The sequence below is a fragment of the Bufo gargarizans genome, chromosome 1, assembly GCF_014858855.1.
Source record: "Bufo gargarizans isolate SCDJY-AF-19 chromosome 1, ASM1485885v1, whole genome shotgun sequence".
NCBI classification, from domain to species: domain Eukaryota; kingdom Metazoa; phylum Chordata; class Amphibia; order Anura; family Bufonidae; genus Bufo; species Bufo gargarizans.
Genome location: NC_058080.1, coordinates 589835004 through 589979182, shown reverse-complemented (window position 1 = coordinate 589979182; position 144179 = coordinate 589835004). Strand labels below are relative to the sequence as shown.

The window sequence follows — 144179 nt, the reverse complement described above, 5'->3', positions numbered from 1 at the left end:
CCTGCCTCACTGCGCTTGCCCGCATCCTCCACCACTTGTGGGGTTTCGCTCTGGTAGATAGGGTAAGCGGACACAGTACAGAGGCAAAAGACAAGTTCCTAACGCAAAACTTAAGTGTTTATTCACACTTGAGGAAAATGCACAAAACAATGTGTTACTTTGCCGTCTTGGTGTTTACTTCACACACAATGGAAAGTACATCTTGGTGTTACTTCACACAAATTGGAAAGTTCATATAAGACAAGTCACCTTGTTGTCAGTTCTGCCTCCAGCAGTCCACAGCAGGCTTTAGGGGGCCTGTTTCCTCTGCCATGGATCTCACTCCTCCAACCTGGCACCAAGCCTCAGATCCCAACACAGAGATCCTGCTGCTGAGCCCAGCTGCCTATTTAAGGACAGCCAAGTGCTGCCAAAAATCCGGACCGGCAATTAAAATCCAGTCCGGTATTTGACCCAACCTGCCTGCAAATCAGCCCGGCAGCACACGCTGGGAGGAAAATACCTGTTTTCCCAGACCATTCCTATCACTGTCACACAATATTTGAAAGTTCACTGTATCCTGCAATACTGTATGTCTTTGTTTCTTTTGTGATAATAAAAAAGCTAAACAAAAGCAATTAAGAATTTCTCTCAATTTCTTTTTTTTTTCTCACCTCTGCTACCCTCTGAGGTCCTTGTTTGGCCCAGTCATCTGTGAACTCTTGGAGGACAAGATATCAAAGTATGGGCAGCTTACTGATTTCTGCTGACTGTGGTGAGATGAACAAATTGCTTCTGCATTATATATTAGAATGTGTGATTCCATTGATTTACAGTGAAATAAGACACGAACATAAGGACACTAAATTATGCATTCTTACATCTCTGTCCTTGTTCTCCTTTAGGCGCTGTGTTGTGTTCAAACTAGAGCTGAAATCAATATATCGGCTTATGCACACGAACTTATTTTTTTTTCCGCTTCCGTTCCGGGTTTTTTTGCGGACTGTATGCGAAACCATTTACTTCAATGGGTCCGCAAAAACAATGGAAGGTACTCTGTGTGCATTCCGTTTCCATATTTACGTTTCGCAAAAAAGTAGTGCATGTCTTATTATTGTCCGCAAATCACGGTCCGAGGCCCCATTCAAGTCAATGGGTCCGCAAAAAATACGGGATGGACATGAAATGCATCCGTATTTTGCGGATCCATACTGTAGAATTGCTATTCCCAGCGCATATTACTCATGTGTTTAGTGATTAATAAGTTACTGTTTCCGATTCGCAAAAGACGGATCGCATACGAAAACCCTACGGATATGTTTTGTGGAATAACGGAATGGAAGAGGACTTAAATCGGAGAATAAAAAGCTCAGATACGGAACAACAGATCCGTGAAAAACGGACCCCAAAACAACAACGGTCGTGTGCATGAGCCCTTAGACTGGTTTTTCAAAATGCAATTTTATACAGGTTTTTTTTTTTTGTCCAGCCAAAGTGAGAAGTGGATACAAAAGTATACGGGATAGACTAAGACTGGTTTCATTATATAGTTGCTAACCAAACAGGTCAATATGGGGTTACGTGCTCTTAACCCTACTGAAGTTTAGAAAAATACATGGTGTATAATCTTAATTGACCAGTATATTGAAACAAGTAAAATACTAGTTTAATACACTATCAGGATGGGATAATCAAAGACCATAGGTGTCTTAGAAATCTAGAACTGCACTGTGTGAACAAGCCATGGCACGGTTTTTGGTGCAGTTATTAAAGAAGGTTTTCTGGGGCTATAATATTAATGGTCTCTCCTTAGAATGGGCCTTAGGCTGCGTTCACACGGGCGAGATTTCCGCGCGGGTGCAATGCAGTAGGTGAACGTATTGCACCCGCACTGAATCCTGACCCATTCATTTCAATGGGTCTGTGTACATGAGCGTTTTTTTTCACGCATCACTTCTGCAATGCTTTAAAATCGCAGCATGTTCTATATTCTGCGTTTTTCACGCAGCCCTGGCTCCATAGAAGTGAATGGGGCTGCGTGAATAACGCATTGCATCTGCAAGCAAGTGCGGATGCAATGCGTTTTTCACTGATGGTTGCTAGATGTTGTTTGTAAACCTTCAGTTTTATATCACGCGCGTGAAAAATGCATCAAAACGCATTGCACCCGCGCGGAAAAAACTGAACAACTAAACGCAATCGCAGACAAAACTGCCTGAACTTGCTTGCAAAATGGTGCGAGTTTAACTGAACGCACCCTGAACGCATCCGGACCTAATCTGTCAAGCTCGTGTGAACTCAGCCTTATATGTCTGATTGGTAGGAGGCTGACTTCTTACACCACAGCTGATCCACTGAATAAACAGCGATTCCATTGAGGAATCACCCTTTTTAGATGCCATTAGTTTATTCCCTGTACCAACAACCAGGGCTGTGGAGTCTAAGTAGAAATGTAGAGACTCCGACTCCAGCTTAACCCCTTAAGTAATGGGCCCATTTTTTCTTTTGCTGTTTTGTTTTTTCTTCCCCACTTTCCAATAGCCATAACTATTTTAGTTTCCCATTAATATAGCCATATGAGAGCTTTTGCGGGATAAGTTGTTGTTTTTTAAAGGCACCATTTAATTTACCATTTCTGTTATTGGAAAACGGGAAAACAATTCTTTGTGGGGTTAAATTGAAAAGAAAAATACACAATTCTGCCAAGGTTTTGGGGGTTTTGACATCACAGGGGCTAATGACATAATGTTTTTTTTTATAGTGCCGCTCAATACAAATACAGCGATACCAAACATGTATAGTGTTTTGTTATTTTTTAAGTAAAAAAAAAAAAATTTTAAAAGCTAAATTTTCTTTGCATCACCATTTTCTGACAGCAATAACTTTTTTTTTATATTTCCATCCACAGAGCTGTATGAGGGCTTGTTTTTACGGGACAAACTGTTTTTATTACCATTTTTGTGGATGCCACGTGCAAGGAGGCACATGATTCACACGAGTGAATCCATGCAGGATACTTACCTTCTGAGCACAAACATATTCGATGTTCAGCTCCGGCAATAGGTACTGGGGTTAGCGGCTGGGTTACTTTGTTCTTGTGGCTTAAATGCATGACAAAATCAAGGTTAGAGTCAGTACGGGCAGAGTATTGCCACAATAAGATACCCTATCACCATAGGCAAATCAGCCTAGAGACAAATATAAAAGTGAAATAAATGTTTAGGCAAAATGGACATGTTTATTTCTCTCAATCGCTTATTTCTTTAACCGTTAGCCCACTCCACTCGAGGGGAATACTATAAGCAGGCTGTATCAATTGTGGAATCATGCCCAGTTATTGGGATATTTGTGTCCATAAAAAAATAAAAAATAAGTTAAAGTTCCACAGACAGTTTGGGGCAAAGGTGTTTGCTGGGAAATTCGGATGAAAAAGGGGCAGTAGCATTGGCACCGGTATATTTTTTGTTTTCTCTTTATCAGCACCAAGAAGCGACATTTAGAATGTAGCAAATTAGATCAGTGGGTGTGATCTTGGGTCAAGTTGTTGTCAGTTCGGTGCTGCTGCTTGCCAGAGGGTAGGTACGTTCGGCAAGGTCGAGTCACCGTATGGGTGCACTAGTTTTCACTTAGGTCTTTGTGGTGGTGGGTTCACGTAGATCCAACATAGTAGAGCCTACTGGTTGGGGTGATGGACATGGCTAGGGCCGGCACAATTCGGGCGGTCACGTCTATAGAACAATCATACGCAAGACCTGTCACGACTACAGGCACGTTTTTTTATGAAGTCTGTCACGACTACAGATTTGATCATAAGTCCTGTCACGACTACAGGCTCGATATTACGAAGTCTGTCATGACTACAGACACGGGGTTATGAGTCCTATTAGCACTACAGGCACAATATTACAAATCCTATCATGACTACAGACACGAGGTTATGAGTCCTGTCACGACTACAGGCATGTTATTACGAAGTTTGTAATGACTACAGACACGAGGACATGAGTCCTATCATGACTACAGGCAAAATGTTACAAATCCTGTCACGACTACAGGCACGGTCATAAGTCCTGTCACGACTACAGGCACAATATTACAAAGTCTGTCACGACTACAGACACTATCATAAGTCCTGTCACGACTACAGGCGCAATATTTTACGAAGCCTGTTACTACGACAGGTACAAGGCTAGTAAGCTGGTAATGGCCACAGGCATGGTGGTCTCGACGGTCCAGTCACGATTACAACACACAATGCAGGAGCAATGTTGGTCCTGACAGGACAACTGCCATGGTTAGTACTTGATTGGTGGAGGGTATAGGCACGGTTCGATATCCGTGTCACTGCTACCAGCACTGTTATGGTAGCGGGTCCCGAAACAGGCATTAGGTAGCACGGGCTTATTAAAGAGGGCATAAGTAGGCTCTGGTTAAGGTTGGTTATTTCTCATGTAATGTCGCTCATTCTGTTTTAGTTACCTTATATCATACGCCTCTGACATCGAGGGAACATCTTCGTTACATGGAAGTGTTGATCTCCAAACTCAACAGGGCGCTGTTCCTTTAGTGAGGTCTTGGACTATTCCTAAGTTGACAAAGGAGTTCTTGAAGAGGGGGGTACCTTCCCCAGCAGCAGCTAGGAAGCAGAATTTTATTTTATTTTTTCGCCTCCTCTGCTTAGAGGTTACAGGTCCCAGTCAGGAGATAATGTCCATGAACACTATACAGACGTCTCTTACCTAACTTCATGCAGTGTTCAAGTCAATGGCCACATCCAGTTCAGACATCCAGACTAAGTTGGAGACGATGGAGAATAGGGATGTTTCGTCTAGCTTAGTGGTACAGAGACTTCAAGTGGCCTCAACATCACAAGCTAGGGTTGCTGGTGGGTCAGTCAATTTTACCCGACATAGCACCGTCACATTATATTATAGATAACATTCGCAATGACATTCTTGAGAGTAAGGACTTCATAGGAAGTTAAATGTTCTGAGTTTGTTCTAGCATTTAGTACATTTCGTGATGTTATCTGTCCAGTCAGTCACATAGGAGGGAAGAGTGGGACCGGTATTTTTATAAGGTGGTGAATTCAGGTCTTAAATATGGGGGTACGGCTTCTTATGACTACTACTGTTCGTTTCAGCTAAAGCAGAATCTGTCCTCGCTCAGTCCAGACACCTTACTGGTTGGTCTAATATCAACACAGAATTGTTTTGTTGCCACTTCACGGGTCTTAAGGCCCGGCTTGTACTACGTGCAATTCTTTCTCGCATACAGCTGATTGGTGTTACACTCTTAATTTACTGTAAAAAATAAATAAAATAAAAAACAAAAGAGAGACTAGGAACGTTCCAGGTCCATCACCTAGCAATAGCAGTGTCGGTTAAAGGGTTGTTAAATTGAGCCGGCCGATTTAGTGTTTTGGTAGGTCACAAGTTTGAATTTTTTTTAATCCTACAGCGTGTCACTATAGTCAGTGTAGGATGATTCCTCACTGTGCCTGCGCCGACTACGTCACAGTGAGGAAGACAGCACCAGGAGCGCGGATTTCACTCACTGCGCCTGAGCCGAATACAGAAGTGAATGGCGCAGGCACGGGATTTCATCAACGGTGTATTGAACTCTGACATCAATCAAGAGGAGTGGGGCAGGCAGAACGGAGAACCTGAGCGGGATAAAGGGTGAGTAGACGGAGCCTCTAGGTGCTGAATCTATGCCCACATAGCACCTTGAGCCTCATTAGCATTTTACAAAAGTGTGTATTTTAGCAAAATGGCTGCAGGGAGAAATGTAAAAATACATACTATTATGTAGTGCTGACATTAGCACATCGCTAATGTCAGTCAGCTACATAACAGTAATATTAACCTACAAAAGGCCACCTGTCGACTAGACAGTTTACAAATACCACTTGTATGACATCCAAGGTACACCAAAACTAACAAGTGGAGAATGGTGTAAAAAATGTAAATTTATTGATAAAATACAAAAGATGGAGCTACTACAGAATTACAAGAGTACGGAGAAGCACAGGGTCACGGACGCCACAGTTCACCAAAGTGTCTATGAATGATGACACATTAACAGGTACCGAAATAAAGTGCTGATGTGCATTTAAAGGTGACCAAAATGGCCCAATATAAAGGTTCTACACAATATCTACAAACAAATAATGCAATTAGCCCTGTTGATGGCAGGGGAAAGGCACAGCGTATCCACACATGGCATTAAAACCGTGAAACAGCAGACCATGGAAGTGAAATTCTCTGATGGAGATCACAATGTAAACAATAGTTACCATGGATGTATGGAGAGACTCACTATGGATACGTGCAAAGTCACTAGCAGGAGTTAGGACAGAGAGATATCAGTGTAGAACGTACCTGAAGACATGGTGGTGAGTGGGCGTGAGGACCCTGAGCGCACAACCTCGACGCGCGTTTCGCCCTACGGCTTCGTCAGGAGTAATTCTGATGGTAGAAACCCTATAAGGCTCAGTTAAGGACCATCCTGAGCGCGGCGGGTTCAGGATGTACTTGACGGCTTAGGAAATGGTTTCCACACGAGTTGGTTGCATTACCTCACTCATATGATGAGTGTAGGCACCTTCTGTCGGCCTCAAAACCCAGGGTCAGTCTCGGAGCTGATTTAGACGAAGTTAAATAAGGGAAATTTGCTAGGACCATTGGGTCAGCCTCCTCTTGTCTGTAGGAGGGTGAGTCCCTGTCGGAGGGTCACACAAAAAACTAAAACACAAAAAGGGCTGTTATACGATTTGTCAGCCCAACGTTCTTTGTCTATCCCTAGTCTATAAAACCGAATTAACTAATTATTCACAGTAGCGTTTACGTACTAACTCAATGTGTATCTTTTTACTGCCTAAATAAAGTACGCTAAAATTATTTTTATTATATTAATTATTAAAATTATCTGCAACAAATTAGGCTTGGTAGGGTGAGAGGGGATATCTCAGACTGATGATGCTGATCCCTACAATCATCCCTACCACTAGAACTCCAAAATATAAGGAGTCAATAATATGTGGCGTGTTCCTCTATCTGCCTGGGGCAAACTGGTAACATCCATACATAGGTACCTGATTTGAACAGTGAGTAAGTGTGACAGGTCTCCTATAAGAGAGACACTGCACACCCCACAATGTCAGGTAACACTACTAGGATAGTCCAATCCCCAGCCGGTGATAAAATATAGGAACAAGCCACTAGGCTCCTCCAGTCAGCAAGTCAGTCTGTAGCTGTTTCCACAGAAATAATTTTGCTCGACGCGTTTCTCTTGTCCAAAAAGGGCTGTTATACGATTTGTCAGCCCAACGTTCTTTGTCTATCCCTAGTCTATACTCCTTGATACAATCAGAGGAGTTCTTTATAAAGTTTCTTCTGTTGACAAGGCCGCTCAGTGGATACTCCTTTAGGTAAAGGTGCATGGTTGTCAAAAGTGGACATTGCAGATGCTTTACTCCTGTCACAACCTGAGTTATGGCAGTGGCGCGATATCCGGTGAGAAGGCCATGTTATATATTTTTTCAATCTGTGTCAGAAATACGTCTAACATAGACGTATTTCTATATAATAAATGGTCACCTAATTGTATTATTATTTGGGGCTAGGGATAATCCCTTTATATTATATAGATTCTAGTGTATTATACTGTGTCCTGTATTTCCCAGTAGAAAACGATCCTTGGGAAGCACAGTCCTCATAGCTGACCACCAGGACCAGCTAGTTCTGTCAGTACATGGCGGCCTCCCCTCTCCGCCACGCTGCTCCGCTGTGTACTGGTGCTTATTCTGACACTAGGGCTGGGTTCACATCCTATTTTTGCCATCTATTTAATGCATACCAAAAATGTGTTAACAGATGCCTCAGACTGATGCCGTACAGTGGCGTCCATTCACCATACAGTTCCATGCTAGAAAAATAAATAAATCGTTAATGCATTTTTTAAAGGACTCTGCAGGATACAAAGACGTGGCGTGCTGAACATTTGTATACATCAAACTAATAGGAAATAAAAATCTTCTAGGCTCCAGCAGGGCACATTTTAGAAAGGGGGGGCTACATCTCTCCAGGTCCAGCCAGGTTAAAGCTTAAACAGAAGGTGGAAATGCCACAAACTACATAATGGAGGGCAGTGTGGGGGCAAATTACTTAGTAGGGGGCAAATTACATAATAGAGGGCAGTGTGGGGGCAAATTACATAATGGAGGGCACTGTGGGGGGCAAATTACTTAGTGGGGGCAAATTACATAATGGAGGGCAGTGTGGGGGGCATATTACTTAAAGGGGTTCTGTACTTTGTTTTAACTGATCTATCCTCTGGATAGATCATCAGCATCTGATCGGCGGGGGTCCGACACCCGGGACCCCCGCCGATCAGCTGTTTGAGAAGGCAGTGGCGCTATAGCAGCACCGCGGCCTTCTCACTGTTTACCGCTGGCCCAGTGACATCACGACTAGTATCAACTGGCCTGTGCGGGGCTAAGCTCCATTCAAGTGAACAGAGCTTAGCCCCGCCCAGGCCAGTTGATACTAGTCGTGACATCACTGGGCCAGCGGTAAACAGTGAGAAGGCCGTGGCGCTGCTGGAGAGCCACTGCCTTCTCAAACAGCTGAACGGCAGGGGTCCCGGTTGTCGGACCCCCGCTGATCAGATGCTGATGATCTATCCAGAGGATAGATCATCAGTTAAAACAAAGTGCAGAACCCCTTTAATGTGGGGCAGTGTGTGAGCATATTACTTAATGTGGGGGGGCATATTACTTAATGTGGGGAAGAGTAGGGGGCAGTATTACTAATTATGGCATTCTAGAAGGGAATTACTATTGGTGGGACTATGAGGAGCACTATTACTATGGGGCTCTATTATTTCTTCAGGATAGTATTTGAGGGTATTGGGGAGCACAGCAAGCCGCAGGATAACACTGTGGGGACTCCAGGTTGAGGGATGATGATAGAAAAGTGAGGACACTAAGATGTCCGTGTGTCACACTCTGCAGAGACGAGACGCAGCTGAAAGAAGTGGCTGGACCAAATGGAGAAGATGATGACATAGACGTCACCTAGGAGGCCCTGGATGTGAGAGGTATGTGCTGCTGTATAGTATAGTGTATTTATGTATGTGTACCATGTATATGGTGTATTTATGTGTATTGGATATATATGGTGTGTGTGTCGTGACATCGTGCGTCCGCCGTTGAGTAGGGAACCTGTTCTCAAAAATTTTACTCCGACCCCCCCATTGTTGATCTGCCTGCTAGCACCCCCAACCCCCCCAAAAAAATCCCCCCCCGTTGGCAATCTGTCTGCTTAGCCCCCCCTCCCATGTCAGCAGTCTGTTTACTATCCAAACCCTCCCCCCCGCATTACCGCTTGGGTCAGTCGGCAGGCTCAGTGAAGGATGTGAAGGGATGTCAGCGGCACCGCAGTGGCAGGGCGGAGCTTGAAGGACGTCCCCTACGTGACTCGTCCCAGGGGGGGGGGGGTGACACAATTTTCTACCGCACAGGGTGACACCAGCCTTAGCAACGCCACTGCTTAGTATTAAGGCATTCTTGGCTGGTATATAGCATTACTACTGTGTTCAACACCCCGATCAGCCGCACTTTTTTTTTAGCGCATCTCATCAGAATGTTGTTGAGAGGAATTCAGGGACTAAAGTCTAAAGTCAGTCTACGTGTCAGCCGGGTCAGGGCAGATCTTAGGTCATTATCTGACTTGTTGTAAAACAAACTCTTTGGTTGTAAAGTTAGTTTGTTGATTGGAAACAGCTATGTATTTGAGGTTATGCGGGTTCCTTAGGCTGAGTATCATGTTACACATGCATGGATTGCCTTTTCATTATGTGTGTCCCTTCTCTCTTCCCCTAGCTTCTGCTCTCTTGTCTCCTCCCCTCTTCTTCATTCTGGCTTCACCGCTCATCTCAGCTACTTGCTCTGTTAGCTGCTCACAGCATGATTTATTGGCCTATCCATTTGTTCAGGTGTATGATCTGCACAGTTTGGAATAAACTTCTTCACGATCTATAAGGTGTTGTTTGGATCGAGTCACTGTCAGCCAATTCACCTAAGATTGATGGTTACCGCTATCTCATCACAACTGTAAGTTACAGAGATCACACTTTCAATGCTTAGATTGGAGAGGCAGAACAGTAAAAAAAAAATCAATAAAGGGATCTTACAAGATCTGCAAAATATCTTTCAAGGGATCCTTGCTAACTATGCATGTATAGTGAGATATACAGTACAGACCAAAAGTTTGGACACACCTTCTGATTCAAAGAGTTTTCTTTATTTTCATGACTATGAAAATTGTAGATTCACACCGAAGGCATCAAAACTATGAATTAACACATGTGGAATTATATACATAACAAAAAAGTGTGAAACAACTGAAAATATGTCATATTCTAGGTTCTTAAAAGTAGCCACCTTTTGCTTTGATTACTGCTTTGCACACTCTTGGCATTCTCTTGATGAGCTTCAAGAGGTAGTCACCTGAAATGGTTTTCACTTCACAGGTGTGCCCTGTCAGGTTTAATATGTGGGATTTCTTGCCTTATAAATGGGGTTGGGACCATCAGTTGTGTTGTGGAGAAGTCAGGTGGATACACAGCTGATAGTCCTACTGAATAGACTGTTAGAATTTATATTATGGCAAGAAAAAGGCAGCTAAGTAAAGAAAAACGAGTGGCCATCATTACTTTAAGAATGAAGGTCAGTCAGTCCGAAAAATTGGGAAAACTTTGAAAGTGTCCCCAAGTGCAGTCACAAAAACCATCAAGCGCTACAAAGAAATTGGCTCACATGCGGACCGCCCCAGGAAAGGAAGACCAAGAGTCACCTCTGCTGCGGAGGATAAGTTCATCCGAGTCACCAGCCTCAGAAATCGCACGTTAACAGCAGCTCAGATTAGAGACCAGGTCAATGTCTAGCAGCAGACACATCTCTAGAACAACTGTTAAGAGGAGACTGTGTGAATCAGGCCTTCATGGTAGAATATCTGCTAGGAAACCACTGCTAAGGACAGGTATCAAGCAGAAGAGATGTATTTGAGCTAAAGAACACAGGGAATGGACATTAGACCAGTGGAAATCTGTGCTTTGGTCTGATGAGTCCAAATTTGATATCTTTGGTTCCATCTACCGTGTCTTTGTGCGACGCAGAAAAGGTGAATGGATGGACTCTACATGCCTGGTTCCCACCGTGAAGCATGGAGGAGGAGGTGTGATGGTGTGGGGGTGCTTTGCTGGTGACACTGTTGGGGATTTATTCAAAATTGAAGGCATACTGAACCAGCATGGCTACCACAGCATCTTGCAGCGGCATGCTATTCCATCTGGTTTGCGTTTAGTTGGACCATCATTTATTTTTCAACAGGACAATGACCCCAAACACACCTCCAGGCTGTGTAAGGGATATTTGACCATGAAGGTGAGTGATGGGGTGCTGCGCCAGATGACCTGGCCTCCACAGTCACCGTACCTGAACCCAATCGAGATGGTTTGGGGTGAGCTGGACCGCAGAGTGAAGGCAAAAGGGCCAATAAGTGCTAAGCATCTCTGGGAACTCCTTCAAGACTGTTGGAAGACCATTTCAGGTGACTACCTCTTGAAGCTCATCAAGAGAATGCCAAGAGTGTGCAAAGCAGTAATCAAAGCAAATGGTGGCTACTTTGAAGAACCTAGAATATGACATATTTTCAGTTGTTTCACACTTTTTTGTTATGTATATAATTCCACATGTGTTAATTCATAGTTTTGATGCCTTCAGTGTGAATCTACAATTTTCATAGTCATGAAAATAAAGAAAACTCTTTGAATGAGAAGGTGTGTTCAAACTTTTAGTCTGTCCTGTATATGGACACTGGAATATAGCAGAATATATGTACAAGCCTGTATACTCCAGCCAGCAAGTAAATCTCAGCATAAGATTCATTAGTTTTCTGCACAGATTATTAGAGAAACTGTTCATGGAACTGTTATATAATCAGCTCCTAGACTGGTCTGTATTGTCACATGCATTCTGCCTGCAAGTCAATCTAAGCTCTGTATGCAATCAAAACTAACTTTGCAGCAGCCATTGCTAAACTTCTCGCTGACTCCCCCTCCCACTGGTTGCCTATAAAACCCTCTCCCAGAGCCAGAAGATTGATACATTTCTATGCAAACACATACCTTGTGATTTAACCCTCTGCTTGCCATCACAATGCACCAGCAAGGCAATGTACAATCTGAGGAACCTAATACACAGAAAGACCCTGAACAAAAGATCAGGAGTCAGATCCTCAAGGCCACATAAAACAAAAACCAGTGGCGTACCTACCATATAGGCAGACCACGCAGCTGCTATGGGGCCCGTGAGGAAGAGGGGCCCGCAGTGGAGGAGAATCCCCGCCCCCGTCTATCTTCCTGTCTCCCGTCTGCTAGCCCCGCCTCCCGCCGGCTAGCTCCGCCTCCCGCCTGTTAGCTCCATTATGCCCGATTCCTCTCTGGATTGCCACTACCCCACCAGTAATGAAGTAAGTGACCACTTGTAGGTGAGGACAGTGCAGAGGTGTGTGTGTGAGTCACTCAGCTTTCCCAGGCTATTCCTCTGCACATATGCCATTCAGAACAGGAGGAAAGCTGGGTGCTATTATGTAATGTGACTCAGCTTTCCTGATGTCCTGCATGGCACAAGTGCAGAGGCAGGAGCAGATATGAGGGGAGGTGGGAGCTGTGTTACTCAGCTTTCTCAGACTATTCTCGTCTCTCCACATGTGCCATGCAGGACAGCAGAAAAGCTGGGTGCTATTACATCATGCAATGTCCCTCAGATTTCCTGCTATCCTGCAAGGCATAAATGCGGATAATAAGAACATGGAAAGGCAGGGGGAGGGGTTCACCCAGCTTTCCCAGAGACTCCTGTCTCTGCACATGTGTCATGCAGGATAGCGAGTAATGACAGTGTCTCCCAGCTGTCCTGCATGACACAGAGGATATGGGAAGGGGGGCACTCGCTTCCTCAAACTTTTCTCATGTCTATGCGCATGTGCAATGCAGGACAGCAGAAAAGCTGGGTGCTGTTACATCATGTAATGTCCCTCAGCTTTCCTGCTATCCTGCAAGGCCTAAATGCAGATAATAAGAACATGGAAAGGCCGGGGGGAGGGGTTCACCCAGCTTTCCCAGAGACTCCTGTCTGCACATGTGTCATGCAGGATAGCGAGTAATGACAGTGTCTCCCAGCTGTCCTGCATGACACAGAGGATATGGGAAGGGGGGCACTCGCTTCCTCAAACTTTTCTCATGTCTATGCGCATGTGCATGTGCCATGCTGGACAGCAGGAAAGTTGGGTGGTGTTACATCATGTAACGCCCCAGATTCTTGTCAATATATGCTGAACACCGCCGGGACCTATCAGATCCCATTCTCTATAAGGCTACTTTCACACTTGCGGCAGGACGGATCCGACAGGCTGTTCACCATGTCGGATCCGTCCTGCGGCTATTTAGCACGACCGCCGATCCGTCCCCATTGACTATAATGGGGGCGGAGCTCTGACGCAGCATGGCGGTGCACGGCGAAAGCCGCCGGACTAAAAGGTACTGCATGTCTGACTTTTTAGTCCGGCGACTTTCGCCGTGCACCATATAGTCGATGGGGACAGAGCGGCGGTCCGGCGGCACGGCGAAATAGCCACAGGATGGATCCGACATGGTGAACAGCCTGTCGGATCCGTCCTGCCGCAAGTGTGAAAGTAGCCTAATGGGTCTGTTGGGATCCGGCATGAGTACTGCCATTTTGTAGAACAAAATACTTCTGCATGAGGTGGGGCAGGGGATAAGTTAGGGAGGGTAGTGAGAGGAGCCCGGGCGCATAGTAGGAGGGACTAGGAACGGGCATGGGGGCCCAATCTAAATTCTTGCTATGGGGCCCAATGATTTCTGTGTACGCCCCTGACAAAAACGTTTAGTGAAGCCAACCTGGAAAGTCCAAGAGAACTATGAGGCTGACAAAGAAGAACTACTGCAGAACATCAGCCACTCATGGTCTAAAACTATTGAATGCATGTCAGCTCTGTCTCAACCAACTCATAAGGTATTGCACCTAGAGGGCGCTGTTAAGCAGTTGAATGCTGCCTATGAGAACTACCAAAGACTGTCTGCTAAATATGCTGATCTCTTAAAGCGGTACAACACAGAAAATTCCTTAAAAGAATTACAGGAATTGAATGAGCTCAATCTTGAAAGAGACAATCTAGCAATACAAACAAGGACAAAAACAGATGTAAAAATCGCACATCTCCATGAATCTAGATCCCATTACTCCACAACTTCTAAGCGCTCCACACGATCTTGCAAATCCTTAAGATCAACATCTACTCTCAGCCAACGACTCATCAAAGCCTGCGCTGATGCAGAAGCTTCTAAAATCCAGGCAGTTTTCACCCAAGAGAAACCAAAGATGGAAGCTGAGGCTGCACAGAAGAAAGCGGAAATTGAAACTGAGGCTGCACAAATGGAAGCTGAGGCTGCACAGAAGGAAACTGAGGCTGCACAGAAGAAAGCAAAAATGGAAGCTGAGGCTGCACAGAGGGAAGCTGAGGCTGCACAGAAGAAAGCAAAAATGGAAGCTTAGGCTACACAGAAGAAAGCAAAAATAGAAGTCTTCAAAAAACAATGTGAGCACGCCAAAGACATGGCAAGACTAAGATTCTTAGAGCAGGCTGTAAGTGACAATGAAAGAGGTGTCAGTAGCCATCACTCTGTTATATCTTATGCATCAGTGTCAGCACAGACCTCATCAAAACTCCATCACTCTGTCATAGCAGCCAAAGAACTCAACCAAGGTGTTGTCTCTACATCCATTACACCTTCTCAAGTGGCAGAAACAGGTACGAATAGAAATGACCTACCACACTATCGCACTAACCTGCCACCCTCTAACCAATCCACTATTATGCGGCTACAAACCAAAACACCTTTGGACCGTACACCAGCTCCAGTGTTAAACGCCTCAGCACCATCTTATGTTTCCAAGTCATTCAACGTCAATGTACCAGCTACTGCAACTAACTTTGTTCTGCCTACAATTGTATACCCAAAGTCTGAAAACACAGACATGTCGCAGTTTGCCAAGTACATCCTTCGCAGAGAATTCACTAGGACGGGCCTCACCATGTTTGATGACAAACCTGAAAATTGCAGAGGCTGGAAATTCACCTTTAAAGCAACAATCAGTGAATTAGATATCACTGTTGCAGAAGAATTTGATCTTCTCATCAGGTGGCTAGGTCCTCAGTCAGCTGAACGTATCAAGAGACTTAAAACCATTTACATTTTCAATCCTGCTGAAGATTGTGGCGGAACCCGCCTCGCCACTGGGCATTGGAGAGGACTGGCTACCCGCCTCCTACCTGCTGCTACTGGCCCTATAAGGACCATCCGTGGACATGTGACTTTTGGGAACAATAGCCTTTGAGACTGTGTAGCAGATTGCATTCGGGCTGTCTTGAATATTGTGTATGTTGTTATGGGTTCGGTTGGATTGTATTGCGATGTATTGTGGGCTGTGTGTATCTTGCTCTTGCTGTGATGTTAAAGGCATTGCTGTTCTGTGCCTCTTCTCCTCCCCCTTTTCCTGTCCCTCCTCCATCTCCCATCAGCCCTTGCTATTGTCGGGCCCCACCCTTCCTTGTACCATAGACCTCCATGTGCCCTATTGTATGCAAATGAGGCTGTTGGGGGGGTTTAAAGTAGGTGTGCTAAATGTCCAAATAAAGTGAGTTCCTGTTTTTACCCTCAAGGTGAAGTGTCGTCTCATTCTTGGGGGAGGATTTATTGCATGCTGTCCCAGTTTGACTGCTAGGAGTGTAAACCTATTCGTATGGTTTCCTATTCAACTGTCTACAGCATTCATATGCTTGAAGAGGATTTATATGCTGCTTCGGTTCGGTGATTGTGGTGTCTGCCAGAGTGCTTGGAAACCTCAGGAAAACGCTAGGAGCATCCGTCAACGGAGGTACTCAGTCGGGGTGCCAGGTGATCCGTTACATTGGTGGCAGCAGTGGGATGGCGTCCTGGTGTGAGAGGAACAACACCCTGGAGACACAGGAATTATTATGGAGCGGCATAGAACCAGCGAGTCCCTGGACAACGCTCGAGGTAGGAAATGAATTTAACCGGAGGTTACAGAACCTCTTGGCACCACTGGTCAAGCCAATAGGAGAGGCAACCAGGTTGGACTGCAGAGAGAGTGCACGATAAGAGATGTGGGAAGAAACCCTAGAAGGTGTCCAGCGTTGGCGAGGTGAGCGTCTTCCCAGCAAGGAGCAGCGGTTACAAGCCAGAGTGGCCCTACGGATACCTATGCTGGGAGAACAGGCCCAGGAGGAATTGGTGATGCAACTTAATTCACTTGCATGGAGGGAACTGGGTCTCGATGATGCATACCAAGCGCTACGTTGGTACGCGGTTCAGCGGGTTCCCGGAATGGCCAAATTTGTCAAACCCGAGGGCAAGGATTATAATGGCCCTGGCTTATTATGGGGGGCCTTTTCAGAACCGGAATTTGGGAGTGCGGCAGAGTCACGGCTTTGGGACATATTTGACTACAGAGAGGCCGTGCTGGATCTCCCTATGGCCGAAGACCTAAGGCCAGACCTGATTGAACTGGCTGTCCAGGAATGGGAACTGGAGCAGGATTACCAGCACCTGGTCAGCTCCAGTTGGTCGCCCTATACCCCTGCAAGTACCACCAGAGCAGTGGGAGATCGAACAGAATTATGCGGACTTATATGATCCAGTGACACCGCCTGTCTCTAACCTGATGGGGCTTATGGACTGTACACCATTGGGAGCGGTGAGTTTCGTTCCCCCTCCCCAACAACTAAGCCCGTCTTTAGGAGACCTGCATCCGGTACCTCCTACTCCCCAACCAGCCCCAGAAATGAGGGACCTCACAGACTGGTCCCTGGAAGACCCACAGATGGCCGGTGGAGATGGGACTGCGGTCTCTCTACCAGCCCTACAGGGATGCTGGGCAGTTGGCCCAGATCCCGAGCGGCAGAATATTCCACCGGGAGGGGAGAGTCTCGTTCCCCCTCCCCAGCAGCAGCCTAGCCCACCAAGGGGAGACAGTAAGCCCCACAACAGTGCATATGGGACCGTAGTCTCTGCACCTACACCACTGGGGATAGGGACAGTCTGTCCTGGTCCCCAACAGCAAGACAAAGTATTGGAAGGGGAGACAGTCGCTTTTCCCCTACAACAAGAGAGGGTGTCGCAGGGAGAGGAGCCTGTTACCCCCTCTCCCCACTGGCAGTCTACGGTTCAGGGAGAGGAGCCTGTTACCCCCTCTCCCCAGCAGCTGAAAGTGTGTAAGGGAGAGGAGTTTGTTACCCCCCCTCCCCAGCGGCAGCCTAGCACACCAAGGGGAGACAGTACGCCCCACAACAGTGCAGATGGGACCGTAGTCTCTGTACCTGCACCACTGGAGATATGGACAGTCTGTCCTGGTCCACAACAACAGGACAATGTATTGGAAGGAGAGGCAGTCTGTTTTTCCCTGCAACAAGGGAGGGTGTCGCAGAGAGAGGAGCCTGTTACCCCTTCCACCCAGCAACAGATTTGTTCCACCAGGGGAGAGGGCACCCTGGTTACCTTCCCCCCAAGCCATGGATCTACAACTGGGCACAAGTGGCAGGGGGCCATAGGGACAACTACACCCTTTGAGAAAAGCCGGCTGACTATCAGAGCCCCAGACCGACTGGAGGTCTGGAGTCTGGATAGTCTCAATGGGAAAGGGGAGAAATGTGGCGGAACCCGCCTCGCCACTGGGCATTGGAGAGGACTGGCTACCCGCCTCCTACCTGCTGCTACTGGCCCTTTAAGGACCATCCGTGGACATGTGACTTTTGGGAACAATGGCCTTTGAGACTGTGTAGCAGATTGCATTCGGGCTGTCTTGAATATTGTGTATGTTGTTATGGGTTCAGTTGGATTGTATTGCGATGTATTGTGGGCTGTGTGTATCTTGCTCTTGCTGTGATGTTAAAGGCATTGCTGTTCTGTGCCTCTTCTCCTCCCCCTTTCCTGTCCCTCCTCCATCTCCCATCAGCCCTTGCTATTGTCGGGCCCCACCCTTCCTTGTACCATAGACCTCCATGTGCCCTATTGTATGCAAATGAGGCTGTTGGGGGGGGTTTAAAGTAGGTGTGCTATGTCCAAATAAAGTGAGTTCCTGTTTTTACCCTCAAGGTGAAGTGTCGTCTCATTCTTGGGGGAGGATTTATGGTATGCTGTTCCAGTTTGACTGCTAGGAGCATAAACCTATTCGTATGGTTTTCCTATTCCACTGTCTACAGCATTCATATGTTTGAAGAGGATTCATCTGCTTCTTCGGTTCGGTGATGGTGGTGTCTGCCAGAGTGCTTGGAGACCTCAGGAAAACGCTAGGAGCATCCGTCAACGGAGGTACTCAGTCGGGGTGCCAGGTGATCCGTTACAAAGATCTCAACGCTGCTTGGGACAGACTTGATCATAGCTTTGGCAGCTCTGAGGCCATCGAAGATGCCTTACTCAAAAGGTTGCAAGGCTTCCCAAGGATGACAGCTAAAGACAATCTAAAGCTTCAAGAACTTAGTGATCTTCTACTAGAGCTTCAACTAGCTAAGGCTGACACCCACCTACCAGGTCTTAGTTACCTTGACACCCCTCGTGGCATCAACCCTATCGTCCTTAAGCTACCATATGGCGTCCAAGAAAAATGGGTTAGTCTAGGATCTACTTACAAGAAAAGGTATGAAGTAGCCTTTCCTCCTTTTTCCTACTTCTGTACCTTCATAAAGGAAATTGTAGACTCTAAGGATGACCCAAGTTTCTTCTACGGTGACTGTAACCCTCTTATTACACCACCTCCAGGACCTGCAAATGCGCGCATAACGCACAGAGACCATAGGGGTCCAGTGTCAGTGAAAAGGACTGATGTTCAACCTGCACCTTTTACTGTTCTTCCGAAGACTGGACAAAACAAGAAACTTGAGGATCCGAATCGCCAATGTCCCATACATACCAAGCCACACCCACTTAAGAAGTGGATCGGTTTCAGAAAGAAACCTCTACAGGAACGCAAGGAACTTTTAAAGGAATTTGGAGTTTGTTTCAGATGCTGTGCTTCCACAAAACACCTGGCAAAAGACTCTAAGGCCATCATTAAGTGCATAGACTGCAGTAGTGACAACCACGTTCAAGCCCTTCATCTGTACCAACACAGCACTACTCCATCCACTGACATTTCCCCCAGGGCAAAGCTTGGCGGGGAGCACTCTGAACAAACAGCAACCTCCACCCCAGTGTTCTCAAAATGCACTGAAGTCTGTGGGGGAGGACTCTGTGGGAAATCCTGCGCTAAGAGATATGATTGGTTCGTGTATATGCAAAGGGCAAACCCGAAAGGGCCATAAGACTGTATACCATTCTCAATGACCAGAGTAACCGATCTCTCGCTTATACCCTAGGTACTTGTGCAGGGATTACAGAAGTCTGGGGTAGAAGAGCCAGTGACCTTGTAGTTACTCCTCTCAACGGCAACTTGGAAATACCCTTGCCTACTATCATTGAGTGCAATCAGATCCCAACTAACAAGGATGAGATTCCCACTCCTAAAGCTGCCTTGCAACATACTCACTTGAAAGACATAGCTGATCAAATACCAGACTTTGATGAGAATGCTGATATCCTGTTGCTACTTGGGAGAGACATCCTAAGGGTGCACAAGGTGCGCCATCAAATCAACGGTCCACATGATGCACCTTACGCCCAGCGTCTGGATCTAGGCTGGGTCATTATTGGCAACGTCTGTCGTAGCAACGCCAGGAAACCTCTCTCGGTTTCTTCCTTTAAAACTCATGTCCTGCCCAATGGATGCACTACTTGCCTTCCAAGACAACAACATCACTATCGTGTGAAAGAAAGACTGTGTGTCAGAGGTACGCCAGAGAGCATCATACTCGATGATAGGACAGCATTTATCTTTCGGGATGACAACATTGGTAACACAGTGTTTGAAGTGACCACAAAAGACAATGAGTTAGCAGTCACAATGGAAGACAAGGAATTCTCGAGAACCATGAGTAAAGAGTTCTATCAATATGATTCTAACAGCTGGGTGGTGCCGCTACCATTCCGCACTCCAAGGAAGAGAATTCCAAATAATAGACAACACGCAGATTCACGGTTCATCTCTTTAGAGCGTAACCTAAACCGGAGATGAAAAAACATTTTGTCGACTTTATGCAGAAGGTGTTTGAGAGAGATCATGCTGAACCTGCACCCCCTCTTATACAAGGAGAAGAATGCTGGTACCTACTGTGTTTTGGTGTCTATCATCTTCGTAAGCCTGACCAGATTAGAGTGGTCTTTGACTCAAGCACTCGCTATGAAGGCGTTTCTCTCAATGACAATCTTCTCTCAGGACCTAATCTGAACAACAACCTCTTGGGAGTCCTACTCCGCTTTAGACAAGAGCCAATTGACATTATGGCCGACATTCAACAAATGTTTCATTGTTTCATCGTCCGTGAAGATAACAGAAACTTCCTCAGGTTCCGATGGTATCGCAATAATGATGTAAACAACGAGGTCATAGACTATCGGATGAAAGTTCACGTGTTTCGGAAATAGCCCTTCCGCCGCAGTTGCCATTTATGGACTGAGAAAAACTGCCCAAGAAGGCGAACAGGAGTTTGGGACGGATGCACTTCAGTTTGTGGAAAGGAACTTCTACGTGGATGACGGTCTTAAGTCCCTACCTACGGATGAAGGCCATTGACCTTCTCACCAGAACCCAGAACATGCTCGCCACTGCCAACTTCAGACTAGACAAAATCATCTCCAACAGCAATAAGGTAATGGGAGCATTTCCTTCCGATGATCATGCAGTCAGTGCCAAGGAATTCCAACCAGAGTCTGTCCTTTCCCTCGCACAGCACAGCCTTGGATTGCTGTGGGATGTTAAGTAAGATACATTCACATTTCAAACATCAGCTTGCGACAAGCCCTTCACAAAAAGAGGAGTAATGTCTGCAGTGAACAGTATCTACGACCCTTTGGGATTCATAGCACCCTTTACTATTCAGGGTAAGATATTACTCAGACAACTCACTACAGAGAACACTGACTGGGATAGCCCTTTACCCAAGGAGAAACAACAAAGGTGGGAATCCTGGAAGCAGTCCCTCCAGGCATTGGAACAGTTCAAGATACCACGCTCTTACACTCCTGCGTCCTTGAAGAATGCCACCAGACAAGAGATCCATTTCTTTTCGGATACATCCATGGAAGCCATAGCTGCTGTAGCTTATCTCCGAGCTGTACACTCTAACGGTGGAATAGGAGAAGGATTCGTCATGGGAAAAACCAAGTTAACTCCAAAGCCTGCACATACCATCCCAAGGCTTGAACTCTGTGCAGCCATGTTAGCTGTTGAAATTGCTGAGCTTATAGAGCACAAAACAGACCTTGACATTGATTCCTTTGACTTTTACACAGATAGCAAAATCGTGCTAGGATACATACATAATCAAACAAGACAATTCCATGTGTATGTTGGCAATCGAGTGGAATGCATCAGGAAATTCTCCACGCCAGAGCAATGGCACTATGTACCCACCGACCTTAACCCTGCCGACTTAGGCAGTTGTGCAGTGCCTGCTGCTACATTTCTGGATATATCATGGATATCTCCACCAGTATTCTTGAATGAAGAATTCTTCTCAAGGCCTGCAGAGTCTATCTTTGAACTTGTCCAGCTGACTCTGATAAGGAAATCAAGACAATTGCAGTTACACTTAGCACCTCAGTGGAAGCAAAGGTAAAACTGAAATCTCGTCGATTTGAGTGGTTTTCTAAGTAGTCTTCGGCTGTACGAGCGACTGCACGTCTTATTCACATTGCTCATCACTTCGCAAGCAAGGATAGCATAAATCGGAAGTGGCACATTTGTAAAGGATTCCCCACTATTGCAGAAGTTGCTCAAGCGGAAAGAGTCATCATCCAATGTGTCCAACATGAAGTATATTCGCAAGAGATCCACAACTTGTCAAAAGGACTCAACCTATCCAAGGATAGCCCTCTATACCAGTTGAATCCTATAATCAGAATAAACTACTTCGCGTTGGCGGTCGCATTGCAAGGTCTACTGCGATTAGCGAGGAGCGGAATCCTCTCATCGTTCCAGGCCGTCACCACGTTACTGCTCTTATAGTCAGACATTACTTTAATAAGGCCGGCACTTCACTGAAGGCGCAATCAGGTCTACTGGTTTCTGGATAATCGGGATGAAAAGATGTATATCCTCCATACTCCATAAATGTGTCAAGTGCCAAAGACTAAGAGGAAAGCATCTAAATCAACAAATGGCAGAGCTACCAACAGACAGATTGGGTATCAAAGCACCCTTTACCAATGTCGGTATTGACGTTTTCGGCCCCTTGACCATAGTTACACGTAAGACCCATGGCGGAGTCGTTAATAATAAACGTTGGGCCGTGCTGTTCACTTTTTTGAGCATTCGTGCTGTGCACATTGAAGTTATAGAAACTATGGACTCTTCTTGCTTCATTAATGCCTTCAGAAGATTTGTTTCCATACGTGGACCTGTTAAGTTAATTAGATCCGACAGCGGAACAAACTTTACAGGAGCAGAGAAAATGGAGAACTTCTTAAATAGCAACAAGTGTAAGTGGGAATTTAACCCGCCTCACTCTTCTCACATGGGAGGTTCTTGAGAACGTATGATCGGAGTTTCGAGAAAAATCCTGGACTCTATGCTGCTGGATCACAAATCTCAGCTTACTCATGAAGTCTTGGTCACCTTCCTTGCTGAGGTGTCTGCCATAATCAATGCTAGACCTTTTGGTTCCTGTTTCCACGGACTCAGAGTCTCCAGTATTGCTAACCCCATCTACCCTTCTAACTCAAAAGAAAGGAATAGCTAGTATTCCTTCTCAGGACTTTGATTTTACCAATGTTTACAAACATCAATGGAAACGTGTTCAACATCTTGCTAATGCATTTTGGAGCCGTTTGAAGATGGAGTACCTTTGCAACCTTCAAAGTCGCAGAAAATGGGAAGTAGGCAAACCCAACCTGCAAGTTGGAGACATTGTTCTCTTCAAGGATAAGGACGTTCATCGTAATAATTGGCCTATGGGTCTTATCACAAAGACTATTCCAATTAACGGTGGCAAGGTACGGAAAGCAGAAGTCAAGGATAATGAAAGAAGGTTCTGCTAGACACTACTTCAGACCCATAAACGAGCTAGTACTGCTTCTGCCTAAACAGGAAGATGAACTCCTCACACCAGGTTGATACAAAGGGAGGTAAGAAGGACTGGTGCTGTTGCTGCCTTGCCCTCTGAAGATGGACTCACGGAACTATCTACTTCCTACCGTTCCACTTCAACAGCTTTTCTACAAGTATTGTAGTAATGTTTTCTTGTTTATGTTCCTTTGTTCTCTTTGTTGCAGATGTTCCAGTAGAAAAACATCTATATTTCATGGACTTGACCAAGGTTATTATTGTTATTAGAAATCATAGATTTCGATGGGGAGTATCATGTTACACATGCATGTTTTGCCTTTTCAATATTTGTGTCCCTTCTCTCTTCCCCTAGCTTCTGCTCTCTCTCTTGTCTCCTCCCCTCTTCTTCATTCTGGCTTCATGCCTCATCTCAGCTACTTGTTCTGTTAGCTGCTCACAGCATGATTTTTTTACCTATCCATTTGTTCATCGGTGTATGATCTGCACAGTTTGGAATAAACTTCTTCACGATCTACAAGGTGTCGTTTGGATCGAGTCACTGTCAGCCAATTTACCTAAGATTGATGGTTACCGCTATGTCAGCACAACTGTAAGTTACAGAGATCACACTTTCAATGCTTAGATTGGAGAGGCAGAACACTGAGTATGTTTACCCGTTCAGTATCGCAGAAAGCTTCTACGAAAAGGTCAGCTTGTGGGATGGTACTTATGTTATATTTAGCCTCTGGTTCGTTGAGAATATCTCAGCCTGGGGTATTAGCAGAGGTAAAATACTTGGCTGCAGGAAACAATTGGTGTCGGTCAGGGTCTTTTTTGAGTGGCTAGAGTTGGTCGGAGGGGCTCCAGTTGAGTCGCCATTGTTAGCCTCTAGTGGCGCTCCACTTAGTACTCTGACCTTCATGTAGTACATTCCCATTCGGTTAATCAATATGAGGTGAATCCGATGTCGATATCGGGCCACTCTTTCAGAATTACAGCGGCATCCACGGCTTCAAAACATTACATTTCGGTGCATGTCATTAAGAGGTTGGGTAGGTGGAAATCATCCTGTTATGTATGGTACACTTCAGATACTGATCTGGGTACTGTCGTCAGACTGCTAGGTGGCAGCCGTTGCTACCTCCTCTTCCTCATCCGATGCCAAGAATGGCTGTGCATCGGTAAGGTCTGGGAATGGAAGGGAAAATAATTCCTGTGACTCGAGTGGAGGGGCTATGGTGGTGGTGGTGTCTTTGCACACAGCAGAGAGTTCGGAGGGTGCAGATACAGAGGATGAGGAGGGTGCAGAAGCAGAAGGCTGAGTGAGCCACTCAACTAACTCTGGTGCGCCCTTTGAAGCAATCGCACGCGCCTTCTCCAACTTCCCACTTAGGCTCCGGCCTGGTGCACCTGCCCGACTCCTACCATCCCTGTGGAACGGTCTGCCTGTCATTTTCTAAATGACCCTCTGCCTAAGTCCGTAGAGAAGAGCAGTATTTGTGGAAGAAGGTATATCGCAGCCCTCAATCAGTATTTGATGGTAAAAGGTATATAGCAATAGCATCCCATAATCAGTATTTTGTGGAAGAAGGTATATGGCACCCCTCAATCAGTATTTGTCAGAAACAGGTATATAGCACCCCTCAATCAGTATTTGGCAGAAATTGGTGTATGGCACCCCTCAATCAGTATTTGGTGGAAACAGGTATATGGCGCCCCTCAATCAGTATTTGATGGAAGAAGGTATATAGCAATAGCACCCCTCAATCAGTATTTTGTAGAAAAAGGTACTTGTGTGGATCACAGTGCCCTGTCAGAGGTTGGATGCCACCGGGCAGCAGGGGGCCAGTATGTATGCGCCTGTTGGTATACTCTAACTTCAAGCGTCCCCATCATCATGGGAATGCCTCTGTGTTAGAATATACCATCGGATTTGAGTTTTCACAATCTAACTCAGATCCGATGGTATATTCTAACCACCAGGCATTACCTTGTGGAGAGGAGTATGCCAAAGGGGTTTAACTGTACTGTTTGGAGGAAAAAAAAAAGTTGAATATTCTAAAAAGTGTCAAAACAAATATATTCGCTATATTGCTATATATTAATTTTTTAGAATATTCGTCTTTTTTTAACATCTAAAGTCATGATTCCTCCCTGCTTCTTGATTGTGGGCCAATGACTCATTGACCACAAGCATTTTAAGCAGGGAGGAATCCTTTGTTCATATAACGAATATATACCAGTATATTTGTAATATTTGCGAATTATCGAAGTTGCGATATTCGCCATTAATATTCACTATTCGAATATTTGCGCTCAACACTATTGGCGGAAACGGGTATATAGCACCCCTCAATCAGGATTTTATGGAAAAAGGTATAAAGCAGTCCTCAAGTATTTTTTGGGGGGGCAGCAGGTATATCACACCCGCTGCAATTAGTTGTTCCAATAGCGTTGTCCCTCTATCTAGCTGCGTTATCACAGCAGAACCGCACACAACTGCTGCACAATACAAATGCACTATAATATAATTTCTATGTTAGAAAGTATATTATAAGTATATCACACCTATACCAGTCCTTAAAAGGACTTTTGTGGCCCTATTAGCTAGCGTTTGGTGTCCCTAACTGTCCCTGCTCCAAAATCCAACCTCTCCCTACACTGGCAAAACACATAATGTAAAATGGCTGCCAGATCGGGTTCTGTTATAGGGTTGGGTGTGTCCATGTGCTGAAACGTCTCAATTGGCTGTCCTGTCCCACCTGATGGATGTGTCATGGGTCAAAGATCGGCACTATGCAAAAATATATGGCACCTGCGAATATCGCCATATGTTCGCATGTTTGGCAAATTGTGAACGAGCAAAGTTCGCCGCAGAATGACCGCTAGGTGAACCGCAAGGCCATGTAAATATATTATGGCTAAAACATCAGTAGTGGTTTCCCACATATTATGCATTCATACACTTGCAAGAAAAAGTATGTGAACCCTTTGGAATGATATGGATTTCAGCACAAATTGGTCATAAAATGTGATCTGATCTTCATCTAAGTCACAACAATAGACAATAACAGTCTGCTTAAACTAATAACACACAAATAATTAAATGTTACCATGTTTTTATTGAACATACCATGTAAACATTCACAGTGCAGGTGGAAAAAGTATGTGAACCCTTGGATTTAATAACTGGTTGAACTTCCTTTGGCAGCAATAACTTCAACCAAACGTTTCCTGCAGTTTCAGCTCAGACGTGCACAGCGGTCGGGAGTAATTTTTGACCATTCCTCTTTACAGAACTGTTTCAGTTCAGCAATATTCTTAGGATGTCTGGGGTGCATCGCTTTCTTGAGGTCATGCCACAGCATCTCAATCGGGTAGCGGTCAGGACTCTGACTGGGCCACTCCAGAAGGTGTATTTTCTTCTATTTAATCCATTCTGTTGTTGATTTACTTCTATGCTTTGGGTCGTTGTCCTGTAACAACACCCATCTTTTGTTAAGCTTCAGCTGGTGGATAGATGGCCTTAAGTTCTCCTGAAAAATGTCTTGATAAACTTGGGAATTCATTTTTCCTTTGATGATAGCAAACCATTCAGGCCCTGATTCAGCAAAGCAGCCCCAAACCATGATGCCCCCACCACCATACTTCACAGTTGGGATGAGGTTTTGATGTTTGTGTGCTGTGCCTCTTTTCTCCACACATAGTGTTGTGTGTTTCTTCCAAACAACTCAACTTTGGTTTCATCTGTCCACAGAATATTTTGCCAGTACTGCTGTGGAACATCCAGGTGCTATTGTGCAAACTGTAAACATGCAGCAATGTTTTTTTTGGACAGCAGTAGCTTCTCTGTGGTATCCTCCCATGAAATCCATTCTTGTTTAGTGTCTTACGTATCGTAGATTCGCTAACAGGGATGTTAGCATATGCCAGAGACTTGTGTAAGTCTTTAGCTGACACTCTAGGATTCTTGTTCACCTCATTGAGCAGTCTGCGTTGTGCTCTTGCAGTCATCTTTACAGGACGGCCACTCCTAGGGAGAGTAGCAGCAGTGCTGAACTTTCTCCATTTATAGACAATTTGTCTTACCCTGGCCTGATGAACAACAAGGCTTTTGGAGATACTTTTATAACCCTTTACAGCTTTATGCAAGTCAACAATTCTTAATCGTAGGTCTTCTGAGAGCTCTTTTGTGCAAGGCATCATTGACATCAGGCAATGCTTCTTGTGAAAAGCAAACCCAGAACTAGGCGAGTGTTTTTTATAGGGCAGGGCAGCTGTAACCAACATCTCCAATCTCATCTCATTGATTGGACTCCAGTTGGCTGACACCTCACTCCAATTAGCTCTTGGAGATGTCATTAGTCTAGGGGTTCACATACTTTTTCCACCTGCACTGTGAATGTTTACATGGTGTGTTTAATAAAAACATGGTAACATTTATTTATTTGAGTGTTATTAGTTTAAGCAGACTGTGATTGTTTATTGTTGTGACTTAGATGAAGACCAGATCATATTTTATGACCAATTTGTGCAGAAATCCATATCATTCCAAAGGGTTCACATACTTTTTCTTGCAACTGTATATATTAGAAGTATGAAAATATATACAGTACAGACCAAAAGTTTGGACACACCTTCTCATTCAAAGAGTTTTCTTTATTTTCATGACTATGAAAATTGTAGATTCACACTGAAGGAATCAAAACTATGAATTAACACATGTGGAATTATATACATAACAAAAAAGTGTGAAACAACTGAAAATATGTAATATTCTAGGTTCTTCAAAGTAGCCACCTTTTGCTTTGATTACTGCTTTGCACACTCTTGGCATTCTCTTGATTAGCTTCAAGAGGTAGTCACTCTTGGCGTTCTCTTGATGAGCTTCAAGAGGTTTTCACTTCACAGGTGTGCCCTGTCAGGTTTAATAAGTGGGATTTCTTGCCTTATAAATGGGGTTGGGACCATCAGTTGCGTTGTGGAGAAGTCAGGTGGATACACAGCTGATCCTACTGAATAGACTGTTTGAATTTGTATTATGGAAAGAAAAAAGCAGCTAAGTAAAGAGAAACGAGTGGCAATCATTACTTTAAGAAATTAAGGTCAGTCAGTCTGAAAAATTGGGAAAACTTTGAAAGTGTCCCCAAGTGCAGTCACAAAAACCATCAAGCGCTACAAAGAAACTGGCTCACATGCGGACCGCCCCAGGAAAGGAAGACCAAGAGTACACCTCTGCTGCGGAGGATAAGTTCATCCGAGTCACCAGCCTCAGAAATCGCAGGTTAACAGAGGCTCAGATTAGAGACCAGGTCAATGCCACACAGAGTTCTAGCAGCAGACGCATCTCTAGAACAATTGTTAAGAGGAGACTGTGTGAATCAGGCCTTCATGGTAGAATATCTGCTAGGAAACCACTGCTAAGGACAGGCAACAAGCAGAAGAGACTTGTTTGGGCTAAAGAACACAAGGAATGGACATTAGACCAGTGGAAATCTGTGCTTTGGTCTGATGAGTCCAAATTTGAGATCTTTGGTTCCAACCACTGTGTCTTTGTGCGACGCAGAAAAGGTGAACGGATGGACTCTACATGCCTGGTTCCCACCGTGAAGTATGGAGGAGGAGGTGTGATGGTGTGGGAGTGCTTTGCTGGTGACACTGTTGGGGATTTATTCAAAATTGAAGGCATACTGAACCAGCATGGCTACCACAGGCATTTAGAACATTTCAGGAGTTTCAGAAATTGTATTCCAAAATAAATACGGCTTAAACGGGTTATCCAACCCCTATAATGACCCCCCCCCCCAATGCCCAGGCCCCAGGGGGGCTAGTTCCCATCGCGGCTGCTACCCCCATTGTTTTTTTTATAGTTTTTCAAGGCAAAGTAAGTAAATAAACCTCTTTATGTCTGGTGCCCTACTCACAGCGTCCAACAAAACACTGAGTGCCGCAAAACCTACTGTATCTGGACCCAGGGATCAGACACCATCATTCAGACTTTTATGACATAGTTAATATGCCATAAAAGTCCTTGGTTGAAGAAAGACTGACTGTGGAAGGCCCATTCAATTAACTAAAGCAGGGGAAATATATTTTCCATTTATTAGAATATAAGTATTCATGGTCTCTAATGGGGTAGTCAACAAAAGAACAGATTTTCCAGTTACAGTATAATAATGATAAACTCTATATGGAAGCAAATAGGTAAATGCTAAATGTTCCTTCTCACCTCACTACTAATTTCTTTACTATGCAGAAAACATTTTACAACAACATAAAACGCAACATTAAAGCAAATGTATCACAAAGAGCTTTCTGCGTGCAATCGACTTAATAGCAGCGGTTTGACTTGATTTCAGAATGACCTGTTCCCGTACAAGATATTGGATGCAATACATTACATTGCTAGAGTGCAGAACTGGAACAAACTCCTGCATATACAATGACCAAGCAATGCTATGAACCTGCTCTAATATCCTCTTCTCCAGTTATACTGTTTACTGCTGCCTGGAGACAAAACTTCTCCGATAAATGCTAGTTACATTCTAGTGGCATGTATAGAGGAGACAAATCTGTTATGCATCCAAATCAACATATATATTTTTTTTATCTTTTACCTTTCTTATTTTTTTGCTATTGCACGTCCTTTGTAGGCTCAAATTATATTTCTGTATTCACAAAGCTTACTTTGGTCAGAATTAAAATAATTATGGAGCATGATATTGATTTAGCAGTGTGCATTGGTGTAGGCGGAGGCATTTTTCACTGAAGGTTGCTGCTCTAAATATATATGCTTTGATGTTACATGCCGCAGCTATCACAAACATGTGTCCTGGCATTTTTCATTGGATTAGCAAGGCGGTTGTGTGGGCAGTTCTTTTCCTGTCTAAAATAATGGATCTCTGACGGAAATGGCTGCATTGGATGCCAAATGTGCATAACTGATGCACAGGATCCTTTTTTTTTTTTTTTTACAGGATCTAGTTTTCGCTTTATTTTTCTGTTCGGACGGATCAGAACAGAAAAGAGTGAAATGAAATCCACACAAAAAATCTGCATAAACAGTTGATATGCTGCAGATTTCTAAACCTGGCAGGTCAATTTCTGCATGGAAAGAAAAAGCAAGGCGTACATAGGATTGGTCTAATCTCATGGACTTTGCTGGTACAGTTTTTTACTATTTTATATTTATCTCTATTATATAATCATTTTGTATTTGCACTAAAAGCACTTTAGTATATTGGTTTGCTCTCATTAATGAATGTTTTAGGTTATACCTTCATATGAACTAGGTCTTCTGTATATTAGGTATATTTATTATGTAGTAATGTATTCACATTGGCACTCTAAGTATTTTGAATAGGGATAGGTTTTTTCACTTGTCAATATTTTATTTATTTTTTTCATTACATATTTCAGTAGTTTTAAATATATATTATATACAAACCGGATTCCCAAAAAGTTGGGACACTAAACAAATTGTGAATAAAAACTGAATGCAATGATGTGGAGATGGCAAATGTCAATATTTTATTTGTAATAGAACGTAGATGACAGATCAAACGTTTAATCCGAGTAAATGTATCATTTTAAAGGAAAAATACGTTGATTCAAATTTTCACGGTGTCAACAAATCCCAAAAAAGTTGGGACAAGTAGCAATAAGAGGCTGGAAAAAGTAAATTTGAGCATAACGAAGAGCTGGAAGACCAATTAACACTAATTAGGTCAATTGGCAACATGATTGGGTATAAAAAGAGCTTCTCAGAGTGGCAGTGTCTCTCAGAAGCCAAGATGGGTAGAGGATCACCAATTCCCACAATGTTGCGCAGAAAGATAGTGGAGCAATATCAGAAAGGTGTTACCCAGGGAAAAATTGCAAAGACTTTGCATCTATTATCATCAACTGTGCATAACGTCATCCGAAGATTCAGAGAATCTGGAACAATCTCTGTGCGTAAGGGTCAAGGCTGTAAAACCATACTGGATCCCGTGATCTCCGGGCCCTTAAACGACACTGCACCACAAACAGGAATGCTACTGTAAAGGAAATCAGAGAATGGGCTCAGGAATACTTCCAGAAACCATTGTCAGTGAACACAATCCACCGTGCCATCCGCCGTTGCCAGTTGAAACTCTACAGTGCAAAGAAGAAGCCATTTCTAAGCAAGATCCACAAGCTCAGGCATTTTCACTGGGCCAGGGATCATTTAAAAGGGAGTGTGGCAAAATGGTCTGTGGTCAGACGAGTCATGATTCAAAGTTCTTTTTGGAAATCTGGGACGCCATGTCATCCGGACCAAAGAGGACAAGGACAACCCAAGTTGTTATCAATGCTCAGTTCAGAAGCCTGCATCTCTGATGGTATGGGGTTGCATGAGTGCATGTGGCATGGGCAGCTTGCATGTCTGGAAAGGCACCATCAATGCAGAAAAATATATTCAGGTTCTAGAACAACATATGCTCCCATCCAGACGTCATCTCTTTCAGGGAAGACCCTGCATTTTTCAACAAGATAATGCCAGACCACATTCTGCATCAATCACAACATTGTGGCTGCGTAGGAGAAGGATCTGGGTACTGAAATGGCCAGTCTGCAGTCCAGATCTTTCACCTATAGAGAACATTTGGCGCATTATAAAGAGGAAGGTGCAACAAAGAAGGCCCAAGACGATTGAACAGTTAGAAACCTGCATTAGACAAGAATGGGAGAGCATTCCCATTTCTAAACTTGAGAAACTGGTCTCCTCGGTCCCCAGACGTCTGTTGAGTGTTGTAAGAAGAAGGGGAGATGCCACACAGTGGTGAAAATGGCCTTGTCCCAACTTTTTGGGGATTTGTTAACACCATGAAATTCAGATTCAACATATTTTTCCCTTAAAATGGTACATTTTCTCAGTTTAAACTTTTGTTCCGTGATTTATGTTCTATTCTGAATAAAATATTAGAAGTTGGCACCTCCACATCATTGCATTCAGTTTTTATTCACGATTTGTATAGTGTCCCAACTTTTTGGGAATCCGGTTTGTATATATATATACACAGTACAGACCAAAACTGTGGACACACCTTCTCATTCAAAGAGTTTTCTTTATTCTCATCACTATGAAAATTGTAGATTCACACTGAAGGCATCAAACCTATGAATTAACACATGTGGAATTATATACATAACAAAAAAGTGTGAAACAACTGAAAATATGTCATATTCTAGGTTCTTCAAAGTAGCCACCTTTTGCTTTGATTACTGCTTTGCACACTCTTGGCATTCTCTTGATGAGCTTCAAGAGGTAGTCCCCTGAAATGGTTTTCACTTCACAGGTGTGCCCTGTCAGGTTTAATAAGTGGGATTTCTTGCCCTATAAATGGGGTTGGGACCATCAGTTGCCTTGTGGAGAAGTCAGGTGGATACACATCTGATAGTCCTACTGAATAGACTGTTAGAGTTTGTATTATGGCAAGAAAAAAGCAGCTAAGTAAAGAAAAACGAGTGGCCATCATTACTTTAAGAAATGAAGGTCAGTCAGTCTGAAAAAGGAATGGACATTAGACCAGTGGAAATCTGTGCTTTGGTCTGATGAGTCCAAATTTGAGATCTTTGGTTGCAATCACCGTGTCTTTGTGCGACGCAGAAAAGGTGAACAGATGGACTCTACATGCCTGGTTCCCACCGTGAAGCATCGAGGAGGAGGTGTGATGGTGTTGGGGTGCTTTGCCGGTGACACTGTTGGGGATTTATTCAAAATTGAAGACATACTGAACCAGCATGGCTACCACAGCATCATGCAGTGGCATGCTATTCCATCCGGTTTGCGTTTAGTTGGACCATCATTTATTTTTCAACAGGACAATGACCCCAAACACACCTCCAGGCTGTGTAAGGGCTATTTGACCATGAAGGAGAGTGATGGGGTGCTGCGCCAGATGACCTGGCCTCCACAGTCACCGGACCTGAACCCAATCGAGATGATTTGGGGTGAGCTGGACCGCAGAGTGAAGGCAAAAGGGACAACAAGTGCTAAGCATCTCTGGGAACTCCTTCAAGACTGTTGGAAGACCATTTCAGGTGACTACCTCTTGAAGCTCATCAAGAGAATGCCAAGAGTGTGCAAAGCAGTAATCAAAGCAAAAGGTGGCTACTTTGAAGAACCTAGAATATGACATATTTTCAGTTGTTTCACACTTTTTTGTTATGTATATAATTCCACATGTGTTAATTCATAGTGTTGATGCCTTCATAGTCATGAAAATAAAGAAAACTCTTTGAATGAGAAGGTGTGTCCAAACTTTTGGTCTGTACTGTATATATATATATGATATTAGTACAGACCAAAAGTTTGGACACACCTTCTCATTCAAAGAGTTTTCTTTATTTTCATGACTATGAAAATTGTAGATTTACACTGAAGGCATCAAAACTATGAATTAACACATGTGGAATTATATACATAACAACTGAAAATATGTCATATTCTAGGTTCTTCAAAGTAGCCACCTTTTGCTTTGATTACTGCTTTGCACACTCTTGCCATTCTCTTGTGGAAGTGGCGTCCGAGATCCCCAAGGCCCAAGCCAAGTAATTGTAAGTTTTCATGTGGAATATGTTTGTTATACACATATAGTCTAGACTGTGCCACACAATATACAGTATACCGCTACACTGTGTAGTCTGTTCTATACGCACCAGTTTTGTTTTGTGGCGGCGGACAGAAAAAAATCTGGAAGTGCCCCTCCCAAGACCACTTGAATATGACAAATGGGGAAATCCCTCAGGAGGTTGCTACGCTATTCTATTAATTGTTTTGAAATTAGGTGGTCACTAGTACCTGAGCGTAACTTTGCAACCTTACTGACTAATTTTAAATCCTGGATCCGCCACTGTCCCCCGCCTGCTGCTTGTGATGGGTAAGCCGGCCGCCACTGGCACTGCCCTCTGCCTCAGCAACATGGGCTCAGGGCAGGCCATGGGGGCGCAACGAGCGGTGCCGCGGCGGCGGGAAGCAGGAGACAGGAGTGCAGCCGCAGGTCCTACCTAGAGGTGAACTGACTGACTGTGTGTCAGCCGCCCTCAGCCAGAGCCCCAGATTGATAAATTATTGCACTTTTGTTCTTTGTGTAGTGCGTGGCTGGAGGTGGGATAGGGGCATGGCTGAAGGTGGAACATGGGCGTGGCTGAAGGTGGAACATGGGTGGGGCCTGGAAGGGGCCCCTTGATTTATTTTGCCCGGGGGCCCTGAGGGTTCTCAGTCCGCCCCTGAGTGGTAACATGCAAAATGCACATCTAGGCATGGGGGTTGGATCTTACACGCCGCTTTATTCTGGTATGGCATTCATTCTTAGTAGTGTTTTTTTTCACTGATCCTTATTCAGGAGTAGACTTCACCATAGATACATGATTAGTCACTTCTGGTCACAGTTATGCAGGCTTCAGTATACAGTAAGTGTTACACAGAGAATTTACTTTTGTAGTTACAGTGCCATTAGTAGTTAGATTGGTCATTGTCATCATTAATGTTAATAGGGCGTTTTTGGTCCTACCCACGGTTGGTATTCTATTTCCTTATTAATTGGGGTTACTTGGTTATTTAATATTGTATATTTAATAAAGATCTTTTTATTCTCAGTTGCTTATTGTATCTGGTTGGTGATTAATACGAGTAGCTGAGCCTTTTCTGCTGAAGTTAATTACAGGACTTTATTCAATGATATTTACTTTGCTGGTACAGTATTATGTTCAGTGGCGTTGCAAGGGGGGTGCGGGGGTGCGGGCCGCACCGGGTGACACCAGTCTGATGGAGTGTCACCCAGCCGCCGGACTGACTTACTGCAGTGCAATTTCAATATGTTACATAATTTAATTAATCACCTTGGTAGGTCTGGCTGGCGGCTGCTACTACAATGGGGTGTCACCTGCCCCCGCCGGGGGCCGGTGACACCCCATTGTAGCAGCAGCTGCCAGCCAGATCTACCTAGGTAATTAATTAAACTATGTAACACATTGAAATTGCACTGCAGTAAGTCCGGGGGCCTTATTTACTACTTACTTACAGTGTGGGCCTGCGGCTGCTACTGTCTTATCTGGCGGGCGGCGGCTGTCCTGCCTCCATGTGTGCCGTGCGGCGCTCAGGCTGAAGGAGGCGTGACTGACTGTCAGTGGGGCCGCGGCGGAGGGAGGCGAGAAGGCGGAGCTGCTCTGTCTGCTGTGGCCTGTAAAAGCTGCCCCTCCAGGCTGGCAGCAGAAGAACACAGAGTAACACTGAGGCACGACTTGTTGGCCGACCCTGCTGGACTCTAGTCTGGAGAAGACACCTTAAGGCAGAGCCAGCTGAGATTCGAGCCAGGACCAGACCGACCCCACTCCAGCCAGACCCCAGTGATATATCAGGTACTGTATTGTAATTGTAACAGAGAGGGGGAGATGGGGGACAAAATGTACAAACATGTCTGTGCCATGGAGCCTGGAGGGGAAGAGAAGAAATGTCTGTGCCACCCATGGTGGGAGGGGATCATGGATGACATGACGAGGGGACCCGGGACAATGATGAAGGGAGGGACAATGTTGGAGTCTGTGCCATGGGGAAGAGGGGGTGACATCCTGTCACCGTCACCCCCCTTTGGCACAGACTCCAACATTGTCCCTCATCATGTCACCCCCCCCTGATGGTGCAGACTCCAACATTGTCCCCCGTTAGGGAGCATAATGGATGGGGGGCTAACGGCTGACATGGGGGGCATGATCGATGGGGGCTGACGGCTGTCATGGGCATGATGGATGGGGTGCTGACGGCTGACATGGGGGGCATGATGGCTGACATGGGGGGCTGATGGCTGACGGCTGACATGGGGGTAATGATGGATGGGTGCTGACGGCTGACATGGGCATGATGGATGGGGTGCTGACGGCTGACATGGGCATGATGGATGGGGTGCTGACATGGGGGGCTGATGGCTGACTGCTGACATGGGGTGCTGACGGCTGACATGAGGGCATGATGGCTGACATTGGGGGCATGATGGATGGGGGCTGACGGCTGACATGGGCATGATGGATGGGGTGCTGACATGGGGAGCTGATGGCTGACGGCTGACATGGGGTGCTGACGGCTGACATGAGGGCATGATGGCTGACATAGGGGCATGATGGCTGACATGGGGGGGCATGTCGGATGGGGGCTGACATGGGCATGATGGATAGGGTGATGACATGGGGGGCTGATGGCTGACATGGAGTGCTGACGGCTGACATGAGGGCATGATGGCTGACAGGGGCATGAGGGCTGACATGGGGGGGCATGATGGATGGGGGATGACGGCTGACATGGGCATGATGGATGGGGTGCTGACATGGGGGGCTGATGGCTGACGGTTGACATGGGGTGCTGACGGCTGACATGAGGGCATGATGGCTGACATAGGGGCATGACGGCTGACATGGGGGTAATGATGGTTGGGGGCTGACGGCTGACATGGGCATGATGGATGGGGTGCTGACATGGGGGGCTGATGGCTGACTGCTGACATCGGGTGCTGACGGCTGACATGAGGGCATGATGGCTGACATGGGGGGTATGATGGATGGGGGCTGACATGGGCATGATGGATGGGGTGCTGACATGGGGGGCTGATGGCTGACCGCTGACATGGGGTGCTGACGGCTGACATGAGGGCATGATGGCTGACATGGGGGGCATGATGGATGGGGGCTGACGGCTGACATGGGCATGATGGATGGGGTGCTGACGGCTGATATGGGGGGCTGATCTGAGGTATGATTAACATTGGGGGTCTGATTGGTGGTCTGACCTGAGGTATAATGGAAAATATTGTTTCGTATTATACTCCTCTAAAACCTATGTGCGTCTTATAGGGCGAAAAGTACAGTCCTCAAACCAGATTGAAGCAGAGTGAAGATATCAGGACCACACAGAGGAGAAGCCAGCTGCAGAACCAGGACCAGGTGAGCTGCCGGGGGGGGGGGGGGGGTCGCCGAGATGTAGCTTCGCTTGTGTTGCCAAAAAATCCTTGCACAGGCCCTGGTCACGTCCGTATACTATGAAAGACATGACTGCAGTTACGGAGAAAGATTTGCAAATTTTATCTGATGTGTCCTTCTGGGAGATACCGGTTCCAGATCATTTTCGGGTAGAAATTATGAAAAGAGGAAGTGCTTCTTTCCAGAACCAAGATGGTCCTTTTAGTGTCACCAAAAGGCCAGATGAAAAAGCTGCATCAAAGGGAGAAGTGCGCCAACTTTCAAAAGTGTGGTTTTACAAGGTCATGCCAAACGGAGAGAAAATTCTGAGGACATGGATGGTTTACTCACCTGTCAGCGGGAATTTTATATTGCTTTTGTTGCCGACTCTTTACCAGCTGTACTACAGATACAACATCCAAATTTGTCACTGGGTTTCAGAAGTGGTGGAAACTGAGCCCAAAGGTATATAATCATGAGACATCCAAAGAGCACTTATACTGTCTGGAAGTGGAAAACTTTGGCAGCAGGACTGAGGCTGCATGAACCATTAATGCCCAAACTATTTCTAGGATGGAGACTGAGAAGAAAAAGTGGAGGGACATTTTGCACAGATTGCTGGATATTACATTGTTTATTGCCAAGCAGAATCTGGCATTTCGTGGTCACAAGGAAGATGAGTCTTCTTTGAATAAAGGGAACTTTCTTGAGATGGTTGAGATGCTTTCCAAGTATGATCCGGTACTGAAGGAACACCTAATTAGGTTAAAGTGGCACACCAGTAAACTTAACCTGTCTGTCTCCTATCTGTCTCCACAAACTCAGAATGAGTTTATAAGTGTCCTGGCAAATCATGTGACGGTGAAGATTGTAACGGACATAAAGTCTGCAAAGTACTTTGGCATCATGTTTGACAGCACGCCTGACGTATCTCATACTGATCAGATGTCTGAAGTGATCAGATATGTACACATCACCAACAGGAAAGTTGAGGCAAAATAAAAATAAAATTGGATTTTTCCCTTTAAAGGGGAAAAAAGCTGTTGGCCTCAGTTCTGACATTCTTCAAAAATTAGAAAGTGATGGACTCAACATAATGATGTGCCGCTCTCAGGGTTATGATAATGCTGCTACTATGGCTGGAATCCATGGAGGTGTACAATCCATTCTGAAGGGGGAAAACAGGAAGGCTATTTTTAATAGATGTGTGGACCATTCCCTTAACTTGTGTGCTCAAAATGCATCTTGCGTGACCTTTTTTGGAACTCTGCAGACAATGTTTACTTTTTTTGCTGCTTCCACCCATCGATGGGATGTGTTAATTGACCATGCTGGAGTGTCAGTAAAAAGACTATCCACAACACGCTGCAGTTAAGCCAGTTAAGCCAGTAAAAGAAAAATGTTACATGTTTGTGTTGGCACTTGAAGCTCTTTGTGAACCATGTGAAAATATGGACACAAGAGGAGCAGCACAAGGTCTTCTACCTGCTGTCTATGACTTTACTTTTCTATGCTACCTGCACTTCTGGTCTGATGTACTGAGGGAAGTTAACCCTTTCATGACCAAGGGTCATTGATGCCCCAATGTCCAGGTCAAAATTTACAAATCTGACATGCGTCACTTTATGTGGTAATAGCTTTGGAACACTTTTACTTATCCACACCATTCTGAGATTGTTTTCTCGTGACACATTGTACTTCATGACAGTCATAAATTTGAGTCAATATATATCACCTTTATTTATGAAAAAATCCCATATTTACCAAAAAATTGTAAAAATTAGCAATTTTCTAAACTTCAATTTCTCTGCTTCGAAAACAGAAAGTGATACCTCATAAAATATTTATTACATAACATTCCCCATATGTCTACTTTATGTTGGCATCATTTTGGAAATGTTATTTTATTTTTTTAGGACATTACAAGGCTTAGAAGTTTAGAAGCAATTCTTAAAATTTTTAAGAAAATTTCCAAAACCCACTTTTTAAGGACTAGTTCAGGTCTGAAGTCACTTTGTGGGGCTTACATAGTGTATACCCCCATAAATGACCCAATTATGGAAACTACACCCCTCAAGTTACTTAAAACCAATTTTACAAACGTTATTAACCCTTTAGGTGTTCCACAAGAATTAAAGGAAAATGGAGATGAAATTTCTAGATTTCACTTTTTTAGCAGATTTTCTATTTTATAATTTTTTTTTCTTTAACACATTAAGGGTTAACAGCCAAACAAAACTCAATATTTATTACTCTGATTCAGCGGTTTACAGAAACACCCCATATGTGGTTATAAACTACTGTACGGGCACACGGCAGGGCGCAGAAGGAAAGGAATGCCATACGGTTTTTGGAAGGCAGATTTTGCTGGATTGGTTTTCTGAACGCCATATGTTTTTTATTTTTCTACCGATCGTCTTGTGCAGGGGCTCATTTTTTGCAGAAAGAGTTGAGGTTTTTATTGGTACCATTTTTGGGTACATAGGATTTTTTGATCATTCATTATTACACTTTATGGGACAAGGTGGCCAAAAATTGGCTGTTTTGGAACAGTTTTTTTTTTTTTTAACAGCGTTCATCTGAGGGGTTAGGTCATGTGACAGTTTTATAGAGCAGATCGTTACGGACGTGGCAATACCCAATATGTATACCTTTTCTTATTTATTTAAGTTTTACACAATAATAGCATTTCTGAAACCAAAAAAATTATGTTTTAGTGTCTCCATAGTCTGAGAGCCATAGCTTTTTATTTTTTGGGCGATTGTCTTAAATATGGGCTAATTTTTTGCGGGATTAGGTAACGGTTTGATTGGTACTATTTTGGGGTATATACGCCTTTTTTGATCGCTTGGTGTTGCACTTTTTGTGATGTAAGGTGACAAAAATGGCTTATTTTTTTACACCGTTTTTATTTTTTATGGTGTTTATTGGACGGTGTTGATGATGTGATATATTTATAGAGATGGTCGTTACGGACGCGGTGACACCTAATATGTGTGTTTTTTGTTTTGTTTTGTTTTTTTATAGGAAAAGGAAATTTATTTTTTACATTTTTATTTATTTATTTTTACTTTTATTATTTTCACTTTTTTTTTTTTTTTTTATCAGTTCCCTTTTGGATCTTGAAGATCCAGTGGGGCTGATGGTTGTACTATACTTTGCAATGCTCTTGCATTGCAAAGTATAATACAATCAGATGCCTGTAGGTGTCAGCACTGGACGCCTATACCATGGCAACCGGACGCCTTTGCAAAGCGTCCGGTTGCCATGGCAACCATCGGGCGCTGCGATCGCAGCAGCCCTGATGGTTGAGAGAGAGGGAGCCCTCTCCCTCTATTAACCCTATGGATGCCGCTACTGCGGCATCTATGGGGTTACAGCAGTGTCAGCATAGAGCTGACACACGCTGCTGATGGCGGCGGCTCAGGAATGGAGCCGCCGCCATCACACACAGAAGGAGGACCGCATCGAGGGCAGGGGACGGGGCATCGCTGGAAACTGGGGAGAGGAGAGGGGGGGCAGCATTTCATTATTTACAGGAAGGGGCTGCAGGAAGGGGCGGACCGCATCGGGAGGAAGTAGCAGGAGAAGATGATGGACAAGAAGGGGGCGCAGGTCGGGGCAGGAGGGGGCGGACCGCATCGGGGGGGCAGGACAAGAACGGGGCACAGATAGGGGGCTTCAAGGGGGCACGGGGGCTTCAGGACACATTACCGATTTCAGGCTCTGATCTGCAGACCGCAGATCAGAGCCTGAAACCGGCATTTTTTTCACACAGCGATCCGATTAGTTAGTCTGCACAGACTAACCAATCGGATCGATTGCCGGCAAGGGGCCACTCTGATTGGTCCCTTGCCGGCATTACTGCACTGTATGCTGTCCGTGACAGCATACAGGGCAGGGGCAGAAGCTTTAATCCAAGCGCTTTGCAGCGCTTGGATTAAAGAGCTGCCAGAACGTATATATATGTGGTAGCTGCACGGGGTATGTGCAGCTATCACGTATATATACAGATTGCAGTCGTGAAGGGGTTAATGATGCACAGCAGTACCTGCAGACTAAAGGCTTAAGTCTCGATAAAGTGGTGACAAAGCTTGAGACACTAAGACTTTTTCTGTGTGAGGAGCGCAGTCACCTAGTCGAAAATGCAATTCAGCAGGCACTTTTAAAAGCTGATGAATATGGAATTGCAGTAGAGAGAAGAACCAGGTTCAAGAAGAGGATGGCAGGGGAACTGGCAAGAGATGCTGGAAGCCCAAGTCTCCAAGAAGAAAATAAGAGGGCGATGTTTGAGTGCATTGATCGCTTTCATTTGGAACTCCAGACCAGATTAAGAGCCATCATGGAAGTAGCAGGCATGTTTGAGGCTGTTCAAGCAAAGAGTCTCATCTGCCACTGAAGGAGAATTAAAGGTGTCCATTCCAAAACTGACCAATTTCTATGATGAGGTATCTGAGAGTGAGCTGTTACTGGATATACCAAGGTTCAGATGAACCTAAAAGCAGCAAAGTTGGACCTAGAAGAAGTCAAGATTGGGCAGCTTTACAAGTTTTGACCTTCATAGCTGAATGGGATTTTATTGAGTTTCTCCCATACCTTTCACTATGTCTGAAATTATTTCTCACACTCTGCGTATCTGTGGCTTCGTGCGAGAGGAGCTTTTCAAAACTTAAACTTATCAAAAATTATCTGCGATCTACAATGGGAGAGTCTAGGCTTTCCGATCTTGCACTGTTGTCAGTTGAAAGCGAATTAGTGCAAACCATTGATTTTGATGAAGCAATTAATAGTTTTGCAGCTTTGAAGGCCAGGAAAGCAAAGTTCTGAATTGATTAAGATGTTCTATAAGTGCACTTGTATTTGTTCCTGTAAAATTTTGTGTTATTTAATTAATTATTTATTATTCATGTTGAATTTTGTGTTATTTAATTATTTATAATTTTCTCCTGTTAAATTTAGTGTTGTAAAATGTTATTTGTTCAGTAAAGGGGTTGGATTTAAAATAAATATCTGTTAACTAGGGCCTCCAAAGCTGGGACCCCCTTGATTAAGAGAGCCCCCATGCCTCCTCACTGCATGAGCTCCTTCTCACTCTTCAAGCATGTACCCAACAGCCACATTAATGGCTATGGGGCTTGTGTGAAAGCTGAACTCTTACCTGGCCAGGTTGCTGGTGGTGCAGCTGCTGCCGTACCACTTAGGCTACTTTCACACTAATAATTTGGCTTTCCTTTTGTGAGATCTGTCATGGGCTCTCACAAGCGGTCCAAAATGGATCAGTTTTGCCCTAATGCATTCTGAATGGAAAAGGATCCGCTCAGAAAGCATCAGTTTGCCTCCGTTCAGTCACCATTCCGCTCTGGAGGCAGACACAAACGCTGCCTGCAGTGGTTTTCTGTCCATCCTGGGATGCTGAGCGAGACGGATCCGTCCTGACACACAATGTAAGTCAATGGGGACGGATCAGTTTTCTCTGACACAATAGAAAACGGATCCGTCCCCCCCATTGACTTTCAATGGAGTTCATGACGGATCTGTCTTGGCTATATAAGACATAATACAACCGGATCCATTCATGATGGATGCATGTGGTTGTATTATTGTAACGGAAGCGTTTTTTCAGATTCATGACAGATCCGCAAAAAACGCTAGTGTAAAAGTAACCTTAGTTGTGGTGAATGTGGCGCAGTTCCGTGACTTCACCCAAATTTAATTCAACAGGCATTATTATTACAAGCTGTCCATAAAAATTGTTTCATCATTCTGGTAATGTGGGACACTTCATCACCATCACCACAATTTTATTCTTGTCTGCAGCAATCATTCTTCTGGTCAGCTGTCTGGAATTGCATTGTAATTCTGGAAATGTGGTACACTTTCAAGCCTTCACCCAATTTCAAGTCACCACTCTCCTGCTATCTCTACTACAACAAGTAGCAGACGCTGCAGTGATGCACTTCAGCAAATGGACATGCACCACCTGAACAACTCGGTTCAGTCGTATCTGGACTGTGCCCTTTGTCTGGCACATAACCTGTTCCCTGATCCCACTTACTTCTGGGGAGACAGATTGGAACAGTGGCAGAAACTTGCCCATTTTGCTCTCTCTGTACTGTCTTCCCCATCCTCCAGTGTCATCTCAGAAAGGATTTTTTCAGTGTGGTTTTCTTCACACCCAAACAGATAAAAATTTTCCCTGCCAGTGTACTAAACATTGCTATTGACAAAATGAATGAGCCATGGTTCCATAAGGATTTTCTACACCCAGGAGTCATGTGGGTGGTCATGCATAGCCATACAGGGAAGCATGCCAGTCAACCACCCACTAGATACTACCACCCACTGGACTCCTAAGCATAGAAAGCCCCTGACTATTGTTTATTTTTTATATTTTATATATAAGACTCTCTCTCCATCCATTCCCAGGATATGTCCCTCTCTTAGTTCAGGCACCTCATGTGATAATTCACTGTGGTTTGCCAGGGGGGCATTAACCACAGCACTTCCCGCTTCCCCCAAGTTGTAGTCCCTATGTTCTCTGTGACGCTGTCCAATCATGGCAAACAACTGGCTTGGCTGAGCATGGTCTTGCGAGAACGTACCTGGATGTTCTGCTGCAGGTGCAGCCTCCTCCCCTGTCCACACCACATGACTCCTGGGCATAGAAAGGACAGGGATTTGAGATACACTTGATGCCAAGGTATTTAGAAGTATACCAAAGAAATGTATGACAAAAAGGCACACTTGTGAGCACTTCTTGGAGTGGGTGCTTAGCATAAAGTCAAAATGTTATATGAACTTAGCCTTGCAGAATGTGTAGCCTGTTGACGGGCAGTAGGGATGCCGTAGGGAATGTGGCGTGCCTGCTTTATTGTCTGATAGTGAGAGTGTATTAGGTTATTTAACATAATGCAGTTACTTAATACATTAGTCTGCGGTGTCCTAACCCAATGGAACACTTTAATCATGAATGGCATTCTTTAATTTTCTTTAATTCTTTAATTTTTCACTGGCGACCTAATTGAATGGAGGCTGAATCATTGCCTGCTAAGTTTAACACAATTTTTGTAGATTGTAAAACTGGCTTGTGACAAACATCTATAACAGTTAAAGATTTGGTTAGCCCTCTGGGTATTATTTGCAGTAAAATTTAAACATTGCTATTTTGACAAGGATGGTTAATGCAAGTAATCAAGTTTACAATTAGCGTTTCTGCTGCCTTCGGCGATTGCAAATCATTGTTTCAAAAGTTAGGTACTGAATGCCCAAAGTAATTCTCTGCATAGTTTTCAAGAGGATTAACTACTTGTTAAGAAACTATTGCTTGGATGAAGTGGTTTGTAAAGTGCACTTGACTAAGGTCTGAACGTGCTTTTGACAGAAATGAGCATTTTATCTTACATCTACATTTCGTTATATTAAATATGGAAATATTCTATTTAGCCATTTCTTGGTGAAATCTGTGATGTTGGACCGCAAAGGGGCCATTAATCAAGAAAGAGTGGGAGACATTTTGGGTTAAGGCTGAGAACGACTCGGCACTTGCAGCCTCATTTGCTCATAAATTTTAACTTTTATGCCTTTATTAGACCACGGTGCACATTATTTAAGGCATATTGTAGATACTTAATGTGTATGGCCACCTGAAAGGAGTTGTCTGATTTCATCAATAATAAGGAGTCAGGGTAGCCGACTGTTGGGCTCCCCAAACATCAACTGTAACATAGTAATATAGTTTGTAAGGCTAAAAAAAAAAATCTGTCCATCCAGTTCAGTCTGTCATCCTGCAAGTTGATCCAAAGGAAGGCAAAAAAGATTAGTGAAGTAGAAGCCAATTTTCCTCATTTTAGAGGAAGTTCCTTCCCGACTACAAACAGACAATCAGAATAAGGCAGGTCCGCAATATGCGGGCACCGGCAGTGTGCTCACCTGAATGGGTCCGCAATCTGGAGCTGCGGTGCAGAACGCCGGCACAGAACCTTACGGAAGCACTATGGAGTCACTGCCTCCGCACTCTGTTGCGGTGCGGATGGATCACGGACCCATTCAAGGTGAATTGGTCTGAATCCATTGTGGCAGCCGCACAGATGGTGCCTGTGCATTGGGAACGGCAATTTGCAGTCCCCAATGCACGGAACGGCCGAACAACGGCTGTGTGCAAGAGGCCTCACTCCCTGGATCAACAGTGTAATATTACACTCCAGAAATACATCCAGGCCCCTCTTGAACTCTTTTAGTGAACTCACCATCACACCTCCTCAGGCAGAGAGTTCCATAGTCTCACTGCTCTTTCCGTAAAGAATCCTTTTCTATGGTTGTGTACAAACCGTCTTTCCTCCAGACACAGAGGATGTCCCCTCGTCACAGTCCTGGGGATAAATAGATGATGGGAGAGATCTCTGTACTGACCCCTGATATATTTATACATGGTTATTAGATTTGCCCTCAGTCGTGTTTTTTTCTAAACAGAATAACCCTAATTTTGATAATCTTTCAGGGTACTATAGTCCCCCCATTCCAGTTATTACTTTAGTTGCCCTCCTCTGAACCCTCTCCAGATCTGCTATGTCTGCCTTGTTCACAGGAGCCCAGAACTGTACACAGTACTCCATGTGTGGTCTGACCAGTGATTTGTAAAGTGGTAGGACTATGTTCTCATTACGGCATCTATGCCCCTTTTGATGCAACCCATTATCTTATTGGCCTTGACAACAGCTGCCTGACACTGGTTTCTACAGCTTAGTTTGCTGTTAACTAAAATTCCTAGGTCCTTTTCCATGTCAGTGTTACCCAGTGTTTTACCATTTAGCATGTACGGGTGACTTTCATTATTCCTCCCCATGTGCATAACCTTCTCTGACCAAGTCTCTAATCTATCCAGATCCGTCTGTAGCAGTATACTGTCCTCCTCCTTGTCAATTACTTTACACAGTTTAGTGTCATCTGCAAAAATTGATATTTTACTATGCAAACCTTCTACAAGATCATTAATAAATATGTTGAAGAGAATAGGGCCCAATACTGACCCCTGAGGTACTCCAATAGTGACAGTGACCCAATCTGTGTGTGTACCATTAATAACCACCCTCTGTTTTCTATCACTGAGCCAGTTACTGCTTTGGAGAAGTCAATATATATGACATCCATTGATTAGCCATGGTCAAGTCTAGAAATTATCTTAGAAACTGATTAAATTAGTTTGACATGAATGATTCCTCATGATGCCATGCTAATATGATGTTATTTGCTTATTTTCATTGAGTTACTCCGAGATAGCATCTCTTAGAAAACCTTCAAACAGTTTACCCACGACAGATGTTAAACTTACAGGCCTATACATTGATTGGATTAGAGGCCCAACCCACAAATCATGGCTCATATTGGAAAACGCCTTCTTGCCTTCTCCTACTCGGGCCCTCCTGCTGGCCGACAGACCACCCCTAACACTCAGCTACAATCCAAATTCCATGATCCGCAACACTCTAAAGGTCTGGAGGTGATTCTCGGCCAGCTCCGGAGCCCTAACACTGCCCTCCCCCCTCATGCTTGTAAAAGATGTCATCGCCTTAGCTCCCAAGGAGTTAAGAGTTGTCCAATCCCCCTAAGGTCATCTGCGATTGCCATTTCAGAGCTATTAGAGCCTGATGACTGTGTGCTTTCTGATCTGGAGTTCTGCAAGAAACTCAAAATACGAATCCATAACCCCATCCTCATGCGATTCCTTAGCTCAGAAGCACTCCTTCTTGCAAAAAAAACCCCTCTCTCGAACGAGACTAGCTGGTTTGAGAAGATAGTGAGGCTCTCGCTACACCCTCCTAAAACTATATCCACGATATATGAGCCATTGAAATCTCCCCCCTCTCAGACAAAGTCTGCTATAATTAGCCTTTGGGAGAAAGACCTGCAGAGAACCCTATCAGCTTCTGAAATTACAAAACTACTGATCACTCCACATAGGATCTCCAGATGCGTCCGCATTCAAGAAAACAGCTATAAAATCTTCTCACGTTGGTATAGGACTCCAGACAAAACCTGCATATACACTCACCTAAAAAATTATTAGGAACACCTGTTCTATTTCTCATTAATGCGTTTATCTAGTCAACCAATCACATGGCAGTTGCTTCAATGCATGTAGGGTTGTGGCCCTGGTAAAGACAATCTCCTGAACTCCAAACTGAATGTCAGAATGGGAAAGAAAGGTGATTTAAGAAATTTTGAGAGTGGCATGGTTGTTGGTGCCAGACGGGCCGGTCTGAGTATTTCACAATCTGCTCAGTTACTGGGATTTTTACGCACAACCATTTCTAGGGTTTACAAAGATTGGTGTTAAAAAGAGAAAAACATCCAGTATGCGGCAGTCCTGTGGGCAAAAATGTCTTGTTGATGCTAGAGGTCAGAGGAGAATGGGCCGACTGATTCAAGCTGATAGAAGAGCAATGTTGACTGAAATAACCACTCGTTACAACTAGAGTTGAGCGAACACCTGGATGTTCGGGTTCGAGAAGTTCGGCCGAACATCCCGGAAATGTTCGGGTTCGGGATCCGAACCCGATCCGAACTTCGTCCCGAACCCGAACCCCATTGAAGTCAATGGGGACCCGAACTTTTCGGCACTAAAAAGGCTGTAAAACAGCCCAGGAAAGAGCTAGAGGGCTGCAAAAGGCAGCAACATGTAGGTAAATCCCCTGCAAACAAATGTGGATAGGGAAATTAATTAAAATAAAAATTAAATAAATAAAAATTAACCAAAATCAATTGGAGAGAGGTTCCATAGCAGAGAATCTGGCTTCCCGTCACCCACCACTGGAACAGTCCATTCTCAGATATTTAGGCCCCGGCACCCAGGCAGAGGAGAGAGGTCCCGTAACAGACAATCTGGCTTCATGTCACCAGAGAATCAGTCTGCATGTCATAGCAGAGAATGAGGCTTCACGTCAGCCACCACTGCAACAATCCATTGGCATATATTTAGGCCTAGCACACAGGCAGAGGAGAGGTTCATTCAACTTTGGGTAGCCTTGCAATATAATGGTAAAATGAAAATAAAAATAGGATTGAATGAGGAAGTGCCCTGGAGTCCAATAATATATGGTTATGGGGAGGTAGTTAATGTCTAATCTGGACAAGGGACGGACAGGTCCTGTGGGATCCATGCCTGGTTCATTTTTATGAACGTCAGCTTGTCCACATTGGCTGTAGACAGGCGGCTGCGTTTGTCTGTAATGACGCCCCCTGCCGTGCTGAATACACGTTCAGACAAAACGCTGGCTGCCGGGCAGGCCAGCACCTCCAAGGCATAAAAGGCTAGCTCTGGCCACGTGGACAATTTAGAGACCCAGAAGTTGAATGGGGCCGAACCATCAGTCAGTACGTGGAGGGGTGTGCACACGTACTGTTCCACCATGTTAGTGAAATGTTGCCTCCTGCTAACACGTTGCGTATCAGGTGGTGGTGCAGTTAGCTGTGGCGTGTTGACAAAAGTTTTCCACATCTCTGCCATGCTAACCCTGCCCTCAGAGGAGCTGGCCGTGACACAGCTGCCTTGGCGACCTCTTGCTCCTCCTCTGCCTTGGCCTTGGGCTTCCACTTGTTCCCCTGTGACATTTGGGAATGCTCTCAGTAGCGCGTCTACCAACGTGCGCTTGTACTCGCGCATCTTCCTATCACGCTCCAGTGCAGGAAGTAAGGTGGGCACATTGTCTTTGTAGCGTGGATCCAGCAGGGTGGCAACCCAGTAGTCCGCACAGGTTAAAATGTGGGCAACTCTGCTGTCGTTGCGCAGGCACTGCAGCATGTAGTCGCTCATGTGTGCCAGGCTGCCCAGGGGTAAGGACAAGCTGTCCTCTGTGGGAGGCGTATCGTCATCGTCCTGCCTTTCCCCCCAGCCACGCACCAGTGATGGACCCGAGCTGCGTTGGGTGCCACCCCGCTGTGACCATGCTTCATCCTCATCCTCCTCCACCTCCTCCTCATCCTCGTCCTCCTCGTCCTCCAGTAGTGGGCCCTGGCTGGCCACATTTGTACCTGGCCTCTGCTGTTGCCAAAAACCTCCCTCTGAGTCACTTCGAAGAGACTGGCCTGAAAGTGCTAAAAATGACCCCTCTTCCTCCTCCTCCTCCTCCTCCTCCTGGGCCACCTCCTCTTCCATCATCGCCCTAAGTGTTTTCTCAAGGAGACATAGAAGTGGTATTGTAACGCTGATAACGGTGTCATCGCCACTGGCCATGTTGGTGGAGTACTCGAAACAGCGCAACAGGGCACACAGGTCTCGCATGGAGGCCCAGTCATTGGTGGTGAAGTGGTGCTGTTCTGTAGTGCGACTGACCCGTGCGTGCTGCAGCTGAAACTCCACTATGGCCTGCTGCTGCTCGCACAGTCTGTCCAGCATGTGCAAGGTGGAGTTCCACCTGGTGGGCACGTCGCATATGAGGCGGTGAGCGGGAAGGCCGAAGTTACGCTGTAGCGCAGACAGGCGAGCAGCGGCAGGATGTGAATGCCGGAAGCGCGAACAGACGGCCCGCACTTTATGCAGCAGCTCTGACATGTCGGGGTAGTTGTGAATGAACTTCTGCACCACCAAATTCAGCACATGCGCCAAGCAAGGGATGTGCGTCAAATTGGCTAGTCCCAGAGCTGCAACGAGATTTCGCCCATTATCACACACCACCAGGCCGGGCTTGAGGCTCACCGGCAGCAACCACTCGTCGGTCTGTTGTTCAATACCCCGCCACAACTCCTGTGCGGTGTGGGGCCTGTCCCCCAAACATATGAGTTTCAGAATGGCCTGCTGACGTTTACCCCGGGCTGTGCTGAAGTTGGTGGTGAAGGTGTGTGGCTGACTGGATGAGCAGGTGGAAGAAGAGGAGGAGGAAGCCGAGAAGGAGGAGGTGGCAACAGGAGGCAAAGAATGTTGCCCTGCGATCCTTGGCGGCGGAAGGACGTGCGCCAAACAGCTCTCCGCCTGGGGCCCAGCTGCCACTACATTTACCCAGTGTGCAGTTAGGGAGATATAGCGTCCCTGGCCGTGCTTACTGGTCCACGTATCTGTGGTTAGGTGGACCTTGCTACAGATGGCGTTGCGCAGTGCACACTTGATTTTATCGGATACTTGGTTGTGCAGGGAAGGCACGGCTCTCTTGGAGAAGTAGTGCCGGCTGGGAACAACATACTGTGGGACAGCAAGCGACATGAGCTGTTTGAAGCTGTCTGTGTCCACCAGCCTAAATGACAGCATTTCATAGGCCAGTAGTTTAGAAATGCTGGCATTCAGGGCCAGGGATCGAGGGTGGCTAGGTGGGAATTTACGCTTTCTATCAAATGTTTGTGAGATGGAGAGCTGAACGCTGGCGTGTGACATGGTTGAGACGCTTGGTGACGGAGGTGGTGGTGGTGGTGTTGGTGGTACATCCCCTGTTTGCTGGGCGGCAGGTGCCAACGTTCCTCCAGAGGCGGAGGAAGAGGCCGAGGCGGCAGCAGCAGAATAGGCCGAGGCGGCAGCAGCAGAAGAGGTAGCAGGGGGAGCCTGAGTGACTTCCTTGGTTTTAAGGTGTTTACTCCACTGCAGTTCATGCTTTGCATGCAGGTGCCTGGTCATGCAGGTTGTGCTCAGGTTCAGAACGTTAATGCCTCGCTTCAGGCTCTGATGGCACAGCGTGCAAACCACTCGGGTCTTGTCGTCAGCACATTGTTTGAAGAAGTGCCATGCCAGGGAACTCCTTGAAGCTGCCTTTGGGGTGCTCGGTCCCAGATGGCGGCGGTCAGTAGCAGGCGGAGTCTCTTGGCGGCGGGTGTTCTGCTTTTGCCCACTGCTCCCTCTTTTGCTACGCTGTTGGCTCGGTCTCACCACTGCCTCTTCCTCCGAACTGTGAAAGTCAGTGGCACGACCTTCATTCCATGTGGGGTCTAGGACCTCATCGTCCCCTGCATCGTCTTCCACCCAGTCTTGATCCCTGACCTCCTGTTCAGTCTGCACACTGCAGAAAGACGCAGCAGTTGGCACCTGTGTTTCGTCATCATCAGAGACATGCTGAGGTGGTATTCCCATGTCCTCATCATCAGGAAACATAAGTGGTTGTGCGTCAGTGCATTCTATGTCTTTCACCGCTGGGGAAGGGCTAGGTGGATGCCCTTGGGAAACCCTGCCAGCGGAGTCTTCAAACAGCATAAGAGACTGCTGCATAACTTGAGGCTGAGACAGTTTCCCTGGTATGCATGGGGGTGATGTGACAGACTGATGGGGTTGGTTTTCAGGCGCCATCTGTGCGCTTTCTGCAGAAGACTGGGTGGGAGATAATGTGAACGTGCTGGATCCACTGTCGGCCACCCAATTGACTAATGCCTGTACCTGCTCAGGCCTTACCATCCTTAGAACGGCATTGGGCCCCACCATATATCGCTGTAAATTCTGGCGGCTACTGGGACCTGAGGTAGTTGGTACACTAGGACGTGTGGATGTGGCAGAACGGCCACGTCCTCTCCCAGCACCAGAGGGTCCACTAACACCACCACGACCATGTCCACGTCCGCGTCCCTTACTAGATGTTTTTCTCATTGTTATGGTTCACCACAACAACAAATATATTATTTGGCCCAATGTATTGTATTCAAATTCAGCGGGATATAAATTTGAGGCCTAGTATTTAGGCGCTGGGTGACCGGTATGGATTTAGTGACAGAATTAGACTTGGAAATGCACAGAAGCGTGTGTGTGAAGTTATTCTGAATGACCCTATGTGCACCTTGAATATTATATACCCTTTTTGGGATAGATTTCAAATAGCTCTGATATAGCAGGAACCACTAAATTATGAAATTGCTAAATTGGGAATTGTATTTCAACCCAGAACAAAAAATGTGCTTTGACGGACACTAAATATCTTGCCCAGCAACAACAGTACAGCGGTAACGAGAGATTTAGCAGGATATAAATTTGAGGCCTAGTATTTAGGCGCTGGGTGACAGGTATGGGTTTAGTGACAGAATTAGACTTGGAAATACACAGTAGCGGGTGTGTGTGAAGTTATTCTGAATGACCCAATGTGCACCTTGAATATTATATACCCTTTTAGGGATAGATTTCAAATAGCTCTGATATAGCAGAAACCACTAAATTATGAAATTGCTAAATTGGGAATTGTATTTCAACCCAGAAGAAAAAATGTGCTTTGACGGACACTAAATAACTTTCCCAGCTACAACAGGACAGCGGTAACGAGAGATTTAGCAGGATATAAATTTGAGGCCTAGTATTTAGGCGCTGGGTGACAGGTATGGGTTTAGTGACAGAATTAGACTTGAAAATACACAGTAGCGGGTGTGTGTGAAGTTATTCTGAATGACCCAATGTGCACCTTGAATATTATATACCCTTTTAGGGATAGATTTCAAATAGCTCTGATATAGCAGAAACCACTAAATTATGAAATTGCTAAATTGGGAATTGTACTTCAACCCAGAACAAAAAATGTGCTTTGACGGACACTAAATATCTTTCCAAGCAACAACAGTACAGCGGTAACGAGAGATTTAGCAGGATATAAATTTGAGGCCTAGTATTTAGGCGCTGGGTGACAGGTATGGGTTTAGTGACAGAATTAGACTTGGAAATACACAGTAGCGGGTGTGTGTGAAGTTATTCTGAATGACCCAATGTGCACCTTGAATATTATATACCCTTTTAGGGATAGATTTCAAATAGCTCTGATATAGCAGAAACCACTAAATTATGAAATTGCTAAATTGGGAATTGTACTTCAACCCAGAACAAAAAATGTGCTTTGACGGACACTAAATAACTTTCCCAGCTACAACAGGACAGCGGTAACGAGAGATTTAGCGGGATATAAATTTGAGGCCTAGTATTTAGGCGCTGGGTGACAGGTATGGGTTTAGTGACAGAATTAGACTTGGAAATACACAGTAGCGGGTGTGTGTGAAGTTATTCTGAATGACCCTATGTGCACCTTCAATATGATCTACCCTTTTAGGGATAGATTTCAAATAGCTCTGATATAGCAGAAACCACTAAATTATGAAATTGCTAAATTGGGAATTGTATTTCAACCCAGAACAAAAAATGTGCTTTGACGGACACTAAATAACTTTCCCAGCTACAACAGGACAGCGGTAACGAGAGATTTAGCAGGATATAAATTTGAGGCCTAGTATTTAGGCGCTGGGTGACAGGTATGGGTTTAGTGACAGAATTAGACTTGAAAATACACAGTAGCGGGTGTGTGTGAAGTTATTCTGAATGACCCAATGTGCACCTTGAATATTATATACCCTTTTAGGGATAGATTTCAAATAGCTCTGATATAGCAGAAACCACTAAATTATGAAATTGCTAAATTGGGAATTGTACTTCAACCCAGAACAAAAAATGTGCTTTGACGGACACTAAATAACTTTCCCAGCTACAACAGGACAGCGGTAACGAGAGATTTAGCGGGATATAAATTTGAGGCCTAGTATTTAGGCGCTGGGTGACCGGTATGGATTTAGTGACAGAATTAGACTGGGATATGGCCAAAAAATAACCACACTATTGCTGGTTAAATGCACTTGGTGACGGGCGCAGCTTGCCCCTGATGTAGTATATGGCCAAAAAATAAACAGACTATTGCTGGTTAAATGCACTTGGTGTCACAGCTTGACCAACCACACTACTGAGGGTTAAATGCACTTGGTGACGGGCGCAGCTTGCCCCTGATGTAGTATATGGCCAAAAAATAAACAGACTATTGCTGGTTAAATGCACTTGGTGTGACAGCTTCACCCTGATGTAGGCTTTAGCCAGAAAACAACCACACCATTGAGGGTTAAATGCACTTGGTGACAGGCGCAGCTTGCCCCTGATTTTGTATATGGCCAAAAAATGAACAGACTATTGCTGGTTAAATGCACTTGGTGTGACAGCTTCACCCTGATGTAGGCTTTAGCCAAAAAACAACCACACCATTGAGGGTTAAATGCACTTGGTGACAGGCGCAGCTTGCCCCTGATTTTGTATATGGCCAAAAAATGAACAGACTATTGCTGGTTAAATGCACTTGGTGTGACAGCTTCACCCTGATGTAGGCTTTAGCCAAAAAACAACCACACCATTGAGGGTTAAATGCACTTGGTGACAGGCGCAGCTTGCCCCTGATTTTGTATATGGCCAAAAAATGAACAGACTATTGCTGGTTAAATGCACTTGGTGTGACAGCTTCACCCTGATGTAGGCTTTAGCCAAAAAACAACCACACCATTGAGGGTTAAATGCACTTGGTGACAGGCGCAGCTTGCCCCTGATTTTGTATATGGCCAAAAAAGGAACAGACTATTGCTGGTTAAATGCACTTGGTGTGACAGCTTCACCCTGATGTAGGCTTTAGCCAAAAAACAACCACACCATTGAGGGTTAAATGCACTTGGTCGCAGCTTGTGCTGGCGCACCACAAGACACAAAATGGCCGCCGATCACCCCAGAAAAATGTGACTGACAAACGGTCTGGGCAGCCTAAAAACAGTGAGCAATTGAGGATCAGCAGCTCAATGATCCACAGCTGCAGATCGATCAGTTAATCAAGTCCTTTGGAGGAGTTAATCTGCCTAATCTCGCCCTACTGTCGCAGCCGCAACCTCTCCCTACGCTAATCAGAGCAGAGTGACGGGCGGCGCTATGTGACTCCAGCTTAAATAGAGGCTGGGTCACATGGTGCTCTGGCCAATCACAGCCATGCCAATAGTAGGCATGGCTGTGATGGCCTCTTGGGGCAAGTAGTATGACGCTTGTTGATTGGCTGCTTTGCAGCCTTTCAAAAAGCGCCAAGAAAGCGTCACAAAAGCGCCAAGAAAGCGACGAACACCGAACCCGAACCCGGACTTTTACGAAAATGTCCGGGTTCGGGTCCGTGTCACGGACACCCCAAAATTCGGTACGAACCCGAACTATACAGTTCGAGTTCGCTCATCCCTAGTTACAACCGAGGTATTCAGCAAAGCATTTGTGAAGCCACAACACGCACAACCTTGAGGCGGATGGGCTACAACAGCAGAAGACCCCACCGGGTACCACTTATCTTCCACAAATAGGAAAAAGAGGCTACAATTTTCACAAGCTCACCAAAATTGGACTGTTGAAGACTGGAAAAATGTTGCCTGGTCTGATGAGTCTCGATTTCTGTTGAGACATTCAAATGGTAGAGTCTGAATTTGGCGTAAACAGAATGAGAACATGTATCCATCATGCCTTGTTACCACTGTGCAGGCTGGTGGTGGTGGTGTAATGGTGTGGGGGATGTTTTCTGGGCACACTTTAGGCCTCTTAGTGCCAATTGGCCATTGTTTAAATGCCACGGGCTACCTGAGCATTGTTTCTGACCATGTCCATCCCTTCATGACCACCATATACCCATCCTCTGATGGCTACTTCCAGCAGGATAATGCACCATGTCACAAAGCTCGAATCATTTCAAATTGGTTTCTTGAACATGAGTTCACTGTACTAAAATGGCCCCCACAGTCACCAGATCTCAACCCAATAGCGCATCTTTGGGATGTGGTGGAACGAGAGCTTCGTGCCCTGGATGTGCATCACTCAAATCTCCATCAACTGCAAGATGCTATCCTATCAATATGGGCCAACATTTCTAAAGAATGCTATCAGCACCCTGTTGAATCAATGCCACATAGAATTAAGGCAGTTCTGAAGGCATATGGAGGTCCAACACCGTATTAGTATGGTGTTCCTAATAATTATTTAGGTGAGTGTATAACCTGGTACCTCAGACGTATGCTGGAGATGTCACAAAGAAAGGGGCTCATTCTTCCACATATGGTGGTTGTGTGAATTAATTGAACCCTGGTGCACAACATAGTCAAAATCTGTAATCAAATCTGCCAAACCTCCTTACCCGGCACTCCTGAATTAGCTTTACTCTCCCTGGGGATGGAGGGGATGGGCCCCCATAAAACATCCCTTTTTTCCCTCCTGATAGCAGCAGCGAGACTATTACTACCAAAGCACTGGCTCTCCTCTGAGATCCCAAGTGTGGACCACTGGATTAATAAGGTGGACCAGATATATAGGCTTAAAGAAATCTTGCACTGGGAACAACGCTCCAGACCCACCTTCCTCCAGATATGGACTCCCTGGAGAAATTATAGAAAATTCTTAGTACTCACCCCTGTCCTATCCCCCAGCTTTCATACCAGTACTGAAATGGTCATGCGCCTGAACCTGCCCAACATGTTACACACACTTTTTTTTCTAGCTACTCATGCCTAACTGTTCATTCAAGTTTTTACAGCTGATTGATTCTGTTTACTACCTGTCTCGACTGGTCCGCACCGGTCTTTCGATGTAATTCCCATCTGTTCATGTGTCTGTTCATTTTAAAAGGCTTATCTGTGATGTAATTTGATAGTGTACATGGCTATTTACAAACTTTTGATAAAACAATAAAAATTGTTAATAAAAAAAACCTTACAGGACTATAGTTTCCAAGCTTACCGGCCTATCGTTAATCTGTGATGAAACCCAATTGCAATAGTTTTTAATGTCCATGCAGCACTACCAGTGGGTTACTTGCAATGTTGGCAGACCATAAGACTGCTACAGGGCCCAGGGGGAGAGGGGATGGGACTGAACTCATCCAGTGTGAAAATACTGCATAATCAAACATCCACCACTAGGAGGAGCTCAATGCAAACAGATAATTACAGCTCCCATGGTAATTGCATGAATTCATGTGCACTGAGCTCCCCCTAGTGGTGGCTTCAGGCAAACAGCTGTGCAATAGAAGGGACTCAGGAGACTTATTAATGTATTTTTGCCAGTTGTTGATGTAAATGCATTGATAAACATGGTGTTCGGAATGAGCACAATAATTTTGAAGAACCTGCTTCTCTTTTTCCAACATAAAGGTCAGATAAAGTGGTGGAGACTGAAGGCATTTGTGTTATTTGCAGTTGTATTTAAAATGTCTTCTTTAATTAAAAAAAGGCAGGAGTTTGTCAGAAACCTGGGGCATTGCACTTTGCATTTTGCACTGCCTGGGAGTGTCTGATGCATGCACACTTGAAAACTGGGTGTGGCATTGGGACCCATACTAAGTTTTGCTATGGGGCCCTATGAGATCTGTGTATGCCCCTAATATCAATATTTATGTTATATCACTAGCATATTTCACAAATAATCAGATAGGTCCGGGTCACACCTCTGAGGCTCTTATCTCCAGAACAGAGCCACCGAAGTGAAGCAGAGCACCTAACACATGCACAGTGTCCTCTTTATTCATTTCTAAGGGATTTCTGAAAATAGCTGAGCAACTATTTTGAATGGAGAGCAAGCTATGGAAGTGCAGCCTCCCCTCCATTCACTGCTATGGGACTGCTAGAAATATCTATTTTCAAAACTTCCATAGTGGTGAATGGAGGCCTGGTGGGCATGCGAGACTGCTCTCGCTTCACATGAGGTACCCTGTTCTGGAAATCGGTGTGGGCCCCAGAGGTGAGACCCAGGTCTATATGACATTTGTGGCATATGCTAGTGATATGCCATAAATGTTGAGATAGGACAACCCTTTTAAAAAGTTCTCATTTAAATCAATGGACAGTCTTTGTAATGCATGATATGCTGGTTCTTCTGAAAGTTCCTCTTTGTAGCTTTATATCTAAGGCTAGGGCTAGGGCAGTGTTGGATTTCTTGTGGCTGCCGCAATGATCCTATTCATTTCTATGGGATCACTGCTGCTCAGCGATCCTGGCCGCGGCAGGTGTCGCGCAGCCAGTGTCCCATGTAGTCCTAGCCTAATAGTTCAGAATGCAGACTACTGCCTTTTAACATAGAATTCACTAAGGAGGTATTTGTAAATATAGGGGGTCATTTACTAAAAGAAATTTGCCTATTGTTGGCATATTTCTGGAGCCAAAATTTGCGCCGCAATCTGCCACTTTTCCCCGCTCACGCCAGGTCTAAAAAAGGGGGAGTGGTGTGGGCAGGCAGGCCTGTCTCATTTATCATTTTCTACACCTGTTTTAGGTGTAGAAAATGGTCTAAATTTAAGCCTAGAAGGAAGCTGGCATAGATTTAGACCGGTGGTGGATGCGCCAAAGTTATGTAGAGGCCGGCGGCTCTTCATAACTTCGGCGGATCCACTGCCAGCGTACGGGGCATATATAGACTAGTGTCTAAAATACCGGCCTTGATAAATGACCCCCATAGTTTTTTAAACTATACAACCCTTGCTAGACTTTTTCAACTCGTTGCTGCAAGAAATGGACATATGTCATTCCATGTGGACGTCCGTATGGATCAGTGCATTGTAAAAGTGAATTGAACCGTTAGGTTGTCTGTGTGCAGTCTGTTTACCACATGGAAAAATAATACTGTTGTGTGAATCAGGACCACCATTAACTGAGTTACATTGAATAGAATAGAACACAAACCTTTTTGGAAAATGTCTGTAGACAACAGTAGGTTCAGTTTCTGCTGTAGCTAAAGCCTACATGTTATGACCCTCAGGCATTCACCTTAAAATTCGGCACTCGAAAAAACTGTAGTAAAGGAGATAGAAAACCATAAAACTTGATATATTACCTCTGCATGAACACCCAGAATAATTGCCATTTACCCATAAAGAGTAATATAATTGGGAAAGAAGTCATTATCACTCCTTGATAAGATTTCAATGAGCACACACAACTATTTGAATCTAAAGACAAACAAAAACCATCTTTTATTTCTGTGTTGCAAAAATGTGGTGTGCTGCCATGCAGAAAATGTGTGTCTATTTACACCAGATTTTGAGAGAATGTCTAAAATTTGTAAGCTTATTCATGAAGCGTGGCAGTGGCTCTTTGCATGGCTTATGGTGATAACCGTATTGAGGTCGATAACGGTAACCTAAGGGAATTATGGGACTCTGGATCAGTGCTTGATGAATAGATTCATTAGTAGCTTATGATCCAGGAAGCCTCTGTTGCCTTGTCACTTTAGAGGTAATTCATATACAGCAAAATGTTAATCAGTATTCACTCATTTTTGGACCTACTTTGAATTTTTAAACTTTTTTTCTCTAAAAAATTGAGTATTTTATTGGTGCTAAAAGCAAATTCTTCCTATTTTTATTAGGGTACTTTCACACTTGCGTTTTTCTTTTCCGGCATAGAGTTCCGTCCTAGGGGCTCTATACCGGAAAAGAACTGATCAGTTTTATCCCCATGCATTCTGAATGGAGAGTAATCCGTTCAGTTTGCATCAGGATGTCTTCAGTTCAGGATCCTGATCAGTCTTACTAATGCCATCAGTTAGCATACACTTTGCCTGATCCGGCAGGCAGTTCCGGCGACGGAACTGCTTGCCGGATCTCTCTGCCGCAAGTGTGAAAGTAGCCTTACCTGTTTACTTTTGATAAACTAGATTCTAAACAACATCTGCTTGCTGATCCCATGGAAGATCTATTCTGGATATTTCTTTTGCATTCGGACACATATTCAGTTAAGACATTTTTTTCTTGTATCTTTGTACTTACGTTGCACATTTGCTATGACGGTATAAACTAGGGGCCAGATTTATCTAAGGAAAGCTGGCTTAGTTGCCCATAGCAACCAATCAGATTCCACCTTTCATTTTCCAAAGGAGTTCTGAAAAAGGGAAAGGTGGAACATGATTGGTTGCTATGGGCACCTAAGCATTTTTCCTTTATACCAGGTTTGATAAATCTACCCTTAGGATATCAGTGACTGTGTATATTTCCAATAAAGACTCACGTTTGTTTAAAATGGTTGTCCATAGAGATGAGCGAACCACTCAAGATTCAGTTTGGCTCAGGTTCACCGAATTTTTGAAAAAGTTCAGTTCAGACCTGATTTGATTCGGACCGAAGCAAAGTTGCTTCAGTTGCCCTGAAAATTAACATAAAGGGTGTTTAAAAATACACTGTACTGGCACATGTGCCGGATGTGTTACGCTGGCATGAGATTATGGGATAAAAAAAAAGTGGCTTGTGGTACCAAGTTTTAAAAAATTATGCCTTGACAGTGTCAGTATGCCTGCCCATATGACACACACAGCTGTTGATTGTCAGAAGAAAAACTGGCTTATTGTGAATGAGCCTAAAAAAAATCTCCTTTTTTATTTGGGAGTAGCAGCAGTGCAGTGTGGATGTGGAAAGGGTACGGATATATGGCATGCGGCCGCAATAGTAGCGGCAGAAGAAGCAGCACAGCATGGAACATACAAGGCAGTAGATTGGCTGTGTATGTGTAGTAGTAGTGGTAGTGGGGGCAGATGCTTTGGGTTAATAGTAGTGGCTGTAGGGGATTCGCAGTGAGGAGCAGCAGCAGCTGAGGCAGCGTCAGCCATACAGTACATGATGGCAGATAGGCAGCAGCATGATGTCGGTGGCAGCAGCCATACACAACATGATGTTTGGCAGGCTGCAGCAGTGGCATGATGGTGGTGGCACGATGGAAGCAGGCAGGCAGCAACTGTGGCAAGATGGGACACTGTCAGCAAGGCCAGATTGATCAGCCTCAGCCAAAGGAGTGTGAAAATCCTCCCGAATCCAGGCTTGGTACATTTTGAAAAAAGTTATGTTTTGGATATTGACGGAGGATGACTTTGCCCCTTTGGGTGTCACCACTACCCCTGCGGCACAGAAAACCCTCTGATGACACTAGAGGCTGGGCTGGGCAAGAAAGAAGAAAATGAGCCTGCTGTGCCAGTTTGGGCTACTGTTCCATTCTGCCTACCCATAAATTCATGGTGTAAGGGAACAGGGTATGTCCCAGAGACTGACCAGTGTTTAGGTAGGCCTGAATCTGGGTGTTGAGGCAGGAGCTGTCAGCTTGTTGAATAGCCTCAGCCTAGTGTGGCACCTTGAAAAACTGCTGTTGCAGCTTCTGCTGGTTGTGGTGGCGTTAGTGGTTTGACACTGCAGGGGGGCAGAGAGGAGCCTCCCTTTCAGACATGCTGGAGGCAGGCATTTGCTCGTCATAAGCCGGGCAAGCTACATACACAGTGTTTCCTAGTAATGTAATTTGGCCTCCCTTTCTGCAGGAGGAAAATATTCCCCCATTTTTCTTTGATAGCAAGGGTCTAAAAGTATGGCTATCCAGTAATCATCATCCTGCTTGATGTTGAGCATGCCCGAGGAGCCAGTTCATTCCTGCTCCATCCCCCATTGAGATGATTGGGTGTCCTAGCCATTGCCATCATCGTCCTGTTGCTCCTCCACCTCCGACTCCTCCTCCTTTTGCAGTGGCAGCTCCTCATCCTCCTCTATAGCAGATTCACTTTGTGGGTCACCAACACCTACAGGACAGACAGCAAGATGCCTTAGCTGTTCTTCTGCTGCCATCCCCCTGCTTCAGCATCTGTTCTAAGATAAATATGAGAGGGATGACATTGTTCATTTTGCAGTGGCCCCTGCTGACAAAACTTTGTGGCCTCTTCGAAGGGCTTCAGCACCCGACAGGCATCTTGGATGAGTTGTCACTGCCTGACCTTGAAGCAGCACATCCCCACTGCTGCTAAGGCTGTCTGGTGCATAACAAAATCGTTCATGGCTTTCCGCTGCTTATACAGATGCTTGAGCATGTGCAATGTTAAATTCCAGCGAGTTGGCAAATTAAGCAGATTAAACGGTGTAGCCGTTCTGTTACTGCAAGTCAAATAGAGCATTCCTCGCCACGTAAGAATGGCTGAAATGCTTGGACAGTGTACTTATATTAAAAAGGTTGTCTCACTTAAAGGGTTTCTGTCACCACAATTATCCCTATTAAACAGGCTGACATTATACTGTACATGTGCAAATGTCAGCTGAATCGAACTGTGTTATTCTTTTTCTTAGGTATTCCCCCGTTTTTGTGCAACTTTAAGTTTTATTATATGCAAATTAGCCTCTAGGAGCAGGGGGGCATTGCTCCTGCTCCTAGAGGCTCCATTCTCCCACCTCATATCGCTCCCTGCCATCCTTGATTGACAGGGCCCTGTGTCCTGGGGAAATATCACGCGTGCCAATCTCACGCTCATCCCATTCAGTATTCGGCGCAGGCGCAGTGAGGGAAGGATGCTTGCCGGCTTCCTCACTGCGCCTGCGCCAAATACGTCACACTGCTCCCGGAAGAGAAGACAGCCGGCATCGCAGAGAAGAAGGAGAGTGCTGTGACGTCGCCGGATCCTCCTGTGTGGTAAGTATTTTCCTAATTGGCCAGCTCTTTATTCCCACTGATACCACCAATAATCAAAGGGAGCATTAAATGAAAGAATATTTTATATAAAAAAGTGATATTAATTATTATATTTATGAACACTATATCACCAACGTATCAAAGTAATTTGGCCACCAGATAATATATACATATATTTAGATATATAGGGTAATCATGTCCCCCCTTAGACGTCTCTTCTCGAGACTAAATAAATGTAATTATTTTAATATTTCTTCATAACTAAGACCCTGCATGCCCCTTATCAGTTTAGTCGCTCTCCTCTGTACTTTTTACAGCCCCAGGGCATCCTTTCTATGGACTGGTGCCCAGAACTGAACTGCATGTTCCAGATGAGGCCACACCAACGCTTTGTAAAGTGGTAATATTACATCCCTGCCCGCGATTTCATGCCTCATTTAATGCATGACAATATCCTGGTGGCCTTAGAAGCAGCTGATTGATATTGTATGAACCTCATGCATTAACATGGATGTGGAGGGGCGTCTCAGGGTCCATAAGTCGGGTTAGATATATGGCTTATTGTTATAATTGTTTGCTGTGAATGATAATCCAGTATTGTCATTAGTGAGATAACAAATTTTTCTCTATACATGATGTCTATTGGGACACTGTGATAGGTGTTCCCTGAGGAGCCCAAATTATTATTGTGGGCAAAAAGCATGGTGTTGTGAACTATAATGGCTTAGGTACCCATAGTACAAAATCTATACTGGCAAACAGTGTACTTGGAATCCACTGGATGATAGTTACATTTTCTATTGCACATGTGAACATTGTAGAATTTGTGTACTCAGCATTTATTAATTTAAATATCTAGAATAACAACTGTGTGTACTGAGCATTTATTATTTTATGTATCTAGAATAGGCCACATCATATAAGCATTGGGCATACCATCAAGGTGTTGCCTGTGTCACCGGTCTTCAGGGCCATCCTAGGGCATACAGGAGGTTCCTGAATACGGGATCGCCCCTATTGGGGCGGTCATTCCGTTGTTTAGGCAGGGATTATCAGAGCATAGGGTAAGCATTAGGGAAAGGTCCCAAATCGATTGCTATAACCCTACCTGAAGAACAGTCCCCTGCAGAACCTTGGAGGACTCAGGACCACCGTGTCCCAACCGTATCTATTATTATTTGCTTTGCGTATTTGTTTTTGTGGGGTTGTTTTAAAAATTAGAATAAAGGCTACATTTTAGAATTAGTGGTACTCTGTGAACATGACATTGTATGCTGTTATTTGATCTACCATCTACACGGACACCCAAATCCTTCTCTATAAGTCACTCTACCAGTGTTATATCCCCTAGGACATATGAAGCACAGAGATTATTACTACCAAGATGAGTAACTTTACATTTATCCACATTAAAACTCATTTGCAAAGTTGATGCCCAATCACTCAGAGTGTTCAATTCAGCTTGTATTTTATGGACATCTTCCATAGACTGCACAGCACTACATAGCTTAGTGTCATCTGCAAAAATAGAAATGGTGCTATTAATCCTGTCCTCGATGTCATTTAATAAATAAATTAATGTATCGTTATTATCCATATTGCTTCCTTTGCTGGCTTATTATTTTTCCCATCACATTATAAACTGCTTGTTTCCATGGTTATGACCACCCTGAAATCCATCAGTGGTGGTCATGCTTGTACACCATAGGAAAAAGCATCTACCTCTTTGGTGGCAGGGATCGTGGGAGTACAAGTAGGCTAGTGCTCTTTCCTATAGTGTGCAAGGACAGCCACCACTGCAGGATTGCAGGGTGGTCATAACCATGGAAATGAGCAGTGCATAATGTGATGGTAAAATAAATCCAGCATGCTTGTGTTCACTTCCTTTACATAAATCCTATTTGCTGAAGTGAGACAACCCCTTTAAATGTTGCACAACTAGGTTGAAGACATGTGCCATACAGGGAGTATGTGTTATTTCCCCCAGGTTCAGGGCAGCCAGGATGTTGTGCCCATTGTCACTAACCACTTTCCCAAGTTGGAGTCGGCGGGATGACAGCCAGTGGGATGTTTGCTGCTTGATATACTCTATCAACAGCTTGCCGGCGTGGCTACTTTCATCTCGGCTGATCATCTCCAGCACAACGTGGCAATGCGTGGCTTGACACATGTGATAGGAAGAAGGGGTAGTGCAACCGACGCTGTGCCCTACTGCTGTTGTGGACAGGAAAGCGCCCGCGGAAGAGACGGCATAGGAGGCGAAAAAGTACTTGGCGTTGAGACAGAAATAAACGGAAATGGATGATTGAGGCCTGATGACAAATATCACATTATCACTTACAGATAATTTTGTGCGCTTCCCTGTGTTTTGGTGTAGTAATTACCTACCATATGCTGGTTTTAATAAAATTGAACAACCCCCAAAAATAATAATTTGCACCGTGTGGAGAAAGAAATAAACAGAAACAGATGATTAAGGCCTGGCGCCTAATATCACGTTATCACTCGTAGATAATATTGTGCGCTACCCTGTGTATTGGTGTAGTGATCATGTATATGCTGGGTTTAATAAATTCAACAACCCGAATTTTTTTTTACACCGCATGGATACAGAGAAAAAAAACCTGGAGATTCAGGCCTGATGCCGTATATTGTGTTTTCACTCACAGATACTATTGTGCACTACCCTTTGTACTGGTTTATTTACATTGAACAACCACCCCCCACAACAAAAAAATATTGAAACCATGTCGAGACAGAAATAAACAGAAATGGATGATTGAGGCCTGACTCCAAATATCACGTTATCACTAACAGATAATTTTGTGCGCTACCCTGTGTTTTGGTGTAGTGATCACCTACTATATATGCTGGTTTTAATTAAATTTACCAAACCCCCCCATAAAATTGCAATTGCAAACAGAAACGGATGTTTGAGGCCTGATGCCTAATATACCTGGACACTAGCCCATGGACAATATCTTTATTTCATCTTCAATTCACTTTATCATTTTTGCTAATTATCTTTTATGTGTATTTTGAAATAAAAATTATGTTTTACCTAATAAGAGTTCCCAGTTTCACAATTGATATTATTTCTCTCTGGGTAGATTAGTTGGAGGTACAGACACATTGACCCCACGACCTGTTAGTACTGATCATGTATATGCTGGTTTAATTACATTGGACAGATCTAACCCCCCAAAATTGCAATAAACGGAAACAGAAGATTGAGGCCTGATGTCTAATATCATGTTATCACTCACAGATAATATTGTGCGCTACCCTGTGTATTGGTGTAGTGATCTTGTATATGCTTGATCTTGTATATGCTGGTTTAAGTAAATTAAACAACCCCCAAAAATAGCAACTATGTGGCGATAGAAATAAATGGAAATGGATAATTGAGGCCTGAGACCTAATATCACGTTATCACTCACAATTAACCCACTTTTTTAGGAGTGGGGTCACTTTATTAGGGGAGGGTCACTTTATTGGGGGGGTCACTTTATTAGGAGTGGGGTGACTTTATTAGGGGGGTTACTTTATTGGGGGGTCACTTTATTAGGAGTGGGGTCCTTAGGGGTACCTTAGGGATGTCTCGGGGCACAGCTCTGCACATAGCCAGGAGCACGTAGTCAGGAGCAGGCAGTGTGACGACTTAGGGGCGGAGCAGGCATGTGTGACAGGGAAGTCTGCTCCACCCCTCATCTGCCTGCTCCTGTGCTCCTTTCAACTTTCCTACTCCTCCCTCCTCCATAACAGTGCTTCTGCCCTACCACTCAGCAATTGGTGAGGTCGGCTAGTCCCTAACATAGACAGCCCGCAGAGGCGACCAGACCCTGCATCACCATCTGCGGCGGCACCCGGTCCCTGCCTCCGAACACCCGCAGCACGCCTGGCTCCTTCCGCCAAGCACCAGCAGCACGGCCGGCTCTTTGATTGCATTGCAGCACAGCAGCATGACAGTTAAAAGTAACTTCAGAGGCCACAAGCGCCGGATATGTTTTTTCCCTATATTGCCCCCATAAGACGCACTAACTTTTTTCCCTCATTGCGTCTTATAGGGTGAAAAATACGATAAGTGTAGGTCTGGCCAGGAAGGGAGGTTTGCCAACCCCCCTCAAAATGTGCACAATCCCTTTAATGTTGACAAATTATCAGTTATTCTTCTTTAAATGTATTTATTCCCTTTATAGCAATCTTGGTATACAGTTTAGTGTCTATATTCTTAAATGGGTTTATATATTATGCTTTTGTTATTTTTCTTTTAGTTAGAAAAATGTTTAAAACATTATTTTTTAAATTTGCCATGTGTTGTCATATTCTGACACCCATAACTTTTTATCTTTCCATTTGAACCGAATGGGGGTTTGTTTTTTGCAGGTGAGCTGTACATTTAATTTGTATCATGTTGGGGATTTCTGGCTTTTTCTTTATTTTCTTCAGCCATTCACCATGCAGGTTAGACAAGATAATATTTTAATACGTTGGATGTTTATGAATGCAGCAATAATAAATATGTATATGTTTTACGTGATAACTGGGAAAATTAGGGCAATTATGATTTTTTTTGTATTTGTGTTTTTCTTTAAAATTTCAAAAAACTTTTTCTTTTTTTTCTCCTAGGGGACGTCAACCTGCGATGACTTAGACAATAAACTGGAATACTTCTGAATTGCAGTGTATTTTTCCTTTACTAGACGCCTTGGTGTCCCAGACCCCATCTGTTTTAATCATGAGTATTGCGTGATCATATGAATACAAATGAGTAAAAAAATGCATACACACCAAACTTGTTTAGAAACATTTAATACCCATGATTTTTGCAAGACAATCAAATGAAAAACACCATCTATATTTTCCAATATACATACAAACCTAGAGTTACATCACACCCCAAGCCAATTTTTTTTTTCTCCCACAGTGCACAATGGAAAAAGCTCAGCTTTTGTGATCTCTAGTAAGGAATACAAACTGACACAAATCTAAGAACATGTAAGACCTTAAGAATATGAATCAGAATTGCATGTTGCTCTACTGTTTTCATGAATTAGGAGTCTAGAGCATTTTGTAATGACATATTATGTAGTGTAATCATTAGTGACTTCATGTAAACTGGATATATAGGTATTGCTTCAAATAGAATGAGACATCTAGAACTCTATACTGTATGTGATGTCCAACACTGGCAGCTACTGTTCTATAAAATGTGTTTTATTTTCATGGAACAATTAAGGTCAAGAAACATGCTGACTGCATCATACAGATAGAATCTAATAAATTACATGTGGTAAAATTACTAATTACATATGGTAAAAAGAATGGTATATTTGTATTTTTATTTGTAGGTCATCCTTGTCAGGCAACTCTTGACTAAACAGCAATGAAAATGTTACACGTCATGATCTAAAATAAGTATTGAACATGTACCCGCTCAGCTGTCACTGCATCCAAGAGATGGCAAAGACCCGGTTCCGGAAATATTATATGTCTAGAGTAGGTTCTAATAAGGCTTAATTATACAGAAATCACAACATACTGGATACAACGTACTCTTCTGGGTCACTAATGCAGCTTTGTGTGGAATTCAAGTGAGATTCTCCAGAGGAGGCTTTCTTTTGGCTTAGATTATGAAGCATTAACTTCCTGGGGGTCAAGAGGAAGCTCATAGGTGTAAGTATCATCTCCTTGCTGATTGTAGGAAGGGACCAATGGTGCTTCAATTATAAGTAGACCCTCCGGAGAAAGAGAGGCAAACACTGTCAGGGGATCCACTTCTGTGGGCAATCTAAAAAGAAACAGGATATTTACTGTTAGTAATGGCATAGTGAACAATTCATACAATACATGCTCCCAAGATTATTTCCTTGCTACAAATAGCAAAGCTAAACACAATAACATTATACAAAAAAAAAATGAATATAAATTAATTCTGTATTATATAAAGAAAAAAGTTTTGACACAGAACTTACATAGTACAATTGAAAAAAGACATCCATCAAGTTCAACTAAGGGATGAGTGGGGATGCTAATTTTTGTAAAGAGGATTGTGAACCCGACTTCTACACATTTAAATATGCATTAATGTTATTTAATTTTCATCATTTATCTAAGCCTTTTTAACATTGTCCACTGTTCATGCTGTGACCACCTCCTGAGTTGAGTATTACACATTTTCACAGTTCTTACACTAAAGAAGCCTTGTCACCTTCTAGAGACTGAACCATTTCTTCTCCAGATGGAGGCATTGCCTCCTTGTCTGTTGAGGGGATTTTACATGGAACAGCTTTTCACCAAATTTTTGTACAGGCTACTTATATATTTGTATAAGTTCATAATATTCCCAATTAGATGCCTATTCTCAAGACTAAATAAATGTAATTGTTTAAAAATGTTTCTTCATAACTAAGGCCCTCTATGCCCCTTTTTAGTTTAGTCGCTCTCCTCAGTACTTTTTCCAGCTGCAGAGCATCCTTTCTATGGACTGGTGCTCAGAACTGAACTGCATATTCCAGATGAGGCAGCACCAAAGCTTTATAAAGTGGTAATATTATATCCCTGTCCCGCAATTCTATGTCTTGTTTAATACATGACAATATCCTGGTGGCCTTAGAAGCAGCTGATTGACATTGTATGCTGTTATTTAATCTATGATCTACAAGTAGACCCAAATCCTTCTCTACAAGTAACTATGCCTTTGTTACCCCCCACCCAGTACATATGATGCACGTAAATTATTTGTTACCCAGATGCATAACTTTACATTTATCCACCTTAAATCACATTTGCGAAGTGTATGCCCAAACATTCAGAGTGTCCAAATCAGCTTGTAGTTTATGGATATCTACCATAGACTGCACAGTACTACATAGCTTAGTGTTCTCTGCAAAATTAGAACCAGTGCTATTAATCTGATCCTGAACATAATTCATAAATAATTAAATATTAGAAGACTCATCACTGAACCTTGGGGTACACCACTTATAACCCGGGACCATTTAGAATAGGAGTCATTGACCACCACTCTCTGGACACAGTCCTCCAGCCAGTTTTCAATCCAATTACAAACTATACCATCCAAGCCTATAGACCTTATTTTACCTATTAAATGTCTATAATGGACAGTATCAAATGCCTATGCAAAATCCAAGAACATTAGTACATCCTTAGCTGCCCCTCTGTCCAGGCTTCTACTCACCTCCTCATAGAAACAAATCTGATTATGGCTGTATTACACCAACAGATCATCTGATAGATTTTCTGATGGCCAATTACACACACAGATCTTTTGCTATACACACAACTATTGGTCTAATTGAACAGAAATCGGTCAGATGAACTGTTGGTGTAAATGCACCTTTAGAACCCCTTTTTTTTTAATATGGGCACGACATTTGTCTTGTACCAGTCACTTGGTAATCCGTCTGGACTCAGAGCTTTGTTCAAATTTACCTTATTTAGCTTAGCTTGCACCATATCTACAGTTAACCAATTTAGTATATTACTGGATGTATTAATAGCACTGGCACCACCGATATCCGCTCCTTTCTTTTCTTTTGTATATAACAGAGCTAAAAAAAAACATTTCGTAGCTCTGCCTTTTCCTGATCCTCGGTGACCATCTCTCCTTTGCCATTATTTAGTGGACCTACCTGCTCTGACCTTGTTTTTTTTAGCGTTTATATATTTAAAACATTTTTGGGGATTTTTTGCTATATTTGGCCACCTGCCGTTCATTTTATGTTTTTTCCAGATATTTTTTATAGATTTTATTAAGCTCTTTGTAAATTTCAAAGGTTACAGCTGACACCTTAAAGTTGTACTTTTAAATGCCCTTTTTTTGACATTTATTGCCCTTTTTACAGTAGCATTTACTTACAGAAATACATTTTGCTATGTCATTACCCAACTTAGATTTAAAGCTCTGTCATTTATCCTCTGTACAATTTTGAGACTATAGATATTCCCAGTCTATGCCCTGAAATGCTGTCCTCAATCCGAGGAAATTGGCTTTTTTTAAAATTAAGTGTTTTTGTCCTCCCAGCCAGAGTTTGTTTTTTATAGTTCAGGGGGAATATAATAGTAAGGCTGTTAACAGCCTGCATTTGTGGGAGGGGCGTCTGGCTATTTATCCCCCCTACCTGCCGCTCAGCCAGGCGCCCGAGCCTCACGCACCATTTGCGGTTTCGAGCTCCCTCCTCTTCCGACCCGAATCCTGCTTCCGGTATCCTGCGCTCACGTGCCGCCGACATCCGGATCGCAGCACGCCAGCCTGCCAAGTAATCGAGGCTCAGCTGGCTCCGTTCCAGCTGTGTCTCCCACCCGACCTGGTTTCCTGCCCCCTGCTGGTGCAGGCTTGGTTGCCGCTCCCCCCAGCATGATGCGCTCGCACGAGTGCGGGGAACAGGGTTGGGGGAGCGGCATCTTAGTCAGTGAACTGCCGGTCACATGCCGGCTCAGTATGAGAGCCTATTGAATTAAAGTGGTGTCATAGGTAGATTCACATGTAACCATGCTATTTGGCATATCCGTTAGAAGCCTATTTGTTTTTTAAGGGCTTTTAGCTCAGGAGGCATGGTCAAATTCTGGTTTTGGGATGCAGGTCGCTCTCCTGCTTTCAGGGGGGGCGCAGTTTTATTTTGGGTCCCCTGCCAGATTGTTTGGGGCTCCGTACATTTAATTTTAAGTTCATCTGCCTTGCATCACAATACCAGAATTTGCGATTTACGTGATTTCACTTTACTGTCTCAGAAAACAGTGGTTTCTCGTTTTCTGGTTCAAATCTGCTTCTGTCTCCTGGTCTTTACGTATGGCTGGGGTCCCCTGGCCCTCCCGGGATCTCAGTGCCTCCCGGATCGCCCAGGTTGTCGATGTTCCTGGATCGCCCAGGTTGTCAGTGTTCCTGGATCGCCCAGGTTGTCAGTGTCCCTGGATCGCCCAGGTTGTCAGTGTCCCTGGATCGCCCAGGTTGTCAGTGTCCCTGGATCGCCCAGGTTGTCAGTGTCCCTGGATCGCCCAGGTTGTCAGTGCCCCTGGATCGCCCAGGTTGTCAGTGTCCCTGGATCGCCCAGGTTGTCAGTGTCCCTGGATCGCCAGGTTGTCAATGTTCCTGGATCGCCCAGGTTGTCAGTGTTCCTGGATCGCCCAGGTTGTCAGTGTCCCTGGATCGCCCAGGTTGTCAGTGTCCCTGGATCGCCCAGGTTGTCAGTGTCCCTAGATCGCCCAGGTTGTCAGCGTCCCTGGATCGCCCAGGTTGTCAGCGTCCCTGGATAAATTTTTCAGGGATCTTTCTTCGTCATTGGATGGTAATCATTTTGGGCCCTTCACTAGCCTGATTTTGAAAGCGGCCATGTATCTCACCTTTTATGGATTCCTCCGGCCTGGTGAGGTTCTGGCGGGTCCAAATCGCCATATCCATCCTCTGAAGCAGCATCAGTTATGGGGCCAGGGCCATTACACTCCCCTGCTACCTTCCACCAAAACCATTCAGTCAGGACCCCCTTCCGAGGTTAAATTCTATCCCACGTTGAACGATTGTTGCCCAGTTCAGGTGCTGCATCAACTGCTAGCCCTCATCCAAGGTTCATCACCAGATAGCCCGCTCCTGCCACACGCAGGCAAGCCTCAGCACCCTCAGTTTATATCTTTCATCCGTGCCCTCGCCCAGGGTCTAGGCTATGACCCCAAGGTAATTTCGGGCCACTCATGTCGCCAGGGGCAGCCTCCGCTGCTTCTCGGCATCAGGTGCCAGCTCATGTCATCCGGTCCATGGGGCGGTGGCGGTCCTCCTGCTTTACTAGGGATATACCCAATCCTCAAGTAGAGATATCTCGTGCCTTTCGATCACTGGCTTTGTAGTTTGCAATAAAGTGTTGTACCTAACTGATGTTTTTTGCGCCCTTTTTTTCACTGGTGTACCCGCGCCCGTGGCTCCCGGCACAATTCAGCCACTATGTTCAGGGCGGGTTTCTCTGCGTGCGCCGGCGTTGTCCTAGCCCTGACCATAAATAGTAAGGCTGTTAACAGCCTGCATTTGTGGGAGGGGCGTCTGGCTATTTATCCCCCCTACCTGCCGCTCAGCCAGGCGCCCGAGCCTCACGCCCCTCCCTCCCGCCCTTTTTCTCAAAGCTCCCTTCAGGTATGCCCCCTTTTTTTCACTGGTGTACCCGCGCCTGTGGCTCCCGGCACAATTCAGCCACTATGTTCAGGGCGGGTTTCTCTGCGTGCGCCGGCGTTGTCCTAGCCCTGACCATAAATTATATTGTGATCACTATTACCAAGGGTTTCACGAACAGTAACATTTCAACTAGCTCTACGTGGTTATTATTCTTTTGTACAGAGGATATTCTACAAACTGGCCCATAAAGCAGTCTTGCAGCAAGTTGAGGAATTTGCACCCTGTTGCAATTGACGCAGAACTACTTGAATTTAATTTTTTGTTTTCAAATGTTCGGGATGTTTGGGGAAATAAAAAGTTGCTTGGTTGGTGCCCATTTTGAATACTGTCCAGATTCCAGACCCTTTTGTGCAGTCTTGGCACCTTTGTTTCTGAGTTTGTTCCAACACAGCAGATTTTTCCCCCCATACATTTTATAAAGCTCTTTGTAATTTTCAAAGGCTACAGATGACCTCTGTATGAAGGGGGTGGTTGTCTGGTTTACTTTATTAGCTAAGCCAGTCCCTTTCTCTACCTTTGCAGCCATATAAGGCCTTTTTCACATATCATTGAATCACAAACAGCACACATACCCACTGTCTTTATAGTGTGTTTTTACACATCAGTGATTTTCCATAGACCATGAGTCCATAGTGACACCATGGAAGCATGCCCTATTTTGACCATGAAAACCATGGACACAAAACGGATGACAGTCATTTTTGGTCTGTGGGCTGTTTGGTCTGTTTTCACAGACTTTTGGTAAGAGATGCTCCAGAAATTCATTTTCAGCTGAGCAGTGTCTGTGGAATACAGATAATTCTCTGAGAGCAAAAAACAAACACATGGACCAAACACAGATTCTTTATGGATCTTTATGGATGAACCATTGACCATCTTGTCACAGATGTCATCATGGACACAGACATGTTAATGAGGCCTAAGGCTGGCTTAGCTATTGAAATAAAACAGACAACTAGCACTTTCATACACATCACTGACACAGAGAGTGGGAAGAAACTCTCTGCTGTGCCAGAACAGATGAGGAAGCGGAGGTGCCCAGAAAACAAGACTGGAATCAGGACATTAGGCAGTACTCAGAATAAAAGTATGTTAGTAAGTTTGATCAGTTTTCTTTAAGCAAATAAGAAAATAACTTTTTATTTCCCAGAACAAGCCCTTTATTACATAAGAAATCATTTTTTAATAAATCAAAGTGTCACTATGCACCCTTACAGAGCACATTATAAACTCTGGGGGAAAGTTGTTATCCTGTAAATATGTATATATATATATATATATATATATATATATATATATTATATTTATTATTATTATTATTATTAATTATTTATTTATTTTTTGCTTTATTTTTGCTCCATAATTTGCAATGTTTTCAGCTTCTTGCCACTTTTCTTCCGGATTTACTATAACTTGTGCCAGAAACAAGCATAAGTTATAGCTCAAGTCTTCACCAGCTCCTGGCTGGCGTAGACTTCAGTTTCTGGCACACGGATGGCCAGAGATGTGACTAATTTATTAAGAGTCATTTAAAACTTCACAAATTAGATGCATGTTAGTCCAGCGCAGGGGCTCAAGACTGCCATATGGGAACACTAGTCTTAATAAATGCCCCCCACTTATTATATAAATATAAGGCTGTTGTTGTGTCACTATATTAATACAGGGAAGCCCCTCTAACTGCTCAAATAGAAGTGCATGCAGTTTTATCTCCACTGCTGATAATACTTATTTTCACTCAGAGGTACAATTTTCAGTTAAACACATAAATCATGATCCTATCTCTATAGCAGAAAATTCTGTAAAACATGTCATCTCCGCCTGTTCTTTGTCTGCTGACTGCCAGTTTCATACAAGTGTAATTGATTGATGAGTCCATATTATAACATTTTATGGCATATGCTTGGCATAGACTGTCACTGATAGTAAAGAGACAGATTATGGAGAGCTTATTACAGATGGACAGTGAAACGCAGCTTGCTTTTTACATGATAATGTACAGAATATGGAATGGCACAAATAATCTCTAATCTTCTACTTCCATAGGCAAATAATACGATTAACTATTGATATCTATATAAACTAGATATTTGCTCATATGGTAGATATCAGGCCTCAGGTAGCACTTTAAAAACATAGTTATGCCGTGAAGTCCATATGTAGAACATGGACCTGGCCAGAGACAATTGTCTTTAGTGGAATCCACATCCATGAGACGTGAACCAGAATAGGGCATTCCTCTGAGTGGCGAAATTGAGGTTAAGATGACCTTGTATGGGTTCATGTTCTGTCTATGTGAAGTCTGTTGCACATGCGGAAAGCACGTGGATTGCAAAAGCGCCCATCTAAATCAGTCCTTAAGGAGCAACAAATGATAACATTTCTTAAAGGAACACTGATATACTGTGATTAGTGATGAGCGAAGTATTCAAAAATTCGATTCTGCTGTTTCGTCGAATTTTACAAAAATATTCGCTTTGTGATGAATTACTTCATCATGAAGCACATTTCTTTGTAAGTAGTGGGTGGAATGACACGGAGCAGCAATTGCGCTGCCCCCGTCATTGTACCCCTCAGATGCCGTGTTCGTAGCTGATCGCGGCATCTGCCATTGATATTATAGTGTAACATAAAAAAATAAAAATAAATCATTCTTACCTCATCCATTTGATCACGAAGAGCTGGTCACCGCCATTTTGATTGAAGATATAGCACAAAATCTCACACGGCGAAATGGTGGTGGCCAGCTCTTTGCGTTCAAACAGATGAGGTAAGTATCATTTTTTTTTTTTTTACTGCCATTCAGGGAAAATCGATTCGCTACCACAAAGTATGAGAAAATTCGGCGAAATGAATTTTTCTTGAAATTCGGATCAAATTCCACTTGGTCCGGATCAATTCGCTCAACGCTAACTGTGATTTACTGTATATAGAGCTGGGCCTAAAGGGAGGTGCATGACACAGGGAGTGAATCCCTACATTATGTAACTCCTACTCACAGATTCTGAGCAATCCCTGAAAACTGTACTCGGTTATCTCTGATAGTCCCACAGAGAAAGAATGGAACGGCAGAGCACATGCTTGATCACAACTCCATTAATTCAGGACAGGATACCTTGGATCCACTCAAGTGGATAGGGATACGTTTATATATCATGGTACAAACCCTTTAACTATTTGACTCCTAGACCCCTAGGTTTTCTTAGAGTAAGGCCTCATGCACACGACCGTTGTTGTGTCCCGTGTCTGTTGTTCCGTTTTCCGTGATTTTCTGCGGACCCATTGATTTTCAATGGGTCCGTGGAAAACTCGGCTAATGCACCGTTTGTCATTCGCGTCCGTCATCCGTGTTTCCAGTCCGTGAAAAAAATATGACCCGTCCTATTTTTTTCACAGACAACGGTTCGCGGACCCATTCAAGTCAATGGGTGCGAGAAAAAACACGGAGGCACACAAAATTGTCACCCGCGTCCGCTTTTTTCCTATCATTTGCATGGCAAACTTGACTTAGATTTTTTTTTTTTTTACTTTCCTTTATGTCTGGTGATCCTCCAAAAATAAAGGAAGACACACGGAAACAGAAACGGACAGGGATCACGGAACATCCCCTTTTGCGGACCACAAAAAAATACTGTCGTGTGCATGAGGCCTTACCCATGGCTCCACTAGACTATCAAGGAAACTGCAATTGGCTTCCTTACTACCCAAGACCACCAGAGATACTAGGATTAATCCCATGGGTGCACTAGACCATGAGATATACTGATATTAACTCCCTTTACTGTCCTGGACCACCAGGAATATTGAAATTAATTATTTCACTGCTCTAGATCAACAAAGATGCTGAAACTAACACCTTTAGTATCATAGACCACCAGTCATTCAGACATTAACCCCTTCCCTGTCACCAGTGAGACAAACATCAACCCATTCACAGCTGTATACCACCTGGGACACAGAAAATAAACTTTATTCTTTTAGACCTGGCTGATGTTTAATACCATTTGCCTGGCTGCTATGTGGGCCTATATGTCTGACTGTTTTGTAGCCAATGTTTAGGATGCCATAATCCCTTATTGTAATATATATTTGATATGGCCCAGCTTAGAGTAAACAGCACCTAGGTTGAAAACTGCCCCACTAACCAGCTACAAGAGGCAGCACTGCGTGCCAAATACAGGATTTGAGATCACTTTACCCACTTGCAACGTCACCAGCATCATTTCATGAGTCAGAAGACAGGATGACAGGCTAATGGAGGGAGACAGGAGAGTCATCTGCCTAATACCATCTGTGGTATGTCACTGCATACTTCTAACATATAAAAGCTGACTTATTGTGTCTTCTCTGTAGACAGCTAAAATGCAGCTCCAGTTTCCTCGTACATCTAAGGCCTCTTGCACACGACCATATGTGTTTTGCGCTCCGCAAAAAAAAAACACGAAACGGAAATGGAATAAAAATACGTTCGTGTGCAAGAGGCCTTAGGCTAAGTTCACACTTCAGTGTTTTGGTCAGTGATTTCCATCAGTGATTGTGAGCCTCCATAGAGATAAGGTATAAGGGAAAGATCTGCACCTGTTCTGTGTTTAGAGCAGCACCTGGTTTGGACACTTACACGTCCGTAAGGACACCTGCAATGTAATAGAAAATGCCTTTTCTGGACCGCAATTGCGGACAAGAATAGGACATGTTCTATTTTTTTTCAGGAACGGAAGTGCGGATCCCGAAAAAACAGATCCTGTAAAAACAGATGCGGATCCTGGAAATGCGGATTCACATCCGTTCCAGCCCTATTGAAAGTGAATGGGTCCGAAAATGTGGACCCAAATTACGGATGTGTGAATGGACCCTAACTGATGGAAAAACTAATCAAATAACTGGTGTGAACTCAGCCTAAGGGCTCATGCACACAAACGTATTTTCTTTCCTTGTCCGTTCAGTCTTTTTTGCTGACCGTATGCAGAACCATTCATTTTAATAGGTACGCAAAAAAAACACGGAAGTTACTCCGTGTGCATTGCATTTCCGTATGACCGCATGTCTGTTCCGCAAAAAGATAGAACATAATGGACAAGGATTGAACCAAGGATTATCCGCATAATGGACAAGGATTGAACCATTCTATTAGGGACCAGCTGTTCCGTTCCGCAAAATATGAAATGCACACAGACGTCATCCGTATTTATATCCGCAAAATACATATCGTCGTGTGCATCAGCCCCAAGGGAGAGTTCACATGGCCGTTATTTTTATATTCTTCTGATCCATTAGAACAGAAAAAATAATCCTGTAAAAAAACGCATCCTGTTTCACATTTGGCATCCATTTGAGCCAATTCGGTCTGAGATATGTTTTTTAGACAAAAAAAGTACTGTATGCAGGACTTTTTTACCGTCTAAAAAACGGATCTCAGATGGCAATGGCTCAAATGGATGCCAAATGGCCATAACTGATGCACAGGATCCATTTTCTACAAGATCCTGTGTGTTTTTTTCCCTTTCTTCTGACAGATCAGAAAATGGAAAAATAACGGTGATGTGAACTCTCCCTTAGTGCTCATGCACACGACCGTGTAGCGGCGTGGCCTGTGCTGCAGACCGCAAATTGCAGACTGCAAATTTGAATGGGGTCCGCAATCCGCATCCGATGGTCCACACCCCAAAAAAGTGTTTGCACTACTTTTTTGCGGTGTGGAGGCACGGACATAGAACCCATGGAAGCACTCCGTAGTGCTTCCGTGGGGTTCCGTGCCTCCATTCCGTACCGACCTTCCGGATTGCGGACCCATTCAAGTAAATGGGTCCGCATCCGTGATGCGGTGCCAGAGGGGCCAGGGCCCATATTTTGCGGACCTGCTGTTTGTGGGCCACGATATGGGTCTGACCAGCACACGGTTGTGTGCATGAGCCCTTAGCTGCATATGGAAATCCTAGTATTGTTTATTGTAGCGCTAATGCTGTGCAAAAATGTTACCTCGCCACTCATACAGAAACCCCCTTTATCTGGATTCCTAGCTAATGGCAGCTGCAGACATTGCTCTGTACCAGTCATACTAGGAATGTCATTGCATTGCAATTGGCAGAAGGACAAGAGCCGTTTTACTAGGCAAGATTATACAATTTGAACAATAGATTCTAGTACGATATGAATGCTTCTTGCCCAATATAATTTTGCTGGGTGTTTTCCTCTATTTAGTAGACGCTTGTCATTACATATTTAACTTATAATGAGACATGCGCCTAGTCATAAATGACATGCCTCCTCTGGCAGTGCAGGGCCCATTAAGACTAGCGTAGCACATTCCAATCTTGATAAATCAGGGCCTTAATATATTAAAGAACAGAAAACCCCACTTAGGGTCCATTCACACGTCCGTATTCCTGGCTCCGCATATGTTCCTTAATTTTACGGAATGGGTCCATTCATTTCAATTGGGCTGCAAAAGATTCCGTGGCCCCGCAAACAAGATAAAGCATGTCCTATTCTTGCCCTCAGTCGCGGACAAGAATAGGCATTTCTATCAAAGAGCCGGTCATGTACCAGTATCCGTGTTTTGCAGATCCGCAATTTGCAGACCACAAAACACTTATGGACGTCTGAATGGACCCAAACTTTGGGAAGTGCGGCATTTAATTTTTATTGCATGGGTTGAGTATTTTTATACATATAAATATTTATTCGCTTTATTTACAATAACCTGAATTTAATTTCTATTTCTATCTTTTTAATGATGGATGTGAATCTGACACAGTAGCCAATGCCTCTTCCAACATTGCTGCGTTTACGGTCTGAATAGTTTTTTTCCCTTCCCATATGTTAGGAGTGGCTGCAGTGCCTAATTAAAACTTTATGAACTTTGTCATAGAACCTTATAGCGTATGTCTAATGCTTACAAAGCACATTAATAAAGAATAGACTTCCATGCCCAGAATAATTAACATTGAGATACTGTATGTGCATTATGCATGGAATCCTGTTTCAGTAACTGCAGACTTGGGGGTCATTTTCAGTGAAATAGTAAGTAATATAGAGCAGAGCTCAAGCTTAAATGGGTTCTGCAACCAGTTTTCAGCCTTAGGCCTCATGCACACGACTGTTGTTTTATTCTGTGTCCGTTGTGCCGTTTTTCAGGATTTTCTGCGGACCCAGTGGTTTTCAAAGGGTCCGTTGAAAACTCGGCTTATGCACCGTTTCTCATCCGCGTCCATGATCCGTGGTTCCAGTCCATCAAAAAATATAACCTGTCCTATTATTTTCATAGAAAACGGTTCACGGACCCATTCAAGTCAAAGGGACCGCTAAAAAACGCAGAGGAACACAAGATTGTCATCCGCGTCCGTTTTTTTTCCTATCATTTGCATGGCAAACCTGTCTTAAACTTTTTTTTACTTTCCTTTATGTCTGGTGGTCCTCCAAAAATAAAGGAAGACACACGGAAACAAAAACGGAAATGGATCACGGAACAACGGAACCCCGTTTTGCAGAATGGAACACAACAACGGTCGTGTGCATGAGGCCTTAGTGGAATTGGCCCATTCACTACTCACATGTCATTTACTAAAGAGTCAGGATGATGTTAAAAAATCTCTCTCATTTACAGGCCCACTATTTTCTCAGTTTGGCTGCAGTGTTTCCATGACCTCTACTTTATCTCACATATCTCAGGTTCTGATAACTGCCAGATACATATTGAATACTGTATCTGCAGGTAATGTGAAAAGAAAGGTTTCTAAACTGCGCTGGTCTTTTCATAATCTGATCTTATATAAGCTTATTTTCGGTTTGGTGGTCCTTTAGAACATTTATACTTGTGTTTGCTCCATTCTCAACCTCTTTTTTTATATTGATGGCCTATCCCAATGATAGGCCTTTAATATGTGATCAGCGGGGGTCCAACACCCTGCACTCCTGCTGATCAGCTGTGCCAGAACTACATAGCTCCGTTCATTGTGTAGTATCTGATCCACTATACAACAGATGGAGCTGTGGAATTCCAGCGCCTACTTCTGGCACCAGAACTACCCCCAAACAGCTGAATGGCAGGGTACCCCCAATAATCAGATATTAATTGATTGTTCCTGACTGTATCATCTATTTCATTTTTCCATTTCATGTTAATATGAACAAGACATATAACCTGTCCAACGTCCCCCTTAACCAGTTCGAGACTGGTCCATTTACTCCCCTTTTGATGGGGCTCCATTTTTAAGAGTCATAAGTTTTTATTTAATATATATATATATATATCTATCTATAGTGACACAGTAAAGGGAATTGTATGTGTGCTGCTGGACTAATTAGCAGTCAGGTAAGGTCAAACACCGGACTAGATTGCAGGTGCCGGTCTGTTTTTTTTTTAGCACCTAGCTGCCTTCAAAAGACAGCTGGGTTCATGAAGAAGATCTCTGTATTGGGATCTGAGGCGTGAGGCTTGATGCATGCCCGCAACTTGTCTGGGAGGACAGGGGAATGACATCTAAGACTGGGACTCTTTAAGCGGTACCCGCAGCATGGTGTGAAGTGAACACCAGGACTTGACCTTCTTATGCGGTATCTGCAGCAAGGTGTGAATGGAACACCAGGGTTTAAACTAAGGTGACTTTGTTTATATTTTGTTAACCTGACAAATCTGAATAAACACTGAACTGTTTAAGTTAAAGACTTTGTTATTGCCTGTATACTGCGTCCGCTAACCTGCCTACTAGATCGAATCCCCACAAATATATATATATATATATATATATATATTACAGTTGCAAAAAAAAGTATGTGAACCCTTTGGAATGATATGGATTTCTGCACAAATTGGTCATAAAATGTGATCTGATCGTCATCTAAGTCACAACAATAGACACTCACAGTCTGCTTAAACTAATAACACACAAAGAATTAAATGTTACCATGTTTTTATCAAACACACCATGTAAACATTCACAGTGCAGGTGGAAAAAGTATGTGAACCCCTAGACTAATGACATCTCCAAGAGCTAATTGGAGTAAGGTGTAAGCCAACTGGAGTCCAATCAATGAGATGAGATTGGAGGTGTTGGTTACAGCTGCGCTGCCCTATAAAAAACACACACCAGTTCTGAGTTTGCTTTTCACGAGAAGCATTGCCTGATGTGAAGGATGCGTTGCACAAAAGAGCTCTGAGAAGACCTACGATTAAGAATTGTTGACTTGCTTAAAGCTGGAAAGGGTTATAAAAGTATCTCCAAAAGCCTTGCTGTTCATCAGTCCACGGTAAGACAAATTGTCTATAAATGGAGAAAGTTCAGCACTGCTGCTACTCTCCCTAGGAGTGGCCGTCCTGTAAAGATGACTGCTAGAGCACAGCGCAGACTGCTCAATGAGGTAAAGAAGAATCCTAGAGTGTCAGCTAAAGACTTACAAAAGTCTCTGGCATATGCTAACATCCCTGTTAGCGAATCTACGATTCATAAAACACTAAACAAGAATGGATTTCATGGGAGGATACCACAGAGGAAGCCACTGCTGTCACAAAAAAAACATTGCTGCACGTTTACAGTTTGCACAAGAGCACCTGGATGTTCCACAGCAGTACCGGCAAAATATTCTGTGGACAGATGAAACCAAAGTTAAGTTGTTTGGAAGAAACACACAACACTATATGTGGAGAAAGAGGCACAGCACACCAACATCAAAACCTCATCCCAACTGTGAAGTATAGTGGTGGGGGCATCATGGTTTGGGGCTGCTTTGCTGCATCAGGGCCTGGACGGATTACTATTATCGAAGGAAAAATGTATTCCAAAGTTTATCAAGACATTTTGCAGGAGAACTTAAGGCCATCTGTCCACCAGCTGAAGCTCAACAGAAGATGGATGTTGCAACAGGACAATGATCCAAAGCATAGAAGTAAATCAACAACAGAATGACTTAAACAAAAGAAAATACGCCTTCTGGAGTGGCCCAGTCAGAGTCCTGACCTCAACCCGATTGAGATGCTGTGGCATGACCTCAAGAAAGCGATTCACACCAGACATCCCAAGAATATTGCTGAACTGAAACAGTTCTGTAAAGAGGAATGGTCGAGAATTACTCCTGACCGTTGTGCACGTCTGATCTGCAACTACAGGAAACGTTTGGTTGAAGTTATTGCTGCCAAAGGAGGTTCAACCAGTTATTAAATCCAAGAGTTCACATACTTTTTCCACCTGCACTGTGAATGTTTACATGGTGTGTTCAATAAAAACATGGTAACATTTAATTCTTTGTGTGTTATTAGTTTAAGCAGACTGTGATTGTCTATTGTTGTGACTTAGATGAAGATCAGATCACATTTTATGACCAATTTGTGCAGAAATCCATATCATTCCAAAGGATTCACATACTTTTTCTTGCAACTAACTGTATGTATATATATATATATATATATATATATATATACACACATTATGTGAACATCACAGCGGTAGAAAAAAGAGAAGGTTGGTCTGCCAGCGGCTGTGGAGGCAATCCAACATCCATATATATAAATTCAAAGAAATTCCACGGCACTCCCAAAAAGTTAATCATGTCTTTAATCACCAGACATGATTCATATTAATATAAAAATAAATCATATTTGACTTTTTGTGTGTGTAATTCTACATAATTAACAATAATGTGAAACTCAATGCAGGTGTATATTTAAAAATATTTTATTTAAAAAACGACAGTATAAACACTAACCAGCATGGACCCCAGTAGTTCAGTGTGCTAATGGCGTCCTAGTGGCATTGCACATCACCCACTGCACATGCGCAGGGTTCGTTCCTACTTCCTACAAGTGTAACGCACCTGTGACTCAATCACATGAACGCACATGTGACTCAATCACGTGACTGCATCTCCTATGGAATGCATATTGAACTGCAAGTGTCACAGTAGATGTTAGGTCACATGATCGCTATTGAAGATCACATGATCGTAATAATCAACATTGTGTAATTCCCACTATTGTGATCTAATAATATGTAAAGATTACTATAAAGTATTGGGGCAGATCTTGGGGTGGAAGATTATATAAGTCAGCCCGAGATTCCTCCATGTATACCCACATCTTCAAATGTAGGCAAAACATGTTGGAGGGAGACATAAGTTGCTCAGTATCTGGTCGTCAGACTCCGAATGCAACTATGTCCAACCACAATCTAATATAGCATAAAGTATCCAAGTACTATTGTGGCATATGGGAGGATATTTTTTCGGGTCTTACATCACTGTACAATTACATACAATGAATCAAGAACCCCAACCAATTATATCATGTTCTCTTGTCCAGACAAACCTTCGAACAAGTTATATATTGCCCTAACCCCCCTCTGCTGGCAATTATAAAAATATGTGTGTAATAATCATGCAGACTATAAAAACCACACTAATTGGGATAGAATTCCCATAGTATAAATATTATTCATAGAGGAAAAACACAATGGGACTATACAGTCAAGACGTCTCATATATGTATACAAAATAAAGAAATTAAATAGTGTATTGTCTGATAGCAAGACTGTCAATTGTGGGGTCAATGCTGGTTTTACATCTGGAGTGTTCACTTCTTCAAGAAAGAAAAAGTTATTTTTTAGAAAACTATTTTATTATTTTCAAAATTGATTTTTATTATTTGTGTTTTTGTATATTGTATACATAGCACCAAAAATACATTAGAATCAGATCTGTCAAAATAAATATCAAACAGAGAAAAGGAATTATGTAAATCCAAGGTTTAAAATCCAAATTTAATCTACTACAGTAGGTCTGAGTGTATTAAGTTTTGTAATCCACTGTATTTCCATTTTTTTCAGGGCTAAAGCTCTATTAACCCCTTTGTGAGAAATGCATGCATTTTAAATCACTTTCTCTGTGTGCCTGTTCTGTAAAATGTTTTGAAACAGGTAAATTCATACATTTCTTTCTTATGGTATATCTATGTTGGTTTGAACAAGTTTTAAAATCCAAAGTGATCTCTCCAACATATAATAATTGACACGGGCACCATAATACATAAATCACTTGTGTAGAATCACAAGTTAAATAATGAATAATCTTGTGTTTCTTTGTCATTATGGGATGTATAAACATATTTCCTTTTTGTATATATCTACAATTAATACAATTTAAACAGGGAAAACATCACATTTTTTGTATACGTAAAAAACTCTGGCCTACCATTTTTTCAGGGCCTATGTCCGCATAAACCAATTTAATTGTCATACAGGAGACCTCAGAATTTTAAAGATAAATTGGTTCATGCTGACATAGGCCCCCAAAAAATGGTAGGCCAGAGTTTTTTACATATACAAAAAATGGGATGTTTTCCCTGTTTAAATTACACAGCTGCATTGAGTTTCACATTTTTGTTAATTATGAGTAATTACGCAAAAATTTGGTAAAATATTTTTATTTTTTATATTAATATGAATCATGAAACGCATGTTGAATATTTATGTATATGTTAGTTTATGAAATGATACCTTTGTATAATCATGTTTGCTATTTTGATTTGTTAATTATTATGAGCAATTACCCTATGGGGTCTATATTTATTCACTGAGCACCAATGTATTTTGTCACTGCTTGAGAAAAATCCCAGTGAGAAGACTGAAACGTCGCGGTCTGGGGATTAAAGAACACTACTTTTAATTCACTTTTTGGAAGTGCGGTGGAATTTCTTTGAATATATATATATATATATATATATATACAGTACAGACCAAAAGTTTGGACACACCTTCTCATTCAAAGAGTTTTCTTTATTTTCATGACTACGAAAATTGTAGATTCACACTGAAGGCATCAAAACTATGAATTAACACGTGGAATTATATACATAACAAAAAAGTGTGAAACAACTGAAAATATGTCATATTCTAGGTTCTTCAAAGTAGCCACCTTTTGCTTTGATTACTGCTTTGCACACTCTTGGCATTCTCTTGATGAGCTTCAAGAGGTAGTCACCTGAAATGGTTTTCACTTCACAGGTGTGCCCTGTCAGGTTTAATAAGTGGGATTTCTTGCCTTATAAATGGGGTTGGGACCATCAGTTGCCTTGTGGAGAAGTCAGGTGGATACACAGCTGATAGTCCTACTGAATAGACTGTTAGAATTTGTAATATGGCAAGAAAAAAGCAGCTAAGTAAAGAAAAACGAGTGGGCATCATTACTTTAAGAAATGAAGGTCAGTCAGTCCGAAAAATTGGGAAAACTTTGAAAGTGTCCCCAAGTGCAGTCACAAAAACCATCAAGCGCTACAAAGAAACTGGCTCACATGCGGACCGCCCCAGGAAAGGAAGACCAAGAGTCACCTCTGCTGCGGAGGATAAGTTCATCCGAGTCACCAGCCTCAGAAATCGCAGGTTAACAGCAGCTCAGATTAGAGACCAGGTCAATGCCACACAGAGTTCTAGCAGCAGACACATCTCTAGAACAACTGTTAAGAGGAGACTGTGTGAATCAGGCCTTCATGGTAGAATATTTGCTAGGAAACCACTGCTAAGGACAGGCAACAAGCAGAAGAGACTTGTTTGGGCTAAAGAACACAAGGAATGGACATTAGATCAGTGGAAATCTGTGCTTTGGTCTGATGAGTCCAAATTTGAGATCTTTGGTTCCCACCGTAAAGCATGGAGGAGGGGGTGTGATGGTGTGGGGGTGCTTTGCTGGTGACACTGTTGGGGATTTTTTCAAAATTGAAGGCATACTGAACCTTTATGGCTACCACAGCATCTTGCAGTGGCATGCTATTCCATCCGGTTTGCGTTTAGTTGGACCATCATTTATTTTTCAACAGGACAATGACCCCAAACATACCTCCAGGGTGTGTAAGGGCTATTTGACCATGAAGGAGAGTGATGGGGTGCTTTGCCAGATGACCTGGCCTCCACAGTCACTGGACCTGAACCCAATCGAGATGGTTTGGGGTGAGCTGGACCGCAGAGTGAAGGCAAAAGGGCCAACAAGTGCTAAGCATCTCTGGGAACTCCTTCAAGACTGTCTGGAAGACCATTTCAGGTGACTACCTCTTGAAGCTCATCAAGAGAATGCCAAGAGTGTGCAAAGCAGTAATAAAAGCAAAGGGTGGCTACTTTGAAGAACCTAGAATATGACATATTTTCAGTTGTTTCACACTTTTTTGTTATGTATATAATTCCACATGTCATAGTTTTGATGCCTTCAGTGTGAATCTATAATTTTCATAGTCATGAAAATAAAGAAAACTCTTTGAATGAGAAGGTGTGTCCAAACTTTTGGTATGTACTGTATATATATCTCATTATTATTATTTTTCTTGTGCCATTTTTTTTTTTACTTTTTTAATTGCACTGTGCAACTAAAATATTTAATTTTATTATGCCCCTTTCCATGGGGCGGGACATGTCATTTTTTATTTTTATTATTTCTTTATTTATTATTTCTTTATTTTATTTTATACTTTGTGCCTCCCTAAACTCTTCCCACATTATCACGTACATGTACGTGAGCGAATGTGGCTCCTTGCTGCATTCTCACGTGCATGTACGTGATGGGATTGAGCGGGTGCAGGAACTGAACCCGCCCGATCCGCAGCAAGGGCCTTGCTGTTACTGTTAGCCATGCCCCTGCTGCATTCACTGGTATCGGTGTGTGTGGTGATGCTGGCGGATTAACCCTTTCATGTGCGGTGCTCAGTGCTGACCACGGCATGTGCGGAGCATTCAGAGGGAGGTGGCTCCCTCTTACTCCATCGCCCCCCGTGCTGCACTGGCAGGGGGTCGATGATTGCCATGGCAGCCCTGATGCCTTACACAGGTATCGGAGCTGCTAGCCTATGGAAGCCCAGGAGATCCAGCCTGAGTGCTAGGTCTCCTATGCAACTTCCAGCATCTCACTATGTGAGACGCTGACAGTTCAATTCAGTACAATACAGTATCGCTGCATCCATATAGACTGGCTCTATAAGAATATCACATGACCTAACCTCTAAGGTAAACACTGTCAAACTGTGCTAAAAAAAACATTTTTTTTGTCACCATACGTCACTAAAAGTGCAACAACAAGCAATCAAAAAGGCGTATGCCCCCCAAAATAGTACCACTCTTACTGTCAACTCATCCTGCAAAAAATGAGCCCCTGCATAAAACAATCGCCAAAAAAAATAAAAATATGCCTCTCAGACTATGGAGACACTAAAACATGATTTTTTTTTTGTTTCAAAAATATTAGTTTATAAAACTTTAATAAATAAAAAAAGTTGACATATTAGGTATTGCCACATCCGAAATGACCTGCTCTATAAAAATATCACATGATTTAACCCCTCAGATGAACACCGTAAAAAAAATAAAAAATAAAAACGGTGTATAAAAAGCCATACACACTCCAAAATTGTACCAATAAAACCGTCATCTCATCCCGCAAAAAATGAGATCCTACTTAAGACAATTGTCTAAAAAATAAAAAAACTATGGCTCTAAGAACATGGAGACACTAAATCATGATTTTCTTAGTTTCAAAAATGCTGTTATTGTGTAAAACTTTATTAAATAAAAAAAGTGTACATGTTAGGTATTGCCATGTCCGTATTCACCTGCTGTATTAAATTATCACATGACCTAACCCCTCAGATGAACACCCAAAAAAAAAAAAAGTGTCAAAAAAGCCATTCTTTGTCACCTTACATCATAAAAAGTGTAATACCAAGCGATCAAAAAGTCATACACACTCCAAAATTGTACTAATAAAACCATCATCTCATCCCACAAATAATGAGACCCTACATAAGACAGTCTATCAAAAATAAAAAATAAACTATGGCTTTCAGAATATGGAGACACCCAAAAAAAAAATAATCTATTTTTTTTTATTATGGAAAACTGAAACTACCAAATATGACTACTTTTTTGGGTTTTGTTGCATCTGTAACAACCTGCTCTATAAAAATACCACATGATATAACCTGTCAGATGAACATTGTAAATAACAAAAAATAAAAATGGTGCCAAAACCAAAAAGTGTAATATAGAGCAACCAAAAATCATATGTACCATAAAATAGTACCAACACAACTGCCACCTTATCCTGTAGTTTCCAAAATGGGGTGCATCAGGGGGTCTTCAAATGTGACATGGCCCTCCAAAAATCACATGGCGCTCCTTTCCTTCTGCTCCCTGCCATATGCGCGTACAGCAGTTTTACAATCACAAATGGGGTGTTTCTGTAATCTACAGAATCAGGGTAATAAATATTGAGTTTTGTTTGGCTGTTAACCCTTGCTTTGTTACTGTAAAAAATGGATTAAAATGGAAAATCTGCAAAAAAGTTAAATTCTGAAACTTCATCTCCATTTTCCTTTAATTCTTGTGGAATACCTAAAGGGTTAACAAAGTTTGTAAAATCCGCTTTGAATACCTTGAGGGGTGTAGTTTGTAAAATGGGGTCATTTTGGGGTGGTTTCTATTATGTAAGCCTCACAAAGTGACTTCAGACCTGAACTGGTCCTTAAAAAGTGGGTTTTGGAAATTTTCTGAAAAATTTCAAGATTTTCTTCTAAACTTCTAAGCTTTCTAACATCCCCAAAAAATAAAATGGCATTCATAAAATGATCCAAACATGAAGTAGACATATGGGAAATGTAAAATAATAACTATTTTTGGAGGTATTACTGTCTATTATAAAAGTAGAGAAATAGAAATTAGCAAATTTGCTAATTTTTCTAAATTTTTGGTAAGTTTGGTATTTTTTTTATAAATAAAAATGAATAAGTAAAATCATTTTAAAGTTATTACCACATAAAGTGACAGATTTGCCAAAAGGGGCCTGGTCCTGAAGGTAAAAACTAGCTTGTTCATGAAGGGGGGTTAAGGTCATTTGGGGAACATTTAACTTTACATTTGATTTTTTAGCTAGCAGAAGGACTCGGCTTCGAATGGGTGTATTTCATCTATTTCATTTAATGTTTGTGTGTGTCGTTAAAAGATATCAACAGAATCCCCCATAAAAGTGACCTCTACAGCACTCCGCCCCTTTAACCACCTCCGGACCGCCTAACGCGCCGATGCGTCCGGAAGGTGGTTGCTTTTCTCCTCCTGGACGCATCGGCGCGTCATCTCGCGAGACGCGAGATTTCGCCGCAGCTGGCCCGCACATGCGCATCGCGGGCCGGCATTTCATAGAGGAGTATTTCGTCAGGACCTGCCAGCCAGCGATCATTGGCTGGCAGGTTGCTGATTTTCAAAAAAGCCAATCACAGAGCCATATAGCAGATCATATTTGTAAATATGATCTGTTATATGGCTGCCTGCTCCTCTGCTGGTTCTTTTCGTCGGTTGGATCCAGCAGAGGAGCAGGCTTCACAGTGAGTACACCAACAGTACATACTTAGCCCCAGATCACCCCCCTGAACCCCTATTAACCCTTTGATCACCCCTTCTAGCCCCTGTCAATCACTAGTGAAAGGAAAAAAAGTGATCAGTGCAAACTGTCACTTTTTTTTTTCACTGGTATTGACCGTTAGGTTTTAGGTATAGTTTAGGTCCCTTGGTTAGGTAGTTAGGGATCAGTTAGCGCCCAGCCCACCGCACCGCAGTCCGTTATTCGCTGATTAGCGTATCGCTAATCAGCATTTGTACTTTTATAGTATCTGGAAGTGATCAAAACTGATCACGGTCAGATCTATAACTGTATTAGTGTCACTTTAGGTTCGCCCTCCACCCAAAACGCAGTGTTTGCCCGATCAGGCCTGATCGGTCGCCCACACGTGCGTTCGCCCACACCCGCCCCACCGCAGTGACAAAAAAACATTTTTTTTTGATCGCTGCACATCCACTTTACACGCACTGCGGCGATAAAAAAATCACTTTTGATATTTTTTATCAACCGCAGCGGCCTCCGGTACTTCGCTAGCCTCCCCTTTGTAAGACAGGCTTGCTTTTTTTACCTGGGTAGTCTCAGGGAATACCCCTAAATTTAGTTGCCCACATGTCAAACAGGGGGTATTCCTCTGAAGAGGCCTACAGGCTTCTGACCCAGTCGGATGAGGAGTGGGAACCCTCATCTGATGAATCCAGCGGGTCAGAATACGAACCTGTAGAAAGCAGCGGCTCTCTGACCCAAAGTTCGGACGAGGAGGCTGAGGTCCCTGATAGAACCAGGCGTACCCGGCCCCGTGTTGCTAGACCGCAGGTTGCGCAGGATCCGCTTCAAGAGCATCAGAGTGGGGCTGGTGCTGCCGGATTACGTGGTGAGGCATACACCAGCAGACCAGCCCATCCTGGACCTAGTACCAGCACTGCCGTACAACCTGGTGAAGTAGCGAGCACCAGAAGGGCAGTTGAAGCTGGTACGGTGGCACGAGCAGTAGTGACCCCGTCGCAGCCACCGCAAAGACGTGCCCGTAGAGCCCCTAGAATCCCAGAGGTGCTGGCAAACCCTGATTGGCAGCCCCCAACTTCAGCCGCACCTGTAGTTCCCCCTTTCACCGCCCTGTCTGGAGTTCGGGTTGAGACAGCTCAGATCGGTTCGGCCCTGGGATTTTTTGAGCTGTTCTTGACTGCGGAGCTCTTAGACATAGTCGTGGCAGAGACAAACCGGTATGCCACACAATTTATAACCGCTAACCCGGGAAGCTTTTATGCCCAGCCTTTCCGGTGGAAACCAGTCCAAGTTTCCGAATTTAAAACTTTTCTGGGCCTCCTCCTCAACATGGGCCTGACAAAAAAACATGAATTGCGGTCATATTGGTCCACGAACCCAATTCATCACATGCCCATGTTCTCTGGTGCAATGTCCAGGACACGATTTGAGACCATCCTGCGTTTCTTGCACTTTAGTGACAACACCGCCTCCCGTCCCAGAGGCCACCCTGCTTTTGACCGGCTCCACAAAATTCGGCCCCTCATAGACCATTTCAACCAGAAATTTGCAGATTTGTATACCCCTGAGCAAAACATCTGCGTAGACGAGTCCCTAATACATTTTACCGGGCGCCTTGGCTTCAAACAATACATCCCAAGCAAGCGCGCCCGGTATGGGGTCAAATTGTATAAGCTCTGTGAAAGGGCCACAGGCTATACCCACAAATTTCGTGTCTATGAGGGAAAAGATCAGACCCTGGAGCCGGTCGGTTGCCCTGACTACCTGGGGAGCAGTGGGAAGATAGTTTGGGACTTGGTGTCACCCTTATTCGGCAAGGGGTACCATCTTTATGTGGACAATTTTTACACAAGTGTGGCCCTCTTTAGGCATTTGTTTCTAGAGCGGATTGGCGCCTGTGGTACGGCGCGAACTAGTCGCGCGGGCTTCCCCCAACGGCTCGTTAGCACCCGTCTTGCAAGGGGGCAGAGGGCCGCACTGTGTAACGAAGAACTGCTCGCGGTGAAATGGAGAGACAAGCGTGACGTTTACATGCTCTCCTCCATTCACGCAGACACGACAATACAAATTGAGCGAGCAACCCGTGTCATTGAAAAGCCCCTCTCAGTCCACGACTATAACCTCCACATGGGAGGGGTCGACTTCAATGACCAGATGTTGTCTCCGTATTTAGTTTCCCGCAGAACCAGACGCTGGTATAAGAAGGTGTCTGTATATTTGATTCAATTGGCGCTGTATAATAGTTTTGTTCTCTACAGTAAGGCTGGGAGAACTGGATCCTTCCTCAAATTTCAGGAAGAGATCATTGAGAACCTCCTGTATCCAGAAGGTTCCGTGGCCCCATCCACCAGTGTAGTTAGCCGTCTACACGAGCGACATTTCCCCAATGTCGTTGCTGGTACCTCAACCCAACCGTCACCCCGAAAAAGATGTCGTGTCTGTAGCAGGAGTGGAATAAGGCGTGACACCCGGTATTTCTGTCCTGACTGTCCTGACCACCCTGCCCTATGCTTAGGGGATTGTTTCCGAAAGTACCACACACAGGTACACCTAGCATAGGGATCACATCTCACCAGGATAGGCACACAGGGCTATTAGGGCCCATTCACTCACTGCTGCTGCAAACCTCTCCTTTCACCTGGGACAAAGTGCATAACGCACTTCGCCACATCTTTGGGCGATTTGCGCTTTGCACATTGACCCATGGGGGAGGAGAGGTTTGTTCTATAAAGGTAAAAAAACAAAAAAAAAACAAAAAAAAAAAACAGGTAAGCAAACAGGTTAATGTTTAGTTCCAAAAGTTAAAGTTACATGTTCTGTTCCAAAGTTAATAAAATTATTGCGTTGTGGCCTGGTTTTTTCATTTTTTTTTTTTTGTCTTTTTACCTTCCAGGTGGACCAACCGATGAACTAGCTGCAGCACCGATGTGCATTCTGACAGAAGCATTGCGCTGCTGTCAGATTACACGCAAGTCGGTGTATGCGGCGCTGCAAGACGGGATTTTCTCCTCTGCAGTGACAGATACGTTTGCCGAAGCATACGAGCTGAGGAGGAGGCGGCGTTCCTATGCTTTGGCAAGCATTTTGTATATATATATATATATATATATATAAAAAAAAAAATCCCGGCAATGATTTATTCATCCACATCGATTGATGCGAATGGAGAAATCTGGTTTGCCAGGGCATACGAGCTAAGTGGGTATGGATGTAGGGCGGAGCTCCTATGTCCTGGCAGACGCCTTTCCCCTCCATTTTTTTTTTTTGGCAGAGATTTTTTCATCCACATTGATCGATGCGAATGAAGAAATCTGTGCCGTTCATTTTTTTCTTTCAGCCCAGAAGCTGAACGGAAAAAAAAATCTCATTACCTGTATGCTCAATATAAGGAGAATAGCAGAAACTCCTAATGCTGGCCATACATGTAATGATTGCGGAGACCCTCAAATGCCAGGGCAGTACAAACACCCCACAACTGACCCCATTTTGGAAAGAAGACACCCCAAGGTATTTGCTGAGGGGCATATTGAGTCCATGAAAGATTGAAATTTTTGTCCTAAGTTAGCGGAAAGTGAGACTTTGTGAGAAAAAACAAAAACAAAATCAATTTCCGCTAACTTATGCGAAAAAAAAAAAATTCTATGAACTTGCCTAGGCCCCTCATTGGATACCTTGGGGTGTCTTCTTTCCAAAGTGGGGTCACATGTGGGGTATTTATGCTGCCCTGGCTTTTTAGGGGCCCTAAAGCGTGAGAAGAAGTCTGGGATCCAAATGTCTAAAAATGCCCTCCTAAAAGGAATTTGGGCCCCTTTGCGCATCTAGGCTGCAAAAAAGTGTGACACATCTGGTATCGCCGTACTCAGAAGAAGTTGGGGAATGTGTTTTGGGGTGTCATTTTACATATACCCATGCTGGGTGAGAAAAATATCTTGGTCAAATGCCAACTTTGTATAAAAAAATGGGAAAAGTTGTCGTTTGCCAAGATATTTTTCTCACCCAGCATGGGTATATGTAAAATGACACCCCAAAACACATTCCCCAACTTCTCCTGAGTACGGCGATACCAGATGTGTCACACTTTTTTGCTGCCAAGGTGGGCAAAGGGGCACATATTCCAAAGTGCACCTTTCGGATTTTGCAGGGCATTTTTTACACATTTTGATTGCAAGGTACTTCTCACACATTTGGGCCCCTAAATTGCCAGGGCAGTATAACTACGCCACAAGTGACCCCATTTTGGAAAGAAGACACCCCAAGGTATTCCGTGAGGGGCACGGCGAGTTCCTAGAATTTTTTATTTTTTGTCACAAGTTAGCGGAAAATGATGATTTTTTTTTTTTTCTCTTTTTTCCTTACAAAGTCTCATATTCCACTAACTTGCGACAAAAAATAAAAAATTCTAGGAACTCGCCATGCCCCTCACGGAATACCTTGGGGTGTCTTCTTTCCAAAATGGGGTCACTTGTGGCGTAGTTATACTGCCCTGGCAATTTAGGGGCCCAAATGTGTGAGAAGTACCTTGCAATCAAAATGTGTAAAAAATGCCCTGCAAAATCCGAAAGGTGCACTTTGGAATATGTGCCCCTTTGCCCACCTTGGCAGCAAAAAAGTGTGACACATCTGGTATCGCCGTACTCAGGAGAAGTTGGGGAATGTGTTTTGGGGTGTCATTTTACATATACCCATGCTGGGTGAGAAAAATATCTTGGTCAAATGCCAACTTTGTATAAAAAAATGGGAAAAGTTGTCTTTTGCCAAGATATTTCTCTCACCCAGCATGGGTATATGTAAAATGACACCCCAAAACACATTCCCCAACTTCTCCTGAGTACGGCGATACCAGATGTGTGACACTTTTTTGATGCCAAGGTGGGCAAAGGGGCGCATATTCCAAAGTGCACCTTTCGTATTTCACCGGTCATTTTTTACAGATTTTGATTGCAAAGTACTTCTCACACATATGGGCCCCTAAATTGCCAGGGCAGTATAACTACGCCACAAGTGACCCCATTTTGGAAAGAAGACACCCCAAGGTATTCCGTGAGGGGCATGGCGAGTTCCTAGAATTTTTTATTTTTTGTCGCAAGTTAGTGGAATATGAGACTTTGTAAGGAAAAAAGAGAAAAAAAAAATAATCATCATTTTCCGCTAACTTGTGACAAAAAATAAAAAATTCTAGGAACTCGCCGTGCCCCTCACGGAATACCTTGGGGTGTCTTCTTTCCAAAATGGGGTCACTTGTGGCGTAGTTATACTGCCCTGGCAATTTAGGGGCCCAAATGTATGAGAAGTACCTTGCAATCAAAATGTGTAAAAAATGCCCTGCAAAATCCGAAAGGTGCACTTTGGAATATGTGCCCCTTTGCCCACCTTGGCAGCAAAAAAGTGTGACACATCTGGTATCGCCGTACTCAGGAGAAGTTGGGGAATGTGTTTTGGGGTGTCATTTTACATATACCCATGCTGGGTGAGAAAAATATCTTGGTCAAATGCCAACTTTGTATAAAAAAATGGGAAAAGTTGTCTTTTGCCAAGATATTTCTCTCACCCAGCATGGGTATATGTAAAATGACACCCCAAAACACATTCCCCAACTTCTCCTGAGTACGGCGATACCACATGTGTGACACTTTTTTGCTGCCAAGGTGGGCAAAGGGGCGCATATTCCAAAGTGCACCTTTCGGATTTCACCGGTCATTTTTTACACATTTTGATTGCAAAGTTCTTCTCACACATTTGGGCCCCTAAATTGCCAGGGCAGTATAACTACACCACAAGTGACCCCATTTTGGAAAGAAGACACCCCAAGGTATTCTGTGAGGGGCATGGCGAGTTCCTAGAATTTTTTATTTTTTGTCGCAAGTTAGTGGAAAATGAGACTTTGTAAGAAAAAAAAAAAAAAATAAAATCATCATCATTTTCCGCTAACTTGTGACAAAAAATAAAAAGTTCTATGAACTCACTATGCCCATCAGCGAATACCTTAGGGTGTCTACTTTCCGAAATGGGGTCATTTGTGGGGGTTTTCTACTGTCTGGGCATTGTAGAACCTCAGGAAACATGACAGGTGCTCAGAAAATCAGAGCCGTTTCAAAAAGCGGAAATTCACATTTTTGTACCATAGTTTGTAAATGCTATAACTTTTACCCAAACCATTTTTTTTTGCCCAAACATTTTTTTTTTATCAAAGACATGTAGAACTATAAATTTAGCGAAAAATTTATATATGGATGTCGTTTTTTTTGCTAAATTTCACAGCTGAAAGAGAAAAATGTCATTTTTTTGCAAAAAAATCGTTATATTTTGATTAATAACAAAAAAAGTAAAAATGTCAGCAGCAATAAAATACCACCAAATGAAAGCTCCATTAGTGAGAAGAAAAGGAGGTAAAATTCATTTGGGTGGTAAGTTGCATGACCGAGCGATAAACGGTGAAAGGAGTGTAGTGCCGAAGTGTAAAAAGTGGCCTGGTCATGAAGGGGGTTTCACCTAGCGGGGCTGAAGTGGTTAAAGGGATTCTGTCACCTCCCCTAACCCAAAAAACGATTTTAAAGCAGCCATGAAGCACAGCTTACCTTGAGTAGGCTGTGCTCTTTGATCTTGTAATCCGTCCAGCAGTTTCTTCAAAAAACGACTTTTATTGATATGTAAATGAGTCCTGAAGGTGCCCAGAGGGGCGTTTTGTTCATCTTAGAGAGCCCAGTACCGCCCCTCTTACAGTGCCCAGCCCGCCTTCCTTGCACTGTCTATCCGCCCCCAGCCTGCCACAGCCTCTCCTCCCTCTCCTCCCCCTCCCTCACGGCCGAACGAACTTTCGCACAGGCGCAGTACCCACTGAGGGCTGCGCCTGTGCGATCAGCAGGAGACTGAGGGCAGGAGCTTCATCCTCGTCACTGGGCATGCGCCGAGCCCAGTGACGTCCGATGCTCGCTCTTCCCTGCTGACTGAGGGAAGAGCGAGCATCGGACGTCACTGGGCTCGGCGCATGCCCAGTGACGAGGATGAAGCTCCTGCCCTCAGTCTCCTGCTGATCGCACAGGCGCAGCCCTCAGTGGGTACTGCGCCTGTGCGAAAGTTCGTTCGGCGTGAGGGAAGGGGAGGAGAGGGAGGAGAGGCTGTGGCAGGCTGGGGGCGGATAGACAGTGCAAGGAAGGCGGGCTGGGCACTGTAAGAGGGGCGGTACTGGGCTCTCTAAGATGAACAAAACGCCCCTCTGGGCACCTTCAGGACTCATTTACATATCAATAAAAGTAGTTTTTTGAAGAAACTGCTGGACGGATTACAAGATCAAAGAGCACAGCCTACTCAAGTTAAGCTGTGCTTCATGGCTGCTTTAAAATCGTTTTTTGGGTTAGGGGAGGTGACAGAATCCCTTTAACAGTGAACTCCACAGTCCCCCACCCCTTAACACTTACCCCCCCCCCCAGTGCCCCGCCACTTTAAAATGGAACCTTCACAGCAGCCCATCCCCTTAACTTTGACATTCACAGCACCCCGCTCGTTTAACAGTGAGTTTAGCAGCACCCCACTCCCTTGACAGTGACCTCCTCAGGGGCCCGCCCCCTTAACAGTGACCTCCACAGTACCCCGCTGCCTGAACAGTAACCTCCACAACAGTTGCTTCTTTAATAGTAGCCTCTGCCCCCTTAACAGTGACCTCCACAGTGTCCACCCCTTTAACAGTGACCTCCACAGCGCCCCAAACCTTTAATGCTAGGGCTACACGACGACATGTCGTGCAACATTTTGTCTAAACTTTTATAATGATGTGCTATGGTGTCGCACTGCGACATGTAACATGCTGCGAAAGCGACACGACAGTTGCAAAATAATACATCCAAGATGGATTTTTCTGCAACTGTCGCAGTTGCAGCATGTCACATGTAGCAGTCCAACACCATAGCCTATCATTCTAAAAATGTTCACGCAACATCAATGTCGCGCGACACATTTAGCAGTGTAGTTGTGCCCTATGTGTCATGCGACTTATTGTCATCGTGTATCCCTAGCCTAAAGCTGACCTACAGTAGTGAAGAAAAATGGCTGGGTTGTTATGGAAACCTGGAGTAAAACTGTGTGTATGTGGAGACTAAGGGCCTGCGAGCTTCTATTAGCTGATAAGGGACATGTGACCTTGTGTATGGCAGTTGGGATATGAAGAGAAAGACTTGCAGGCCTGTATTGGCTAATGCAAGTCATTTTTGGGAAATGTCTCCGGAACAGTATGTCCTAAAAAGCTGTGACCCCCACAAGATTTCTTTCCAGGTAACAAGGGATGTTTATACCAAGTTTAGTTGAAATCGATGGTTGCTTTTTGAGTAATTGCGGAACATACATATATACGTCCTTCTTTATATAGGACGCATACACTCACCTAAAGAATTATTAGGAACACCATACTAATACGATGTTGAACCCCCTTTTGCCTTCAGAACTGCCTTAATTCTACGTGGCATTGATTCAACAAGGTGCTGATAGCATTCTTTAGAAATGTTGGCCCATATTGATAGGATAGCATCTTGCAGTTGATGGAGATTTGAGGGATGCACATCCAGGGCACAAAGCTCCCGTTCCACCACATCCCAAAGATGCTCTATTGGGTTGAGATCTGGTGACTGTGGGGGCCATTTTAGTACAGTGAACTCATTGTCATGTTTAAGAAACCAATTTGAAATGATTAAAGCTTTGTGACATGGTGCATTATCCTGCTGGAATTAGCCATCAGAGAATGGGTACATGGTGGTCATGAAGGGATGGACATGGTCAGAAACAATGCTCAGGTAGCCTGTGGCATTTAAACGATGGCCAATTGGCACTAAGGGGCCTAAAGTGTGCCCAGAAAACATCCCCCACACCATTACACCACCACCACCAGCCTGCACAGTGGTAACAAGGCATGATGGATACATGTTCTCATTCTGTTTACGCCAAATTTGGACTCTACATTTAAATGTCTCAACAGAAATCGACACTCATCAGACCAGACAAAATTCTTCCAGTCTTCAACAGTCCAAGTTTTGGTGAGCTCGTGCAAATTGTAGCCTCTTTTTCCTATTTGTAGTGGAGATAAGTGGTACCCGGTGGGGTCTTCTGCTGCTGTAGCCCACCTTTCTTTCCCATTCTGACATTCAGTTTGGAGTTCAGGAGATTGTCTTGACCAGGACCACAACCCTACATGCATTGAAGCAACTGCCATGTGATTGGTTGACTAGATAATCACATTAATGAGAAATAGAACAGGTGTTCCTAATAATTCTTTAGGTGAGTGTATATGACCACTAAGATCAGAGCAGAAAGAGACATTACCACTGTGACAAAATGGTGAAGAGTTATATGTGTATTAGTGTTTGGTGTAATTATGTTATGTTGTGTGACCTGGTTATGAAAAGACTGTCAGCACCTCTCTTTCTCTCCCTCCCTCTCGTTATCTCCCAATGTACTCTGGAGGAGCTCAGACCAATGCCATTCTCGCTAGAGCTGTCTGGAGCTATTAGCAGGTGGACGCCTGCGGAGTGGTGCAGACAGAATGTCTGGGGAGGGGAAGGGGGATGTGATGGAATTTTAGTTTTATCTGATCACAATTTCTGTATATAATTTTGTGCAGTTGCAGATTTTTGTTTCACCTACACTGAGTCTCGACCAGTGACTGGGGAAACTGGGAGCTACAGATCAGCGGTTTTCTGAGTAAGGAAGAATACAGAGGCGGACATACTCTTCCTGAGTACGTCTGAAAACACCCGGTGTCGGGGGGGCAGCTAATGGCAGACGAGGACGAGCTTCTCTAGTATCACGGGTGATGCTAGGGAGGATCATCGTCCCTGTCCCCCTTGCCATTGGCTGCTCTACCACGACACCGGATGTTTTCATCCATGCACGGGGAGAAGCAGCAGTGGTGGTGCGGGGACCAGAAGCGGCGCAGGGAGCGGGAAGCCAGGTAAATATATTAAATGTGAGGGGGCCGGCATATGGGGGGCATTTTATAGGATTGGATAACCCATTTAATGGGATTGAGTTGCGATACCATGCACAGCTGCTATACAATGTACAACTTTGCCTGTTAGACAATGAAGGGACCACAGCACACTTGCAGCACCTCAAACATACATTCTTGCAGTACCCACTCTTTTTCTGTTAAATAATGTCTTGCTAGCGTTTCCCTTCACAACGTTACTCAAATGTATAGGGAACTGCAGCCGGCGCCATTCACCAGATTGTGTCTGGCCTCGGCACTGCTGTTCAGGGAAAGACTGTGATCTGCATTCTCCTAGCAATGCCATCAATTTACAAGATGAGAATACCCCTTTAGCAGAATAATGCCTTTAGGGTCACTATAGCAATCTGTTAATAAATATCTATACATAAAATTGAAATAAGGAGTACTTCAGAGAAAATAGGCTTTAGGTCCAAGTAATGAATATTCTCAACAACGGATAGCAGAAGGCATTCTTCATCATGTAAAGGCTGCAAAATTAATTTCACCTTTGATTACAAGAGCCAAGGGAAAACAAGTATATTCATAAACGATGAATAAATAATGTTTGTAGTAGCTCAGTACTAGTAGACACGCAGAATCAAAAGAATCCTGCTCAGCCAACACAATGCTCATCTGCATGAGCTCAAGGTCCTTTAGAGGAGGGAAACAATTATTGTAATAAACATGTCGGGGGAAGCTATTTTGCTGCTATGTGCTTGATCTACAGTGCTATTTCCCCCCCCCCTCCCCTTTTAGTTTCCATCAGGCACACATCCTCCCACAGAAAATTTCCACCATTCTAATGAAACATTCCATAACATTGCTTAAACTATTCATTATATGTATTTTACCAAAATCTCTATTGTTCAGATCACTGAAAATAAAGTGAGTCCAGCAGCCTGCACTGACTCACATGTTCTCTGAGATACACTGTATGAAAAGACTGCCTAAGTTTAGAGAGAAAAAAAAGCATAATGGCTGTGCTTATTTGTACTGTGAAACAACAGTTATGTTTGTGGTTCGCTAATTTTTTTTCCAGCCATATTATTCCCTGTTTCAGTTGCACAACTAGATGCATTTCACTCAGAGGTAGGGGGCGTTTCCCTTCTGTGGAAGTCTGTCAGCACTGTATTGCTGTGATCTCCTTTCCCTTACTTCTCACTATGTTTATTTTCAGCTCCAGAGCTCACAGAACAGATAAGGAGGGTATATCACACAGACACACAGGAGGCTCCTATAATCTTCAGAAGCAGTGTAGAAGCAGTTCTTTTATCACGCTCAGGATCTCAGCTAGCTCTGACGCTCCCCCATTTCCTGAGAGCCGTCTTCTGTGTCTCTGTTACCAGGGACGGAACTTGCCTGAAAACAGGCAAATTAGGTGGAACAGAGACCAATTGTGGCCATGACAACTTTGTTCATGGGAATGCAGGTATATTTTTTAAATGAAGTGATTTAGAAATTTGCTAGTTACACCATTTTCTATTAAATTTAATTAAATTGTGTGAAAGTTCAGGGAGTCTTAAAACTTCCCTGTGCTCTCAAGATGACCATGTCTCTGGATACACCAACACCTACATGGTTTTGTGAGAGTTGTATTAGACTAGTACTTTATGTCTAAAAGTCATACATTTACCTCTTGTTTGTTATTTATGTCTTATATTTTACATTTATGCTTAGTTAAAACTAACCTTCCCCATGCTACACATTGTGCCAAACCTCACATCGTATTGCATCCTCTCAGCCACCTATTCATTTATTACTTAACTAATGCCAAAAATGTTCTCAACTTAGTACATGCATCCCCTTGTAATAACAATTCTGAATTGCCAGCTGTGAGGAATATGGATCATTATTTAATGGCAGCCATGATATTCATCTGATTCACCCTTGTCAGTGTACCTGCACAATAAGTTCTCACTCCAACCATCTGATTGTCAGATAGCAGAGGTAGTGAACTCCACAGGGGTTCTGGCTTCAAGGAGGCCACATGCGTACGAGTTCACACCTCAACCAGCCAGTACGGAGGCCAGCTAATCCTACAGAAAAACCTCTCTGTAGGGGGTGTCAGCCTTTGCCCAGATCTATCATTCCCCTCCCCCAGACATCATGGAACCGGCAGTTCATAAGGAATTATGAATCGCCCGTCCATCCCAGACATAAGTCAAATATATTTGACTTATGTCTGCCGTGGACCTAAATGTGGATGGCACACAGTGTGCTGTCCGCACCCTTACATCAATTCCACCTTCCCGCAAAAAACATCCATTTTTACAATTGTGAAGGATGTACGAAAGGGTAAAGTGCGGAACGCACACGGTAGGACCTCAAAACAGACACAGTCATGTACATGATTTGTAATATTTTATGACTACTGGATAATTTTATCCATGTTGTTTCCATGTACAGCTGAATATTACAATAGACGCTGACTCCTGTTTTCAGAGGTATATCTGATAAACATGGGCATCCAGAAGAAGACTTTTACAGAGCATTCTCAGAATCAGTTCTTTGTTCCTCCATGATGGTTCAGTGTGTTAGCAGACCTGGGCCTCCCAATTCTTTGATTTATACATGTCACTGTGTACAACAGATGCATCCTCTGGTGTAGTCATGAAGTTCTAAGGAATTTAAATCACTTTTATCTTCCTCTTTTATGGCGCCACTTGTGAATGATGCCCTATTTGCTGTTGTAACTAGAAATTGAAACAGATGGATTGAAATGATTCAATGTTAACTTTTTCAGTGCCAGCGAAAAGCTTTAAAAAGAAACTACCGCACGCATGAAGTTGTTTTATAGAAGATTTATCCTGGTGTAAGGAAACTGCCTAGAGAGATTGTTCCATATTTACTAGGGTTAGTGTAGCAGTTTATGGCATTGTTTGCACCATTTCCTGACACAGACACATATATTATGTATTTCCAATATAGTATGCCTTTAAGCGGCTGCTCAAAAGTAGGCATTGTTTAGTGGAGTTGTAACTTGTGGCAAGTTTACTATCGTCATGCACAAGTTTTTCTGGTGCAAAATAATTATGTAAATTCAGCCAAGGCAACAGCAAGACTTAAAAACGTTGCGTGACACAAAACTATGAGAGGCTTGTCTACAACTTGCTGTCACATGGCTAGTTTAGAACTGTGATTTGGCTGTACAAATGCAGGAAATTCTTAGGTGCGTCACGTATCGCACGTGATTTACCTTAAAATCAATGGAGTGAAAGTTGCTTGCGACCTAAGACACAAAATTAATCAAGTCTGGATTTTCTGTCACGTCACAGTTACAGCGGGTCGCACTGCGCACCATTGACAATTATTATGTGCAATGTCATGCCACAGTGCAGCCTACCCTAAGGCCCCTTTCACACGGGTGAGTTTTCCGCATGGGTGCAATGCGTGAGGTGAACGCATTGCACCCGCACTGAATCCAGACCCATTCATTTCTATGGGGCTGTGCACATGAGCGGTGATTTTCACGCATCACTTATGCGTTGCGTGAAAATTGCAGCAAGCTCTATTTTGTGCGTTTTTCACACAACGCAGGCCTCATAGATGTGAATGGGGCTGCGTGAAAATTGCAAGCATCAGAAAGCAAGTGCGGATGCGGTGCGATTTTCACGCACGTTGCTAGGAGACGATCGGGATGGGGACCAGATCATTATTATTTTCCCTAATACCATGGTGATGGATCATGTGACGGACCATGTGATGAGCGTAATGACGTCATCAAAGGTCCTATTCCTCACAGAAAAAGACAGAAGAGATGCTGGCTGCACGAACAAGTGGATTACGGGGAGTTAAATGAAAAAAATGTAACCCCTCCAGCCCTATTGTACTATGCATTCTGTATTCAGAATGCTATTATTTTCCCTTATAACCATGTTATAAGGGAAAATAATACAATCTACACAACCTTGAAGCCAAACCCGAACTTCTGTGAAAAAGTTCGGGTCTGGGTACCACATTCAGTTTTTTATCACGCGCGTGCAAAACGCATTGCACCTGCACTGAGAAAAACGGAACTACGGAACGCAATTGCAGTCAAAACTGACTGCAATTGCGTACCTACTCGCGCGGGTTTGCCGCAACGCATACAGACCTTATCCGGACACGCTCGTGTGAAAGAGGCCTAAGAGTTTGCTTTAAAAGAGAAAAGAGAGATAGTAGACCTTTTAGGTTACAAAAAGCCAAAATGTTGTTATAGGTGGACATTTGCTGTTCTTAAGGGAACTTATGACCATGAAATGCAATTCAATCTGCAGGCAGCATGGTATAGAGCAGGAGGAGATGAGAAGACTGATATATAGTTTTATGAAAAGGTATAGGTAGAGAGCTTAGTGGTATTGGTATAGGTATAGAGCTTACCAGTGATTGACAGCTATATCTATAAGTGCGTATACAGCTATAGCTGTCGATCACTGATTAGCAGTTCCTATATGACTCCTAAGCTCAAAATAAAAAGATAGATGAATAAGAAACTATAAATTAATCTGCTCTGCTCCTCCTGCTCTATAACATGCTGCCTGCAGATTGCACTGCATTCTGATGGTGACCGGTTCCCTTTAATTTAAAGGGTTTGGTACAATGTTTATTAAAATTGAAATTCTTTTTGTAAAAATGAAGGTCACAAAGGCTTTATGGCAACATCCATAAGTAATTATACACCATACCTCCCAATTGTCCTGAATCCAGCGGGACAGTCCCGGATTAAAGTGGCTGTCCCACTGTCCTGGTCTCGCTTTCTGGCAGCTGTACCGGCTTCCATAGGAGGCAAAGACAGTTGCCTGTATTATGATGAAGCAGAGAACCGGCATCGGCTCCTTGCTTCATCATCCCTCCCGCTGCTGGCTCTCCACTCCTCTGGTCTGTGTGGGGTCAGAGCCAGCCTGCAGTCAGCCTCGGCTCCGCCTCCTCCACAGACTAGAGCAGCCGATGTCCTGCTGCTGCTGCTCTAAGCAAGAAGGTAAGTATGTGGTGTTTATTTTTTTAACTTTCCGTGAGGGGCACAATGTGGGCATATTACTGCATGGCACAATGTGGGCATATTACTGTGGGGCACAATGTGTGCATATTACTGGGGGCATAATGTGGGCATATTACTGGTTGCACAATGTGGGCATATTACTAGGGGCACAATGTGTGCATATTACTAATGGCACAGCTAGGTATATTACTGGGGGCACAACTGGACTTAGTACTGGGGGTCACAGCTGGCCATATTATTGGGGGCACAGCTGGGCATAATTCTGTGAAGACACAATGTGGGCATAAATACTGTGCGGTGGCATGAAGGGGGAATAATTACTATGTGGGGCATTAAGGGGACTGGGTGGGATTAGGTGTATAGTTATGTTTTGGGCGAAGTTAGAGGTGTAGCCTATTGTGGAAAAAAAATTGCCTTGCACCGCACAATGTGTCCATCTATATTTGTTTACAAAGTTGGGAGGTATGATACACTGCTTATCCTACTCATATCAAGAATGTAAAATAACCAACCTGGTGGAGTAGTAGAATTTGGGTGGATATGCTAACTAGTTTATCTCCATCAATTGTATTGCAGGAAAATGTGATGAATAGAACATTTGGGAGTGGTGCTGATATGTAGATGACGGCTCTCGCTCTTATTCTCACAATTATTTTTAATATAATAGTAATCACATAATAACATTACACATCTGAAGTAGGAAGAATATGTCATTAAGTCACCACATTGATAGGTGATGGTGAAGTTTTATGCATCAGGACACTTGCTTTAGCAATATGGGAGAAATGTCAGATCGGGCAATGACTGTAATCAGACATCAGCTCAGCACAAATTAAATGCAGTAGTCACGAATAGCTGGTTATGTCTCCACTTGTAACATATTTTGAATTCATTTTTTGGGATGTTATTTTTAATTTTCCATTAAAATATTCTAAAGAATCTTAAAATTCAACAGTTTTCACCCTGACCATTAAGCTTAATAATAGGCACCACTTCTTGGTTTGTATAGGTCACTTTTCAGCAGTCACCTCATTATCATTACAGGCATGATTAGCATTATGAATAGCACCTGTATGTATAGCTTATCTGACCTCTGCCCAGGTCACAGAGCATGCCTAGAAACCTCTACCACAGGAGTCAATAAGGTTTCTTCCTCTCCGTTGTGTCTATGGCCCATGGTGGCTGCTGTAAAGCATCTCTCTAAATGCTGTTAAGAACAGCTCAGCCAAGATGGCCACCCCCATAATCATGTTCAGGAAATAGATTAAAAAAATTATATGTCCAAATATATATATATATATATATATATATATATATATATATATACTTATCACTATCTGTTTTTGACTAGCAGAGAAAAAATTAGGTGACACATTCCGTGTAAAGAAGACCTATGAGCTCTGCTAATAGCTCAATAATTCTATGATATGTCTATGTTGTGCCACCCCTCCAGTATTCCTACTAAAGTTTATTAATAAATTGCTAGTTGAAGTACAAACGGGTGTTACCAGTTGAGGGTGTGTCCCTGCACTGATTGTCTATTGTCAGCATGAGCAGACCTGGTAACGCCCAGATGGATCTTTATTACAGACCACTGGCAATTTATTCATAAACTTCTAGCAGGAATAATAGAGAAATGGCACAACATAGAGACAGAATAGTTATTACAAGGGGACACAAGTCAAAAACAGACCTGTCTGGAGAGGTTAGGCTGGTTTCATATCTGTGGCACCAATTCTGGCAGGCTGTTTCAGCAGAGAACAACCTGTCAGAGTTCTCCGGATCCAGCACTGCCGGATGCTTCCAGAATGCCTGCTGGCCCCATTAACTATAATGGGGTCCGGAGGAGATCTGACCGCAATCCAGCAATATGTGAGAATTGGCTGGACAGAACCCACTGTGCACAGTTTTTGTCCACCTATTTGTAGTGTGCAGTCCTGGCTTGGGGAGCAAGTTGGAGGCAGATGGACAATTAGATGATACCCATGAATCAGCTTTGTAACTCATTTCTCATGATTACATCAATTATTTACTACCATGTGCTTCTATTATGCGCTCACAATTGTTAGGTTTTTATCAGTCCAACGCTCACCTGTGGTGGCCAGTGGCCACATAATTTTGTGGTAGAATTGTGCAGGCATTGGGCACCGCAAGTGGGCAGAGTTTCAGCCATTCGTGACATTGGACCGTGCCATCTCAAATCAGTGCAGCTGCTTACAAAGATGAATTATGATTATTTTTGTTGAAACTGCCCAGCTTTTTGCAAAAATGGAATTGCATTAATCTGGTCAAAATGTAAGTAATATTTTGGACACCAACACAGAGCTTCTTTCACCCCATATTCATGAGCATTCATTTTAGGCCAAGGATAAGACAAAATGTATACTGAATTCAGCACAACGCAAACTTTAAAGGGGTTGTCCACCTTCTGGTTATTGTTGACCAAAGTGTTTGTGAGATGATTATATGGCACTTACTAATATAACCTTTGTTAAAATTCTGCACCATTTTATATGGTATGCTTTCTTATACACAAAATCTTCTGTGCCGTCCACATAGAGGTCCTGTCCATAAAATGGCTGCTAATGGAGGGTGATGTGACCAGACAAGTCACCTCCATGTGACGTCTCCTCCATTCAAACACACTACACCTGCTCTAAAATCACAACAGAACAAGTGCAGAAGGCAGGAGACATCACATGGAGGTGAATTGCCTGGTCACATGACTCTACATCAGCAGCCATCTTATGGACAGGATCTCTGTGTGGACAGTACAAAATACTTTGTAAACAAGGGGGCATACCTTATGAAATTTTGAAAATAGTGCCGAATTTTACCAATGACTATATTAGTAAGTGCCATATAAATCATCTCACAAATACATTGGTCAATAGTAACCAGAAAGGGGTCAAACCCTAATTGAATGGCTGATAGTGTTTTATTTTGCTATCCAAATGTATCTGTCAAAGCTAATCAACATTTGGTGACAAGGAACCTACTACTACAGCCTGGTAGCTTGGTACACATAAAAAATACATATATCCATTGCACCCTGTATTATTACTTGTACAGCATGTGACAGTAGACTATGCTCCTGCTTGATTTAAACTGAATGTTATGCTGTTCATGTATAGCTGACATAACCCAGAAACATAAAGAGTGCAGAAATTTTTACCAGAGTATATTCTCAAGTCTACTGTCTCAAATATACTCCAGTAGTTCAACCTAATAGGTTAAAATTTCTGCACTGATTAATATAACATGCTGGCTACTTGTTGCCACCACTAGGGGGAGCTTAAAGGGCTTCTGTCACCCCACTAAACGCATTTTTTTTTTGTGTACTTATAATCCCTATCCTGCCATATTGCCATACATTATGTTATTAATAATTTTCGTTCAGTAGATTTAGCCAAAAATGTACTTTTATGATATGCTAATTACCTTTCTACCAGCAAGTATGCTTCTGTGATCGTAGCTTAAATTTTAACCACTTGCCGACCACTCATTGAATACATACAGCCCGGTGGTCGGCAAGCATCTCTGCATGGACTTTTTAAACTGTCCTCACATAGACCCTAGCTGTGGGAGCAGGGAGGTCACTGTCAGTGACAGCATGGCTCCCCTTAGAGAAGGCAATGATAGGTTTTTACAGCCCCTGCCTTCCTGATTGCTGCATAAACAGCACTCAATGAGCACAGTGTATACAGATCAGGAAGCGGCAAGGGCTCATGCATGTTGTCCGTATTGCGGTCCGCAAACAGTTGAATAGGTCCGCAATCCAGATAATACAGTGCGGTGTGGAACGGCGGTACAGATCGGAAGCCACGGAAGCACTATGGAGTGCCAAAATGTAAGCACATGGTCGGTGCCTATGCTGTGGACTGTAAATTGCAATGCGCACTGACCCATCCAGCACACGTTTGTGTGCATGAGCCGTAAATCCAAGCGGTCAGGTGCACAACCTCTCTGGGGGCTTTAACCCCCCTGTGACTGGTGCTACTATATCAGATGCAGTGACAGGAGAAAACAGCAAAAAAAAACTAATGTTGAATGTCCCCCAAAAGTCTTGTATGACCTTAAGGGGGCAAAAAGTGTAAAAAATAAATAAATTAAAAGTGTAAAGAAAATAAAGTAAAAAAAAAAAAAAAAAGCCACACTTCGGCTTCTAGCCCCACCTCCGGCAACCATGACCCACACATCCCATAGGTCAAAGTGACCATGAGAGGGGACAGCAGATTTTATTTGCACGTTGTGCTATAAACAAAAAGAAAAATTAAACATCGACTTTTTTCTTAAATTTTTTGGGCTATAAAAAAATAAAAGCAAAAAAATACTAATGTAAAAATGACATAAACAAGCCCCATATAGCACAGAAAAAAGGTGCAAAAATTATTTATATGACGTAAAAAAAGTTATGGCTTTCAAAGACGTATGTGCTAAAAAACAGCAAATTCGCCGGTCAGGAATGCGGTAAATTGCCTGGTCTTAAAGTGGTTCACGTCATGTAAACCCTTGTAGAATCACCATGGAGCTTTGGCTGTAGAGATGAAATACAATCTCTCTAAATCCCACCACGCCCTTCACGCCCTTATTAATGGGTCTAATCTTTACACGGAGAGAGAAAGTTGTTATTTGCCTGCCTTGCTCTGACCTCACTGCCTCCTTAACCTGTTTTTGCAGATCTTCGTAATCCTTTTCTGTCACTAATCAAAGCCGGAGCTCCTGTTTGTATAATCAGCCTGGTATATCATCCAGGGACAAGTCCAAATAACTCTGGAAATTCTCAGCATTGGGCGCCTGGATCATTACTGCTACGAAGCTATAATTGCCTTCTGCCTGGTTTTGTTGACAGAAAACGTTACAGCAAAAAAGAGAAAAAAAGAAAACTAAAATACTATAAAAGACCCAAACAACCTTCACCAGATCCCTGGCAGACTATTTCTAGTATGTTCTGGATAGAGAATTTTATTAGCAGTGCATGGCTAGATCATGGCTTATTAAACTGTAGGATAAAAGCCCTGTGTCATCTGAGCAGTCGACAATAAACTGCAGGAACAGACAATTCCAGCACAAGTTCTTCCAGCACGCTGTGTATAAATAAGCTGACAGTGTGTTTGCCTTACACCTCATTGTAACTTTCTGTTTAATCTGCAGAGTTTGGACAACGTTCACAAGTGCATGGCGTGAAGTTTTTTAAAGTTTCTGCAAGCTGAAGACAGGAATCAGCAGCATTCATGGCAAGCATCCAATTCTATGTGACGAAAAATTTTCATCCATACAAGGACTTTTAGGCGCAGGCTTTGCAGTAGCATATATAGAAGAAGAGCCTATATGACTAGAAGCCAAGGGGATGCTAAACTGTTTAGACCTAAACAATGCTAATTATATAGCCATATTAATAAGCCATCAGTTGGGTCTTAAGAGTGGTTGTATTTCTTTATAAAGATTGAGAGTGAGAGAGTGCCTAGTATGCTGCTCTGGTTTTCTGAAAAATATATATGCGTCGTCTGGGGGATATTCTTTCTCATTACGGAGAGCACCTAGTATACATAATACATGTTTAGAGTATTGTACGCCCAGCAATGCCTATCTGGGTTTCTGGGAAATATATTAAAATATTTCTTTCTAAACCTATCTAATGCCAGCAGATGTATGATGTGCTAATTGTCCTATGTTTTCCCCCAGAAACCCAGAGGAAATTTCACTGGCTTACAATATTCCTCATGCATACACAGTGCCCTCCATAAGGAGAAATAGTACCCAAACCAAAGGCTCTCAGGCAGCCAAGCAAAGTTCCTTTGCTCAGCTCTGTTAAAGGGTAGTTATTCAGAAAGAGCTGGGCTCCTGGTATGAGATACCTGGTTTTCATTCTTTTGGGAAAAGAGACTAGCTTGCATGTCTCTTTTCCAGACTAGCATTATGTTGGGATGCAGACACAGCAATAAATAAAAAACCTTAGTATGAAAAAGCATTGATTGAATAGTTTGAGGCTACCACCAAAGGTAACTCCTATTATGAAAAGCACTGATTGAACAGTTTGAATATCGGCACTTCGAGAATTCGCGAATATTTAGAATATCGCAAAATATATTCGTAATTGCGAATATTCTATTTTTGGGGAAATACCAGTTCATGCGAATTTTATGCGAATTTTCGCAATCAAGAAAATAATGCCTGGAGATCATGAATTCGCGAATTCTCGAATATATGGCGAATATTTGCCCAAATATACGCGAATTATCGCGAATTCGAATATTGCCCCTGCCGCTCATCACTAGCTACCACCAAAGAAAAATCTTATTATGAAAAAGCACTAATTGATAAGTTTGAGGCTGCCAACCCAAAGAACTGTACAATTAACTGCAATACCACATACAGTGCAGTGCATAATAACAAATATATAACTAATATAACATAGAAAATGTAAATAGTCATCACACTCAAAAATTAGTAAAAACAAATAAAGTGTTTATTCACCCATGTTGACGTGACATTTCGGCTCAATACTAGAGCCTTTCTCTAGTATTGAGCCGAAACGTCGCGTCTACACGGGTTAACAAACACTTTATTTGTTTTTACGAATTTTTGAGTGTGCTGACTAGTTACATTTTTATATTTGGGCACTGGTATAGTTCCATTGGGCTTGCACCTCACTTTTTGCTTTTCTATACTGATCCTGGTGCTGCCATTTTGCATTTGTAATATAACATACAGCTATCCAAAATGTGTGCGAGTGACATCAAAATATATATGATATTTTTTCTTCTTCATTTTGTTTTTACCATTTACATTGATTTAGATGTCATCCAATTATGTTACTAACATGTCAGGATCAATGTCATCCAATTATGTTACTAACATGTCAGGATTACAGTTACTACAACCAGTCCAGTCTGAATTATCCAGAGAAGAAGCTCCAAAACGTCAGTTTGCACACCACTGCACTGCCTCAGTTTCTTGTTGTCCTGTGCTTTAAGTTCAGCCTCATCATGTGGACATTGTTTGGTTTCACCCTCATTGTCTATATAACTAATGGGTTGCATAATGACATGTACTTTAAGATATGGATATTAATGTGGGTGGTGCTTTGGATCCATACAATGAGTAAACAATGTTATTCTGACATGTTTGTGATTGTGAGAAATAGGTGCAATTAACTGATGACGTCCTCCAACTTTTTGTGGTGTACCTCATTCTTCAATTAACATTTGTTGTGCTGAGCAATACGACACCCTACAATACAGTTCCATACTTGTATACCAGTCAATATGCCTTAATGTCCATTTGATAAGGCTGTGCTGTTAGAAGACAGAATAGGGAGTGTTACCAAAAGAAAAGTCTTGTTTCTCAACTCCACACCAGGTAAACCCCATAGATCATGATTTATGGTGGGAATGTGAAGTTGAGACCTGTCTGTCATACTGGCAAAAACTGCTGGACCTTAAAGCCACATTGATATTTTAACAGATCTCTAATTGTTTATTGGTTGCTTATTGTCATTGGCAGGGGTGCACCACCATTGAGGCGAGGTGAGGCGATTGCCTCAGGCAGCACCAGGTAGGGGCAAGAGGGGGGCAGCAGAAGGGGGATTATCTGTTTCTGCAGTATAATATTTGGAAGCACAGTGGGCATAGTATGTGGTGCTGTATTACCCTGTATGTTAGTAGCTTTGTATGTAATGTTTTCCAAGTATGTCTTTAACAGTAGGGCTAGAGGGAAGGAGTTAGGTTAAGAAATTGGCATTGCTGGGTTGGGGCGCCGTTTCAGTTTTTGCTAGGTGCTCCCCTGGTCACTGGCCATACGGTTTTTCAGATTAACCTGTAAAACCACAGGTTATTACAATAAACAACTGAAAATTTGTAATGATCTACTAAAAACTTGCTACGGCCTGCACATCGCTGCCACATCTCGACCACACATCATGTGTGTTCCTAACCTCAAGGATATCCATAAAGAGAACTCATGGCAATCCCTAATGAATGACAATCGTTATTTTACCTGCACATCACAAAGCCCACTTTCACACCGTCAGTATTTTACATTAGTATTTCTAAACAGGTTCAAAATACAGAATAGATACAAATCTTTCCATTATACTTTTTCTCTCCTGCTTTTGGCTGACAAATACTAATGTTAAATACTGACTGTGGGAAAGTAGCTTAAAGGGGTTGTCTCATTTCAGTAAATGGCATTTATTATGAAGACAGAGTTAATACACTTACTAATATATTGTGATTGTCCATATTGCCTCCTTTGCTGGCTTGATTAATTTTTACATTACATTATACACTTCTAACCAGGGGTTACGATCACACTGCAATCCAGCAGCAGTGGCCGTGCTTGCACAATAGTAGAAAGCGCCGGCCTCTCTGGTGGCCTGAGCTATGAAAGCGCAGTAGATCCCGTCCCAGCCACCTCGTATCTGCGCTGCAACAGTGGCCGTAACCTCTGGAAATGAGCAGTGTATAACTTGATGAAAAATGAATTCAGCTAGCAAAGGAGGCAATATGGACAATCACAATGAATTAAGTGCCTTGTATTAACTTTCTCTACATGATAAGCGCCATTTGCTGAAGTGAGACAACCCCTTCAAGGCTAGTTTTACATGCTCCACCTGTGACCGAATCCAACCCGTCCCACAGTAGCCAATGGCTGTGCGCTTTTGTAGGTGAAAGAAGGTATGACCTGCAAAATCAGGTGGCCACTGCCACCTCAGCTATGGTACATGTGGCAGACGAAACATAAAAATTCTGCCTAAGGAAATCCTTGACTTGTTGGGTCATGTGAGGGCTGGAGTTGAGAAATATTGCTCCAAGGGCTCATACACGCAAGCATTTCTCAGAATTTTTGCGTTGCAAGTGCTTTTTGTGGCATTTTATATTATGTACTGTATATGCATTTTTGCAGGTGCTTTTCAGAACCTATAGAGAAGCCCATGGTAAAAGATACATTGCACAGGTCATGTTGTGTTTAAAAAAAATGCTACTGACCCAAAAAATACCTCTACAACTCCACAAACCATAAACCCTTGCATGTGGTGAAAGATCAAACCATGGATAAGGTTTATGAGCAGCCACGGTACGGAGTCTACGCCAAATTCTACCTGCAGCAGATGCTATGTGAACATCCTCGGCGATGTACAGTATGATTATGCTCCTCTTTGAGATACTACTCCCCTCGTTTCTATAGCCATCCTTCTGTCCTTACTGCTTCAGTTCAATTTTTATCTCACTCTTTGACCGGGGCTGCCGTCATTTTTGTAGCACAAGCTATTGTCAAATGACTTTCATGCAGATTCATTGCAACTTTTTTTATTGATACTGTATCATTGCTGCAAGAACATCTTATGAAAAACTAGTATAGTTTGTATGTACTTTGTAAACCTTATGACTGTGACTATCATAGCTGCCATCCTACAAAACATCTGTCTGTAGGCACAGCCTACCTTCTGATTCCTTTATTAATAGAGTCCATGGCTACTTTCGGCTCAGCCTGGTGCATGCGATTTACTACTTCTTAGATCTGATGACAGGGATTATCCTTTAAATCTTTTCTGAAGCATATTGAGAGTATATATAAAAATGAAAAAATGCACTACTCATTTTGGAATTTGAACCTTTCTCATGTGGATTAAAGCATGGATCTACGGTACCTCTAGTGAGTCAAATGTCAACCTATGCTTCTTTGTAAGGCAATTATGTAGCATAGACTATTTATATTTGCAGAATCACTCCCTTTTGACAAATTTTACATGTCCATCTGCATGACAGCTTTTAAGCTGTCACTAGACTGTCACCAGAAATTGTGACTATAGCTTTAAATAACCGCAGAGAGATGGTGATCATTGCTGGCATTTTCTAGATGATAGGAGTCAGAGGTCAGCAGCTGTGATCAACAGTCACAAGTACTTACTGAATCTTCTTGGTAAAGTTCTTTGAGACTATTCCTCCTTCCTTTTGCTGTTCTTCATGGTTTCCTATGATTAGAAACAAAAGAGAACAGAATAAGATGCAAACCATTATCCAATGTATTGTGCTGTATATTATGCTTTCCTTAAAAGGTCACTGTACTTTCAGTAAACTTATGCTATTTTGCTATTATGCTTTAATTGCACAATTCGCCCCCCTCGTTCTAGAGATCGAGGTTTTTACATGGAGGCCGTCTGCCTGCTAGCTGTCTACTAAATTATCTACTAAGTTGTTTACTAAACATTGCAGCCTCATCTCATTCAAGTAAACGGGACTCAAAAATACACCAAAAGAGAAATAAATAGCACAAAAAAAACTAGAAAAAGACATAGTATTTTGTTTTTTATTCTCCTATAGCTGTGATGGCTAACCTCTGGCACTCCAGCTGTGGTAAACTACGACTCCCAGCATGCACACTTGCTTGGCTGTTCTCAGAACTCCATAGAATTGAATGGAACATGCTGGGAGTCATAGTTTCACCGCAGCTGGAGTGCCAGAGGTTAGCCATCACTGTCTTATAGGCTTTAAAATGCTTGTCCAGTCTTTTTTTTTTATAGTGATAGCCTATCCTCAGGATAAGCCATCAGGCCATCAGTATCTGATATGTAAGGGTCTGATACTCCTCACTTCTGCTGATCAGCTGTTTTGGAGTAGCTCTGATGGCTGAAGTAGACACAGGAACTGCACATTTCTGTCCATTGTGTAGGAGATGGAGCTGGTTACTGCAGAGGTGATCCCATTCACTTCAATGGTACCTGTGCTGCAGTAACCAGCTCCATCTGCTCCAGAATGGACAAAGATGTGTACTTCTGGTACCTACAAAGTCTAAGGCGATATAATAAACAATTTAACCTAGAGTTAACACCCCTGCCTTGCAACACTAGGGTGTTTAATTCAAATTTAAACAAAACCAACATCTGCTTAGTGTCACCATCTAGTTTACCTTAGATTCATTTTCAAGACCTATGCGCACTGTCAATTATTCATTTTAAAGATGTCTGCTTATTGTTATCCATCACCTATCCACAGGATAGGTAATAAATGTGTAACGACGGGCACCACTGATGGAATCCACACGATCACTACAACAGAGGTCCTGGGTAGTGACTGATGAACATCGGCCGGGAGGATTCGCGAACTCCATCAAATGTTTGCGAACCACAAGTACGCGGCCGGACCCCATTCACTTTAATGGCGGGCGAACCTGAAAAACCTTCAGGTCATATTTGCAGCCACCAAATACTTACTAGAAGTGCACAAATCATCCCACAACGTGGACAGTGACATACCAGAGGGGATAAATGTTAAAAATTCCCACAGAAAACATGTATTTTAATCAGGGGCCATCTTTGTGCATCTTAAAGGGAAACTGTCAAAAATGTGCCCTGCTGGAGCCCTGGAAATTTTTTATTTTAGACTACGGGAGTACAGTCTCCAAACATTAGGCATTCACCGGATAAAAAACATCAAGTGATTATGTGGCTGGAGCTATATTAGACAGTCAATGGATATCAATTTTACAGCAGGCCAGTGGAGTACAGGCCCCAAACATTAGGCATTCACCGGACAGAAAACATCAAGTGATTATGTGGATGGAGGTATATTAGACAGTCAATGGATATTAATTTTTCTGCAGGCCAGTGGACTATAGGCCCCAAAAATTATTAATTCACCGTACAGAAAAAATCAAGTGATTATGTGGCTGGAGGTACATTAGGCAGTCACCGTCTAACAATTTTTCCTTTTGGCCAGTTAGATTACAGGCCCCAAAAATTATGCATTCACCGTACAGAAAAGATCTAGTGATTATGTGGATGGAGGTATATTAGACAGTCAATGGATATCAATTTTACTGCAGGCCAGTGGACTATAGGCCCCAAAAATTATTAATTCACCGTACAGAAAAAATCAAGTGATTATGTGGCTGGAGGTACATTAGGCAGTCACCGTCTAACAATTTTTCCTGTTGGCCAGTTAGATTACAGGCCCCAAAAATTATGCATTCACCGTACAGAAAAGATCAAGTGATTATGTGGCTGGAGGTATATTAGACGGTCAATGGATATCAATTTTACTGCAGGCCAGTGGACTACAGGCCCCAAAAATGATTAATTCACCGGACAGAAAACATCAAGTGATTATGTGGCTGGAGGTATATTAGACGGTCATTGGATATCAGTTTTAATGCATGCTAGTGGAGTACAGGAGCCAAACATTAGGCATTCACCGGATAGAAAACATCAAGTGATTATGTGGCTAGAGGTATATTAGACGGTCATTGGATATCAATTTTACTGCAGGTCAGAGGAGTACAGCCCCCAAACATTAGGCATTCACTGAACAGAAAACATCAAGTGATTATGTGGCTGGAGGTATATTAGACGGTCAATGGATATCAATTTTACTGCAGGCCAGTGGACTACAGGCCCCAAATTTTTGTAATTCACCATACAGAGAGGAATAATTGATAATGTGGCTGGAGGTACATTAGGTGGTCACCGTCTAACAATTTTCCTATTGGCCAGCTAGATTACAGGCACAAAAAATTATGCATTCACTGTACAGAAAAGATCGAGTGATTATGTGGCTGGAGGTATATTAGACAGTCAATGGATATCAATTTTACTGCAGATCTAGTGGACTACAGGCCCCAAAAATGTTTCATTTAACATACAGAAAAGAACAAGTGATTATGTGGCTGGAGGTATATTAGACGGTCATTGGATATCAATTTTACAGCAGGCCAGTACAAATACATGTTTAAACAAACTAAAAATATAAAATAGGATTAAAAACATGGCTAACGAAATCCCCCCTCTTGAAAGAACCCCAAATGATAATAATTGAAATGTGATAACACGTGGTCGTCACAGGTGTTGAATTCCTCCGTGGCCCCAAACATTAGGCATTCACTGGACAGAAAAGGCCTTTTATGCTGCTGTATTTACATAAGACAGGGACCATTCTTTATTCTGGGTAGTGGTGGATATGTCTGGGCTGGCATGAGGAAATTCAATTAAACATGGTCGTCACAGGTGTTGAATTCCTCCGAGATCCATTCCTCATTCATTTTTAAAAATGTGAGGTAGTCCACGCTGTCGTGAGCTAGGCGACTGCTCTTATCGGTCACGATTCCCACTGCTGCGCTGAATGTCCTTTAGGACAGGACACTCGACGAGGGGCAAGCCAACAGTTCCATGGCAAATTGTGCCAGCTCTGGCCACAGGTCAAGCCTGCACACCCAGTTTTCAAGGGGTTCCTCACTTCTCAGAGTGTCCACATCGGCCGTTAACCCGATGTAGTCGGACACCTGTCGGTCCAGGCATTCCCTGAGGCTGGATCTGGAGGGCGACTCTCGATGGGTTGGCTGCAAGAATGATCTCATATCCGGAGTGACCAACAGATCTTCAAACTGCCCTCTTCTTGCATGCGCTGTAGGATTGGTATTCGCAACTGTTTCTCTGTGGGTGGAAATTCCTCTGCCAGAGTCCGCAACAGCAGAATGCAGCATCTCTCAAAGCAAGGTCTGAAAATGCTGCATTCTGACAGCCCTCTGTGATGCTGGTAACATGTCCGCCATTTTGTGTTTGTACCGGGGGTCTAAGTACATTGCCACCCAGTACTGGTCCTTGCCCTTTATGCTTTTTATACGGGGGTCCCTCTTCAAACACTGGAGCATGAAGGCCCCCATTTGCACTAAATTGGAAGCGGTGGAATGGCCTGGCTCCTGCTCATCGCCCAGGAGAATGTCGTCCTTGGTCTCCACCCCCCAGCCACGTACAACACCAGAGATCCAAGAAAAGCTTAAAGCCTGCTCTTCTTACTCCTCCTCTTCCTCCTCCTCCCCCCAGGCACCATCCTACTCTTACTCCTCTTCAGACTCCTTGTCTCAGATGGAGTAGCCCCCTGGGAATTTATTCAGCATTGCGACTTCCTCATCTTCCTGCTCCTGCTCCTCGACAGCTTGATCAATGACACAACGCAATGCACGCTCCAGTAAGAAGGCGTAAGGTACGATGTCACTGATGGTGCCCTGGCTGCAACTGACCAGTTTGGTGATCTCATCAAATTGCTGCAGAAATCTGCATGCGTCGCGCATGAGCAGCCACTGGTGCGGTGAAAAATAACCAAGCTCCCCAGAACCTGTCCAGCTGCAGAGTTCGTACAGGTAGTCATTAATGGCACGTTTCTGCTGGAGCAGCCTATCAAGCATATGCAAGGTGGATTTCCAGCACGTCGGGCAGTAACAAATCAGACGTCTGAAGGGCAAGTGGTGTCGCCGCTGAACGTCAGTAAGGCGAGCCATGGCCGTGCAAGATCTTTTAAAATGGCAAAATATTTTCCTGGCCTGCCGCAAAATGTCCTGGACCCGGGTATTTGGCAATGAATCGCTGCACGACTAAGTTCAGGACATGTGCCATGCACGGCACGTGTGTAATTTTGCCCTGTTTTAGCACGCTCAGCAGATTGGCACTGTTGTCGCACACCACTTTAAAAACTTCAAATTGAGCGGGGTTAGCCACTGATCGACCTGTGACCGCAGAGCTGAAAAGAGTGCAGGACCAGTGTGGCTCTTGGCTTCCAGGCACAACAGCCTCAGCACAGCATGGCAATGTCTCGCCTGGCACATCAAATAGGTTCTGGGTAGCTGGGCGGGTGCAGTGGAAGAGGCGGTAGTAGTGGAAAAGGTGGAGTCAGCCGAGGAGGAGACGGAGAATGGAGTAGAAGGAGGAGAAGAAGAGGCAGGCCTGCATGCAATCCATGGCGGTAACACCAAATCCACACGGGTGCCACGGGTTGCATACTTGACAGCCGTCAAAAGGTTCACCCAGTGGGCAGCAAAAGTTATGTACCTTCCCTGCCCGTGTTTGCTAGACCACGTGTCTGTGGTCAGATGTATCTTGCCGCTGAACATGGCCATATAGCTCTGGGATGCCCTTCTGGGAGAAATGTTTCCTTCTGGGGATCTTCCATTGCGGTGTGTCAATGGCCACAAATTTTCTAAAGGCCTACGAATCCACCAGTTTATATGGCAGTAGTTGCCGGGCTAGCAGTTCCGACAAGCCAGCAGTCAGCCATTGGGCAAGCGGGTAGCTGGCGTCATCAACTTTTTAAGCTCGAACATTTGGGCCATGGAAGCCTGCCTTTTGCCAGATAAACGCGACAACGGCACGGTGGAAGGTGGAGTGGAGGACAAATGGGAAGACAGAGGAGAAGAGGCAGAATGTGGAGCGTTCCGTGGAGCCATGGGAGTGTGGCTTTGTGGGTTCTGACGGTTTTGCTTCCACTGGACTCCGTGTTCCCTTCTTAAGGTGGTCGTCCTTAGATGAGTGTTAGGCTTACCGCAACTTATGCGTTGCCAGCACAGGCTGCATATGGCAACACTATTGTCAGCAGCTGACACGTTAAAAAAGCCCACACTGCACAGCCATGTGCCGGCATCCTGGGAGCGCCAGATGTGACCATGCATGGTGGATGGGTTGCTCCAGATACATTTGCAGTCTGCTTTTTGCCTCCTGTGCACTGCGAGTTCTGCCTACTTCTCTTCCTCCTCCGATGCCAAGAATGGCTGCACATCGGTAAGGTCTGTGAATGGATGGGAAAATAATTCCTCTCACTCGAGTGGAGGGGCTATGGTGGTGGTGGTGGTGTCTTTGCGGGAGCACACAGCAGAGAGTGAGGAGGGTGCAGACGCGGAAAGCTGAGTGAGCCACTCAACCAACTCTGGTGCGTCCTTTGATGTAGTCGCATGTGCCTTCTCCAACTTCCCACTTATGCTCTGGCCTGGTGCACCTGCCTGACCCCTACCAGCCCTGCCTTTTCCTCTGACTGTCATTTTCAAAATGACCGTGTGACAAAGTACCTATAGAAGAGCAGTATTTGTGGAAGCAGGTATATCTGTCACGGATAAAGGGGAAGTTGAAAACACAGATACACGCAAAAGGAAATAGACAACAGTCTAGGACTCAAAAGCTAAGTAAGAGGGATGTTGACCTCCTAGTAATCCCTAGGCCTTTCCCTAACTCCTGCCAGTATGAGCAGATCCTGATGGTGGAAATTCTCATACGCCATATACCTTTCACCTCTTAAAACTGATGAGCCCTAGGATAGGTAGCAGGAGTCGAGACAGCTGGTTCCTTCCCAGATGAAGAAACCCGCGTCTCCCTGAGGCCTAGAACCAAAACACACCTGAGAACAACAAACAGAAAAGGCAACTAGTATTTAGCTTAGAGATGTGTGGAGAAGCAGGAGATCCAAGACAAACAAGCTCTAGCAACTCCAAGAGGAAATATCAACCGTATGGTCAGCAGTGTGAGGTGGACCTAAATAGAGCCTCATCACTGATAACAACCAGAACCCGAGAAGAGGTAAGATCCTGCCAAACAATAACATACAAGGAGGAAAACAGAGAGACCTGTCAGATAGCCTCACGTGCAGCAAGTCTATCTGATCTTCTTACCTCTGTCACGGGAGGGACCGTGACAGTACCCCCCCTTCTATGGGTGACCTTTGGACACCCAGGACCGACTCTATCAGGATGCGCCGTGTGAAAGGCCTTCACAAGGCGAATGCCATTCACGTCGGTCGCCGGAACCCACATTCTTTCCTCTGGACCGTAACCCTTCTAGTGCACAAGATACTGAAGAGATCCACGAAGAATACGTGAGTTCACTATTCTGGCAATCTGAACTCAAGCTTACCATCCACCATGACAGGAGGGGGTGACAGGGAGGACGGTTCAGCGGCTTCGACATATCATTTAAGCAATGACTTGTGAAACACATTATGAATTTTCAAAGCCTGTGGAAGTTCAAGACGAAAAGCCACCGGATTAATAATGACAGAGATCTTGTATTGCCCGATAAACCTTGGCCCCAACTTCTAAGAGGGCACCTTCAACTTAATGTTTCTTGTGGACAGCCACAAAGAATCACCGACTCTCAGGTCGGTACCACTCATACGTCTCTTGTCAGCCATACGTTTATACTTTTTGCCCATTTTATTTAAATTGTTTCGAATTTTCCGCCAAATAGATGACAACGAAGAGGATAAACTTTCCTCTTCAGGTATTCCAGAAGTCTCAGTACCAGAAAATGTGCCAAACTGCAGATGGAACCCATATACACCAAAAAACGAGTACAGAACGCCTTCCAGAATCTGGAAACAAATTGAGTCCCTCTATCAGATATCACATCAGAGGGAATGCCATGTAGTTTCACAATGTTATCGATAAACACTTGAGCAAGAGTTTTGGCTTTAGGTAAACCTGATAATAGTATAAAGTGTGCCATCTTTCTGAAGTGGTCAACAACCACCAGAATCACAGTTTTCCCAGAGGAATTAGGCAAATCTGTGATAAAGTCCATGTACAAATGAGTCCAGGGTCGGGATGGGATAGACAAGGGAAGTAGATATCCTGAAGGCCGAGTATGAGTCACCTTAGCACGCACACAAGTCTCACAAGCTGCCAAATAGCCCTCAACACATTTACGTAACCCCGGCCACTAGAATCTCCGGGAAATGAGAACCACAGTGGATCTTCTCCCAGGATGTCCCGTAAGAACAGTATTGTGATGTTCCTTAAACACCTTGTGTCGTAGTTCCGAAGGGACAAACAACTTCCCTGGAGGACAGGAAGCAGGTGCCTCCCTGGGCCTCCAACACCTCTGCCTCAAGTTCAGGATAAAGGGCAGATACAATAACCCCATCAGCCAATATCGGAGCAGGATCCTCCGAATCACCCCACCCCGGGAAAGCTACGCGACAAGGCATCCACGTTGACGTTTTTAATCCCAGGGCGATAAGTGACAATGAAATTAAAAATGGTATAAAACAACGACCATCTGGCCTGCCTTGGGTTCAGATGTTTAGCCGACTCCAGGTAAGCCAGATTTTTGTAATCAGTAATTACCATAATGGGATGAATCGCTCCTTCCAACCAATGACGTCATTCCTCAAAAGCCAATTTAATGGCCAGCAACTCTCTATTACCTACATCATAATTTATTTCGGCAAAAGAGAGTTTTTTTAGAGAAAAAAGCACAAGGGCGCCATTTGCTAGGAGAAGGACCCTGCGACAAGACTGCTCCAACCCCTACCTCTGATGCGTCAACTTCCACAATGAATGGTTGTGACACATCAGGTTGCACCAGAATGGGAGCAGAAGCAAAACATTCCTTTATCTCTGAAAAAGCATGTAATGCTTTTTCAGATCAGACTGAGAAATCCACACCTTTCTTAGTCATATCAGTTAAAGGTTTAAGAGCAGTTGAGTAATTCAAGATACATTTACTGTAGTTGTTGGGGAACCCCAAAAGTCGCATGAGTGCCTTCAGATCTTCGGGTCGATCCCAGTCCAACACAGCACAGACTTTTTCTGGATCCATACGAAAACCCGAAGTTGAGAGTAGGTACCCCAGGAATTGCAGTTCTGGGACCGCAAATACACACTTCTCAATTTTAGCATACAATTTATTCTCTCTCAGGATCTTTAAGACCTGTCTCATGTGATCCTCATACGTCTCCATATCAGGGGAATAAATTAAAATATCATCCAGGTAAACCACCACAAACCAGCCCACCAGATGATGAAAGATGTCATTGATGAAGTGTTGAAAAACAGCAGGAGCATTGGTAAAACCAAAAGGCATGACCAGATTCTCAAAATGACCTTCAGGAGTATTAAAGGCTGTTTTCCATTCGTCCCCTTCCTTGACTCTTATCAGATTATATGCCCCCCTCAAATCCAATTTAGAGAACACCTTGGCACCGACAATGTGATTGAATATATCTGGGATCAAAGGAAGGGGATAGGGATCACGGATAGTGATGCGATTAAGCTCACTGAAGTCCAAACATGGCCTAAAAGTTTCATCCTTTTTTTTAACAAAGAAAAACCTACTCTTTCGGGTTCAGAAAGATTATACAACTGAGACTTTGGCAATCTAGCTCCGGGAATAAGGTTGACGGGGCAATCATACTCCCGATGAGGAGGCAACTCCTGGTTTCCACCCTCAGAGAAAGCATCAGAAAAATCCAAAAGGAAAGAAGGTAACATTTTAGTAGTTACAACAGAAAGCGACGTGCTGAAACAGTTGTCAATGCAGTAATCACGCCAATCGAGAATCTGTCTTGCTTGTTATGTTTGGTTAACCATGATAAACCTAGCACCAGAGGAGCAGGCAAACCCTCCAGCACAAAACATGAAATGGATTCAATATGAGAATCTCTCACCTTTAGGCCGAATGCACACGGCCGTTGTTCACGGCCGTGAGCAGTCAGTGGAACTGCGGCCTGGATTCCTGCTGAGAACAGGAGCGCACGGCGTCATGGGTTGCTATGACGCCGTGCGCTCCCTGCTGCCGCCGCAGTACAGTAATACACTGGTATAGATACCAGTGTATTACTGTACTGCGGCGGCAGCAGGGAGCGCACGGCGTCATAGCAACCCATGACGCCGTGCGCTCCTGCACTCAGTAGGAATCCAGGCCGCGGTTCCACGGACCGCTCACGGCCGTGAACAACGGCCGTGTGCATTCGGCCTTAGGCGAATATCCTACACCATTTGAGACAGACACGTTTGAGAGAGAGGGTGGAATCAATCGCAAACACAGAAATGTTTTTGTCTAATGCGCTTGTTGTCAAACCATGCATACGGACAAATTGGCCATCCACTAAGTTAACCCCTGCCCCACTGTCAATAAATACTTCAATTTCCACAGTTTTGGAGTCTAGCGCCACCTTGGCAGGCAGGAGAAATCAGGTACTACCGGTAAATGACAAAAGTACATTCTCAGATTCCCCATCCACACTACCAAGAGTGAGAAGAGGACTAAACACATTCGTTTTTTTTTTTACTTTTTCACCTTGATGTTTAACATAAGGACATGTGTTAATAAAATGTCCTCCTTTACCACAGAAAAAGCTAAGTCTTTTCTTAACCCTAAAGTTTTTATCACCTGGTCCAGGAGTGACCTGCCCCAGTTGCATTGGCTCATCACCAGACATGAGCTCTAGTGTCTCTTTAACCAGAATGCCAGAAGATACCGCTTCCCCATATGATAGTACGTCCCGGGCAAGAGGAACTTTAGATCTCTCCCGCAGGTGTCTATCAATATGTACAGCTAGAGACATGGCTGCCTCCAATGATTCTGGATTTTTGTGGAATGCCAAGGTCCTTCAGGTTCTCAGACAGCCCTTGACAGAATTGACTATGGAAAGCTGGATCATTCCACTCCGTATCAGTTGCCCACCTCCTAAATTCAGAGCAATAGGACTCTGCAGAACACTCTCCCTGCCTCAAACCATGTTATTTAGATTCGGCCAGGGAAACCTGATCTGGGTCATCGTAAATACGGTCCCAGAGGTCCCAAAAATTCCTCTACTGACTGTGATCCGGTTGGCAAGGAGAAAGCCCATGACTGAGCGTCACCTTTGAGTAATGAGATAATAATCCCCACTCTTTGACTCTCGTCCCCAGAAGAGTTGGGAAATAGTCTAAAATATAATTTGCACGACTCCCTGAACCAAACAAAGTTGTCACTTCCCCCGGAAAACCTATCCGGGAGAGCGACCTTAGGTTCAGGGCAGGCTTGGTTCCCACTGCCGGAACCCTCCGCCTGTGGTCTCTGAAAATGTGCAACGGCCGTACGGAGGTCAGCTACCTCTAAAGACAGCCCCTGCATACGATCTACCAGTTTAGAAACAGTATCCATAGTTGCACTGAAAAACACAAAGGATAAAGTTTTTTGGGGCGGTTGATAATGCCATGAATAAAGGGGAAGGGGAAAACACAGATACACACAAAAGGAAATAGACAACAGTCTAGGCCTCAAAAGCTAAGGAAGAGGGATGGTGACCTCCTAGTAATACCTAGGCCTTTCCCTAACTCCTGCCAGTATGAGCAGATCCTGATGGTGGAAATTCTCATACGCCGTATACCTTTCCTCTCTTAACCAAAGAACAAAAACACACCTGAGAACAACAAACAGAAGAGGCAAGTAGTACTTATCTTAGAGATGTGTGGAAAAGCAGGAGATCCAAGACAAACAATCTCTAGCAACTCCAAGAAGAAATATCAACCGCATGGTCAGCAGTGTGAGGTGGACTTAAATAGAGCCTCATCACTGATAACAAGCAGAACCTGAGGCGATGTAAGATCCTGCCAAACAACAACATACAAGGCGGAAAACAGAGAGACATATCAGTATTTTGTGGAAACAGGTATATAGAACCCAATAATGAGTATTTGCTGGAAGCCAGTAAATCAAATCCCTCAATCAATATTTATGGGAAGCTGGTGTATCGCAGGCCTCAATCAATATTTGGTGGAAGTCGGTATATCAATACCCTCTATCAGTATTTTGTGGAAACACATATATAGAACCCAATAATGAGTATTTGCTGGAAGCTGGTAAATCAAACCCCTTAATCAATATTTGTGGGAAGCTGGTGGCCTGCGATAGGCTAAAATCAATATTTTGTGGAAGCCGGTATATCAATCCCCTAATGAGTATTTGCTGGAAGCTGGTAAATCAAACCCCTTAATCAATATTTGGTGGAAGACAGTGTATCGCAGGCCTCAATCAATATTTAGTGGAAGCCGGTATATCAATACCCTGTATCAGTATTTTGTGGAACCCAATAATGAGTATTTGCTGGAAGCTGGTAAATCAAACCCCTTAATCAATATTTGCTGGATGCTGGTGTATCGTAGGCCTCAATCTATATTTGGTGGAAGCCGGTGTATCACACCCCTCAATCAATATTTTGTGGAAGCCGGTGTATCACACCCCTCAATAAGTATTTTGTGGAAGCAGGTATATCTCACCACTTAAAGAGAATCTGTCACTAGAATCATCACCATTAAACTAAAACTATTGTCTTGCAGCACTTACTACCTCCTTTCCAGATGTGCTTTTCTTTCCTTGCTGCTTAGTTTCTATCTTGAAAAAAATCCATTTTATTCCTCATGCAAATGAGCCAGTAAGGTGCCCAGAGGGGCGTTATTTTTGTTTAAAGGTGCCCAGAAACACCACCATTGAGTGCCCAGTCCCACCCTCCAGCAGAGCCCAAGCACGCCTCTCCTCGGCTCATACTCTACGCCCCCAGCAGCGCCGTTGTCCCCCCTCCCCCATATCACTAACAGCAGAGAACCCCGCCCACCCTTGCCTTCAGTGTCACTGACAAATCTCACCGCACTCTTCCAGCAGAGGATGAAACCGTCACTGGGCTAGGCACATGCCCAGTGAAACATTTGAGGCTGATGCCCTCAGTTGAACCGAAAGAGTGGAGGCATGAGGAATAAAATTGATTTTTTCAAGATAGTAACACAGCAGCAAGGAAAGAAAAGCACATCTGGAAAAGAGGTAGTAAGTGCTACAAGACAATAGATTTAGTTTAATGGTGATGATTCTCGTGACAGATTCCTTTTAATCATTTTTTGGGGGGGGGCAACAGGTATATCACACCAGTTGGAATTAGTTATTTGAATAGCGTTTGTCCCTCTATATAGCTGCGGTATCTCAGCAGAACCGCACACAACTGCTGCACAAAACAAGTGCACTATGATATACTTTCTATGTTAGAAGGTATATTATAGGTATATCACACCGCTCTATCTGTTTTTTTGGGGGGAGCAACAGGTATATCACACCTGTTGCAATTACTTATTCCAATATAGTTTGTCCCTCTATCTAGCTGCGGTATCTCAGCAGAGCCGCACACAACTTCTGCACAATACAAATGCACTATAATATACTTTCTATGTTAGAAAGTATATTATAGGTATATCACACCCCTCAATCAGTTTTATTTTTTGGGGCAACAGCTATATCACACCAGTTGCATTTACTTATTCCGATAGCGTTTGTCCCTCTATCTAGCTGCGGTATCTCAGCAGCACTGCACACAACTGCTGCACATTACAAATGCACTATAATATACTTTCTATGTTATAAGGTATATTATAGGTATATCACACCTCTCAATCTTTTTTTTTTTTTGGGGGGGGGGGGGGGGGCTACAGGTATATCACACCAGTTGCAATTGGTTATTCCAATAGCGTTTGTCCCTCTGTATAGCTGCAGTATCGCAGCAGAACCGCACACAACTGCTGCACAATACAAATGCACTATAATATACTTTCTATGTTAGTAAGTATAATATAAGTATATCACACTCCTCTGAATGTCACACCTATCGATAGCACACCTATACCAGTCCTTAAAAAGACTTTTGTGGCCCTATTAGCTAGCGTTTGGTGTCCCTAACAGTCTGTCCCTGGTCCACACAGCAACCTTTGCCTACACTGGCAAAAAACTGAATGTAAAATGGCTGCCAGATTGGGTTTATTTATAGGGTAGGGGGTGTGTCCATGTGCTGAAACCTCTCAATTGGCTGTTCTGTTCCACCTGATGGATGTGTCATGGGTCAAAGTTCTGCACAACTGCAAAGAATATGGCGCTGGCGAACATCGCCATATGTTCCCCTGTTCAGCGAACTGCGAACGAGAAAAGTTCACAGTGAAACGACCGCCAGGTGAACCACAAGGCCATCTCTAGTCCTGGGCACTCCATTCTGGAGGAGTTTGAAGGAAGCGGTAGTCAACCTGTGAACCCTGCCATTCCATTCAGTGCCTATGGAACGGATGGAAATTGATTAGCCGATTGGTGGGGTCCAAGCAGTCATACATTTATTACCTATCCCATGGTTAGCTGCTAAATGATTTTTGTGGGATAACTCGTCTACATGACTGTATGGCCATGTGAACTCTGTGCTGCGTTGTGGACCCATTCACTTGAATGGGTCTGTGATCTGCAAGATACGGCAAAAGATAGGACATGTCCTATCTTTTGCAGTGTGGAGGCATGGATCGGAAGCCCACAGAAACATTCGGAAGCCATTCAAGTCAATAGGTCTGCACTGCAGCATGGAGTTCACACGGCCTGTTCTCGTATATTGCGGACTGCTATTTGTGGTCCGCAACATGGCCATGGTGGCCATACGTTCATCTGAATGGGGCCTTACCTTGAGGTTAAACCTATGCAGAATCACACATTTCATGCAAATACCATAGCTGTAATACGGCTCCAAAAGTGCAAGAGGCCTCTACTGTACCTCTATGTCTCTGGTCTGGAGGCACACAGGGGTTTTTGTAGTACAAATCCGGCTGGAAATTTTTTTTTTCCATGCCCCATACAATACCACATGTTTTGAGCCTTTCCCTGTTAGAAGTATAGCTCTGTACATATGACACCACTACTAGAGCCTATATGAGACCACAGACACTATGCGACTCTATACTAGTGCATACCCAATTTTTTGGATGGTCGAAGATGGAGACTTATATCTTTGCGTGTAAGATCCAGTAACTGGCTTAAGTGGGTCATGACATCAGTCAGTGATTGGCTAAGTAATATTCACTGTCATTTCCTGCCATAGTGGCAGTAAGTAGGATTCAGCCAGACCTGTCACCATCAGAACTGCAGCGTCAGGGAATTAATAAGGTGCAAAAATTCATTTTTTTTTTTTTTTTACAGCGCATTTGTGGCCTTAGGACATATTTTTCCTTGAGCTTCCTCTTTAAGTATCAGTACAAAAATAATCTTATGATAAATATATTTTTACATCCAAATGGTATCAAATAATGAAAACAATATATATGTATAGGAAACAAGGTAGGAACTAAGCAGGTCATTGTGATTCTCCCTATCTCCCAAGACCACACTTGGCCGATCATTGTCTAGTGTTAGAGTAATGCAGAAGACTCCACCTCGAGAGAAGAGAGGTGGCTGCTGCCTCCATGCCAAACCAAGCAAAATTAACATAACTAACTGGGCAATATCTCTGGAAAGGTATCATCACGAAAAACGGAATACTCAGGGGCCTGGTCGAAATTAGGTCAGGTACTCAGTTTTTTTCAGTTTTTATTATAATAATCCTGTTTTATAGGCACATTTTGATTTACTTACCGGTACATATTTTAACTAATACCTTTTTCTCCTATAGAGATTGTTCACCTTCCTGACCTTATAACATATTCAATGACAGATATGTTAAATAAGTTGGTGAAATGGGAGACATTTATTAGCTTTTTTGTTAGTCATAAGTCATTTTTATGCTAATGTTTGGTACTTTAGAGCCAGCAATTACATCTGTGAGTAGACGCAATCACTGCTGGAAATCTTCTGAGTTATTTTCATCCGCCCTTTTGAACCTTATTTTTTTTAAATTGGATTAAAAAGTAGCAAGTAGGAGTCAATGATATGGCAATAAGCTAGTCAGATTCTTTAACGCATATTAATTATAAGAATAATCTGAGCTGTTATTTGGTGTTCTCTTTCAACCCTCCCTATCAGCTGTTCATTAATCTATTCTCATGCACATGGCCCTTTGGCGCAGCTGTTACTGAACATGTCAGAAGGGTCATTTGCAGCTCTAAAGATATTCACACACCAGTTGTCCTACAGATAGTATTATTCTCTTACATCTAAAAATAAATGTACTAATCAAATACATTAAAATATTGCAGTCCATATCGGCACATTATGGGCCTATCATGTAACATACAGTGTAGGACTAGGGTTCCTTGGGCCCACTTGAGGAACTTGTTCTCAGGGGCAGGGCCCGACCTTTGTATTGTTATTAAAGTCTCATAGAATCAAAGAAATGGACCCTAGTGGCCATTGATTAGCCCCAAAGCATCTCCAAATGGGATTTTTCTCTTGGACCTTTGGGGCTGTATGTAGTAGGCCAGTCCGAACCTAGTCACATAGCTTACCAATATCATATCATATGTGTATCCAGTGTCGGACTGGGATGCCTAGGGCCCACCAGTAAAATTTATTTTGGGGGTCCACCATACGGATACATTCAAATGTTTGTTAATCACACAGCAGCAGACAGCAGCAATACTCTGCAAGATGTTTGATTATGGGTTTCCCTGGTGGGGCACCTTGGAAAAGAGGATATTGGTCAGCCTGCCTCTATCTATATGTCATATCATTTTAAACTGGGTAGTTTCTTTAATAATCTAGTTTTTATATGAACATACTATAGGCTGGTTAAGGTACAGTACCCTGGCTATATGTATGTAGTACAGTCAGTCTATTGGGTTATGTTTCACTTGTGCAGGGGGAGAAACACTAGTGGCCCACCTTGCTCAGGGGCCCACTGGGGTATTCACCTGTATTACTTTGGGTCAGTCCAAGCCTGCATATATCTATTTTGTAATTTTACCAGGGCTGTGGGTCTGAGTTGGAGCTGAAGTTGGAACCAAAGTTTAATTAAAGTGGTTGTCCAGACTTTTACTATTGATGACAATATCAGATCAACGGGGGTCCGACACTCCCGCAGATCGCTGTATGAAGAGACGGCGTTTAAAGGGGTTGTCCAGACTTTTACTATTGATGACCTATCCTCAGGATAGGTCATCAATATCAGATCGGCGGGGGTCCGACACCGGGCGCCCCTGCCGACTAGCTGCATTAGGAGACAGAGCGCGCAGTGCACAAGTACCGTCTCCCGTCCCTCTTCCTGTTCACCGCTGCTGTCTATGGCAAAGACCAAAGACTGCAGAAGCAAACAGGAAGAGATACAGGAGATGGCACGTGTGCACTGCGCGCTCTGTCTCCTAATACAGCTAGTCGGAAGGGGCACCGGGTGTCGGACCCCCGCCGATCTGATATTGATGACCTATCCTGAGGATAGGTCATCAATAGTAAAAGTCTGGACAACCCCTTTAAACGCCATCAGAGAACTTTGGCTTACTGACTCTACAGCCCTGAAATTTACACTCCATATCATTTTAGATTCTAGTAATTTTGGAGAGGAACTAAGAAGTAAGATTTTTTGTACATACAGAGCTGTGATCTATTTTGAGAACAATGCAAAGTTTTGCATGGCGTCACTCATTCTAGGCCTGGATAGGACTAATCTCAGCACATCAAGCTTCACATCCACACCAGAATTCTCAGGATTCTCTAATACATTTGTGCTGGATTTGTCATAGAAATCACGTATGGCATACACTGGAGGAGATATATAAAACTGTCTAGAAGAGAAATTGTATTGCCCAAAGCAACCAATCACAGTGCAGCTTTTATTTTTGATCAAGTTCTTGACAATGAAAGCTGTGGTGTTGATTAGTTGCTATGGGGAGAAAATATTTTTTTTTGTTTTTTTCTTCTTTATTTAGTGCAGGTTGTTTTTTATGTTAAAGGGGTATTCTCATCTTCCCTTTTCCTACTTACCTTCCTTGAGCACGACGTTCATTTCCTGGATTCTTCTCCCGGCCGGGCCGCGCTTGTGCAGAAAACTGAAGATTTTCTCCCGGCCGAGTTGCGCATTGTCCTGAACACGCACACCGCCGCGCATGCGCCATGGTGACTTATTCCTCGCCTGTATAGTAAAGAGCCGGCGTGAGTGTTCGCGGCTCTGTACTATACTGGCCAGGAAGAAGTCATCATGGCACATGCGCAGCGGCGCAATGGAAGAGTTTTTGCAGATCCATGATGGATCTGCAAAAAACGCAAGTGTGAAAGAAGCCTAACACAGCTAGAACCAGCCCTGTACCTCACATGTATCCAGAGATCTTGTCATTCATTGCTCCAATTATTCAGCTAGATTTATTTCAAGCTGACAGCTCGGGGGGCATGTCCTTTCTCAGGGGACGTGTTCCTTCTTCTGCAGCTCTCTCCCTGTAATCATCACAACGTCTAACAGTAGATAGGGCTGGTGGCAGCTGAAGGATGGAATTGAGCATGTCCATGAAGAGAACAGAGAAATAGGGATAACAAACAAGAGGTGGCACTATAGAGGTGCATTTTACTGAATAACTCAGTGGCTACAATAATATTTTAATTACATGCTATTCCAAAAGTATTCCGATCCAGGTGCTTGTTTGAAAATATTTTCCTGGGATGGCCCCTTTAACCCCTTTACAACATCCGCAGATGTTGGGTCTTTAAAGATGGTGCGGGTGGCTAGTGGGTTAATGATGTTTCATAAAGAAGCAGGAAATCCGGAATTGTGTGCCTCACGGGCTGGAAAGCCTCCCCCGATGGAGGAAGGTATTCATTCAAAGTAATGAGCTTGAGGCTGTATTAAGCTTCCATGCTCTTTACATGTGTGACTATTTTAAACTCCTATAAATAACCCAAACACCATACGAAATGGTTTTTGGACCCTTGACAAAGCGCAATAGCGAAACGGACGTTGGGCCGGTCTCCTGCACCCGGGTATGTACTGTATAAATGTTTATTAGCTTGCAGCTGTAGTGGTAGGACTCTTTGTCTCTTAGGAGACAGTGTAGGTGTTCCTAGCTTTTTTTCCATATGGATGCCTGTTGGTACTGACTAATTATCATATTATGGGCAGGTGGCATTAGTGCACATGGGCTGTATAGCTGCTTTATTTAATCGCATTCTAGTCCCGTGGTTGCTGGGGCTATATGTTTTCCCCATATTCTTGCACTTTCTCATATACGTTTTTTATCATTTATTGTCTTGATGTATGTACAACAATAAAGTATTTTTGTGGATCATCTCGTATGGTGTTTGGGTTATTTATAGGAGTTTATGGTAATTTTCCATATGTGACATTGTGGGGTCTTTCACGTCTATTGGAGCTAAATGTATGCCTATTTCTGTATTATTTCTGTATAGAATAATGGCGAAAATTCCATTACCCTACACAAATTTCAATCTGATGAATGTATGTTGTGGTCCACTTGGGGACCTAATAAAAAGAAGAAAAAAAAGAGTAAAAGAAAGTTTTAAAAAATATAAAAAATAAAAGATATATAAGAATTCAAATTACCCTCCTTTCCACAAAATCTAAATACTTAAACAATAAAAATAAAAAATCAACATCATGGGTATCTCTGCGTGTGAAAATGCCTATACTGTTGAACTATAAAAAACGTATCCTATATGATGAATGGTGTAACAGAAAAAAAATTGCAGATTCACAGTTTTTTTCATCACTTTACCTCCCCAAAAAATGGAATAAAAAGCGATAAAAAGTTGTACACAACCCAAAACTACATAACTATAAGAAGGTAAGAATATGGTGATGAAAAGAATATTTTTTTTTTCAGGATTAAAACACAAGAAAAACTATACATATGTGGTATCGCTGTAATCATGCTGACCTGGAGAAAAAAAAGCACAAGTCATTTTTACTGCATAAAGAACTCCATAAAACCAGATCCTGTTTTTTTTTTTATTCCACCCCATTTGGAATCTTTTCCCCACTTCCCACTACATCCTATGTAATATTAAATGGTGTTATTAGAAAGTACAACTTGTTCCACACAAAAAAAGCCCTCATATGGCTATGTGAACGGAAAAATAAAAAAGTTATGGCTCCGGTAAGGCAGGGAGTGAAAAATGAAAACGCAAAAAATGGAAAATCACTGCATCAGGAAGGGGTTAAGGCTAGGTCTACACTACGAAAATGTCACGTGACAATTTTTATAATGATAGTCTATGGTGTGGCACTGCAACATACGACATGCTGCAACTGCGACGAGATGTTGTATGTCGCAGTGCAACACCATAGACTATCATTATAAAAATTGTCGCGTGACATTAATGTCGTGCAGCACATGTTGCAGTGTAGTTGTGCCCTATGTGTCCCGCGACCTAGCCTAACTAAGCATTAAGCAGTCCAAGACTGGGACATTTATTCCTCTTCCTGAACAGATACATTTTTTACTCTATTAGTACATGTACCTTCGAAAGCCATAGCTTTTTTCCATTTGGTTACTTGAATGTGCCCCTTTTTGTACATTTTCAGTTAGGGCTCATGCACACGACAGTATTTTGCGTTCAGTATACTGGCCGTTTTTCAGTTCAGTATGCGGAACATATACTGAACCATTCATTTCAATGGTTCAGCAAAAAATACTGAAGTATCTCTGTGTGCATTCTGTTTCAGTATTTCCGTGCCGTGAAAAGATAGAACATGTCCTATTCTTGTCCGCAAATCACGGTGCTTGGCTCCAGACAAGTCAATGGGTCCGCAAAAAAAGGAACACATATGGAAATGCATCCGTATGTCTTCCGTATCCGTTCCGTTTTTGCTGAACCATCTATTGAAAATGTTATTCCCAGCCCAATTTTTTCTATGTAATTACTGTATACTTAATATGGCATACGGAAAAACGGAACGGAAAAAACGGGGTCTTGGCTGGGTCTTCTTGGAAACACAACGGAAACAAAAAACTAAACAACGGATCCGTAAAAAACAGACCGCAAAACACTGAAAAAGCAATACTGTCTTGTGTATGAGCCCTTATGCAGTTATGCTTTGTTGTCATGCCATTTTTATTTTAATATTATTATTATTTTTACATTTTTTTTAACGCCAGAAAAAGAAAAAAGAAAGAAAAATAACTTTTCACATATTTTAATTATTATTTATTTTGATGTAGCTTTTTTTGTTTTATTTTACATTTTTTTTACTGCTGATTTCTATTGTACCAGGGCCTGACATATTACCCTCAGTTACAGGAGGAATACAGCCTCCTGACATGTACTGCGGAGCTGATCAGGGTCTGCCAAGAAGACCCAGCCAAGACCCCTGCCAAGAAGACCCAGCAGCTGGTGTAGTTACCCATCCTCAGGGACCACATGATCACTAGGACTGGAGCAAGAAGCAGCTGTCACTGACAATAGGCTCCCCACTCTTGCAGCTACTTGATCCCTGTGCTGCTGCTATCTCTGCAAGGGCATTCAGAAAAGTCCTTGCAGAGTTAACGTTGACCGCCTGGGCATATATAGTCTATTTTTAACAACTTGTATGCGAGTGGTTAAACAATAAAATTATGTAATTATGGTCTGTTAAGTTGGTGCATTATATAAATCTATTAGGTTATCATAATGATGACCATTTAAAAGGTCAGACGTTGTGACAGGCACCATGTGGAGAGCACCTAATGGCAATGAGCAGACTTATAGGCCATCCAGCCACCTCTGGGAAAAAGTTATGCAAATCAGCATTGTTTCCAGGTTCAGATCTGACCAAGGACAACATGTGCATGGAGTTTGTATGTTCTCCCCATGTTTGCGTGTATTTCCTCTGGGTACTCTGTTTTTCTCCCACAATTCAAAGACATACTGATAGGGAACTTAGATTGTAAGCCCCATTGGGGACAGCTTGATGCTAATGTCTGTAAAGTGTCTGTGAAGGTTCTCATTTATCCAGGTCATGGTATATATCTGTAAAGAATAATTCAAGGCAACTGGACGTACTGTAGATTTCTTGAAAACGTTTCACTCGTTCTTCCAACGAGCTTTCTCAATTTTTGTACAATCACTCAGAATTGAGAAAGCTTGTTGGAAGAACGAGCGAAACGTTTTCAATAAATCTACAGTATTCTTTACAGATATAATGTATGTAAAGCGCTGCAGAATATAGTAGCGCTATATAAGTGCATAAAATAAATAAATTGGAAGTTAGATAATTAAGTTAATGCTTGACCTTTGAAACAACCATTTAGGCTTATAGCCAAGCCAGTTCCTCATCTGCAGACAGCTATTTCAGGTGCTTGGCCCGAAACAGTTGAGCAAAGAGAACTGGCTTAGCTGGGTGAGAGGCCGATGTATGCGATCTGGGGGCTGCAACTCTAACTCTTCTGGTGGAGAGTGCCTAGATATGAGGAATAAGTGGTTAAACATTGATTTATGGGATAGCTACCCTTCGGCATAGATTTATTTTCTATTTTGAGAGAGAGCTAGTTTGCATCCTTTTTCACAGAGAAGCATTTCATGGCCTATAAGACTAATTATACCTATTGCATGCTCTCCATCTTAAGAAGAAATATTAACCCCCCCAACACCACCCCAGCCTCTCACCCAGTTAAAGGGGTTGTTTCACAAAAAATATTCTACAGTTTTTAAACAAGCACCTGGATCTGAATACTTTTGTAATTGCATGTCAATAAACATTTAGCATAGTCACTGAGTTATTCAATAACATGTATCTGTATAGCACCACCTGCTGTTTGTTCTTTCTCATTTCTTTGTCCGGCTCACTGAGAAGGCTGCATGTGCTCAGTTTCATCTTTCAACTACCTCTGGCGCTGTGATAGGTAGAGAGCTTTAGCAGAAAAGACACGCCCCTTAGCTGCAGCAGAATAGATACTCCCCCTGAGCTGCAGCAGAAAAGACACGCCCCCTGAGCTGCAGCTGAATAGACACTCCCCTTAAGCTGTCAGCTTGATATAAACCTACTAGAGCAATGAATGGTGGGATCTCTGGATCCATGTGAGGTACAGGGCTGGTTCTAGCTTTGTTAGAAAGAGATTGCTGTGTACTATATGATGTCTGATTATCATTTTTTACAGTAGTCATGGGATAACCCCTTTTAGACAGTTTTCCCTACTTTATACTGATGGGGCGGGGGGGGGGGGGATTACCTGTGTGCAGATGAGGTACTGACTTAGGACATAGTTTATTAATAGGTGATCAATATCAAAGTTGTGGAAAACCCCTTAAAGCAATGCTTCTTTATCTGATACTTAAATTTTAGGTAGAATTAGGTAGAATAATAGGTACCTGGTGATTGCGTAGAAAATATATGGAAATTGGTAACCTTTAAAAATTAACTTTTAATAATACTTATAGTAAAATAGTTGCCCTTAGGTATAGATGCAAGAAAAAACGGAGTGGGCATCCACCCAGGGCTCTGGGAACGTATCTGTGGGTGATGTATATGATCTGTCACTAGGGACCCCCCAACCCCTTTTTCCTACTCCTTCAGGAGAAGCTGGGCAGTTGGAGCACTGCAAGGGACACATTTAGGGGCAGTATAGGAGGTTGCGGTGTACTAGGAGAAGGGTCCTTTGATCAGGGTAATAATAGGGGCTGAGACCCAGCATCCCCTTCCCCCTCTTCCCTACACCCTCCCTAGGAGTACCGTATACGTACCACGAGTAGGGTGGATGCCCACTCCATTTTTTATTGCATCTATACCTAAGGGCAATTATTTTACTATAAGTATTATTAAAAGTTAATTTTTAAAGGTTACCAATTTCCATATATCCTCTTTATAAAAAGGAAAAAAGTAATTTCACCTAAAATACACATTTCTGCTGTAACATTGTTAGTATATTTCTTTATCAAGATTTCACTGGAATGGCAATAATTATAATTGAATTCTACTAAAGTTGCTGCAGGTTCATCTATTATTCATTAATGTTTACCATGGAAACAAGTGAAGAGCCTTATACCAGCACCAGGTTCTGTGAATGCCGTAGTTCATGGGATCTAATAATAGATGGTTAAAGTGAACATGTCAGGTGACATCGAGCGACCGAGCACAGGATATGATCGACCGAGCGCAGGATAGGATGGGTAGAGAGAAGCAGAGTTCTGTGATATAGAAGTGTATGTGATTTGGAGCAGAAATCGGACCGGACTCCTAGGAGAGACTGTGAAAGTGATCGGTAGTGATGAGCAAAGTATTCATAAATTCAATTAGTCTGCTTCGCCGAATTTTACAAAAAAATCCACTTGGTGACGAATGATGAAGTCATGAAGCACATTTCTTTGTAAGTAGTGGGTGCAATGACAGGGAGCGGCGATTGCGCAGCTCTTGTCATTGTACCCCTCAGATGCCGCGTTCATACATGATCGCGGCATCTGATATTTATAACAGAGTGCAAAAAAACAAAAAATGATACTTACCTGATCCATTTGCTCATGATGGGTCAGCTGCCGCCATCTTGCTTGAAGGTCTGGTGTGAAATCTTGCGCGGCCTGAGAAGATGTCATCATGACAGCCGGCACCGCATACGGGATTTCAGCCAAGATCTTCAAGAAAGATGGCAGGGGCAGGCCCGTCACGAGCAAATGGATCAGGTAAGTATTTTTTTAATTATTTTTTACACTCTGTAATTAATATCACACAGAATCAGTGAGGTAAATATGCCCTTTTTTTAAATTAATTTTCACTGTGCTTAGAACTTTTAAATATATTTTTCTTTTTCTCAACAACTCCTTAAATCATCACTACTGCTCTCTTAAAGAGGACCCGCTTCCTCTCCTGACATGTCTGTTTTATTTACTACTACTCCCCATGTAATAAATTCTGAAGCTCTTTGTCTTCTAACTGTAAGTTGTACAATTCCTCTATTATTCCTACTAGGAGTTTGTGACTAAAGAGACAACACCTTATTTAAAAGCCCCACATTCCCATACATGTATGGCGGATGTAGCTAAGGGGTTAATGGGGTGTACCTTATTAGGAAATTCTGAATAAATAGAAGGGCTCCCTCATTTTTGGACCTCCTTCACTAACATTGAGCTAAGACGTGTTACAAAGAGCATCTTTTGTTCTGGAGAGCTCAGAGTGCTGCCTCTGTAGATGGCCCCTTTGAATTTTAATACTTTTATATGACGTAGCTTGCCATACACATTATTAACCAAACCCATGGATTCCCTGATGGCAGTTCTCAGGGACAGGAGAATAGTGCAGTTACAATTCAACATGCCCGACCCTCTTGTTCCCAGAGGAGATAAGACACCCCCAGAGGTGTCTCCAGCAGTTTATCCCCCTCTTTCTACTGAAAACACATACACATGTAGCCAAATAGGGCTGGGAGGGAGAGATGCCAGCTGAAAGTGGTCAGCAGTAGGCCAGACACACACAAGCTACCGTTTTTCATTGAGTGAAACTCGCAGCGTGTGTCAGTGTGAGGTCCTGTTCTGACCTCTGCTCCTCTGACAGGATCGCACAGCATTATGATGATTTATAAAGCTGTGTGTCCCTGAGAGTCCTGGAATCTATTGTAGTACACTGACAGCATTATGACCGTGTAATACAATACAATACACTGACAGCATTAATTCAGTGATTACTAAGAAATGAGTAACAACTGCTATGTGGTCATTGCCATTGATTTTTGAAAATTAAACCTCACCATACATATTAGGTCCATGTTGGCTAAACTTCCCACCATCTAATGTGTCTCCTGATACTCTCCCAACATCAGGTGTCGGATCCGGCACATTGGATTTCAACATTCCTAAAAAAATAAGCTGCTTCCAGAGATATCTGACAATGGCTTTCTTCCCACTCCCCAGTCACTACCTGAGCCGAGCGTGCGTATGGCTGAGAGGATCGGGAGAGATTAGGGGATATTCCAGCACAAGTAAAAAGCTGTCCCAGGGGCTACACATGCTGTAAAATAGAACTTATGGGGTCACTGCTGAGCGTCACTCTCTGTTCAGGAAGTAGCTGTGAATGTCACTCAGCCAATCACTGGCTGGGGTAGGGTCTTCACTGCAGCCAGTGATTGGCTGAGGGCCTTCACAGCCACTGCCTGCTGTGTCAGGACAGGAGCAGGAAGTGGAGCTCAACAAAGAACTGGGAACTGTCAGAACGGCAGTAGCGGTGGAACAGTGAGGTGATTATACTAAGCTGTGCTATTTTTTAAAGCATGTGTGCACCATGAGACAATACTTGTGCTGGAATAACCTTTGAAGGCTTTTTTCCATAATATGGGACAACATCTGCCAGACAACTATACCACTAGCAAGGTATTTTCTTACACACAAGAAATTATAAAGAAAACCCTCATGTAGAGTATATCTCGTCTGAACCTATGTCACATCTGTAACAGTGGTTCCTGTAGCTGTGCCATAAATCAATTAACAGAGATGTCTAATAATAATGAGAAAAAAAAATTAAAAAAAGGCAGAACATTTTAGATAATTTTTATCTATCACTGTAATATACCAGAATTGTGCTGGTGATAATAAAAGGCCCATAGAGTCACCTGGGCAATAGTATCAGTTATATGGCTTTTTGCCTCAAGATGCCTTCTACAACATGGTATGGCTAATGGTACATCTAATGTGTATTTAATACTTTTCATAACCAACCAAAACACCCAGTGTGCATTGCAAGTCACCCAGGGGCGTCGTTCAGGCTGTAAGTGCTTCTTCTCACAAAACTCCTCCCCAGCCTCTTGCTTGGCCCACCCTGTAAGCCTCTTGTGTCATCCAGTGTACTGGCTGAGATCCCGCCGGCGCATGCGCACTGCATGGAACGATGCTGGTGACCTCGGCGGAATATGTGGGGTACAGTATTTGTTTACACTGCTTTGTACGCCCCTTGTTACAAACTAGTTAATCCTTTTAACCAGGTACATTTATACAACATGAGAATAAATTTATTGGACCAGATTTATTATGACTGTCTTAAATTTAGACCGGGCCGACAGAATACACACGGTTTTTATCAGTGACTGACACCATGTAATAGATTTGGTTCATCTTGCTAGACATGTTACACACAGTAAAATATTGGTTACTTACATTAGAACAATATGTTGAATCAAAATTCTGCCACAATCTTCTGCTTTTGATCCCTCCCCCTTTTCTAAACCACACCCCTTTCTATAGACCCTTTTCAAAACTGCAGAAAGTGTCTAAAAGACATCATAAATTTGGCACAAGGCATGCATGGCAGTTTTTTAAGTAAATTGAGCCTTGATTTCTAGCATGTTTTGCTTAGTAAATCTCCCCCGTTGTCTCCTTAGCTATAGTTGCTCCCTATCAGGATTAACTTTCACAGCATGTACTTTACTTAAAGCTCAAAAGGCACTTAGCTTTTTAATCCACAAACCCGTAAAACATAAATTTTCCCTTTAAAGGGTACCCGTCACTGTGAAAATTCAGTGTATACGGCAGAAAGCATATTATAGAGCAGGAGGAGCTGAGCAGATGGGAAAAGATTCTGTATAAGTTGCCTTTTATTAATTTACACCTCTGCTCTTTCTATGCTTTCTAAGCTTAGGATTCATGTCTACAGACCTACTTAGTGATTGACAGCTATCTCTGTATGCTTAGGCTACTTTCACACTAGGGTTAAAGTTTTCCAGTATTCAGTTCCGTCATACGGGCTCAATACCGGAAAAAACGCATCAGTTTTGTCCGAATGCATTTCGAATGGAAAGCAATCAGTTCAGTATGCATCAGGATGTCCTCATTTCCATCCCTTTTACAGTATTTGACTGGAGAAAATACCGCAGCATGCTGCAGTATTTTCTCCGGCCAAAATTCTGGAACACTTGCCAGATCTAGCATTAGTTTACCCTGAAATGTATTAATGCCGGATCCAATACCAAGTGTTCAGGAAATTTACGCATTGACGGATCCGGTTTTCCGGTCTGCGCATGAAAATAAATAAATACCGGATCCGTTTTTTCCGGATGACACCAGAGAGACGGATCCGGTATTTCAATGCATTTGTCAGACAGATCCGCATCCGGAAACAAATGATACCCCTTTGCATACGGATTTCCGGATTCGGCGGGCAGTTCTTCTAACGCTAGTGTGAAAGTACCCTTAGTCATGCAACGTTAGTTGTCAATCACTAGGTAGGCCCGTCCACATGACTCTTAAACATAACAAGAGGAGGGACTTAAATGACAAGTTTTACTGAATATTTTTCCATAAAACTATATATCAATCTGCTCAGCTCCTCCTGATCTATAACATGCTAACCACAATGTCATGGAGACAGGTTCCCTTTAAGAGTTAAGAAACTCCTACAGTGCAGCATTGTGCCTATTCTAGAAAGTTCTGTACCTTTAAGAATCTCTTAGTCTATCACAATAGCTGTTAAATGCAGTGAAACATATAAACGTTTTGTGATTGCATCTGAAGGTCACTGCTCTACAAGCACAACTCTCAGGTAGAAGTAGTTAAAATATTATGGCAGGAGAACGAGGATACTAAATCCTGTATATACAAAGGTTGGATAATTCAGAGCTTCATCCCTTCTCTGTCGGTAGCCTGCCGTATAAGGATAAAAGATCTGACGTGGGTTTAGTTGTCATCTACAGATATTTCTGTCATTTCTAAATTATGTACCAAAGATTGTGGATGTCCTGCGCCAACCATATGATTGTTTCTTTATGTCAAGGTTAGTTTACCATTCACTCACCTGACACTTCTACAAATCCATCTTTGGTTTTCACTGTCAGTTCCTCTGGCTTGAAACTTTGTACATTAACACACACCTTCCAGGGCTGGCTTGGGGTGGCCACAGTGTTACGAGGTTCAGGGTACCCAGTGTATCTAGCACTGTATCCGGGAGGGGAGGCACCAGTTGTCCGTGCCAGGCCTGATCTCAAAGGGCCTGACCAGGAGGTAGTGAGCCTAGGCCTTGCCCACTCTGGCCAGTCCATGGTTAAGTCATCTGAAAATCCAAAATCATCATCCAGGATACGTGAAGACAAGCCTTGTTCTCGGAAAGGGTCCCGGCCTCTGCTAAGTCTACTTGCGGGATAATGACAAGTGAAGGGCAATTGACTGTCTGCCATATCCGTGCAAAAAATGTGACAGCAAAATATAAAAGAATAATTCCAAATAAAAAATTTATAGCTTTCAGGTAAAGTGTGCGGCTATGATCAGTTACTTCCAAAGAAAGGATATGCAGAATGAAACTGAGCCAAGATAAACTTGAAGTATTAGAAATTCTTCAGAGAATTAAGCAGAGTCATTGGGAGTGAGAGCAGCGTCTTGATCCTCTGGCTTCAGTTCTGAAAATGCCCTGCACCAGCTTTAATAAACATCACAACCATCAGCCGAGAAAGTTCTGTAAACTTCTGTGCTGCAGGGAATGGCTCCTATTTATATCCTTCTGTTCATGCTTGCAGCCTGTGGCCTGTCAGCTGGGTATTTGGAGCCTATGAAACACCCTCTAAGAATCTGCTTGTACAACAGCTGATGACTCCCAGAAGGGACTGGACATATAACTCACGGTGTCCAATTTTAGACGGGCTCCTCTTGCTGGTCCCTCCTTTACCACTCTTCTTTTTCCTCCCCCTCTTCTGTGTCCTCCTCCCTTTTATTTCTGCCAGGCAGGGATGTGTCTGAACACATTTGTATGAGTGTACCTTAGATGATGTCATACTCTGATTTCATTGCTGCAATTAAACAGGGTTATTAGAAACCAGGCACCTTCTCTATCCTTATCCAGTTTAAAGTGCAGTTACACAACCATTCCCTCATTTGTTAGACATTTACCATACATGACATTTCTGCTCAAGTTCTGCTGCCAGCTCAAATTATAGTAATATATGGAACAAAAAGACTCCCTTGGGCAATGAATCTATTGTTTGCAAGGGGTGACATTTTTACAGACTAATTGCAGTTATATGCCAATAGCCTGATGTATGGTGTCGGAGCAGAACCCACCCAGGAAGAAGAAGAACTGCTCCACCGAGGTCACAAGTAGTGCTGCCACTCCGACAACACCACTAGTCC

At 43.4% G+C, this 144179-nt stretch overlaps 1 protein-coding gene and 1 pseudogene across 1 annotated transcript; one reads left to right on the top strand and one right to left on the bottom strand.

Annotated features, from left to right (window-relative positions):
* Positions 1-37341: 37341 nt before the first annotated feature.
* Positions 37342-41651, top strand: LOC122928902 (annotated as a pseudogene).
* Positions 41652-67233: 25582 nt separating this feature from the next.
* On the bottom strand, positions 67234-143690 carry HSPB8 (heat shock protein family B (small) member 8). Its single transcript, XM_044290867.1, has 3 exons — positions 142855-143690; positions 114839-114902; positions 67234-68228 (listed from the first exon to the last, which is right to left on the bottom strand). Exons 1-3 carry the CDS (start codon positions 143231-143233, stop codon positions 68069-68071), a joined length of 603 nt encoding a protein of 200 aa, XP_044146802.1. The 5' UTR covers positions 143234-143690; the 3' UTR covers positions 67234-68068.
* Between the last annotated feature and the right edge of the window lie 489 nt (positions 143691-144179).

Bases quoted from the DNA above. Each gene is read 5' to 3' on its own strand.
- HSPB8 (XM_044290867.1), bottom strand. From the start codon at position 143,233: ATGGCAGACAGTCAATTGCCCTTCACTTGTCATTATCCCGCAAGTAGA. The intron at 114,903-142,854 runs GTGAGTGAATGG...TTCTAATCATAG, and splicing joins TGGATTTGTAGAAGTGTCAG to GAAACCATGAAGAACAGCAA. The intron at 68,229-114,838 runs GTAAGTACTTGT...GTTTCTTTTTAG, and splicing joins AACTTTACCAAGAAGATTCA to ATTGCCCACAGAAGTGGATC.